This window comes from Emydura macquarii, unplaced genomic scaffold (genome assembly GCF_026122565.2).
Source record: "Emydura macquarii macquarii isolate MOO-44397 ecotype Brisbane River unplaced genomic scaffold, CSIRO-AGI_Emac_v2 contig_2768, whole genome shotgun sequence".
NCBI lineage: Eukaryota > Metazoa > Chordata > Testudines > Chelidae > Emydura > Emydura macquarii.
In genome coordinates this window covers 6,687,275-6,831,453 of record NW_027132905.1, presented here as the reverse complement: position 1 = coordinate 6,831,453, position 144,179 = coordinate 6,687,275, and the positions used below count along the sequence as shown (strand labels likewise).

The following is a 144,179-nucleotide window of genomic DNA, read 5'->3' as shown; positions in this document are numbered from 1 at the left end:
CAACAGTTATAACTCACTAAACGCTCTTTCCTGCTTCCCCCCTCCCCCCAACCATTTTTCCTCTCTCCTTTCTGCCTGTGACTGGAGAGGTGTTAACTGTCTGCGTCACCCTGAATGGTCCCTTCAAATATGTGCTAACTAGTTATGCTAAACAATCTGTTCCACCATGTATTTCGCTGTGACACTCTGGATACAGTTCCCGGCCCTCATGAAAGAGAGCTGCATGTAAACTGGGAAGCTTGTCTCTCTTGCAAACCACAGTTGGTCCAATAAAAGCTAGTACCTCAACCACCTTGTCTCACACATACACAGGCACGCTCAGCATTCAGTGCTAGCTCTGCTCTACCACACAGACAAAGCTTCTGCTTTCATGCGGACCCCTTAGCTTTCCCAGCACATTATATTTTCACTCCTAAAAATCTGATGCTTGCAAGTAATCTTATTTAACGTGGCTTCCCAAACATGGTATAAATAACCCGGCGAAGCTGGAATTTACCAAGAGACATGCTACCTTCTCTGAATCTGAACCATTCTTTGTCATTCAAAGGGTTTGCCTTATTGAAGTCCACTTTTCACCATGATTAATCTAGTAACAGCATTTAGGGGCCATTTGAGCTCCAGCTGTTTCCATCCATTCACAACTGCATAAATAAATAAATAAAAGCTTTCTGCGTCCTCAAAAATCAGCGGTTTCCCACAAATGCTCACGTCCACGTGCACTTGGAAAAGAAACTCGGGGGCACTCACAGAAAGAGCTGTTTTCTGAAGGCTGCCAAGCACCTTGAACAAGCGGCCACCTAGTGCGTAAAGGTGCTATGCATATTCCTGTGCCCTGTACCCAAAGGGACCCACTGGGAGAGCTGGGGGTCAGCCCTGGGGATTGGGGAGCGTGACCTAGCACTGACTGGGCAGAGCGCTGCAGGTGCCACAGCATAGCTATTTCATGGCCCAGGCCTGCCTCACAGCTTCTTCCTGCTGCTCGCTCTGGAGCTACGTGCTCTTGGCTGGCCCACAGGGCTGCCTTGTAATGCTGGGTGCTGTCTCCAGCCCACTGACTGTCAGCACACAGAGGACAGAGCAACGGCACTTCTTAGCTGCCCAATCCAGTGCAGCCCTTTTTTGCCTGACCATGCCAGAAGCAAAGGACGTAGGCTGGACCTATGGTTGATGCTCCCACCACCCATCCCCACCCCCCCAGTCATTGTTCATTGTCATTGGATATGTCTACACAGCAAAGAAAAACCCACAGCTGGCATAGGCAGTGAGTATCAAAGGCCAGGGAAGGCTTAGCATGCCCTGTCGCAGCCACGGCCGCCGCACTACCGGACGCCCTGGGCTGCGGTGGCTCCACCTTTTCCCTTCCCTGCTGGAAGAGTGGAAGCTTTTATGCATCAGGCTGGGTCCCCAGTGGCTAAGGAGGTGGTATTTGCTACTCAGCTTCCCAGGTCCCATGGACTCCCCAGGGAGATTACTGATGAACCCGGGAAGCAAGTAGGAGATACCACCTTCCTCCATACCAGTACTTTTGTCATGTGTTTCAGCCCACCAACTCTGTCAGGTCAATTGTCATAGTTTAGCTTCTGTGTTAATTTTCCAGGTCTTCCTGTTTATTTCTCATACTCCTTGCATTTGTGTACAGATATCTAAGCTGTTGAGCAGCTTCCCCCATTGTTTTTCCTTGTATTTATTTGATAACCCTTCTGTAATTTTCCACTTCCACCCAATCTATTGTCTATTAAGGTCACCTTTTTTTTTTTAATACCTACCTGTAGACTGTTGTCACCTGCCTCTTTTGAACCTATTTTAAAGCCCTCCTCACTAGGTTGGCAAGTCAAAGATGCTCTTCCCCTTCTTGGTCAGGTAGGCCTCATATCTTTCCACCGCCTTGTTCCCAGAACAGCATCCCGTGCTCAAGAAAGCCAAAGCTGGCCTGTCATCACCATTACAGGGGTAGGGGTGTGCAATGTCACCTGGTTTCCTGCTTTTTTTAACATAAGGGTATCCCTTTTTAATAGTGCTGCTAGATTTATTACGGGGACTTTGGGGTTTTTTGCAGAGTGTTTCCTGCAGTATCTGAAATTGTTGAATTTGGCAAATTAGTGAGTAACTGAACAAGCAGTAACGTCAAAAGATTAATGTATCCTCAAATGTTCTTTACGTATGGTCTTTTGTTCCAGTTTCTTAACAGTAAATTAGTACTCGATTCTTGGAGATGGTGATGTAGTTTTCTAGATCACTGTGTAGAGTTGGGGTTTTTTGTTGGAAAGGGATCAGAAGCACCACTGCCAGAATGACACCAATTTCATCACAAAAAATAGCAACATGTTGCCCTCTTGCAAATCTATGAATGGAGCATGAAGAAGCACCAACAATATAAGAAAAAACTTTTAGTAAGCTGTGAATTTGATAGTATTTCTACGGGTTATGTTACACAGTCCAGTTGGATACCATTAGTCTAAAAGAAGCAACACCATTAAGCATTGTATTTCCCCAGTGTAATTCAAATAATGAAACACCTAATCTAAGATGTCTTTGTGCTACTCTAACTAGAAAATACCAAAGATGTTGCTGCACAGAAACTGTGCATGGATTAGAGAGGGAAATTCACACAAGACCATGTTTAACCTGCTGGGCGCTCATTCTGCAACAAAGTGCATAGCTAACAAACGGCAGCAGATAAGTAGGTGAAAATGAGATTTAAGCTCAATGTGATGGTGCATTCTGCATCCATAAGGCACTCATCATTTCAAAGTGACCTTGTGGAATAGTTACATACTTTTAGGTGTTATTTTGCTAATGTAAAATGGTAGTCAAGCAAACAGGTATCCAGGAGCTATCCATTAAGTGACTGCTCTAGGCACTGCTTTTAAATGGATGCTAAAATAGAACTGACATGGTCATCTCGCCCCAGGCAAATAGGAAACCTTGCACCCTTCACTGCAACCAGTGTGGTGAATTCTAGGACATACTCGGGAGTGACAGAGTCTGCCAGATCTCATCTTTACTCAAGTGCTAATACATCTGGGGCTAGTCTTGGGCTCATCCCTCTGTGTTACAAGATTTTTAAAGCTGTAAGGACATGAAAAAGTAGCAAGAGGTGAGATGTGCTTACCATCAGCAAGCAAACATGAATGCTTCTTGACACATGCTGTATAAATAGATAAGAAGCCTTTCCAAAGGTCACTCAGACTTTCCTACATACCTGTGTCCTCAAAATAGACAGCAAATGTGGTAAAATACCTGGGGATGAACCAGAGCGCCCATGTTTGGAAGTTCATTAATCTCTAATTAGTAACACAAACGTTTACTTTAATAGTTATTTACTTATCTTTCATATCGAAAAATAATTGGCAGTTTCCAAATGTCACCTATTTGAAGGTTTAAGAGGATGGAGATACAGTAATGCTAACGTGCTTCCTGTGCATAGCCCCTTTTATCTGAAGGTCTCAGAGCACTTTGCCAATATTAGCTCACAGCACCCCCTGATAAGCACAGGAATATTCTTAGAGTATGCAGATGGTTAAAGTGAAACACAGCAGCCTCGTGGTCTCTTCAAACCAATCAGTGTCCAAAAACCTTGCTGAACCAGGGCTCCCGAAGAAAGCCATTTTGAACACGATTGTCTGGTCGTGGTGAGTAGGGAACAAACCACCTTCAAAACTGCTTTCAGAAACCATCACTGAGGTTAACCAAGCCTTGTCCATGCCAGCCAGCCAACAACCTTCAAACCTGACTGGCCGGGAGCCATGCTCCAAAGACGGGTAAAGTCAATTCTCAAGCACAGCTCCCTCTGTAGTGTGGCAATGTCAAAGAGGCCTCAAAGGCATTTAGGCACCTAACTCCCATTGATTTCAGTGGGAGTTAGTTTGGCACTTAGGTCCAGATCGCTATAGGTATTTAAGTGACTTGCTCAAGGCATAAAAACATAGGGAAAGCTCTCCCATCTCGCTATGGCTTAGAAGAGCAGCTCTCACTTCTCCTTGGCTGATGCAGGGAGAGTTCCCCTTTCTGTTTTAACCACTGGCACCAACGCTCTTTCCTTCCCTCAGGTCCTGCTGAGAGCTCTCTGCACATCCACTGAGAGTGGGAGGAGGTGGGCTGGGGATGAGCTCCAGAAGGAAATGTAATACAGCGCCTACCCGAAGGCAGGGATTCACTGTAAAGTTACTTTCCAGGGCAACTGCCAGCTATGGGAACCCCGTCAATGGAGCCATGTTGCCATGGGTGACAATGGAGGCTTGTCAGACACCAAGACCCAGGAAAGAGGCATAGGGCCTCTGCGTGGATGGCCCTGGCCTCTCACTGATCTCCAGGACTTCCAGAGAAACTGAGAAATTTATGGGTAGGTCCCAAAGCCTGCATCCTAGGGAGTGAACCCTGCCTTTGAAGACACATCTGGGGAGAAATATCAGTGAGGAAACTTCCTGGAGATCACCTCTTCCTTAGCCACGGCTTTTCCAACAGCAGGGAGCAAATGGGCCTCGAATAAGGACTTCAGGAGCTGGTCACATACATTTAAAAGTTTCCACCTGTTCCGGAGGATAAATCTCTGACACTTTATTTCAAATGCTTGAACTCCGATACACACCAACAGGCTACAGCCAGAATTATACATATATCACAAAAATAAAAAAAGACATCCAAAAATAAGAGAGAGTCAAATTATTTTCCCTGCTTTGAAATTTATTTGTATTTTGCACTGCAGGGCACTTGTGAAATGTATATAGAAAAGATAGGAGAATGAGTGAATACTGTTCAAGTAATTTGGAAGATGAAATGGTAAAAGTAATCCCTTTGAACTCAGTCTGATGGCACATTGTGAAGTGTATTTTCTGATCTCCACATTGTCGTTTTTACATTACTCGGGCCTGTTATGATTCCAGTGAGTCTAGCTGTAAATATACAAATGGGGTATTGGAACTGGATATTCCATAGCATTTCTTTCCATCAATGGTATGAGGCAATAAGGGAAGAGGTGGGTCCAAGGAATTGTGTGCCACATTTGCGTTCAAAGTCACTAAACTTTACTTTCTGTTGTAACCAGAGATATTTCTCCCTCTGCTCTTCTCCCCAAGTCTGTCTATGTGTTGTGACTAGATGGTATACCTAAGGGCCTGGACAATGAAAGTTCAGTCAACTATGAGGTCAGAATTCAATAGCTGCTTTCTTTCTAACTTACCACAGTTAAACATCACTGTGGTCAGTTTTTGTGTATTGTATTAGAATTAGGGTTACAAACTGTGTTGTGACATTTGTGTTATAATGTCTGACAGACCTACAAATTCAGCCTCAGTCCACACTCAGGCATGGATATTTCATTTGTGGAGTCCCAGTTTTCTGCACACCATTCCCCATGTGCATCCAATTATTATTAGTTATTTTTTTTCATTACAGTAGCACCTAGGACCCCTTCCCAAGGGCACTGTATAGAAATATAGGCTACCAGGCACCATGCAGAACACTATGATGATAGGCACAATACAGAAATATATGCTACATCTAGACTGGGAAAATAGATCATGTTAAAGAACTTGTGATCGAACACGTTTTAACTCACCTGATTTTAAACATTAGTATAGACAGAATTCAACAACTTTAAAAATGTGTTTGTTGGTTGTGAGGAGTCTAGGACTGATCACAACCAGCTCTCTCATTTTAAAGGCATCAGCCCCTGTCTACCCTAGTATGAAATGTGTAAGATAACAAATCCTTACATATAACCTATTTTCCTAGCCCAGATGTGACCCCATTCCGAAAAGCTTCCCCTGTAAACAGCCAAGAGCAACAAAGGAGAAAGGAAATGTTCTTATCCCCATTTTAAGAGAATTGCCCAAAGTCACACAGGAAGTTTGGAGCAAAACTGGGAACTGAACACCGATCTCAGGAATCCAATTCTGAGTTATGTGGTTAAAACATCTTTCCTATCTCCAAGTCACTGTATGTTGATGGATCATTTAAAGCACCCTTTATAATTTTTGACTTTTTTTGTTTTTATCATTCTAACACCAGTTTCAAAAGAACAAGTGTCAATTTTAACAGTTTTGTTTGGAAAAAGAAATTAAGAGATTAACCGCCAAGCTAATAAAAAAGATTAGATTTACAGAGATGGAAGAAACTCGTTATTGATATTCAAAGATATGAAATTACCTCTGTGTGAGATAAATGGAATGCAATGTGTAATTATTTCCACAGACCTCCCAGTGTATTTGCTCTGTTTTGAAATGTTATGTATTAGTTAAAATTATACATTTTTTGCTAACTCAACTAAAGTATTGTAAATATTTTAATTGAAATCCAACCCTGGATGAATATGAATTACTACTGGATTATAATGCTACATTCTGATAAGAAGCTTGAAATATTTCAAAAAGATTTTAAAAGTTGTTCTCCTATAGATTATAAATATTATTAATACATAAAAACATAAAAAATCCATCATTTCAAAGGGGATCTTCTGACCATTATCGCCTGCAGGAATTGAAGAGACACAGCTTCGCTAAGCCAGTCAATGGAACAGAAATCAACTCCTGGCCAGCCAGAACTATCACTGATTCCTTAAGGTATTTCCTTAAGGGATTACCTTGTTGAGTTTTTTTTTTTTAAAGGATAAAATACTAACTAGCTGCAATAATGGATAAAATCTGGAAGGCTTTTATCGCTGAACCTTGGAGACCTCTCTGAGATTGCATGTAAAATTAGCATAGTATAATTCCAAAACAATCCTACTCTATAGCCGAAAAGAAGAGGAAAAAGCTGCAGATAGAACAGGAGTAGCACGTGTTCAGGGAAAGTGTCTCAACTCTTGAAGAGGGGTACCATTAGGTCAGATGTGACACAGCCTGCAGCACTAGGTCCAGCATGATCTGCACAGGACACCACATTATTAATTATTTTTATTACAGTGGCCATTGGAGGCCCCAACTGGGACTGGAGCCACATTGTGCTAGGTGCTGTACAGACATACAGTAAAAAACAGTTCTTCCCTAAAGGTCTTACAGGCAGAGACCTAAACAAGACAGACAGAGGATAGTAGAGGAAAGAGAAGTAAAATGACTTGGACTAGAACAGTGGATCCAAACCCACTCCCTACTCATTGAAATTTAGGGAAATTTGAACTCTGATCCAGATCCAAACTCCATGACTTGGACCCAGCTCAGGAAGAACTAGTCAGATGATTGTAACTGTTGTTTATTAAAGCCAGACAAAAAACCGAATTCCATTTTTGTATAATGTTCTTGAAGAAACTAAAATATTTTCTGTTTGTTCAAAAATTAAAAAGTTGGAAAAAGGTTTGAAATTAAGCTGACATTTGTTTCTTTTGTTTTAATTTGACATTTTTTCTAGACTTTTTTAAAAGGATATTGGGTTTTAGTGGAAGTTCTCTCCCTCCCTCCTCTTTGCTCCACTCCTCTGATACAGAGTGGTAAAAGTAAACGAAAGTAACTGTCAGTTCCCTCCTGTTTTCTGGTGGGGAAAGAAAAAGTAAAAAATGAGAGGCACTGGGGCAAAAATCTGAAGAAAACAAAACAAATGTTCAGAAAACATGATGGCAAAATATGGCAAACATGGCAAAATATGGGCGAGTAAAGCTTCGTGGCCCAAGGAGTTTACGAAACAAAGTACCTGCTAAAATGAAAGAATTTGGATATTGTATGTGAAGGGTGGTTTTGGTTTTTTTTTAATAATTGCCCAAATTTTCCACACTTCTAAACAAAAACCATTGCCCACATGTTGGGTTTTTGGATAGCAGGTTCAACCAAATGTCTGCAATCTTTGGGTTCATGTAATTGAAACACCAGCATTTCATATTTGTATTTAGAGACAGCACATGTCTGAAGTATGTTAAGATGAGGGTCAGAGGCTGCAATGAAGCCAACATGGGGGGGTTACTCAGGACCCCAACAAGTTTAATGGTTTCTGCACTATTCTGTTATTGCTTTTATTATCAGGCTAAGCAGAACATAATACTTGAATAACACTCTCTTTATTTGTCATGCTGTTTTATTTCCCCTGAGATTAGTGCTATGTTTGAGTTCCACTAAACCCACCTAAAGAGATTAAATTGTTTAAGACTACGAGGGTATTGTCTGGTTGCTATAGGAAATGTCTGCTCATGCAAGATCAGTTACAGTGGGGGTGCCAGTGTTTGAACGGATATGGGGAATGAAGGGGATTTCTTACTTCTGGTGGCATGCTTCTCCTCTGTGACCACTGGCTAACCTATCCATGCAGAGATTGACATTCATCCCTGGATCAAAGATACTTCCCAAGAGCAAATGGTTTTGCATTTCGCTTGCGCCATATTGCAGCCAAATAGCAGAGATTTTCCCAATAAAAAGTTCCACAGGAAGGATTTCCGGGGCTTTACAAAAAGATTACGTTCATCCCATCCTCTCGCAAATACAACACATTTAACCCCATATGCCCCTTATATATGGCTCGTCTCTCTCACTGCGACAAATCACGCTAACAAAACATTGTGTAATACCAGAATCGGCAATGACATCATGGTTTATAAACTTTTCCTCTTTACAAACATTACATCCTGGTTAGTTGGTATAGCACATCAACAGAAGCAAGTTACCTTTCTTATTGTTCTCCAATTAAAGACTTTTTCCTGGCCTTTCAATCTGACTAGATGTGACCAGACAAATAATAAAGATTTACACACATTTTCCATTAGACTAACTGGTAGAAAGTGGCTAGATCAAGAGTAGCATGTTTCTTTCTCTGTGTGCAGCTATCTTGGAGTCATAGTGGCTAGTTCTCCGAAAACATCTACTCCATGTGCAGCAGCAGTCAACCAAGCTAACAGAATGTTGGGAGTCATTAGGAAAGGGACAGCTAATAAGATAGAAAATATTGTATTGTCTCTTTATAAATCCATGGCATGCCCCCATCTTGAATACTGAGGGCAGATCTGTTCAAAAGCTCAACAAAAAAAAAAATCAGAATTGGAAAAGGTACAGAACAGGGCAACAAAAATGATTAAGGGCACAGAAAAGCTTCCATCTGAAGAGAGATTAATAAGACAGAGACTTTTCGGCTTGGCAAAGAGATGACTAAGGGGATATGATAGAAGTCTATAAAATCGTGACTGGGGTGGAGAAAGTAAATAAGGAAGTGTTATTTATTCCTTCTTATAACACACAAGCTAGGGGTCACCAAATGAAATTAATAGGCAGCAGGTTTAAAACAAACAACGCACAGTTCAACCTGTGGAACACCTTGCCAGAGGAGGCTGTGAAGGCCAACACTACAATAGGGTTTAAAAAAAAACCTAGATACATTCATGGAGGATAGGTCCACCAATGGCTATTAGCCAAGATAGACAGGGATTACTGTTTTCCAGAAGCTGAGAATGGGCAACAGGATGGATCACTTGATGATTCCCTGTTTTGTTCATTCCCTCTGAAGCAACTGGCATTGGCCACTGTTGGAAGACAAGATATTGGGTTAGATGGACCGTTGGTCTGAGCCAGTATGGCTGTTCTTAAAATGCCCTTTTGTACCATCCCATACTAGTTCAAGCACAATGTACTCCATGCCATGTAACCTTTGACGTACTCCTTCAGAGGCAATGATCTGTGTTAGCCCCAGAAATTATGAAAGCGCTAACCAAAGCGATCAGAAACATGGCAGGGTCAGTTGCGGTGGAATGGCAAGTAAACTTCTTGTTTGTTGTACCTATTTATTCCCAGGTTACGTGTAGAATGTATAGCTAGGCTGTCAGCTGTATTGTCACTAATGCTATACTAAGAAGCTGATTTATTAGCACATCACTTCCGATGAAAACCTTTTTCTTCTGGTAGATAAAATAGTAAAAGAAAAATAATGAAATGTGGAGGTGCTACACAGAAGAATCCAGGACATGGTGAAGTAGGTAGTTCAGGGCTACTGTCCAGCATGCCCCAACAAAGATGTATTTTGGTCTTGGTAGGTTACACTGCTACAAAATTTCCTACAAGAAATTCCTGCTGTGTTTTCCAGCGTGTCACCAGAGGCTAGACTAGACTGACTTTAACCAATCAGGGTGAAGTTCAACCTGGGGAAGAGGGCCTTTACAACACTTAAGCACTGAAGTGGGGAATGTGTATATACCTATATCCATTGTACTCTTTGAGGATTCTGCAAAGCCGATGCAGAGGGTGGCAATGGAGTATGGACGGGGCAAGGGACAAGCCAGCGAGATATACAATTATGCAAAATCTAATAGCCCAAAAGCCTCCAGGAGTGGGGGATGTAGCCACTGTTAGTGCCCTCATATCTCTTCTAGACACCAGCTCAGAATATGCCCCAACAGAACTGGCTTTGGCTGTGCACAACTTGTGCATATCCTTCAGCTCAGGCTATGGACCCCTTTCACTCCCACCCACTGTGGATCTGATGTAATTCCACTGTATACAAGTCTTGGCTAGGAATTATCCATCAAAGTCATACCCGGGCAGTATTTGACTCATGGAGCATTTCCTCCCTGTGATCCTAAGATTTAATGATCAGTCTCTATCAACCAATATGGATTTCTTTAAAATTGCACCTTCAGAGATACAAGTAAAGCTGAGAGTTAGACATGGGGCCTATTAATTATTTATTCCTGCATGGTTTGAGGCGAGGCTTTGCCTGTGCTTTTTATAAACTCACACAGGCAGCTCATGCTGGATCATTTCTTTGTAACCATGTAGATTCTATACGTGACTGACAGAACAAAAACACCAGAGATGTGTTCCAGCATTTAGATGGTTACAGTGGCCGCACACAAAACTACCAGCAGAATTCAAGCACAGCAGGAGGACCATCTAATTGTCAGGATAAAGGCAAGCCTCAGAACAATTCAGATGGTAGCATTCTTGCCTGTGAACTGTTAAACTGTGGGCTTGAAGTCTGGCCACGTAAGTATTCAGAAATCTGGCTAGTGCTGATAAAAGACAGGTGCTGAACTGTTCATTCTAACCACCTCAATCCATCTCTGACGCAAGTTAAAAGAATCATAGCTGCACTCGATGATATTTTTTATTCAAAACTCCATTTAGCTCGCTGGTTCCTTCCCCAGCATTGCTGAGTGCTTGCCGCCCGTCTCCTACTGCCTGATTCAAGGACAGTTGCTATTGCAGAAGCACTTTGCAGAGCTATGGTAAACCCTACTCTGCTAATCTGCAAACAAAAAAACTGGTCACTACCTCCTCACATCACAGAAAAGACTGAAAGGTAGAGTGTGGCCTTATAATAACGGAACAGAGTCTGCCACCCTTACTCATGTTGTATATTTCCATGGAAGTAAATGGGACCACTCCAGGAGGAAGGTATTAATTCATATCAGTCAAGGTGATGGGTTGTGGCCCCAAATACTTGATTGCTTTTACAACGTATACTATAGCCTATTTACGAGTCTAGTGGATTACAATCTACTATCATGTAGAATGACAGCTAAACCACATGTGTTGAAGTACATGTTGTGTGGGGCATTATGTTTGCTTTATTATTCTGGCTATTTCCTTACCCACTATGCCAATTATTTTGCAAAGTCCACCTTAGGCTTCTTGAGGGTCCGACTGTGGCAGGCCTGGTTGCAGGGGCAGAAGGTAGGGAGAGGGGGGGCTCAGGGGTCAGAGGAGCATATGGGTTTGGTGAGCAACAAGATACATCTACCACAATGTAGATATAACTTTGGAGGACATCCCTAAATTGGTGATAATAGCACTACAGGGTAACTACATTAAAGATTGTGAGGCACTGAAATACTGTGCTAATGGGGACCATGCTACATTAGTATGTTATGTCTAAGCCCTGATGGTTCAGCTGTATTGTTATTATTTTATTGTTCTTCTCCCTCTACTCTCTTGTGGCTTCCTCTTCTTTGATTATGGCTGGCACAACTGTCTTCAGGGTCTCTGCACACTCAGTATGTAATTTATTGTTTGTCAGGCACTTGGGAATACCTTGAATCTGAAAGGCGCAGTATAGAACCTGCTTCTACTCTGTTATTTTCATCCTGCAGATATAATGCCGACCTCGGTTAATTTCAATAAACATAACAGTTCTATGAGTCATTATTTGCTTTTGAAAAATTGGCTTCTGGCCGCAGTAATGTGCACTATACATGCAATCTCATGGGGGGATTGAAATTAACTTACCTCACCACTTTACCTCTGTAGTTTCTCTTGTGGAAATAATATACCAGACCATTCACTTACATAGACGCATGCAGAGGAATAATCATTAATGTTTACTGATGTAGAATGTACACACTACATTAGTCACAATCCTATAAATAAACATGCTTTTCATGCACACTACATTAATCTTGATCTGATAAACAAACAGCTAGAGCACAGTGATAGCTTTCTAAGATACCCCCTGCAGAGAGAGTTAGCATGCCAGAGGTTGAAAATAACAGTAGCACAGCATCAGCTACTTAAGATTAAGCCATTTCTTCAACCATTATTTCATGAGGGGTGATTTATTGAAGGGAAATGAGGGTGGTTTAGTTTAGAGAGTATGGGTAAGTTTATGTACTATGATATTGACATTTATTGTTGAATGTTTGATGGTTTGTACTGGTGCCTAAAAATTCACCGTCCCATGAGCAGCATCTGAATGGCTGGGTCAGACGCCAAAACTTTTTTACAAGATGAATAATAAATATTGTCATCTCGCATTCACGTAATAGTACATTTATTTATACTTCATTCTGAAAGACCCCAAAGTGCTCTTCAAACTAAATCGTTTTGCCAGCCACTGAAATATAGAGATCTCTGGGGTGAAATGTGGCAGCTGATTAACAGTATACAAACCGCACAACAGTTTAGGATCAGAAGTATATTGTACCTTAATAAATCCACAAGGAAATATAGGAGGCAGAATATGATTACCCAAAGTGGAATTTAAAGAAAGCACGAGAGGTTATTAATGCCTACATGGAAACTGTAAAAAAATACCTCTCAAGATCCAGCTTGTCCAAGGAGCGAGAGAGCTGCAGAAGATACAGCAATGGATGGCAGTGTGGCCCAAGCTGTAAGAAAATCAAGCTTGTCCATTCAGACTTCTCCAACTGTCCAAGGAAGACAGATGGTCCTTGTTGGGGATTTAACACACAGAAGAACTGAAGGAACGTTCCTCAAGAGACAGGCAGACAACAGGCCGGTATGCTGCCTTCCCACAGCCAAGACACAAGACATCACTCTAAGATTGGATAGGCTTTTGAAGTCAATGGGAAAGGTCATGGTTCGTAACAGCACTAATGACATTGTGTCGCAGGACATCCCTCAGACAGTAGATGACTTCAGGGAATTCAGAAGCGTGCTGAAGAAGAACGTCCAAACGATCTTCTCAGAGATTCTTCCTGTCCCACAAGTGAAGAAAGACAGAAGGCACAAGATTCTGGAAGTGAACTGCTGGCTGGGTAAATGGTATGGGGCAGAGGGTTTTGGTTTTGTGGAACATAGGCCCACCTTATATAGGAAGAGGGGGCTGGGTAGTTTGGATGTTCTCTAGCTCAGTAGGCTGGCTAGAGTAGTCAGAAGGGCATTAAACTAATAACAAAAAGGGGAGGGTAAAAGAGGGAAAATATGAGCACTAAGTTAGTGCAAAATCAAGATGGTAAGACCAAAATTTATCAAGGAATCAAAAAGAGAAGAAATTCTTTAATTGTCTATACACCAATGTTAGGAACATGGGTAGCAAACAGGAGGAATTGGACTTACTCATTTATGAGCATAAATTTTATCTAGATGATATTACTGAAACCTGCTGGGATGATCCCCATGACTGGAATGTTAACATCAATGGTTATTACCTAAGTGGGCAAGTGGAGAAGGGGAGTGGCACTCTATGTCAAAAATGTCATTACCTGTTTCTGAGTCACTGATAACGCAAAACAAAATGATCTTGAATGCTTATGGATCAACATGGGGTATTAATTGGTGTCTGCTACAGACCATGAAATCACACTGGGGAACAGGATGACCAGCTCCTTTCACACCTATCTGTAATGTGTAGGAAAGAACGCTACGTGATCATAGGGGACTTCAATTTGAGTGACCTATGCCGGAGGTCTCACACTGCCAGTACTGAAACATCTTTGGAATTTCTAAATATTATAGATAACAATTTCCTAACTCAAAAAGTGCTGCATCCAACAGGGGGGGACTCTATATTAGACCTCATCTTGACAGATAAAGAGGAACTGATCACAGAACTAAAAACTAATAGTAGCTTAGATAGACATGATCATGACTTGATTATATTTATAAAGTGCACACACAATAAAATCCAGACCAGTGAAAACAGATGATGTAGTCATATCATGTGACTACATCATATGCTTACCTGCTTTCCATTCCTTTACTATCTCAGGAGGATGTTAAACAGCAGCTACTAAAGTCATGTATTTTTAAATCAGTGGGTCTGAGTACTTGAATCCAAGAGTTTTAAAGGAGCTGGCTGAGAAGCTCACTGGACCATTAATGTTGATTTTTAATGAGTCTGGGAACACTGGGAAAATTCCAAAAGACTGGAAGAAAACTAATGGTGTGCCAATATTTAAAAAAGGGTAAACAGGATGGGTGGGTAATTATAGGCCTGTCAGTCTGACAATAATCCTAGGCAAGCGCTGAAGTGGCTTTTAAGGAACTCTCTTAATAAACAATTAAATGAGGATAATGTAATTAATGCCAATCAACATGAGTTTATGGAAAATAGTTCCTGTCAAACTAACTGAATACCTTGGTTTAATGTGATTACAAGTTTGGTTAATAAAGGTGGTAATCTTGATATAATAGACTTCTGCAAGGCATTTAACTAGTACCTCATAACATTTTGATTACAGAGCTGGAAAGATATAAAATTAACATGGTACACTTTACATGGATTAAAGACTGGCTAACTGATAGGTCTCAAAATGTAACTGTAAATGGGGAATCATTATCAAATGGGTGTTTTTAGTGGTGTTCCTCTGAAATTGGTTCTTGGCCCGACGCTATTTAACTTTTTTATTAGTGACCTGGCCAAAAATATAAAACCATCACTGATAAAGTTTGCAGATGACACAAAAATTGGGGAAGTAGTAAACAATGAAGAAGCCGTGTCACTGATACACAGCGATCTGGATCACTTGGTAAACGGGGCTCAAGCAAACATAATGTGTTTTCATATTTCTAACTGTAAACCATGCATAGCTGGACACAAAGAACATAGGCCATACCTACACAAAAGGGGAGTCCATCCCAGGAAACAGTGAGCCTGACAAAGATTTGAGGGTCTTGATTGATAATCAGCTGAACAGGTGCTCACAGTGTAATGCTGTGGCCAAAAGGTCCAATGAGATCCACGGATACATAAACGGGAATCTCAAGTAAGAGGTTATTTTACCTTTGTAGATGGCACTGGTGTGACCGCTGATGGAATACTGTGACAGTTCTAGTGTCTGCAGTTCAAATTGGAGAAGATTAGAGAAGAGTGATTTTAGGCTTAGAAAACATGCCTTACAGTTATAGGCTCAAGGATCGTGGCAGATTCTCCATCACTGACAAATTTTGGATGTTTGTTGAAAAGAGCTTCCCTGGCAATTATTTTGGGGAAGTTCTCTGGCCTGTGTTATACAAGGGGTTAGAGTAGATGATCACAATGATGCTGTCTGGCCTTTGAATCTATGAATTTATGAATACATGCAATTTGTGAAGGGTGAAAAATGTCTTGATCAATTCACTTAAAGCACTGAACCATTAAGGAGAAATAGTGCAGTGATGACAAAAAAAGTCTTTTTTGCTCTTTTTACGTTAGAACTCAATATGAAATACTAGGAAAGAAGTAAATTACAAGCCTGTTAACCAAAAACATGACAGCCTGGATCTCGGTCCCTGGGAGAGGGATGGATGCAGGAAGAATCTCCAGGAGACCAACAAGAAAAAACAAAAGAAGGGAATTGAATTGCCAAGAAAATTGAAAATAGATATTTTAACTTTTGGCATTATTTGTCAAGAGATAAATGTATCAAAGATTCTTCCGTTATAGCGAATAAAAATTCTTTTTATAAGCAGAAAATTTAAAGACAAATTTCATGCACCCATAAATGTACATGCATAGTTGTGCACATCCAAACTGAGGTACACAAATGCCCCAATGTACATACATGTCAGAGTCCATGCACACACAGAGTAGCTACAAAAATGCACAAACCTCAGGTAGTGTGTGTGCAGGAGGCAATTTGTGCACATAAGCTGGACCTGTGCACTTACACAAAAATTAGTCAAAAGTGTGAGTATTTCTTTGTAGTGCCGTAAATACTGTGAGCTTTGTCGTGCTCCTATTTAAGTCAATGAACCTTTTGCTATTGATTTCAACTGGAACAGAACTGGGGCCAGTGTGTACATTTTTAATATAAAGAGTCTCACTAGCAGTACCTCATTAAGGCCCTGATACTACAAATTACTGAATGCACTGAACTCCACCCAGGACTGGGACCTATATGGCTTTTATTTACAGTGGATGTTATTTGTATTCTTAAATATGACGAATGACCTTAGCATTAACATCACCATATAAGTACCAATATCTTTTTATGTCTCTGTCCATACACAGAGCTGGCTATGACTGATGTGTTCAGTCGATCGCAGGTCCCAGAGAGCTAAGTGCAATTAAAACCGTTGGTAATGTGAGGCATTCGCCAGCCTAATCAGACTTCCCACTGCGAGTGGACAGTTTAAATAAAATGGGATAACCCTGCACAGCATTTAAGAACTTAGACAACACTGCAGCTGGCTACTGCTGCTATCAGCAATGGCTTGCATGGTCCTTATTTGCACAGTGAAGATAGGACCCATGGTACTGGAACAGGCTGGAGAGATTATTAGGAAAATCACTGGGGGTTCATAGCCCCCAGTTGCCTTTGGACAGTGAGCACATACACGCGCGTGTGCACATCCACATGTGCACACTCAGGCACAATTGTGTTTCTTTAAGTTTGCCATCTTAATCGTCAAAGCTGAATTCAAATAATTTCAGTGCCTCTTTTTGTTGCATCTTGTCTTACTAATTGTCACTCAAAGTGAGCCATTAATAATTCCACCCCATTTGTCTCTTTCTTTACCTACCTTTCTCGGGAGGATATTGTTGATTCTGGACACTTTGTGATCAGTGTGGATACCAGTGAGACACGGTACGCCCGATTTGCAGATCAATAAGGTTTAATGTGCAAGGTTTTCTATAAATACACTAGTTAGATACAAAGCCTAAAATTAACTACAATATATCATACTCACTAAGCAGTCACTCAGAAGGCTGTATACAGGAATGGCTTTCTTCAGGGGCCCCACCAGGGAGTCAGTGGATCCTCTGGTCCAACCGGCAGCACCTCCCGCGGAGTCAGGTGTTGATGGAGCGCCCCCCTTTGTCTAACTGATGCCTACTTATCCCATTCCATAAACAACCTTCACCTAATTATCTCTTTCTCATTATCATATATGCTAATTACCTACATTGGATTTCCACCCTTAACTACATTTCATTTTTACCATGATAATTGAGGTCGTCAAAACAACATCTGGTGATAGGAGGGGGCGGAGTAAAAATATGCCCCTTGGCAATAAAACAGTGTACCCCAGATGTTCAAGGATAACTTGTTGTTCCCATCACCGTTGTCTATGTGCAGCTGCAAGCATACAGAATCTGTATTTTGTCTTATTATGTGCCGTGCTCTGCAGAAACTGAGACATCTATAAGGTTATTCAGTCTCTGCCAACTGGGAGATGTCATGCTACGTGGGTCAGAATAGTCAAGCAAGCAACTGAAGCTATGCTAGGCCTGTATGACAGTGGTCAAGCAACTCAAATTGTACCGGGCCTCCAACAGATAGGCAAAATTAATTGTTCATAAAAGACATCATGCTGTAACGAGATTCTGTTATGTTTCCCCTTTGCAAACCTTGCACTAGGTTTATTATGGTTTGAGTGTGCGCTCTTTACATTTTTAATTAATGAACATGAGTTCTTGATTATGGTGCTGGAACTGGGAGCAGTGAGTTACATTTACATCAGGCTGCGTCGGTGTTCATTTTTAAAATGGCACGGTTCATCAGAAGTGGACCCAGATGAATAGACCAGTGGGCAAGGTACAGAGGCTTTTTATTTCACTTTATTTTAACACTGGTGAACTGAAACAAGTGCACCTCGGGGACACATTTTCATAACCAGACGGGTGAAGAAATTTGACTTGCTATAAAAAGCTCATAACTGCAGAACAATCTTAAAGTCTCAGTAGAAAGAGTTGTCTGCACTGCAGAGTGTATTCCCCTTTCAAACATTTCACATTCTACGTGGCAGTTTCTCTCTCCAGCATTTCATATCTTACAGGGGACAGGCCTTCTTTCAACCATGGTGGCTGGCAGGAGGCCAAGGCAGCCCATTTCCAGATCATATTTCACTTAAAGACTCTCTGGTGCACAAAAGAGGATGGTTGGGGGGTAACATGAATCATCAATTCAATCTTATTGATTGGTACATGGAACAAATAGGTCACAGTACTTCTATAAAGTATATTTAATCACTAGAGATGCTGTGGGCTAACTATCAAAATCACATACACCTGAAGTGTCTGTAGGTAGAAGGAAGTATACCAGTTCCTGATACGTATGTAACTGCCTACACTACAGCCACAACACATTCAAGAGATCCAGTAATGACCTGCTAGTGACTTTCCCCAGTTACCACCAGTGTCAGTTAGCAGCGTAGATGGGACTTGAATCAGATAAGAGCATGGTCCCTGAACCAGATAACAGCCTTCATCACATCCAAGTACAGCCAAGTTATGTTATGGTTATGGAACATAGCTACAGTTCTACCCGCGCTACATACTGCATGTGTTCTACCACTGGGCCAGACAGAAAGAAATGTCTTAAATTAGTTAATATCAAGGGAAAGGAGGGCAATTATGCTTAATAATAAATTAGAATGTATACAATTTATCGTTTTAGCTGGATTAGCTGATGAGTTAGGCTGAAAGAGAAGATCAGTATTTTGAAAATCGAATGCCTAGAATCAGGCACCTAACTACATAGTTAGTGCCCTAAATACGTGGCATCGTTTTGACTTCAATGAATTTTGGATGCTTGACACCGCTGACAACAAGACCAATCTACGCATCATGTGCTATGTGGAAGCTGACATTAGCTTTTACTGCAATTGCACCAAAAGTTCTCCTGAGTTAGCGAGATCTTTCTGCTTAGATGTGAGTGCCACAGTTCAGGGCAACGGCACCTGCATTTCCCCCTCATAGTCCACCAAGGCACCCATTACAGGCTCCCAGCTCCTTGGCTGTCACATCTCTCTCCATCCTGACCAGAGGTATCTCCAAGCTGCACAGTTCTCTGTCTACACTGTGATATTCCCAGCAAGCCAGATTACCTAAAAGGCCAGCGTCTGTACTTTGCTTCCTCTCCAGAGGCTATGCCCAGTTACAAAGTACCACACAGCTCTTTCTAAGCAAGCACATTTACTGTTAAGGTGAAAATGTTACAGAGAAAATATATTTAAAACAATAAAATAATCTACACACCTGCAAAAAAGCTTACCAGAGATCACCCCAATTCCAGTCTCAGGTTCTTGTAGGTGTCAGTTCCTCAAAACCACAACTGGGTTTTCCCTATGGTTACGAGTTCATACTTAAGTTGGATTCAGAACCAGCACAACCATGACTAGTTCATGCTTTCCTTTATACAGCTTGGGCCTTTGATCTTGGTGTCATGTAACAGCTGATCAGCAGATCATGGCCCACTCCTCAGAGTATAACTTTAAAAGGCTAGGGTTTTGCATAACTGTAGGTAGGGAATTTGCATTTCCCGCTCCCCAGTTGTTCCCCAAGAAACCCATTTAACACTTTTTGTTCTGAGAGTCCATTCTTGTCTGGCACATTGTTCAGTATAGTCCTTCGACCCACATCTGTCTCACATCTGTCACATTTCCTGCCCAGAAAGGTTATAAACTATTTCAGCCTACAATAACACTTAAACCATTCATTTAATATAACAGACCCCCCCAAAATACTTCAATTTCATTCAATAAAGATTCCCAAGGATATGCAGGAAATCACCATATCTGTCACAGCAAGCACCAAGTGGGGAAATACTCAACTGAACTTTGAAAATTGACAGTTTAGCAATTGTAGAATAGCCCACGTCACTGGCAAATGCCTCTCTCTTCTCCAGCATAGTTTTGCTTCTGCAGTTGGGATGCAAGATCACTGTTCCACCTTAGCCATATGGAGAGACATTCATACCCACTATTTTATTCATATTTTCTTGGTGTTGAGTTTTCATATTTATTTCCCTTTGCTGGACCCTCTGAAAGCCTAGAACAGAAGCGTAGTGAAGGTCAAATCTTGAGTCTTCAGTTAAACTGAGTTGCAGAGCAGACATTTTGATAAGAATAAAGTAATTGTTCAACATAATTGAAAACAAGAGATACCCACTAAGAAGAAACAGCAGAGATAATAAGTTGTGCAAAGTCCACACCAGAAACAATATAATCCAACAGGCCTCCTCAAAAACACTTCAGAAGCAGCGTTATCTCCTGTAGACGCTCACTAAATGTAAGGGGTTAAAGTCTACACACTTCATGTTTGCTAAACAAGCAACTCAGCATTCTGCCCCTGTCAGGACTCAGCTTCTCAAATAGGAAGTGACAAGGCACAAGTCACAGTTATGACATGGGAACATAGCGAATTCTCCGTCACTACCAATTAGGGATCATTCAGAAGCGGAGAACTGTCTACTTCCCTTAGGTCAAGGAGTGTCAGCATTATTCTTTCGGCACTTCAGTGAAAAACATGTTCTGCCACTTTAAAATCTGACATTCGTGATCACTGGAATCCATAAATCTGTGTTTTCCGGCCCTGTGGGACTGCTCCCAGCTTAATTAGGTTTTGGTTTTACAAAATGAATCAGCATCTGTTGCCTGTTCTGCGCACACTACAAATCCAAGGGGACCGCCCCAGCCTCACTACGTGTTCTGTTTTTACAAAAAACAAAAACTTTACCAAGCCTACAGTGGTCCTATTGGTTCAGAGGCCTCTGAGACCTGAGCTGGAAGGGGAATTGGCAGCAGATGCAGGAGAAAAGGCAGCACACTGAGCCGAGTAACTTCAGGAACCAGGCAGGAGTCCGAACGGCCTTGCAGACTCCATACAGCCACCTAGGATGCTTTTGGATCAAATTTTCAAAAGCAGCCAAGTGGATTAAGATCCCATGTCCCATTTTCAAAAGTGACTTAGATGTTTAAAGCTTAAAATCGTTAAAACGACATCAAGAAATTAGCATCTTGTATTGCATGATCATAATTTGCAGTAAAGAAACCAGACTGAGAAGTCATTGCACATTAGGGATCTCTTGTCAGAGAGAAGTTAGGCACCCAAATCAGTGAGAGCTAGGTGCCTAAATATCTTTGAGGATCTGGGTCTTAGTCCTGGACTTAGGCTCCTCAGTGCCTAATTCACAATTTGCAAATGGGAGTTAGGGGCTTTTGAAAATAATTTCCTTTGTCCACTAATTTTATTGCATGTCAACAGTCTCAGGTTAATTTTAACACTGAATAAGGGGGAAATCCCATTAATAATCATTGAAAAATTGCTGCTAAACATTAAAAAAATAACCTTAAAGTCGAGCATTCCTAAGGCAAAAGTGGTAAGATGTACAAAGAACCTTCATGACTAGCATCAAAAAGTCCCCCTATTAGATTATGAAGTGGCTTTTCTTCATCAATCACAGCCAAAAAAAAAAAACCCAGCAAATTCATATAATCAGTATTGTCTTCTGCAAAATCAGGTGCAAGTGCAGTATTAATGGAGTGGAAGCTCTTTGTTCTAGCACTATGGCTCCAAGGTGTACACAGTTTTACTTCCAATAAGCCTGGGTAAATTTCTAGCATGATCTGAGTCCGAAACAGGCCCCCTGATCTCTGGAATAAAAGACAGCAAACTTTATTCCAGCCCAGGAACGGTGCTTCAAAATATGATAAGGCTCATGGTGAACACTGTGATAAAACTGCCTGTGTTAATTTTACATCGATCATCTTGTCCATGTTATGCTTCCATAATATAGCATTGCACATCACAAGACCCCTGACTATTGACCGCTAAAGCGTGATTACTTCTCCGGTTGGCTGCTTAATTGCAAATTCTGATCACCCCATTCAAGATTATAATTTCAACAGCTATCTTCCTTTTAGAGAAGGGGGCCAAACCAGAATCTTCTATACAAACCCCTTTGCATTTCAGCAGGTTTGGAGCAAATCCTCAGAGCCTGATTTGCTTCCTCTGGTTAATTTCAGATTAGAGCTAAAACCTTGCGGTGCCTATTTCTAGTTTATTTGGGTGACAGTGAGCAGCTTACCATATTTTGCACCACTGCATCAGCACACAATCCCTAGTTTTGATTCACCATTAAACCTGAACCTAAGATCTGGATCCAAACAATGGCTCTTCCTCCCACCTTTCATTTATTGAGCGCTGCAGTGCTGGGTACACATTTTTTCAGTTCAACAGCAATACTAGCAACTTTGTTGTCCGGGCACACTTCTCAGGTGCTTTGCAGTCACACATTCTTCTATAGACCTTCTGTTAAGATCCTATTCATTACCATAGGCTTGACTGATCAAGCCCATCTGTACAATGCCTTCCACAGCCAAAGCAGATTCACTACAGAGGGATCATTTCATGAGTTTGCCAGATTCTAGCCAGTGCTGTGACTCTCTGTATCTCATGAGCACCAAGATCAGTGCTTAAACAAAAAAGTTTGAGAGTGAGAGAGAATTTATAGCAGAATCATGAGAGTCAAAAGGCTGAATACTGAAAGCGGGTAGGGCCAAAATCTATCCTGATTCACACCATGTGCAACCCTAATGATGCATGTCATAAGTGGTAACTCACAGAGACTATGTTTCTAGATATATGGTGTTGTCATGTGGCAATGTAGATTCTGCACACAGGACACTATTATGCTCTGGTTTATGCCCAGATGTGTAGAAACTATACTGTCAAATGAAATACTGTACATCTAGAAAGATATTCCAAGTAAATGCATACTGATTGCTTCTTAACCTGACTAGATAGTAGAGTTGTGTAGCCCCGTATGGAACCTGGGTATGGAACATAGATGTTTGTACTCAATCCCTACCCTTCACTAATTCCATTGTAAAAAATACATGGAATAAATAAACGACTGGCTGGTCATACTGGGTCAGACCACTGGTCCAGCTAGCCCAGTATCCTGTCTTCCAGCAATGGCCAATGCCAGCTGCTTCAAAGGGAATGAACAGAAGATGGCAACTATCAAGTGATCCATCTTGTGTCTTCTAGTTCCAGTGTCTGGCAGTCAGAGGCTTACAGACACCCAGCATATTGGGTTGCATCCCTGACCATCTTGGCTAATAACCACTGATGGCCCTATCCTCCATGAATTTATCTAATTCATTTTAACCCAGTTATACTTTTGGCCTTCACAACACCCCCAGCAACGAATTCCACAGGTTGACTGTGCAGTGTGTGAAGAAGTACTTCCTTAGGTTTGTTTCAAACCTGCTACCTATTAATTTCATAGGGTGACCCATGGGTCTTGTGTTATGTGAAGAGATAAATAACACTTCCTTACTCACTTTCTTCACACCATGTATAATTTAATAGACCTCTATCATATCCCCCTTCATCATCTCTTTTGCAAGCTGAACAGTCTCAGTCTCTTTAATCTCTCCTCAAATGGAAGCTGTTCCATACTCTTAATCATTTTTGTTACCCTTCTCTGTATCTTTTCCATTTCTAATGTATCTTTTATGATATGTGGCAAGCAGAACTGCAAGCAGTATTCAAGGTGTGGGCATACCATGGATTTATAGAGTGGCATTATGATATTTACTGTCTTATTATCGATCCCTTTGCTAATGGTTCCTAAAATGCTGTTAGCTTTTTTGACTGCTGCTGCACATTGAGCAGATGTTTTCAGAGAGCTGTCCACAATGACTCCAAAATTTCTATCTTGAGTGGTAACAGCTAATTTAGACCCCATCATTTTGTATGTATAATTGGGATTTTGTTTTCCAATATGTATTATTTTGCATTTATCTACATTGAAATTCTTCTGCCATTTTGTTGCCCAGTCACATTTTTGTTGCCCTTCCCTGTATCTTTTCCATTTCAGAACAGATTTTTCTATACTACAAATTTTCTATATGCAACAGAAATAGTTGGATGAAGGAAAAAAAGTTGAGCTATAAGTTGGTGCAATCCATCACTGTTGAAGAAAACATGCCATTGCTTCCTTTCAATTCCAGAACTACTATCTAAGGTTTTCACCTGAGTTTCAATTGCTAACACTTTATGGTGCGTATTTGAAAAGATGAGTGTACACAGTATTGTGTTTCAATATTTCAGCAGTTTTTAAAGCATGAATGTCCTTAGAACAGCAGTTGTTTTTAAAATGGAAAAGGGTAATCATGATTAAAAGCAATAAGAAAAGAGTCTATTATTACTAATGATGGTGGCTAGCCACTATAGAGGCTCACTAAAATTAAATAATAGGAAGATGATTTTGTCTTATGAAAAGAAGAATGTTGCCATCAAAAGAAAAAAATCCTTTGTACTAAAATAAAATTATGCTGAGGCGTTTGGAGCATTCTGCATTCACTACCAAAGTTCTAGGATAGTACTTCTGTAAAAAGAAAGTAAAAACTGACAGATTCCATGTTTAAAATAGATACACCAATGCCATGAATGCAAAGCTGTCTTAGGGCAGGTTCTGGTGTCCTGCAGGTACTCTGTCAAAGTCTTTGATACCTATAAATCTTGGGTTTGCAATTATATTGATTTCTTTTTCATTTTCCCTAGTTCCTTGCTTAAAGGGTAGAAGGAACAAATATGTACAATAAAAAGATTAAGGCCTGAAAAGAAAAGGCCTTGAAGTAGAAAGGGTAAAAGTGGTTAAGTGCACATGGAAGGTGTAAACTATCAGGACCTGGGAGGTCTGGAGAGATTATATAACGATGATTCGCTGTGTACAAATGATGAGAAAAGCTTAAGTGGAGCATGAGAGGTTAAGACAAATAATAGGACTGTTTTCGGTACATTTCAAACAAGAGGGTAGCAATAAGCGTTGTCAAGTCTCTCTGAGACGGAAGGAGAAACTCACAGATAGAAGAGGTACCGGTTAAATCGGTGACAGAGGTGGCAATCTCCTGCAATATCTTTGGGAGATCTCGTGGTATTAAGTTTGCCTATCATTGTGGGCCAGGAATTGTATGTAATGCCACGGGGAAGGGTAATCACTGCCCTCCAGGAACTAAAAATAGTGGAAAGTGATTAGGCAAATTCAAACCTTCTGGGGAGGCTTGCCTATACTATTTTAAATCTGATTCTCCAGAAGCCAGCAGACAAAGAAAGGACTTTCGGATACATAGCCTGAGTTTAAGCTGATTCAGGACCTGTTGTCTGATCCAGCAAATGGGCAGAACCTTTAGTCCAAGCAGAGAGCCCCAGACCTTTGGGAAGGGTTGGAAGAACTGACATCGACCAGAGCCCTTGCGGAGACTGGAGTGGGGGGTTGACCTCTGGTGACCACATTGGCATGCATGTAGGTTCTTTTATTGGTTTGAATGTGTTTTCTCTGTAATGCTTTCACCTTAAGAATAAACGTGCTTGCTTGCTTAGAAAGAGTTGCGTGGTAACTTAAAATAGTGGGCAATTACCCTGTTCATAGCCTTTGAAGAGAAAGCAGAGCAGAGACACTGGACTGCTTAGGCAGTCTGGCTTGCTGGTGTATCACAGTGTTGACAGGGAACCGTGCTGCCTGAAAATACCTCTCAGGAAGGAGAGAGAGACACGTCTCTGCCCAAGAGAGGTGACAGCAAGGAAGTGGACGCATGAGATGGGTGTCCTTGCTGGACCACAGAGGAGCAAGACAGGTGCAGTTGCCCTGTACTGTGACAAAAACAAGTCAAGGAAACGTTCCTGTCCACAAAAAGAGAGGGGACGGATGCCAGAAACGAACACACTTTCCCAAGAGGAAACACTGAAGGACAGTAGCCTCAAACCCAGAAGAGACCATGAAGGCAACAGAACATCTGCAGTTTGACAAAACTCCAAGAACAGACATGGCCCAACCAAGAATTCTTCAGAAAAAGCAAAGTAGATGGAAAAACTGCAATATTTGTAACCCTTCTGGAGGAATGGCCAGTAGCCATGGCACATTGTTCTGTGTTGCTGCCAGATCTCCCAAACTAAGGCAGGGTTAGGATCAGTTTGTACTTGGACAGAGGGAGCCCTCCAAGCAAAACCTACTGTAAGTACTGCTGGAAACAGCCAGGAAAGCCTTTACCTGTGAGCTTCAAACCCCCTTTGAAGCCATGTAATCAAAACAGGCTGTGTGTGTTTTCCCGTGCTACACCAGCGAGTGCTAAAGGGTAGCGAGAGGAAGTAGGAGTGTCGTAAAGGCAGAACTGGTACATTAATCCATTCCTGACGCCGGGCATGAGTGCAGCTACAGGTGTTCTGCAGCCAGTGGGGAAAACATGCAGGGAGTGGGAGGGCCAGGTAAAGAAGGGAGTAAAAAGAGCATCAAAGACAGAAAGGAGAGCTCTGGGGAGAAGAGTCTTCACAGAAATAAAATTCCAGTTGAAACAGGTGAGTGTGCATCCACTATTAGAAAAACGCTTCTGACTTCTAGGCATTGATTTTCCCCACATTCTTCCTCTTTTGCCTTCTTGTTTCTTTGACCTTCCTTTCTCTGTCCATTTTCCTCTCCTTTCTCAGCCTCTCTGCCATTTCTTTCACTTCCTTGTGATCTTGGGGGGAGGAGGGGGAGAAATTAACTCATTGCAAAGATTTTAGCTGCCATCTCACCTATCGCATTAACATTCACAACTTACACAGATGCTGAAACTGAAGATGCTGCAGTTGTTTGATTTTTTTTACTTTAAAACTAAGTATAATTATGCCCCAGAGTCAGTCTGATTAATTTTTACAGTATCCGGCATATTTGGTAAGAAGCATGCTTGGAAATGGCTTGGGACGTGGCTTTTCAATATTTGCATGTCAGCCCTTTGGTCCACATCTGATCTCAGGAATGTAAACAGAAAACTGCAGACCTGCCCTTCTGACATCAGTACTGATCAAAATAATGGGGTGAGCACCTAGAAAGCTGTTGTTTAATTAGCATTGCTGGTTATGTGAGGCATAGTCAACATGTGGCTGCACGACATCAGCCTTGTTTAGTGAGCCTGGAAGAATTTATTGAGGACTTCACAAAAAAAGCTGCTTTGTCCCACGGTCAGTAACCATAATACAGAGCTGCAGCAACTTGAATCGGCAAATAACTGGTTATGAAATAATAATACAGACTAATTCTGACCTCTTCAAGGCCCTAGTTCTACCCTCCTTTGCATCTCGTGTGGTCACTGACACCAACGCAAAGGGGGGGGGGTGCAAAAACAGACTGCCCCTTGCGCGAGTGAATGGCGAATCCTGAACTGATAGCACTTTACACACATTTGCAGAGGGTTCATGTCTAGACAAGATGCAGGGCACTGGAGGATCAGGCTCACATTATATGGTGCCTTTCATCCAAGGATCTCCGTGTGCTTTTGCAAATGTTGTTTAAGTTTCCCAGCAGAGCTTTTAATATACTCCCTGTACAGCTGAGAGAAACATGACTTGCTCAAGGTCACATAGCCAGTTAGTGACTGAGGGCTAGATTATGGTTGACCCTTCTGTAGGGGCACTGGAGAAAAAGCACAGTGTCTTACCAGTGATGTGCAGAAGCATAGGGACTATGCCTCTTTCCTCCTCCCGTACCTAAAGGGGGGGCAGTATGGCATGGAGAAAACAGATCTATGGCCCCAATTCCCTCTACATGCCTGCAGAGGGAAACGGGTACACATTTCAGCACAGACTGCACCAATCCAAAGTACGGTCCAGCCTGCAGAGTGCCCCTGCAATGCAAGTTGCACAGGAACTGTGCTGAGTTTGGCCAAATTCTTCCTCAATCCTTACTCTGAGGCCGTACAGCTTCACACCACCACCCCCTTTTTGGGCAAAGGCTTATAAAGCACAGTGAGCCAGTAACAGAACCAAGATGTCCTAACTCCTTGCCCCCTAACCATTTAACCATTAAACCTCCCATGCAGATCCAACCCTGAGTGCAAATCCGGAGTAACACTACTGCTTGCAATGCTCCAGCTTTACACCTGTGCATCTAAGGACAGAATTTGGGCCAATTCTCCCGTGACATTCGTATTGTTAGAGGTTACTTGTGACAGCTGCAGTTTGGGCTGGAGGATGATGACTTGGCGAATGTCACAAAGATCTCTATTAGGGCTGGTTTTATTCACGTTTTGTGTCAGTGGGCTGGAAAAAGAACAATGTAGCAAGGTGATAAAGAATGGATAATGACACAAACTGCAGGGGCAAATCATTGTCAACTTAAAAGGCAACGTCAATAGAATTTCAGAATGACTTTAGGCAGCTCGCAGGGAAGAACTGGAAGGTCACAAGTTTGTGCTATGATCGTTGTCATGGGACAGTTTAGCAAATGTCCGGGAGTGAAAAGGGCAGAGGTCATTAGACATAGTTTCAAAAATGCAGTCATAGTCATTGCTTTGTAGCCAAATAAAACTATGGTTTTCTTCACTCTTAGTGCAAACCAGTGAGAAATTAATGCATCATGACAAGGGGATGAAATTCACCCCAGCACAGAAGTCCACACAAAGCCCTATGCACCACTTAAGCCTTTAACGTGAGTATAGATACCACCATGCTGGTAAGCATAGTATAAATACACAGATTAGATGAAAGTATAGAAGGCTCTGAACCTCTGAACTGGAGTGACTCTCACCCAGAGTGAAGAGTTGTGAATGTAACCATTGCTGAATTGCAGCGTGCCATTAGACATCTAGGCTGATACTTCAGAGGAAGGCAATACCCACCTGTAATTCACCTGCTCATTTAGCAATGCAACCAGGTTTGGCAGTTTGTAAGGGTCTCTCTCGGGATAAAAATCACTGAGAAGTCAGAGTACGAATGTGATGATGAGTGGCCATGTTTTGGAGAAGCCGGTCGGAGCCCTGATCTAGCCCTTTACATTTAAGAACAAAAAGTCTCCCCCTCCCCCCCCAATCTCTCTAACAGTATTGATTGCTGCAGGGGCTCATTCAGTCAAACAAAGTGGTTGTTTTTTTTAAAAGGGCTGGGTAATTTCATGAATAATAATACCAGGTCCAATCCTGGAAGCCCTCTGTGCCTGAAACTCCCTTTGACTTCAGTGGGAGTTCTTTGTGTGAGAAACTTACAAGATCAATATCAACAGTTATGTTTATATTACTACTTATAAAGCACCTTCTGCTCCGGGGCATAAACTGATAGCTGCAAGGGGGGGATGGAAATAACCTACACTTTATTGGAGAATTGGCTGGACGTTGCTTTCCTCTGGGGCATTATGCCCTTGCTATTGCTGGAGTCCAGATACTGTGCTCGAGGGGACAGTGGGAGCTATCCAATGTCCCCCCCCATATACACTATGCCCACAATGATGGTGATATAAGTATATTTTTTTTAGATCATGGATTACATGACTCCCATGAAAACAGTGGAAGGAGCCCATTAGTAATGAGGTTAGGGACAACCAGCATGTCAAAGCGTAGTCCTTTAGTGGTCATATGTTAAAAAACACAGAACAAGAGAGGAATCTATAGGCAGTGCTTGATAAGACCTGCTTGTCTATGATGCTAGGAGTTAAATTCTCCCTGCATGACATTGTGGCAGCCTTCGTCAAATCCACTTGTGCTCAGGAGTGAGGAGAAGCAAATCAGCAAACAAAACCTGAGGACATCAATTATTAGCAGAAGTCAACATTTTAGCCCTATCTATGGAAATACAGCTATTTTGAAATATTATACAAAGTTTTAGCCACCTTATAAAATATCACAGAAATAGGATCTGAGACAGGATTTCAAAAATTTTATTTATCCAAAAAGTTACAGGAGACGTCTGTCTGAAATCTCTGGGAAGGGGCGACGAAGAGGCATATAGCATTCTGAAATTCTGAGAAGATGCTACGCAAGAAACTGAATTCATGTCAGATCCAAGAAGGATAGGTACATTACTTAGGTTAATGAGGCACTAAAGGAATTGGGGTGGTTTTTATTTTAAAGAAACTCTTCTAAGCAATATCAGGCCAAAAGGGAATTTTACCTGATTAGGGGCTGAAAAAAACATGTGAGGACTATAAGATTTTACTCAGTGGGAATAAAATACCCAGGACTTCAATAAAGACAATTAGAATAAGAATCTGTAAAAACAAATTAGAGAAGAATTAGAAGGAGTATTGTGATTTGAGGGATTATCTCACAGGAAAAGCAGTGGACCTATATAGACTCTTTTCTAACCCTCTTGTAGCCTAAAACTGTCTTTATCCCATATATACAAACAACTGGCAGTTAACATACAGGCAAAGTTGTGTTCATTCAACTAGTATTACAGCCATCCTATACTAATTTGATAAGTGGTAATTTTATGCATTAAAATAAGATAATTGAGAATACAGTTTTATAAGAGAAACCTGTGTGGCAAATGCCCATTTGGTATTATTTTACAAACACAGTTTGTTGCACATTCATCCTCCTTCCCACAGTGGGGTTTTACTGGAATCCTTCCAGTTGGTATTGCTACTGCACACGGATGCCATCTTGTGGTGAAAAAGTTGGGGGATGGAACAACTGAGTTTTATCCCTGAGTCTTTATGAAGAAAAACTGAACTAAACTAAACTAAACTGAGTCTTTAGAAAGAAATTAATCCTTTGACTGTGGCTTAACTAACCTTGAGTCAAGGAAGTCAGGCAGGACCATACTCCAAACCTATGTCTTTCAAGTTCTCCTCTTCCTTCAGGGTTGTATTCCCACCAAGTAGCTCTTCATGACCTTTGGAATGAGCAGAAGTACAATCTTTTGGAGACTGAAAGCAAATGAAGATTTACTTCTTCATAACAGGTGATGAACCAAATGCACCCAAATTATTTCCTAGAATGCCTCAGCAAGAATTCCAGGGACAGCTGGACTTCTTCCACTACAAAGTCATCCATTTTCAACACCATCTTCCCAGATAAGGAGCTCAACTTTCCTCCCTCGCAGAGTCTCACACCTACCAACTAATCACTTATCCGCATCCTTCAACCCCCCTCCTCCAGCTCTCTCGTTACTTTTTCTCTTTGTCCAGAATCTCACTAACTTCTTCAAGGGGAAACATGGCTTCTCTCCCCCACTGCCACCTCTCCTACCTTCACTCTTTCTCTTTTACACCAGTCACTGACCCTGAGATCTCTCACCTGCGTCCAGCCACTCCACCTGTACCATCGACACCATTGCTTCCCAGTTGCTGACCTCATTCATTTCCTTCATGTTCAGCCGCTCTCCTCTTTGGCTGCTTCCCCACAGCATACAATTATGTGCAAGTACCCCAGCCTCAAAAACACTGACCCAGTCTCTCCCTCTATTGTCCCATTCTCCTCCCCTTCAACTCCACGCGCACGTGACTTATCTACAGCTGCGGTCTCTGCTTCTCTTCTATCCTGGATCCACTCCAGTCTAGCTTCTGCACTTGTCATGCTGGTGAAACCATTCTCACCAAAGGCTTCGCTGACTTCTTCCTGGCCAAGATTCAGGCCCGTGCTTCATTCTCATCCTCTATGACCTTCCTACAGCCTTTGGTATTGCTGACTTCCTCCTCCTCAACATCCTGTCCTCCCTTGGCATCTGCTCTGGGGTCCTCTCTGGGTTCTCCTCCTGCCTATCTGATCTCCTTTGCGGTCTTCTTTGATAATTTCTCCTCCTGGCCTCTTCCCCTTCCTGTCGAAATCCCACAGGGATGTTTTCTTGGCCCACGCCTCCTTCTCCTCTTCTAACCACATCCTCAGTTAATCCAGTCCTCTATCCTGATGACTCACAAATCTGCTTCTCCACACCTCACGTCTTCTTCATTCTAGCCTCACATTTCAGACTGCCGTGCCCACATGTCACTCTGGCTAGCTCGCCATCAATATGGCAGGGGAGATGGATGCACGCAATTCTGGGGCTCCTGAAAGACTGGGCCCTTGCCCTGTATGGCCGTAGATACTGAACTCTTCATCGCAAAAGGCTGGATTCTGGATTTTTATGCCACCGTCATGAGTAGGAGCCATTGCAAAGCTGCACCGACCCAGCAGCAGCACCAGCAAGACAGTTCCTGTGAGAGACACTAGATCTGCTAGATCTACTCTTTGAGCATGGAGGTATGTCCTCAGCGCCATGGTGCACCAGCCCCATGCTGTTGGCCACCATGGGCGTGGCAGCATGACCCTGTCCCTACCCTCTTTTTGACATCTTGTTCCTCATGGGGGATGGGAGCAAGCAGTCCCTCACATGAGCAGCACGGCCAGTGAACCGTAGTCTCTGAGGACTCCCTGCCAGGAGACATACCAGAGTATTAAGCCCTTCAAATATAACACCTCCTCTGCCCCCAAGGTAAAGAAGGAGAGATAGACAATGGTGGCACTTTAGGACTGAGCTGGTTGGTACATGTAATCCACTCTCTGGTGCTTTTTCACATCTATAGTCCTTTCCCCTCGAAGAGCTCAAACATAGCTACCCTCCCAATGCCTGCATAGCCTTGTTCGTCGAGGTCAGGAAACCAAAAGCACTACCAACATCAGCTGCTAACAACCACACCCAGAAATGACATGAGGAGAATGGGGATAGGAACCCAGATGCATCTGGGAAGGTGCTTCACTAACTTTACATTTAGGCTTAAATGTGTGACTATAGGAGTGTTATAGTTTTAGTGCAGCTTTGGCTTTTCAAGAAGTCTTGGAATTTCTCTCTGGTGTGGCCTGAAATTTATATTTAACAGGTCAAGGTAGATATTTATCTACCCTCCAATAACAGCAGCGTAGTGCCAGGCACACAAGGGAAACCCCAGTGAACATCTAAGCAAGCAATTCCACCTAATGCTCTGACAGGTGACAGAACAAGTTCAATGCCAGATCTTGTCTATTAATGAACTGCAGGCGGGAGCAGGGAGAGAGTGCACAGCACAACCTGATGATATTGCTGATTCATGGTCAGCAAAACTTCCCTGGCTTGACTAAAATCTGCTCATAGCTAATAACACAGAACCACCCGCTGTATGGCATCTCCTGTTTGGGCTCTTACCCAGCTCTTGCGACTGCTGCCGCATTTCCAGGGGAGGATGTGACAGAGATAAATGGGAAAACTTATCTGCCGTGGCACGATCGCCATACTCCGCTGAAGCGCTCATTGCTTCAGCTTGCAGCCGTGCCAGCCTTTGTGGAAAACACCCCCAGGAACAGGATCTACCTGCTTTATGAAAGAAAGCACCCCGTCGGATAATATTTTATTCATCGAGACTTAAACTGTTGGTGTTCTATTAAAAGCTTTGGGATGTGTTTTATAGCACATCATGGTAAAAATATCATTGTGCAAATCTGAGTCTTACAGTTGCAGCCTCACTTGAACTAGTTCATAAGCCTCCAGGCTAGCCCTCATCTCACTCACTTACACCTTCATTATCATATGACTCATTAATCTTACCCTCTTCCTTGCTAAGACAGTGAATGGCTAGCGACAACATTTAGTAATAACAGAATGCTGGCAATATGTTGCATGCTCTGTTTAAGAATCAGTATAGTAATGTTCCACCAAAAGTATCTAGAAATCAAAATATAATTTTTAACACTTTTTAAAACCATTGATACATTAGAGTAACTTTATTAAAATGTAATCCCTGGGTATTCTGAGCATTATGAACTGGAGTTATCATTAGTAAATCATTCAAAGACAAGAACCGGGTTATACAAAAATGATATCTTCTGAATTCATAATATTAAGAAGAGTCGACAATAATATCACTCACCTGAGAACTTGCACCTGACAGATTCGCATTTAGGCAGATTCAAAATAATGGCAATTGTCAGACAATCTGAATATGTATTTTGGAACCTAGGCAAACAGTTACTTGTCATTTGTCATCCCACTCCTTATTCGTATTCACTGATCATGGCACACAACTCATTGTACAGGTACAGGCTTTGCTTCAAGATGGAGGGAACTCCAACAAAGTCACACAATTCATGTTACCTTCGCTGCTGCCCCTGCGGTCACATAGATCAGGCTCATCCCAGGGACCTTGGCGCGCTCTTATACAAAAATCATTTCTTCCACATTTCACGCCGAACCTAGCTGGAACTGCAAGTTGCCGTATTCTGACGCCACCTTTCTGCTCACCCAATCCTGGAGCCACTGAGGAACAAAACAGCTCCCGGCCTAACTTCAAGCAGCCTAACAACTGCTCTAAACTGCACTGGCTACGGAGAGTCTGTAAGGAACTGCTAAACTGGCTGAGGTTTCAAGCCACCTTTGTACAATCCTCAACTAAGCTGGGCTGTGCACTTCTTGGCTGCAGCTAAGGGTCTGGGCGGATGTAGTTATTGGTGTCTTGGAGCGGTACAAGCCAGTAATTGGTGCTTAGCAAATGCTACTTAATAACACAAATGTAGTTAATTATGATTGGCTACAAAGCCTAGCGAGACATGCGCGACAGACATCCTCTGTACAACTTCCTTTCTTATTGGGCCAGATTCCAGTACTCTTACTCATGTGGTACCTTGCTAGTACCTTACTCTTCAAGGAGTCCCGTTGCTGTGCAATAGGAACAAAGTGGGCAGAATCGGGTAATAAGACCACACAGCTGGGTCATCTTCTCAGCAAGCTAGAACACAGTCAACTTTTCTTCATCGCAGATGCTTTTACTGAATCCCTGCATGGCAGGCCATGCACAGCTGGCACCATTCGAAAATCATGAGCGCTGGGGAGGAAGCGAGTGTCGATATTTTTTTTATTTATAGAAAGAAATATATAGATTTTTAATCTTGGCCTGTGTATCTGGCAATCCTTTGTAAAAGTACCCAAAGACAATGGGGATAGGCAGACCTACACAAAGCAATGAGAAATATTCAGTGGTTCTCAGACTTTTCCATACCCCCACCACCACGCCCTGAGACCCCACTCCCATTTAGCAATATGGGAATATCAGGGTGGGAGTGACTCCCTGACACCTGTTTGAAAACCCACCGGGCTCTGCCCTCGTGAATACCAGAATTAAATTAACCAGATAATGGGACATTAACCCAATGTCCTAGCCAAATCTGAGCTCAAGCAATTACATTGTGCCAATGTAGCTGGGATAGTGGGACTAGATGGACCATGGGTCTGATCTGGTTTGGCGATTCCTAGATTCCTGAAATAGAGCCCACCTGCAGTTTAAATTAGAGACAATAGTCTCCTCAGATCCTTCCCTATCCTATTATTTATGTGCATATAACTGTAAGTAAAGGCTGAGTGGCATTCCCCCTGCTGAGCAGCTGAAGGGGAGGGGACACTTTATTTGCATGGGCTTTGTATTTGCATGAGTACAATTAAGCACTCAGCATATTGCATAAGCACACTAGGTGCTGAGCATGATGGGAAATGGTCAATATGTCCGGTATTGTGTTAACTATAGAGATAATGAAATGTTGTCCGAACGTATGAACAAATGGCAGCAGAACTGTGGTTAGCCTGTGCTGATGAAAAATTCCCTGTCATCTGAACAGAGCCCAATAAGGGTGGCGGCCGGATGGTCCAGCATAGTAAGGGCAGCAAGGAGGAGGTAAGAGATTGCACTAGTCCTGGCAAAGGGCTACCCTCAGGCATGGATTGACTATCTCCTACCACAGTTAAAAGGTAGAATTAATTATTCCTCTTGGAGGCTTTTGTTTTGTTAAAACCAGGGGCATTGCCCCTGTGTCAGTAGAAGGTTTTCCCATGAGCTGAAACCTGAAATTCACTAAGAGCTGAAATCACTAGAGGAAGTAGGAAACCTTGACTGATAACCCCAGCAGAGAGGAGCCAGGAGTGGTCAGCGCCTGCAGATGGCGGGAGCCAGCAGACGGCGGGAGCCAGTAGGGGGGACTCAGCAAGGCCCAGAGGTGGCAGGAGGCAGCAATGGAGAGGGCCTGGTCAAGCCCGCGTCTGACAGGAGCCTGCAGAAGGGGACTGGCTGAGCCCCCAACTGAGAGGTGGACACTGCAACTATGATGGTTGGTATAGGAGAAAGCAAGAAGGGAGAGAAAAGGGACATGCCCCCATACTCTGGGCTGGGTTCAGCTTATTGAGTTCATGAATTCTGTTTGCACTGGTTCCAAAACCAATGCTGTGTTCCTTCCTTTTATTAGAAGGTTTCCTTTCTACACTCAGACTCTGTGCTTGCGAGAGGGGAAGTATTGCCTTTTGGGGGCACCCAGGGGATGGATAGTGTGTGATTTCCCAGGTGAGTAGGTGGGGCTTGAGCTGGTTTGGTGTTGTATCATTGACAGGAACCCCTAGATATAGAACCCGGCCCTTTGCTGCTGCCGCCGACGCTGCCTGGCAGAAGGGTTGCATCACTGTTCCTGCCCTTTGCTCTCTGCTGTTGGGACCCCATCCAAGTCCCCACTGAAGCTAATGGCAAGACGCCAGCTAATTTTAATGGCAGTTGAACTGCACAGCCCTTAAATAGCTGCCATGTTCCATAGAAGATGGCAGTTTACCAGTGGCTGAAATGGTTCCTCTATAATAGGGTTTGTATACCAGTTTGTAAAGGCTCTGGGAGCTGTCATGAAAGGTGCTATATAAATGCAATATATTATTAAATAATACCTGCAGTACTATAGTTCCTCAGTGCAATCCCACTTAGTGGAACGATACATTAGAAAACTGTTTTCTAGCTGGAGGGGTAGCAACCATTGTAGCTAAGGTTGCATAACGGTTTCCATTTTAAACTCCTGTTTTCAATCATGCATAACTTTCTGCCACTTGTACATTGTGGTTGCCATTTTTTTAGGCCTCTTCACTGCCTAGAGATGGATTTTGAGCTAAAAGAATTCAGTTATTCTGAATACCAGGAGAGTGATGATGGAAGGGGAATTTTCTTACTATAACAAAAATCCTGAAGACCAGTGGAGAGCAGAAAGTAGACATTAGGCATCAAAACAGCCCCCTGTGAAGAAAAGCATCTCTGAGTTTTCCTATAAAATCGGATTTGGACTTGACGGAGTTAATGACCCATTAAAAAGGGCATGTTGCTCACGTGCAGTCTTTTATTTTTCCATTTTGCTAAATCCATCACATGCCCCAAAGGATGGCGGCAATGCTCATACTGTGAAACCATACTGAAGATTCACACGGACTGGGCCAACGGGTCTGGTGGTGCCCATGGCTCAATCCCTGCAGGTCTTGTAAAGTGTGAAAGGCAGTAGCTGGTGATACAACCAGACTCCGTTTTAAAGAAGGATTTTGTAAGACTTCATCAGTAAGAATGTTACTTAATTAACTACAGGAAGTAGTTGCTGGGAGTCGGGAGGTAGGGTTAAAGCAGTGAATACCAAAAAATAATATTTGGTTTACATCAGCAAGTTAGTTTTAGGTAATAGCTGCTACATTCAAACTTGTTGGTGAAGCAAATTATTAGTCAAGATGCAGTGAGTGGTGTCACCTCACCTTGGGGGTGAGCTGCTGCACTACAGGCTTGGCATGAAAAAGGTGAAATATTCCCCCAGCCACACTATGAATATGACAGGGAAAGGAGAGGAAGTAAATAAAGATGTGCAGATACCACTTGGCCTATTTAATGGGGGCCCTGGAGCGCTGTGTTGCTAATACCTGTTTGGCTTATACGCTGCACGTCTTTTACGTACTTTCAAGCCCCAGACAGCTTCTTGCAACAGGATGAATTTCTCCTCAGTTAGACTGGCAGACAGGATGATTTTTAAAGGTCATATGCTACTATTGCTGTCTGGGCATTGTGTACGTGGCTAGCCATTGCCGCTAAGTGGCAGCTAATAGACATTGAACAGAAGATGAGCATGATATTACTGATGAGTGAGCTGCCCCAATGTTGAGGGAGGAACTGCTGTTCATGATAACCCCATAAGCCAGCATCCATGTGGTGATACCGCCCTATGCTGCCATATAGACAACTCCACACTCCCAGACAGATGCATATCTCCCATCATTAACAATTTATTTGCTGCCCTTTCTGCAGAGAATAATTATTAGTTATTTATAAATTCCATGGGTGCATATAATGCTCATATAGACAGGCAAGGTCCCTGACCCAAATTGCTTATAATCTAAAGGCCTGATCCACAACCCATTGAACTTAATGAGAGTCTATCCATTCACTTTATTGAGTTTTGGGTCAATCTCTAAACCCTGACTTCAGATATGTTTATTTTTCGCATTGACTTCAATGGGAGCTCTGCACAAGAATGTGTTCCTTACATGGAGCATTGAAGTCAGTGGGAGTTCTGCCATTAATCTGAATGTGTGTAAGATCAGACCCAATGTGAACAACAGAGTGGAATTAAATATATTGAACTCTTTCTTTAGTGACCGCTTGGGGACCAGGAAGAAGCTTACTAAAGGCTATGGGGCAGTTTAAATCATAGTTGTACTGGAAAGTATGGAGCTACTTTAAAGCAGTCATGTAATACAAGGAGTTACTTAGCAGGAATTGTCCTGGGTGCAGACTTGATTATATCTTACAGTAGCTTATGCTTTACAAAAGAAAGTGCAATGTTGAACGTTTAACAGTAGTCAGCTCACTGCAGAGACCAACACAAGGTAGGATTTTATCCAGATAGTCTCATGAACTTGCCTATCCATGGATGAGGAAACCAGTAGAATCACTGAAAAAAAATGACTTTTTTGCATGATTCGGTGTTAACTGCAATTAAATTGAGATTTACCAGGAAGTCACGTAGAGATGAAGAATATTTTTGTCAAAATATCCAAGCACATCTGTCCACTTAAATGTGTACAGCAAGCAATAAGCATATTTCTAAAAACAAAATGCACTCATTAAGGATATTGACAAAATACGTAACAATGAAGACTGTTCAAAGTGGTAGTGAAATACTTTCATGAATCTAGGCAACCAGTCAGACACGAATCATGTGGTGGATTAGCTCCAAACATCTGGAAACAGTAAAACTGTTACATTATTTTTGGACTCGGATTGTGAATAGAAGGGAAACCTTTCTAGTCTCATTTTCTTTTAGGTTCTGGCTTAAATTTAATTTTAAAAATGCAGAAATTGCTCATTTATGAAAATAAAGAATTCAAGAAAATAATATATTTGAATGATCAGCCCCAAAGCATACCAAAAATACACAACAGTTAACCTGCCAGTGCCAAAAAACGTAGGGCCCTGATTTTTTTCTGTTATTTATATATTGATTTAGGACAAGATGCTGCTAGTCTGCCTTGTGTCGGAATGAATGGGTCGCCTCAAGGAGAACGTTATTACGCAATAGGAGGAAGGATGACAGAAGCTGGTCCTGATTTATTTATGTGACAGAGTTCAATGTTAACTCTAAAATAGGTAGGCTGCCAAAAAGCCATGAAGTTCAGAACCAAAGGGCTTAAAATCTAAGAATGATCTGCTCCTTAACAGCTACATTAAGAATCCATGGGGTGCGTGTGTCTCATCTTATCTATCTTCTGGAAAGCTGTTTTAAAACCATGAGACATGGTGTCAAGCTTTTGTGTAACGTCTGAATCTCATCTCCATAAGCTAACAGTAGCATTTCTAGTTCTTCTAGAGATTAAAAAGAGCAGGACTGTTCAACTTGGAAAAGAGACGACTGAGTGGGGGAATATGATACAGGTCTATAAAATCATGATTGTTGTGGCGAAAGTGAACACGGAAGTGTTATTTACCCCCCTCACATACCACTCAAACCCAGGGTCACCCAATGAAATTAGAAAGTGGGTTTAAAACAAACAGAAGGAAGTACTTCTTCGCACAGCGCACAGGCAACCTGGGGATTTTGTTGCCAGGGGATGTTGTGAAGACCAAAAGTATAACTGGGTTCAAAAAAGAACTAGATAAGTTCATGGAGGATAGGGCCACCAATGTCTATTGCCAAGATGGTCAGGGACGCACCCCAGGCTCTGGGTGTCCCTAAACCTCTGACTGCAAGAATCTGTGACTGGATGACACTTGTTAAAGTGCCCTGTTCTTTTCACGCCCCTCTGAAGCATCTGGCACCAGCCACTGTCAGAAGACAGGTTACTGAGCTAGCTGGACCTTTGGTCTGACCAGAATGGATATTCTTATGTTCATAGGCAAGCCCGCTTTCTTGGAATATGCCTGCTTCTATAGTACATGGGTAAAATATCCAGCCACTTATAATGATCTGAGCTGTCTTTCAGTATGTGTGTATTTCAAAAAGATCAAGGAAGACTGGAGGTAGACTGAGACAAATAAATAGTTTACCATGAGCTCCAGTTGTGTTTTTTTCTCTTTGATGAAATTAGAAATTAATTGGGACAGAACTATAGCATATGCTGTATAAAACCATCAACTCCACTGTCCCTCATCATTTCGAAAGGTTAACTACATTGAATCACTGAGATCTGGTAGTGCCACAAAATAATTTTAAACTGTGTTTCTTAGATTCCAAGCTGCTGAACTGTTTTTCACATTCTAGAATCCATCCACTTTCCCCAATGGGCCTATAACATCATCTCCAAATCAGCCTCGCTCCAACTCATGCTAAAACCTGCCTGTTTCCTTTGGTTCTTTTGTAAAATCAACATTTCCAAAGCACTGTGTGTATTACCAGCAATATGCAGCTTAACCGGTGCCAATGGGCAAACTTCAATTTTTATTATAATAAAAGGGAAACTTAAGAGCTTATTATAGCAGGAGACCAGCCAAAACCTCCAGCTCAGATAACATAGGACACAATGCATGAATAAACAATTCATGCAATAAAAGCAAAATCATTGGGACTCAGTGAGATAGGCAATTATTTTTAAAAATTAAGACCCACACCTGTAGTCTATGAGGTTATCACTCTAGTACAAATCTGAGTTTCACCAACTACTTTTCACCAAGCTCTCTTTCTCAGCTGTTCTGGTGCATTTTTTTATTGTTTTGCACAAAGAAAAATTCTGTCTAGAAGACATCAGTGCTTTATAAGTGGTGAGTATATTAAATTCATCTGTTGCACATCACAAATTCATTCATTCATTCAAATTAATCTCTGTGCTACAACCCCAGGTCAATTACATTTTTTGTCTCAGAGTATGTTAATTTCCCCATCGTGGTCCACACACAGTAACGGGTGGTGCAGACCTGCACTGCCCCCAAGGAAGCTCCAGGCTTCACAGTAAGTGCTCTATTCAATGGTCTCCCACTCCCTTTTTCCACCTCCATTAGCCACCCATCTGAGGCAATTCTGCCAGTGGGAGGATGATGTATTGAGCATTATAGACCATAACAGACTTGCTGCCGCTCCTCCAGGGACTTGATCCTGCAAGACTCCTTGAAGATTGGGGCCTAATAATTTGTAGGCGTCATCTTTTCTTAATTATTGGAGATTTCTTGAATACTCTCCCATTCGCCTTTAAATATGTATTCATAAGATCAAGACAATTAAAGAACTTGTTATGAGCTCTGCTATGTTATTTGCTGTTCATCCCTAGTCAAAGCCAGGCAAAGACCATTATGCACAGTCGAGTACTTGAAAAGCTAAATGGGACTGCTGAGGCATAATCTCACACCCAGCAACAGAGATTGTTTCTAGGAAATAAGGTTTGGAAGAAAATGTTATAAAATAATAACTACATTTGTTCTTATTCGGTAGAGCCAGGCAGGTCCTCAAGAGACCCAATTTCCAGTCTCCTAGGGGAGAAAAAAGAACCACAGGAAACTCAGATGTATGTACCTTTAATGCAGTGCAAAGAGGAATGGGTACTAAAATCAACTGTTGTCTGCTGTTTAGTCATCAGTTCTTTGAGTTCCACGCTCCAGGCACTGACTGGGTCACATCATTTATCAAGTCTATAATAATGCATGAACAGCTGGGTGACCAGTACACAGGACACCCAGCGGCCACATGAGTGCTGCCTCCTTGGAGGTACAAGGGCACGGAAGGGGTCATGCAAACGTTCAGAAAAAAACATCATTTTGTTACATGTGGCCACAGCCATCTTTGCTCCAGTATTCAGGACTAGAATCCCAAACACACACCTCATCCAGACATCTGCCCGAGGAGCTCTAAGTGTGTGGAGGCAGAGGGTGGTACTTAGACAACCTATTTTTTTAAGAATTTGCTGCTGCTTCTTGGCTGCTAAAGACCTAACATCTCATGGCCCTCGTTCTCTGTAAGTGCTTCAGTTTTGCCTTTGAACAGCATGTTTGGCTGGAGTACTGTATAAGTTTTACAGTTTCTTTTTTGTCACTCACAACGTATTACTTTGATCTCCGAGCTTGTGGATAGGTTGGGTCTAATTAAGAAGCGAGACATATGCTGGGGTAAATTAGACCCCTTCCACTCAAAGTCTCCTAGACATAATCACATCTGTTCTGACCACATCTGAGAGTCTAAGTGAGTCTAATTAAGCACCAAGGAGATGGAAGATGGTGCAGGAAAGTACCTACCTCCCTACTTCACATGCAAAAGATAGTACTAATGCCCACATTTATTATTTCCTTTTGCCACAAAGAGCAAAGCCAAGCCACAGTTCATATGTTTTCAAAGACTAGAGAGTAATATTTTGCTGCAGACACATTGTATTATTGCGGATGAATTCCACCAACCAACTTCTGCTCATTTACTTGACTGTGCTGACCTCCAGAGTCAGACACTCTGCATGGCACATCCTAAAGCAGAATCTAGCAGATTAGTACCAAGTTTTCCACCCACGGCTGCTAATTCAAGAGAGTTTTTCATTGGAGTGCGTGCTAACGCAGTGTTGGATTGACTGCATTCTGATTGAGTGACATGGAGCATACATTTAGCCATTGTTGACTCGAGTTGCTACATAGACAAGCAACTGTAGACTTAATTAGATAAGAAATAATACACAGGCCTTCTAAAGAAAAGCATGTGCAGCAACACATGGGAAATCTGACTGATTATGAAACCTAATCATACACCCAACTGAAAATGTCAGCTGAATTGCTACCCACCACAAACGCTGCAGAGCCAAAGTTATTCGTGTCCCGCATGGAGATGGCACGTGTGAAAACTGCATTCCTGCGTATAAAAGAAAAGCAGAAGCACAGCTAGTCATGCGCGCTGTGTTGGAGTGAGAAAGGGAGTTGTTACTCCCGGAAAGGGAGTTATTACTATTGTTTTTATCTTAGCTTTGCACACAGCTAGGGGTTTCTATTCTCATGTTTTTGGATTAAGATGTCATTCAGCATACTATTGAGTACATTATAAAACATATACCGTAAAACATAGCGATGGGCAATGCTGCTAAGTTGGTATTACTTTGATGTACACACACACGTAAGTGGGATTGGAAAATGATTAGGGCTGGCCTATGACATTAGGCGCAGCCTTGAGCAAAAGGTGGTGTGCAGGCCTGGAGTAACCCAGATGCGCTCAACGCATTTGCACGGGGCCTCGGCTCACCTGAATTGCAACAGGACGTACCTGAGTGGCGCTGTGACCTGCAAGTGCCAGGTCACACCACTCACTCATTCGACCCCACGCCAGCTGAGTGCAGGGCAGGCGATGGGAGCAAACAGAGCCACTGCTCAAGGCAGATGAGCTTTGGGGGAAAGGAGAACGAAACGGGCGAACTGAGGAAGAGAAAGTAGAAAACGGAAGCGAGTAGAGTCTGGCAGAGAGAGGGAAGACAAGGCCGTGGCGTACAGTGGGTCTCTGGCATCTAGGGGGCCAATGCTTGTATTTGCACAACCCCCGTCAGCGGCAGCGGTGGCAGCACCCCGCAGGGGTGGAGGTTGGGGGCTGCGGGCCCATTTCCTGCTCTCCCTCATTCCCCTCCCGTTGTGGGCGCAGCAGGGGTGGCCAAGAGCAGGAGTGACGGGCAGATGCCCCCAGGCTGCCCAGCGGCAGGAGGGTGGGGGGGATGTGATGGAGTCTGCTCTGGAGCCCTGCCTTTGCGTTGGCTGCCTAGCCCCTGATCATCTGGGGTCCCTGCGGCTCCCTGGTGTCATAGTGTCCAGTGCGGGGGGCAGGAAAATGGTCGGAGGGGCCGGTAGGACACTAGCTCCCCCATGGCGTGTGTGGCTATGTACACAGGCATGCTAATGAGCAATTTCAGTTGTTGTTTTAGTGCGACAAAAAGCCCCCAAATCAGCTGCCAGCAAGCCCGATGGAACAAAGATTCATAATTAGTGGGAAGTGGGCGCAGCTGCCAGGGATATCAAAGCCGGGCGGCCTCTGGCCACTTGTGACAGTGGGGGGGGGGGAAGGGCAGAGTTGCCAACTATCTGTAAATGTATGGACTGGTGCTGTTTATGTACCATGACTGCCGGATTAAAGAATTCTGGGGCCCAGTGCACTATGGGAATTCCCCCCCCCCCCATGCATGAATACACACTTTTGTGACTCAGATTTACCTTGTCAGTTAAAAAAAAAAATCAACTTCAGATCTTCATGTCAGTAAAAACCTGTTGTAAGAATGAGCAGGGGCTAGTTATCTATTCTGTCATGAGCAGGCAAATAGGGAGAGGAGAGGTGAAGAAGGGGGAAAGCTTTGGCACCATGCCCCCCATTTCCCAGCCAGGGGTGTCCTGGGGCCCAGTGCACTATGGGAATTCCCCCCCCCCACCTGCCAAACCCGAGCAGCACTGCAACTGCGCTCTACCTCTGCCCCAGCTGTGCCAGCCCTGCACAGCCTGAACAGGGGCTCGTCAGCAAACAAAGCTTGCTCATCCCACACAGACCCCCTCCCCATCTCTCGGGTGGGCTCTGTCACCCCCTAGGGGCATCCCACCTTTCACTGTCCCCTCACGTCTCCCATTGCGCCATAAACTGTTGGGCGGATGCATTAGCTGCCATCGCCATTGCTAGCTGCCATCATACCCCTCGCTGCTCAGGCATCCTGTTATAGCTCCAGCCTGTGCTGTTTCTGTCCATCACCCCTGCAGCTGGCCCTGGCTATTCTGACAGGTGCCTCTACAAAGCGTCAGCCAGGAAATGCCCTAAAGAGAGCTCAGATACACTTAGCTTAGACGTGAAGTCCCTCGCACAACGGCTGTGGCTGTGATTCATAAACCAGGGTGATACTGATGCAAGACAGGAGCGGCAAAAGCCCGCTTGGTGTCCTGAGACCTGCCGCTCTTCAGCTTATTGTTGTGACACTCAGCATGACAAGGGAGAACACGCTGTAGTCGCTGTGCACCAGGGAGCACAGTAACATGGCCCACCACCCCCTCTCTTGAACACACGGCGTGCTATACATACGGTATCACTCGTTCGCCTTGGTGCACCAAGTTGTTTTCCTTCTCTAGTTGATATTGTCAGAGCTAAGCACAACGGACCACATCCATCTCTGGTGTCAGCCCCGGCTAACATGGAGCATGCTCCCACTAGGCTTTGTACATGGCTGCATCATCCAATGCAGAACGCTTGCCAGAGTGATGCACTAATCGTCGTGCTAGGATTCTGATACTACTGAGATGGATAAAGTCAAGTGGCTGTCTCCTTCCTCAGAACACCAAGCAGGGGGGCACTTCATTTCACTCCTTCTGGCAGCACGCGTCTGTGAATGGTTTATGAATGTGAGGCATTAAATAAGCTTCCTGTATTATTGGTACAGCACCTGAATCAACTATTAGATGGAGTTAACAAAGGGGTTCCCAGACAGCAGGGAGGGGTGGGAGGAGGAGTGTAGCGATAGAATCACACACGCACTGGGTTTAGGTAATTAGATGATTAGCGACACAAATACCCAGAGCTCACAACTCAACTGTGCACGAAAAATACATGCAAAGTTGTTGCCGGTTCCCATTATGACCACAACAGGGAGGCTGCCTTCCTGAAAACCTCTCCCAAAAATGTCTCACTGCTTCCAGAATATGGTGCTTTTGTTTTTCTTATTTGTTGCAGTTGAAGCGTGTCCTGTGTGAAATACATTCTTCCAAAAAGTAATTGATAAAGAGTTAACGGGAGATTCCAAGACAAGTTAGTAAAGCTGTGACAGCCAGTGCATTGCTGGGCAATTAGAGCATCTCTCCCAAGCAGTTATATTGGACCTAAGAGGTGCGCAATATTCATGGACTGCGTGACTCAGAACAGCCTGTGCTCCAGTCAAGGGAAGAGGCAGGTGATGCTCAGGGCTCAGAACACAGGCACTGGGGCCCCCGGCTCATCACTGTGAGTGGGAAGGTGCTTGATGTGTTGCTTAGGAAGAAAGGGAAGCAGGCTAGTGTGAGAGCTGGCGGGAAGGTGACAAGCAAGTTCACCTAAAACTCGCTTCCAGCTGCCAAACATTGCTCTGCATCCCTTCCAAAGCCCCCAGATACTAATCACCTCCTCCCACCCCTCAGCCTCGCCTCCAAGACCCTCCCGGACAAGTCCCCTCTAACCTTCAAACCCTACCACAGCAAAGCCTCCCAGCCACTTTTGTATTTCCTATTAGGTGATTCAAAACAACAGTGCACAAAAAACCCTGAGTGGAAACCTACGGAATAATCTGTCCCATGATCAGGTCCATGCTGTAGTTTCCCCATCTGTAAAGCAGGGATAATGACACTAACCTCTTTTGTAAAGTGCTTTGCGATCTATAGATAAAAAGTGCTGTGAAAGAGCTGGGCATTATTCAGTTTTATCATAGTGTGGCTGGAGCAGAGGAAATCCATCAATTTACTTTATGTATAAGATTATATATTTGATTGTTTCCCACTCCCTTACCCTTCATATAGTGCTTGTCTTCCTATAGTGTAAGCTCCTAGGGGCAAGGACCGTGTCTATCTATATATATATGTACGGTGCCTCAGCCAATGGGGCTCTGATCCTGAGGGGGGGCCTCTGCGTTCCAGGGCAGTACAAACTGTAGCAATAATGCGAATGCAGCAGGTTCGCGGGGGATGCAGCTTGCTAAAAGGTTTATCAGACGCTGTGAGAGACGGTGACATTCTGAGGTCTGAGACTGCCACAGAAAGGTGCCGACGCAACAGGCGTAGGAGGCTGTCTCTGGCATTGGAAACTTCCTTCATGTTCAGAATAAAGGGAACTAAGTGTGGAGGAAGACAAAGAAACACACCTCTCTCCCCGCAGTGGTTTACGGGGTAATTGCAAGGCTGTAATGTTTTCTATGGATCGCACTTGAGTGCTCAGCGTGGCATGCATTGTACAGCTCGGTAACGCTTTGCAAACCGAGTGTTTGCACTGCCCTGTGCCTGCGCTGCATGTAAATGGCCACTCTATTGCCTAGTTGCTGCACCTAGGGACAAAGCGGCCTAGCAGCAGCCCCGATAGCCTGGCCAGGCCCAGAATGGAGTAATCCCAGGCTCAGGGGCTAAACACAGCTCCCAGAGGTGGTGGTGGTGGTGGGACGCAGTGCATGTTGCAGCACATTCTCCAGCTCTACCCCGGCCCTCGCTCAGCCCACCCAGGTTTCACCCTCTCCCATCCCCTGGCTGCTAGCACCAGAGCTCTCTCACACACGGCAGGCTCTGCACAATGCACATCTGCACGCCTCCCCCAACACCTCTTGCCGAGCTGCCGTGCCAGGGCACCCCCTTAAGTATGCAAACAAACACAGGAAGCGACCTGATTCGGACTCTGCAGCCTGAGACAACCAACCCTGAGATGACTGATGCTAGCACTAATCCACTGAACCTCACTAACTCTAACATCCCGTGTTTAACCACTCCCAACACACCCGCCCCACTAATCCCTCGACTGAAAGTCCAAGACAAAAGATGAGCTTTCCCCATTGTGGGCAGCAGCGGTAACTTCCACAGTGGTTCCCATTCCAGAAGACCATCCCCTCGGTAGCAGCTGTGTCTACCTGGAAACCCAAAGCGTCAGTCCTGTATCTAGGCCAAAGGGGTGCGCACCTTAGATTTAGCTTCAGTGACTTCAAAGAAACACCTTGCATTTGTAGAAAAAGCTTTTATTTTTTTCCCCCCCTCTCTGGCTCTTTTCGGTCTCTGAGCCTGATGGAGACCGTCCTCTCTAATCTTGTTTTAAGCACAAGATCCTTTTGATCTCAAAAGGTGTTTTTACCGTCTGTTATGAAAGGTCAATTTTATGTTTTACAGCCATTTATTTTTCTGTTCCTTTGCCGTGATAAAATCAGAACCAGACTGATGTTTTTGGGAAAGCTGGTGAAAATTTGTATTTCCCCCCTCCATCCTTCCAAACTGAACGAATCCTTATTTTTAGCACCATTACTATTATTGTGCGTATTTGGTAGCAGCTAGAGCCTCCAACCATGGATAAGGGCCCCACTCTGCAAACACAGAACAAAGACGAGTTCACAACCTAAGAAATCTAAGTAGTAGTTAATCAAGATTAGTTTTATTATTACAGATGGTCCCTGCCCAGAAGAGACTACAAACTAAAGAATTTTTGTCCACACTTACCCTGCAATAGAGAGACTTAACAAAATAATTCTTTGGGATAAACCCAAAAATAAACTGACTTGTTTTACATAAAGGCATACGTTCAGGTGGATCTGAACGTCTCTCCAGCCCCCCTGCTGCACAAATGGACTCCAACTGTTGTCACATCAGCTTACAGTTTGCACTAATTTAAAAGCCTACCTTCAAAACAAAAGGGCAGGGTGGAAGGTGATTCACACACTGTGCTTTTGCAGTCCAAGTATAACACTGAACAGCATTATAAAGACCCGGTTGCTTACGTTGGAATTTTCCAAGATATCAAATGCAGCAATAACACCACAAAAGCAGGTGGGGTATCATGTATTTGCACTGGAACTGAAATGAAATGGAAATAAAGAACTCCATGCCAATGACAAGTCATCATTAAAATATGCACAGGAAACATTTTAACACATTGCAAATATTTTCAAAAGGAAGTGGCCACCAATTCTCAAACATAAGGTGTATGCAGGGCTCTGGCTGTTCCCAAATCAGCAGAACTCTCTCTCTCCATTTTCAGGGATTTTTATGCAGCTGTAGGAACTTCCTGAATATTTTTCCTTCCTAAGAAAAGAAAAACGTAGCTAATACTTTCCTGTCCTATCAATAATGTAAATTTTTGCCATTATCATGTTACAGAATTTCTTCTGTGCACATTCTCACTATTTTGCTTAGTTACTTTTTTTCTTTTTTCTTTTTTGTTAAATAAGCCAGAAACTTGGGAAGAGCCATGAAACTGAAGTTGTTTTTCAGCATGTTTCCTCAGTCAGTGCACAGGATGGGCAAGGCTCACGTAATGAGCAATTATTCAATATTTTGTTTTATGCTCATTGTTCAATTAATAGTGTGCAGTAAATAAGGCCTGGAGCCACTCAGCACTTCTTCTGCAGATGGAATGATTTGTTTTCTCATGGGCTTTTCCATTGTGCATCACTATAGCATCTTAGTGTTTTGCAAACAGTACTGAATGTATTTTCACAACACTCTTGTGGGATGTCGCTGGGGAGGGCTGAGCCCCACATTCTAGATGGGAAACAGAGAGAAATTAAATTTTAAACTGTCCACTAACTTTAGGTGCCCAGTTTGAGATGCCTAGGACCTAATTTTCCAGAGTGGTTAGCATTACGTAGCATTTCATAAGCTCAGAGCGCTGCTCCCACTGATTCCATTTGCAACTGAGCCTTCTGAAAATCAGACCCAGGTTTCAATTTGGGCACCCAGAAAATGAGGAACAAGCAGCTAGTAATCATCAGCGAAGAGTGTGGTTTAAATGATTCACCCAACATCACACAGGAATTCTGTGGCACAGATCGGGATAGAATCCAGTTCTCCAAGGCAGCATTTAACTGCCTGAACCAGGAGACCATCCTCTCTTCCTACATTCCCTTGCCTCCATCTTCCAACTTCTGCAACACAGGAGGCAGCGGCAACTTTAATTATGGCATTTCCTAACTGCTATGTGTTGAAGTTTACAACCTTACCATTCTTTCAGCGTAGCTTTTTTAAAGTAATATACACATAGACGGAGATTTTCAAAGTTAGCTAAGGGTTTCAGAGTCCACCCATTTACTTCATGGGCTATGAATCAACCCCATTCGGGGTTACAATAGTACATAGGACTCTGCTGGAATCAAGACTTGGGGCTTTTCACTCTCCCCTTTAACATGCAGTATCTTTTCCTTCACTACCTTTGCAAATACAGCCTTTTCCCTTTATTTATGTTCTAGACTGGAGTATTCCAGGAGATCTGCGTACGTTCTGCGGTGAGAATGGGAGATGCTCCATAGATACACAGAAGCAGGAGTTTTTACCAATAAAGAACTTTTTCTCAGCAGGTGAGCTCTTCCTGTTGGTACTGAGGAGTACGCACACATGGTTCCTTGTAACAGTCAGTGAGCGGTCGAAGCTTATGTCATAATATGTAGCGAGAGCCTCTCTGCAAACAGGTTAGAGTGCCTCACCATCTGTGCCATGACAATATTGTAGCCTGCACTTCATTGCGTGAGGACACTACAGAACGGCAAAGGCTTACAAATAGACGCCTTAACCACTCGAGGCCACCATCACGCCTTAAACAACCAGTAAAATATTTCAAGCTATTAACACAATTCACAGGCAGAGCTGGATGACCTGAAGAGCCCCCCAGATCCCTAAATGACTGGCAGGTCTGAGCACAGGTGTTATTTACTCCTAATTCATCATCTCTGTCTAAGAGACTATGTCCAACACTCAGAAGGAGAGGTGAGTGGTTTCGGCAGCTGAGTGTGAGAAGAAGCCTAGTTCTACATGTGGCAGAGCTGTGAATGGCTATGCTGGTTGCCTGAGGGGAACGTAAAAGAGTTGGAATGATGAATAGCTAGCGCAGCATGCAGACGACAGCGAAGGACCGAAGGACAAAGGTTCTTGTTGACTGTGTGAGCATTTCTGATATTATCCATCCAACTTTATAGAAGCAGTCCCAATAGGTCTTTCCCACCTCTGGCTATTCCCAGCTGCCACTACCTCGGTGTTATAACTAATGTAAAATGCTTCTATACCTTGAGGATGAAACTCTCAGGGAAGTAAAGACGACAAAACAAGAACTAAGGGTTCGATTTTTATTGTCATGTAGCACAAATCCCATTGCTGAATGGGTGTATGAAAGAAGTGAGGTAGGAGCTATGGCAGCCTACACATGTATCAACTAATGGGGCTCTCTCTTTTCATACAGAACCATTTCAGGCAGTGAAGGTGTGACCCTGCTGTGCCGAGGGTAGCCACCTGAGCATGCCAAGGGCAGGGCAGGCTGTAAAAGGAGAGCAGATTCTCCCAGCGCTGGGGGGTGACACTGAAGTCAAACTTCCCAGCCAGCCACAAACTGCTTCCGATTCCCCACACCAATTATCAAGAAGCCAACATACACATACACACAGCTCCCTTTACTGCATTTCAGTCTCCGGCTCTCAGTCAGCCACTAGGTCCAGTAAAGAGACCAGTTATTTAAAACTCTATGCTCTTTACCCAAAAGGGTTCTCCTGACCCCAAAGGGTCAGCCACAGTACCAGATCAATGTAAGTTTGGATCTTACCCAAAATACCACGCTGCCAGCCAATCAGTTAGTAAATAAAACTAAAGGTTTATTGTAAAAAGAGAGAAACAAACTATAAGAGAAATGTTACAGGATTAAAGCAATCAGACACATACAACTGATTTGAAAGTCCATAGATATCAGGTTTCTGGAAGAATTGTGGAGTTTGCAGACTTGTATAGTCCCTCTGGTGTACATCCAGTACCTGGATGGGTCTCAGTCCTTTGTTTCACAGCTTCAGCAGATTAGTTGATCCAGAGGTAGGTGATGACTGAAAGACAGACTGAAGACAAAATGGATCCCAGGCAGGTGCCTTTTATGTCCTTTGGGCTATGCCATTCTGCTTGTGGAATTTTACAGGAACCAAAATGGAGTCCAGCGTCACATGAGTAAGTCCTGGTGACTCATCAGGTATATCCCTGGTTTCTTTCCCTGGCCCCTTGTACCTGTGGATCTCTTAATGGGCCATTAAGCAGACTATTGTTCTGCAGCCATCCTGTCTGGGGTGTGACCCAGACACAGCACAATTTGAAATACAGATATATCAAACATATCCATAACTTCCATTACACATGAATATAAACATCATCATCTGACTTAGCACATTATAGTCTTTCTAACAGTACCTGGCATGGCATATCTCACATGAATTACTATAATTTTGACATATTGGTGTTAAACAACATAATAAATGCCCCCTCTCCCCCAATCCAGCCAGCGTGACAGAGGGAACTGGAAAAGGCGATACTGACCATAATTTCAGTTGTCAAAAAACACCCTCTTCCATGTCTGTGAGCAGAGGTTAGCTAAATTTGCCCTGAGATTCATCATAAGAACGACCCTCAAGAAGCTGGGAATGAATTTAAAGAGAATGCCAGCTTGTCTGGAGAAAGAGGAAGCGTTACCTTGCTGGTAATCATTAAAGCACCACTATCTACAGAGCTATGTGAGAAATTCCTATTTTTGACCAGCTGGAAACAGATAGAGCCTCAGCCAGGGTTTGCTTTGTCACAGCCAGGCTGCTGTTGCAGTTTGCCTACAGATGGGCACATCCCAGGCCGGGACTCCAAAAACGTTTTCCGAATGGAGAGACTTATATCTGCAGTAATTTATGGCTGAGAGTTTCTGCTGTCGATAGGACAGTTGGGCTTACAGGCAGAAAAGCTACTTCTTTTTTCTCTTTCCCAGCCTCTGTGGCCAACGCCCTTTCACCACACTCAGACTCCCCTCGAAGAGCTGTTAGAAAGAAGGTAGAAGAACAGGCCTAGCATTGCTTCCTGTAGTGAAATCAAAGAAAGCAGGCTGAGGCAGGGCTGGGACACAATTTTTCACTCCTTTCCACCCACTTGCAAATTAACTGATTCCTGTCCTCTCTCTTCTGCCTTTCCCATAAAATTCTGTAGGATAGGCTGGTGTGAGGGAGAGGATATCCTGAGGAAAACCCCAAACTAAATTGATTGGTTTTAGATAAACTGAGGGCAAGTGCACCAGTGCAGTCCTTTCAGGAAACCTTTCCTGGACCAGCACAACTCTGTCCAAGGCTTGCCCCTAAAAATTCCTGTAGGGCAGGAGACACAGTCACTGAGGGTGGAAATGGTCCCGAGAAACAGCAGGGAGTTCACAAAAGGAGCTTCAGGCCTTGAGACCTGAGGTCCATGAACACAGAGCCGGCAAATCTCACAACCTGAACATGACATTCATGCTTCTGGCAAACGTACGGCTCTGCTGGAATCTCTTGCACCCCGCAGGACTATAGGGCCTGAACTGGGTTTCCCCCGCAATTACTCCTCCCCTCCCCACTCAAGCACCTAGGGGGATACTGTGGTATCAGGTGCCGGCATCGAAGGCACTGGAGACCGTCTCTCCTCTGCTCCCAGTGCTGGTGCCCAGTCAGTGTGGAGCTGGCTGCAGTGGGGAGAAGAATGAAGCTGGCTGTTCCACTGACTTGCCAGGAGAGCGGGGGGTGAGGGGGGGGGGAAGGGAAGAGACATGAGAAGCTGAAAGGGCACAGGTTGGGGTGGGGTTGGTCAATAGGGAGGCAGTAGGGTGCAGGGACAACATTCTCCAGGCCTCATCCTCTCCCCCCCCAGCCTCCAAAAGCTCCACGCTCTCTTCCTCCAACCCCTAAAATCCTCCAGTTCCTCAACACTGCCTCAGGCTCTCCCACACCCTTTCCAACCTAGTCCCCAAATCCCCTCCGGCACAGTCTACCCTTGACTCCTTTCAGTTCCCTGGGCTCTGTCCTGGCCTCCCCAGACTCCACAGTCACACCTGGTTCCCCACACTACCACCTCTGCACTACATAGACGCCTGCTCCCTACCCCTCCGTTCCAGTGCCATGACCCAGGGGCAACTGAAGGAGGAAATAAGGGACTATTTCTCAGCGGTGAGTGAAGTCACATGCAGATCTGCACCCAGATTGGTGCCCGGGAATCCTCCAATCCCTGCCTTGGCGTGCTGAGTTACAAGACATCCAGCTAAGCCACAGTCAAGCCTCTTCCACAGACAAGTGGATGCGGCGCCATCGGTTTACACCGTATGCAAAAAAAAAAAAAAAATGAAGCTTAAAAACCCCTCACGCTTATGAAAACTCATCTTTAAAAATATACACAGGAAGCCGTATAACAGAGCCACTTCCTTTTGAAAACTAGCTACCACCTCACACGTGAGAGAGAGAAAGGATGGCCTGCATGTGGGGCGCTAGCCAGAGACTCAGGTTCAGTTCCTTCCCTCTGGCAGACAACCAGTGTGTCCTTGGGTAAGTCAATGTCCCTGTGCCTCAGTTCCCCAGCTGTACAGATGGGGATAACAGCACTGTCCCCCCAGAAGTGTTGGGAGGATAAATATAGTAAAGATTAGGAGATGCTCAGATACTTTGCTAATGAGGCACACATGCATACCTTAAATACATAGATGTGCATGTCCAGTTATGGCCCAAATTGGCCCCATCCCAACCACTTTATGCAAAGACATCTACACTCATTTCTCAAGCGTGTCTAAGTTTTAACTTCGGTTATTAGCACAAGTGTCATTGGGCTTCACTTTCAGAATTTTTAGTAATATGAAACCTGATGGAAGTACATTGTACATTATATAGTTGTCAAGGGTTGGGGAGAAACCGGGTTTTGTTGTGGTGGTTGGGTTTTTTGGAAGCTATAAAATATGCAGTTAACATGTGGATTAATGATGGGCAAACTGTAACTTTGGCATGTTTTTGGTTTTCTTCTATAGCAGTAAGGCATATTTCTTTTAAAGAAGGCTCCAGAATTATAAGGTCTGCTAGACAACCCCTATAGGGACCAGATTTTCAAAGTCAAATTCCTTTCCCGTCATGGATGTTAGCTTTTATAGAATTACCAATACTTAGGTGTAGGTTTACACAAATACAGATATATTTACATGCCCTGGGACAAATGTGATCTGGAGCAGTTACCAAGCAGAAGGATTGTGTTTGTTAGTACATTATCTTCCGTTTTCCTTCTGTCTCCAATTCCTGCTGGTTATTCCATTGCTACCCTTGTGCTTTGATGTCTTGTAATTGAAGATACCTGGATCTATTTCCTGCACAAATGACTTCATCACAAACTAAATGTATATAAATACAACCATAAGGACCACCATGAATTTGTGGTAAGGAAACAGAAGTTGTAATCTGCTCCAGCAAATATACCCAAACATAGCACTGCTGGAAATCATTCCTGAATGGACTAATATGTCTTTGAGAAGGGATTTGTTAGCACTTTAATCACACACAGTTAAAAAAAAGGAATAGTTAACAATGAGATTGATTTAGTGAACTGTTTTGGCTAGAGAAGGCAGAGCAGATGCTTCAAAAAAAGAACTAGCACCAGTAAGCCAGTAACCATACCACAAACAAACAGGGCAAGCTGAGCCACAGCAAGACAGACCTGAAGTAAATAGTATTTCTTGCTGGGTATTCAGGGCTCTAAAAGCCTCTAGGAGAAGCGAGCTAAAGAAACATTCTTCACCTTCGCTCTTCTGTATAAAAGTCTTTCCAGAGGCTTCAACCTAGTGAGTTCATCTGCAATGTAATTCATGAACTCTGCCTGAGTTACGTCCTACTGAATTCAACAACAGCAGTGCAAATGGGATTGTGCTGCCTCTCCTAGAATGTGGGAGCGTTGCCCCGTTGCTCCTTAGGCTGTGGAGGAGCCTACAGATGTCCTGAAGCTGGAAAGGGAGTGGACAGCCAGACAACAGCATCCTCTCTGCCTGGGGATGGATGCCCTGCGGAAGTGATGTAGCCAAATTAAGTCCATCAGCCAAAGAAATGGAGGATATTCATCTTTCAGCCTAGAAGCTGGGCACTGAGAGCTGGCTACCGCTGAGTGGCATCCATCCCCAGGCAATGTGCCACCAGTAGTGTCAAGGCATGACAGGTAGTCATTGGATAAGCAGGAAAGAGGCACCTGTGCAGCTCCAGTCACAGCGCCTCGTGCATGAGCCTGGCTGGCCCAGGTTTCCCTGTGCTGTTCAATCAATCATTCAGAGTGTGGTGAGACAGGCTCCTGCTAGCTTGGCTCAAGCCTCCCATGTTATAAATGGTGGCGTGACAGAGGCCGTAAACTGAAGTGGCTACTTTTGGCGAGAACCAAAAATTCCATCAAGAGAAAAATGTAGAATGATAAAAAGAGAGAGTTATTGAAGAAAACCTCTCTTCTAGATGAAGTCAGAGCACAAGGGGGCTGTTTCCTTCTGACAGGCACTATATGCACCAGAGGTCTCGCTGCACGCTAATTAGATTCATGTTTTTTCAGGCCTCACGTGCTACACACTAGCACATCAGAGACAGTCGGCCTTCGAATGGGTTTCTCCATTTGACCTTCTGCAACTATGTAGTCATGCTGTGGATTTGGATGGTGTTACATATCCTGGGACTATGTAGTCATGCTGTGGATTTGGATGGTGTTACATATCCTGGGACGTACACATCGCTCGGGGCTGCACATTTACCTATCAAACCAAAAACTGGGTTGCGGAGGACGTTGGCACCACACAGTTCTGTGAAGAACTTTTATAAACAATATAAGTGCTCTTGGACTCCTACTTATAATTAATACTCCCCCTTTCTTGTAGGATGTCTTTTATAAATGACTCAGTAAGCATTAATTCTCAGGAGGATTATTTTGTCTTTTGCATCAAAGGCAGCGACCAGCTGAATTTATTCTTATTTCAACCCAACACAGCTTCATACCAAAAGGTAGCCAACACAGCAGAATCAATGCAGGCTGCGCGGTGTGGGGGCAGAACTGGGGAAGTCTGCACTGAAGGTATGTCTATACTGATGGCGGCAAAGTCGCTGCCAGCAGATCGACCTCTTTGGATTGATTGAGCGGTCAGTGTAGACCCGCTCCATCGATCCAGAAGTCGACGCTGGTAAACCACCCCCTCAAGTGGCAGAGTGCTGCGTTGACAGGAACGCGGTTCCCATCAGCGCAGAGCAGTGGAGATGCCCCGCAGAAGTGAAGCACAGCAGTCGACAGGAGTTATGCAAGCTACTCCCATCAACTGCCGCCGAATCGCCTCGTAAGTGTAGGCCAGTCTATAACTCCTTCACACAGCAGGTGCTCCCCAGCAGAGCCAAGACTAGAAAAATATGCCAGCCATTCCCCAACAAGGGGCAGGTGCTGACCGGCTCCAACCCAGCCTGAAGTAGCATCTTCTTTCCCTGCACCTCATCCCATGGTCTCCCTACCGAACAGCCTGGCCAGCCTTGTCTGCACTAAACTCTCTTGAAAATCTTCCAGCAGTGGTAACAATTGAGGGAGGTCTGGTGTTGAGAAGGCACCAGCGATTTTACCACCACGTCATCTGAAAAGGGTTATACCAAATGGTGCTAAGAACTCCAGAGCCTTATCTAAGCTAGAGCTGCCTTTGCTGCAACCGCCATTGGCAGTGCAATCGTGGGAGAGAGCTCACTGTGGACACGTCCTCAGCTGTCTGCTGGGAGAAGGAATCAGACCTTCTTAAAAGGGCTTGTGAAATCTCCTGGGATTTCACAGGGAGTTACATGTGCAGATCAACTTCACAGCCACAATGCTTTTTGTTCCTGGATTCTGTGTCTACTTTGGCTCTTGAAATCAGCATTAAAAACAATATACAGAGAGAAAAATTAAAAAAATGGAGCTTGGTGCAAAACGTAAGAAAAAAAGACAGATAACTGAGCACTGCAAAAGCACGGCAGTAGGCAAAACAACACGCCTACAACTCCAAAACCTTTGAATAGCAGTGACTTGAATAAAGGAATCAGAGAGTAAGATGCATCCTTTATATAATAGGGCACAGAGAAATGCAGTAAGGGACATGGCATTGCATATGCTAAATACTGAACAATTCTTGTCAGCTTACTATAAAAACATCCCACTGATGGAAAGCAGAATGCTAAGGAGACAAGGAATTCTTATTCAGCTCTCGCTGTTTCATTCAGCTCTGTATTCCCAGCAGCCTATTAGGGATCACAAAGGTGCAGTAGCCTAGAAAAATAGAAAATGCCACCAGTTCAAGCCTGATGCATATTGGGAAAGGAGTAAAGAACCCTGCAAAGCCAGAGAGGAGTTTCTTCTGATCTGAGCTGGAAGAGGTTCAGAGCTGCCGCTCACCTGGGAGTCTAAGTGTTGCTCGGCTCCTCCAGCCAGGCTCCTTAGTGGCTCTCCTGTCCGGACTATTTTGCCCTTCGTTTAGGTACGTGGCAGCCTCTGGTGGTGTAAGTATAAATTGAAAACCTCACAATCCCTCCGACCCTCCAAATATCCTACCTTGCCTCCTAGCCTCTGGCCCAGAGCACTGTTGCAACAGCATCCTCTAGAAAACCCACTTCCAGCCTGACAGGTGTGCTTCTGGACAGACGGGCACATGCAGTTAGACAGCAGCGTACACCAGAGGCTTCCAGCATAGAGTTGCTCAGCCAAATTTACAGTAGACTGTAAGAGTAGAGCATGCTAACAAACTGCCTACTCCCAGCACTGGGGCCCCACAGGTAGCATTTATTAAGATGACAGACAGTATGTGTGTGTGTGTGTGTGTGTGTGTGTGTGTGTGTGTGTGTGTAAATATGTGCATGCTGTCTGTCTATCAAGATCCCTACGGCAGTGGTTCCTAAACTTTTCTCTGCTGTGGCACACCTGGATACCTTTAATTATTTTGAGGAACACCACCTTAGAGTCTCCAACTGAACGCCTGAGTATTCGTGAGCCAATCCAGAACTCACGTAGTTTTTCAAAATATTCCATGGCCCACCTCCTCAAGCCTGATGGCGCACCAGTGCACACTGGTTGGGAAACATTGCTCTATGGCATACCGATCCAAGGACCCGTGTCAGCGATGCTGAATCACAGCGCTCAGTTCCTGACCAGAAAACCAGTGAAGTTTGTGGATGTCTTTGGGTATATTTCTGTTCTGCACTAACACATGCATTCAATATTTACAGGCATCGTCTAGCAAAGTACATCCAAAGCCGTTGCCAACACGGGAATGTCTAGGAACAATCAGGGAGATGATAAAGTCGAAACAGATTATATTAAATACAAATTCTCTCCCAGAAAATGGCTCTAAAGCACTTTCTCCCAGGAAGTTCAGCCATTCAAATTACTGTAGCCAACATAATAATGGAGAGTCGGAGAGCAACCTCTACCCCAGCAACTTGAGGCATGGAGGCCTGAGATCCATTGCAGTGGCCACAGACAAGATTGCTGGCAATGCTGTAAGTACAGAGAGATCACTCATAACCCATTAAATGTTTTCCAATTTTTCCTCATTCTCAGCGGTGGATGCTTCCATGTGAACAATGTAAAACAACAGAAATAACGTTTGCAGAATTTATTTCTCTCTTTAGTAATTTTTTCAGCTCTATGGCCTGCAGAGGGAATTCTATGGCAGTCTTCATTAGATTTCCAAAGAGTCGTGTCAGTAGCCACAGCAATTTAGTTTATTTATATCGAACTGTGGCCCCGGTCCTGTAATGGGGTGCAGGTGTAGCAAGAATCCACTTGGGGGGATCGAGTTGTGAGATCAGGGCCTGTGTGCGCACCTCCACACAACTGTACCCCAATGTCAGGAGCAGAACAAATCAAATTGACCAGGAGGAATTTCATCAGTCAGTTTTTATTCAAATGAAAACAAGTGTATTGGAAACGAATGTGATTTCCTGTTCATGTTATAAGTGTTTCTACAAAGACCATTTCTCCAGTTGTTTGCTGAAAGGGACAAAACATCTGTCCAGTGAATTACTTCAAGAGATTTGTCCTTGACACCTGTGCAAAAAACTGACAGGTTTAAGGAGTTAACCAATTGACTGCGTAATAGTATCAGCCATTATACCAGCAGTCTGTTTTATAAAAACAAAACTCTGCATCCAGGTAAACTCTTACACGCTCTTCCATTATTTTTTACGTATTTTACACCTAAAATATACAAATTAAGCTTTCATAACATTTCTTTATTGCCACTGTAGAGGGAAATAAAATAATTTATAATCTCATAACCAAAGAAAGATAACAGAACAGGTTAGTGAATTCATTTAGCTTATTTCCACACTATAATACATAATATATTCTCAAACACTAGTTTTGAGCAATAGATTATTTTAACACGGATATGATTAATGTGCCCATCCCATTTTGTGCGTCTGTTAATTTCAATCATATAACAGCCCTGATATTAGATATGAATCCCCCCAAAGTTTAAAACCAGAAAATGTAGTATGCTGTTGAGGCATTGTTACTGTCTGATCAGTAGGCATCACAGATTGCTGAATGGTTTACCTTGGTCTCACATAACGCGAAACAAGAGAACAGTAGTCAGCTTCCATTGTGTTGTCAAGCAATGTTGCCAACTGTCTTTATGGTAATTACAGAGCTTTACAAATCTACATAGAAAAAGGATCTAGATAAAATAAATGAACTGAAAATTGGCTTTGACCACTCCAAATTACCTGTTACATGCAAATGGAAAATGTGGAGCTGATTCAAAACTCACTTTAAAAAAACAGAGCTTTGAGGCAAGAAATTATGTTGGAAGTGACTTTGCATTTGCTCGTAAGTTTTAGAAGTACAGTCCTTCATTTGTCTGCAGGAAAAGCTTTTAGGCTGTGTTCATACATCCTAGATCAAAAGAAGGCTCTCTCCGTCTCTCTATCAGAGGCCAAACAAGCTACCCTTAGGGAATCTAATGGCACGCCTACACTACAAGTGTTACAGCAGCACAGCTACAGCCATGGCAGGGGCTTTTCCGTTGCTGTAATAAATCAACCCCCCATTGACAGGCAGTAGCAAGACTGACAGAATTCTTCTATTGATGTAGCCATGTCCGTGTCCACATCAGGGCTTAGGGGGGCTTAATTACATCTGAGTGGTATGAATTTTTCACACTCATGAACAACATAGCTAGGTCGACCTAAGTTTTAGGTTGAAACCAGGCCTAAGGCCTTGATCCTGCAAAAGGATCAGTGCTCAGGAATCCCATCATGATCCACAACCGGGGGGCAGGCCATGAAATTATTAGGCATTCGAAAAGTAATGCTGTGAGGAAGTTATGGCTCAACATTTCAGCTGGGAAAGGAACAAAAAGGGCTTTGCAAAATCTCCTGCAGTTATCAGATGTGCTTTCATTATTAGGTTTGGGCTTTAAAACAGCTCCCTACATTACAACCCAACCAACGGCAGCATTCTGCTCATACAGGAGAGCCTGAAAATGAACAGACTAAAGTCAGCCTGGTTTCGTTGTCTGAGCTGAGTGAAAAGCAGAGAATAAATCGTCAGCAGAAAAGGAGAAAGTTGAATTAGACATTTAAAAATTCTTTTTTTTTTTTTTAAATCCAATAATGTAAGATGTTATTAGCAATCGAGGTAATGAAATCATTTTAAATTCATAATGTTGAACCCAGCAGGTGTCCTTTTAATGCATTGGAATTAACACAAGAGAATTTATCCCACCTTAGTTACAACATTGTCATTTCTTGTGGAGAAAATGTTCAAATTCACACCCACACCTCAGCTGGCGAGACCTGCATTCGAATGTAAGAATTCGATGCAGAATGGAACATCACTTCATCAAGGACAATAAAAGGCAATCCAAAAAATTTTAAAAATTATCTTATAAAAATATTTACATTAAAATGTTAGCTCAAAACTACATTTTCAGTCCTTAAAAAAAAGGCAATATTTGAAAGGATCTGGCTCAGGTACTCAGAATTAATACAAACATTAGACCATGCATCCAGTAAGACAACTTCAAAAGCATTTTTAGGGGATATTACCAGTGGCTTGTCATGTTACAGATGTCAATATTGCATAGCTGAAAAATGAGGTCACTTGACTGGCATAATGCTGCAACTTTGGAGAAGGAAGGAAAGAAGCATGGCATTACCTATTGATAAGAAATAGCTTTGGAGAGGAAAACACAATTGTCAGGGTCCTAGCAGTCAGGGTCCTAGTCCTGTCCAGTAAGCGCATGGGTCTCGTGGTTTTCCTCAGGCCACATGTATACGTAAATGCCATTTCAGAATAGCAATAAGACACCAAAACCATTGTCCCCGAGCGTCTTTGGTAGTTAAAGACGTTCGACCTTTCATCTCATGTATTATAACCCCATGTGAGTTGTTCTAGAGCTAATGCCATGGTCTATGGAGTTAATTTAAGAATTACTTCATTTTATATAGCATTGGACATAGACTACTCAAAGCTGAAGTGTAATGGCTGGTAAGTAGCCATCTGGAGATGAAATGCTGGTGGTTCAGTCATGTGTGACAGGATCTCACTTGTCATAGGTGAGAATGTCTCCAATGGCCTGTCCAAAGCCTGCTGAAGTCCAACTTCAACGCCTTTACACCAGACTCCCGGCAAGCAAATTATGGAGGGAAAACACAATAGTAAAGCATCAGCTGGCAGAACCATTTTTTTTTAAAACGCTAATGTCACTGATTATGTGGACTGTAAGCCTGGAGGAGGGTTTATGGGACGCTCTCCTTTCTTGACTTATTTCCAGAACCCCCTCACCCTAAGCCAGCTGGGATGCTGTGGGATCTCCATATTGCATGCAGTGCAGTTGTAGCCGTTGTGAAGGTGTGCTAACTACTGATGCTAAACAATATGTTCTGCCTGGCTTTTAGCTCCGACACTCGAAGCACATTCCCCAGACCTGAAGGAAAGCTCTGTGTGGCTCAAAAGCTTGTCTCTCTCGCCCACAGGAGTCGGGCCAATAAGAGATATTACCTCCCCCAGCTGTCTCCAATATCAATATTGTCATTCCAGTGGACAGTTCACTTTTAGCTTTAAAACACAGAACGAGTGGACACTACTTAATATTCCCTAGAGAGGATCAAATGCGCCACTCAAGTGCCTATGCAGTGCTCCAATGGGACTCTGCCACAGGCATCCAGGTTAAAAGGGACACGGTCAATTTGACTTTTTAAAATCCATTTGATCTTGTCTACATGGAGACTAGTGCACAAGAAAACAGGGTGTGATCTACAGTGCACTAGACGGCTGCGTACTCACTGGCCATGTGGATCCTGCTGTCGTGCACAAAAAGTTCCTTAGTGCCCCTTGATGTCACAGCTAGTCAGCACGTGCTCAGCTGGTACACTGTAGATTTACACGCCAGTTTGCCACACACTAAGTCTCTGTGTAGACGAGTCCTGGCTTTTAAAATATTCCACTTCGTGATCCATCTCCCTTTAAAATCAGCACATCATGACATTTTTATATTCCTTTACAAACAATTTTAAAGGGTTTTTCTATTCCCCTGTTGATATTTTTAAGAGCAGGGGAGATAGGAGAGCTTTCTGAGCAAGGAGAGATTGAGGACTTGTCTACAGGGGAAAACTGATCAGCAGAATTACAGTGGTATAAATATTCTGACACAGCTATAGTGGTATAACTGCCTCCAAAGCAATTTGAGCTATATTGGAAAAAGTCACTTTTATTCTGGAATACAGTGAGTGGGTGGGTGGGTGAGGTTCTGCAGCCTGCAATGCGCAGGAAGTCAGATTAGATGATCATGATGGTCCCTTCTGACCTTAAAAAGTCTACGAGTCCACTTTGGGAGTTATTCTGCCACAGCTATAGTGGTAGAATAATACTGCTGTAATTCTGCAGGTCAATTTCCCTGTATAGGAAAGCTCTGATTGGCTCTTTAGGGGAAAACAATGAAACTGACTCTACCAAATGTCCTGTAAAACACGCAAAGTTAAGTGAGATTAAAAAAAGTGGAAACCTCTTATTCTCCCCACCGCCCACTACCATCTTTCTATTGGAGTCTCCTTTGGCATTACTTGTAACTACAGCAGATACCCAGAAGTGTGTCGTGACTCCCAGCAGCAGGTTATGTTGGGAGTCACACATGTGATTTGCAAGATGACTCTATCCTTTTAAAGAGAAAACAAACTAGCAGGACTATGGATACAAGTGAAATTATTAAAAGTCCAGCTTTCACTGTTTAAAATCCTTATTCCCTTTTTGGAATGACCTTATAAATCTCCTGCTAACTACTTTGCATGGACAGAAGAAAACATAACACAGAAAACAAGAACAATGACGCTGAAGAATAAGATTTCCCTCTTCTGGAAGCTTTAAGACACTGCAGGCATTTTATCTTGGTCTTTAATCACTTCTTGGTTGGTGGAGGATTATTTGGCTGGATACAGGCAAGACGTGTTAATGGCTCAGTAAGACACACCCTAACGTTTAAATGCTCTCTTCTGAAATGGCTTTGAAATGCAGGACACAGGCATATGACTTTCTTCCTTGATTTTTCTTTCAAACAGTATATGTTTTATGGAAACAGTAAACCCCTCCAGAGCAGCACGTTTCTGTAGGATTAACCACCTTTGGGTGGTGGGGTTATCTCTTGGCAAGCCACGATCTAGCACATTCTATCCTGTATATAAAAGAGCAGTTATGTGACTAGCAGAAAAATCACACAATGTACATCTCCAGTCATATCCTAAGTGTGCTCTGGACACATACAGTTGTCCAGGGACATATGTACATGAGACTGAGACAGTACCAAACACAAGCCAGCACCCTGGTCCAGGATATTTCTCATGATCGGTGGTTAGAAGATTCCACTGTCAGTAGTAAGTTTCAGGAGCAGTGAGTAAATAGCTTAACTGAAGGAGTGTACGGAGTATCAGTAGTGACGAAATTCAGTGTATTTGTTTTTACTCACGTGCCCTACAGTAGCATTTTGTTTCACACACGAAATGAAGTCTCTCCAGTATCGGTTTAAGCACAATGTTTATCCCAGGAAAGTGGCTGTTCAGAGAGACAACTGATTGCACCAAGGACAACAAGCAACACCTTGGGTTGGCATGTTGCTGTGTTATCCACAGAAGGAGACGTTCCTAATGCAGCACTTGTCATGCTAGGAGTTTAATGCAATGAGCTGGATAAAGTCAGGTGTCAGGCACCTCCTCAACACCACCCAGTAGGATTCACTTCACTGCTGCTCCTTGCATTAGCCGGAGTCGGTGTCACAATGGTTTATGAATCACAGCCACACCTGTGGTGAGAATGGACAGACAGACATTACATACGCTTTGGAGCAACCTTTGGATTTTGCTGCAAAGCTTAAAACCAGCAGCAAGGATGTGCAAAGAAAGTCGGCATCCCCAATTCTGTGATGAGACCCTCTCCAAGGGAAGCTACGAGAGGCACCAAAAGAAAAGACCAAGTGGCCAGGAGGCAGAGTCCTCAGGTTAAGGGACTTACACTCCCTGACCTGGTAGTGGCAGCTGAGCACATATTTGGGAGCTGGCACGTCCCAAGTTCTGTCCCCACCTCTTTCCCTGACTATTTACCTGCATAACTTCTTCCAGTGCTCATATTGGTTGGCAGTAACGTCCATTTATCAGTGACGGGATTATAATATTCTACAGAGGCCAAATTGCAAGAACCATCATCTCCTCCAACCACGTAGAGCAGCCCACTCACTGCACACACACCTACGAATAAAAATGGGCACATTGTTAAACTCAAGATAATATATTCCACTAGACCCCCCCCACCCTCCATCTCTTCTTCATTACAGGAGCCCGTACGCAAAGTCTTGCATTGAAACCACGTTCACCCAGTACCATTTAATATACCCATGACCGAAGAAACTAATTAAAATACAGACAGAACATGAACAGTGGTTACCTGCATTTCTTCGACACATATTCATGTCTGCAACTTGTTTCCAGGTATTTGTTCCTGGATCATAAACCTCCACACTCTTCCTCACCAAGGGACCATCGTGCCCTCCAGTAGCATATAGCTGTCCACTGAGAACACCGACGCCTGTCAAGCAGAGAACAGAATCATCCAGACCCGCACGGGACAGACATTTCACATCCTTAGCATCGCCAACTTGCATTTTTTAAACAATGCCTGTCCAGCGCGCTAGGTTAGTCTTGTCGTAGTGCGGACTATTCCTTGAAAGGGTCTGTCCCCTGGACACCTCCCTTCCCATTCGTGATCCTGGAAGCTGTTACAACAGTTCCATACAAAAGCAGTCATGACGGGAAGGTATTTAATGCATGTTTCGCGCTCTTTCCTCATGTGCATTTGCTTTTTTCAAATACAGGTTAACCACACTGTCTATTTCTGCTCTTCATTTCTTCCCCTCTCCCCCGGCTGTTCTGTTCCCCCAGCTTCTCCGTCTGCTGATCTCCTCCGCATCCTTTGTACCGGCACATGCCTTCCTGTACTTGGTTCCCTTCTCACTCCTCCTCAGGGCATGATGCCCCATCTACCTAGACTACTTCTCCTCCTCTTCCTCCTCCGCATCCTGCCTGGATGCTTCGTTCTCTTCTCCCGAACCAGAGCCAGCGCTAGCCATAAGCAAACTAAGCAATTTGCTTAGGGCCCTGAGCAGCTCCAGGGCCCCCTCCCCCCATCCACTTTTTATTATGTATATTGGGGTGGCCCCCCAAAATATTCTTGTTTAGCGTCTCCAGTGGGCTAGCACCGCCTCTGCCCAGCACATCGCTCCCTCGTTGTTGATTTGGTGGCTCTAGTCCTTGACAGCGGGTCATGGTTCCTCTTTCTTTCTCTTAACATAGCAGCAGCTGCCCTGAATAAAGAAAACTAAGCTGGCTCCCCCTTGTTTGCAGCTGTGTTCACCGGCCTTCAGGCCTTGACTTGTAATGAAAGCGGGTGAGCCAGCATCATGTGATCAGCGCACAATCTGCACTGTACCAGTAGCCGCAGACTGAGGCTGGGAGCATCGGCTTTAGGTGCCGTTGACAATCCATATGAATTAGCAGATCCAGCAACTTGCCCTCAGCAGCAGGACCAAAACCAGCCCGAATGTCAATAAAGCCAAGATGGATCAGAACCGCCCCGCTCTAGCCACAGGCACCGGCCCTCATCTCTGCCCACCCCCGCCCATGCAATGGAGGTCAATACATACAGGCTTGTAAGGGCAAGGGAAGGAGTTCTCAAGTCAAAAGCCCCGCACATAGATCGCCCTGCTAGCAGCCTCCCTCTTTTAAGCCAAGCAGGCCCCTGCTCAGGTGTCTCTGGTAAGTGGCAACAGCACTACCGTGACTTGGGGAGAGGAGCCGTTTTAGGCAAGCAGGTCCCATGCCATTATAGGTGAAAAAAATCACCGTAATCCACTGAAAACCGATCAGCAGCAAGTTCAGATCCCTCCCCCCGCCACTGTTCCCAATGGAACTAAGCTGCAGCCCCAATGGGCCGGCTGGTTTTTCTTCTGTTATGGCGTTTCACCCAACAACTTGTTCAGTTCGGTGCCTGGTCCGTATCCCACGCACATCAATGGGAGGCTGCTGACTACAACGGCCCTTGCATTAGATTTAGGATGTGCTGCAGTAACTGATGGGGGAAAAAAAGCCAGCCGAAGGAAAGAAACTAACCAGACTCTGAATGTAACAAAAGGCAGACACACCACCTCTACGGAGGGGGAAGATGGGCGGTCTCTGACCTACCAACAACACTTCTGTCCTATCTGGCCTCAGTGTTAGTCAAGTGGGTGCCATTCACATTCATGCCTCATTCTCTACTAAGCTCTAGGAGTGGCTTGGTTCACCTCCAGCCGAACCAGAAGAAAGCAACACAGACGCATGTCAGCAGCCAATCCAAAGTGCTGTAGTCCACGGCAACTCACTCATACGTACTGCATTTAACTTTCAATTGCTGGAGAAACAAACCTATCAGTAATATTAGGCCACATTCCAGGTTCAGGGGAGTTATTCTGGATGGGGCCCAGCGGCTGTGTTCTGATACCGCGATTGTATTAAAGAGTGTTAAGGGAGACTGTGGGAAATGGGCGCTCTCGTAACTAATTAGAAAACGTGCATTACACCTGGGAATATCACACTGGGATTACAACACTTCAGGTCTTTTGAAAATATTCAGGACAACCAAATAGTCAAAAAGTTGGTTAGGTTATTATATTAGGAGAGTAAAAATAAAAAGTGAGAAATGTCTAATCCAGCCTAAAACTGCCTCTGCACCTGTAATGCCTCTAGGTTTCCATCTGCATCAGTGCAAGTTATGTCAGATCCAAAGGCAGGACACCCCCTCTAGGAATGAATGGGATTCTTTTCTGTTGACCCAGTACACAGAGAGAGGCCAGCGGATGCATTGCCAGGACTCATTTTAGCCAGAACGGGGCCTGTAGCTAGCAACCAAAGTTAAACTGCTGCAATCCACATACAGGAGCACTTGTTCCCCAAAGTACACTAGGTGGCAGCATGGAGCCAACGATGCCAGAGGCACTGAAAGCATCTTTATTTATTGGAGTAGTGTTATAGGGAAAGTCACTTTTTATTCCTCTAAGTAGTGAATTCCATTACTGGCATTTTCCCCTGAGAAGAGGAAAATTCACTGCCTGTTTTGATAACTGCCATCCTCTGCTGCACCTCGTATCCAGTGGAGGAAAAGAAAATGAACAGCTGCATTTGGCAGGCAATGTGGAACAAGTTCAGAATATTAGAGACACTGTGTATCATCCTCTGAGTTTTGTATTAGAAGTCCTTGTAAAGCAGGACTCACAGCAGAGTCAGTTTAACAGAGAAACTTCACCAAAAGCAGAGATGCATTACAACCAGAATTGCCGTACTCACTGCATGTTGCCAGGCACTGAAACAGTGTGGGATATTCATTCTATTTCCCTGTAACACAGGATGGGGCAGATTCAATGACCCTGCATAGAGACGCAAAGCTCTTTTGCTGACTCACCCTGATGTCAGACCAGGTGGGCCCCATTAACTCCAACCTAGGACCATGAAAGATTTGGCATGTCAGAGACAAAGGTAATTTAGAAGCAGGGGCAGAGAGAGGTCCTGCTGAGAAGAGTGCTACGCCAAGGAGAAGATTCTCACTGGGGCTTACGCACTGTTATTATTTCAGCTAGTAATAGGGCAAGCCCCCTAGGAAGGGGTTAATTTTGGACCCTTGTGGGTGTGTGTTTCCGGTGTTAGGAGGAAGGTGGGAACAGCATCTTCTTACACACAGTTTCATTACATTCAGATTCGGCGCAAGTGACTTTCCACTATATGTTACACCATAATGATAAAACTTCAAAAGCACCTTTCATCCATGGATACAAAATTACCTACACAGGGTGGCTCAGCATATTATCCCCATTCCAACAGACTACACTGAAGTTGTGAGTAGCAGCCCACAGTCACACAACGATTCAGCAGCCATCAAGAATAGAACACAAATTCCTTGTTCCTTCTCTTGTTCTACAATCCTCCAGCCTGTCCACTCATTAAAAAGTGGGTCAAGCTGGAACACTCCTTTACCTGGGAATAAACGGATTTAACTTGGTTTTTAGGTTACTCACTGCAGGTGGATTTTGATCTATGGAACACCTGCTATGCAGTTGTCTATGGAAATCAAGAGGAAACCCACAGCACAAGCCAAGCGACGGAAAGTACAAATGACAATATAGTCAGAGCTTGACAGTCTGGTCCCAGGGTGAGTTTGCAGGGCTGGCAATTAGAAAAGCTGCCTTTTTACTTTACAGTATAGACAAGTTTGATACAAAAGCTATTCAGAGAGAGAACAGACACGATGCCATTTCTCCAAGTCACTGTTCAAAGCAGAGATTTAATTTTAATTTTAGGGGAGTTCGATACCGTCAAAAGAGCAGTTGGAAGCTTCCATGTAATTATGACCCGCCTGGTAAAAAGCTTCATTACTCAGAACAAACATATCTCAGAATCGATACCTGCACCGCTGCGCCGAGTGCTCATATCAGCGACGTAGGTCCATTCATTTGTAGCTGGATTATACTGTTCCACAGTACTAAGGCACTGACGTGATGCTCCATCATAACCCCCCACGGCATACAGCTTACCTGCAAGACACAAACACGGTGCAGACTAATCAGAGAGAAATGGGTGCATTCAATATCTGATGAGAATAGGAGGTTATATCATCATCAATCATTGTATATGACAGTAGTGCCTATAATCCAACTGAGGGTGCTATCCATGCTAGGCACTGGATAAATCTGCATCTCTTTGTGGGTGTGGGGGGAACCCTAGTAAACAAGTTGGGTACATCAATTGTAAATCAGCTCTATTGTTTTCAGTGGCTAACACTAATACTGTCTCCACACAGGGAAATGCCATGACCCAGTAGTTTAAGCAGGAGGCTGGGATTCAGGAAGGAGTTCTACCAAGTGATTCATTGCACTGGATTCACTGAAAGCACATTCAGACCCTCAGACCTACTCACATGCACTTTTTGATGTGTAAGGGACTCTGAACTGCTACAGCTGATACACCCAGGAGAAGGTGTCCATTCAAAGCAGCCTTTCACCTGCTTTACCTTACACATCCTTCCTCCCATTCAGCCACTTGGATGTTCTGTCCGTTACATGCATTAGGCTGGTTTATATTCCCTTAACCAAATGCAGACATGATGGATAAAGGCGATACCAATGTAGAACTTGTCATATAAGTGGGCGTGAATCTAACTGATTCAAAGGGAGACTAAGTTAGTGTCACATGCACAATAAGGGGGGCAGAACTATGGGGAAGTGTCACCAATTTAGGACGCCAGCTCATCCATGAATTTGGCCAATCATGTTGCCGTGGGCACAATATTCCAGTTTCTCTGCTTTAGTAAAGTAGAGCTGGTATTTACTGCACAGTGCTCTTACATACGGGTTAAACAACATGAGCCTCTATAGCACCTGCTGGTTTGAAAACACGATGCAAGATGTCATGAAAGCGATAAACGCGGAATAACCTACTCCACTGAAACAGCCGCCTGCATCACCTCCGGTTAAGAAACTCTATAATCCCTGTTTTGAAGAACCCTGGATCAGCCCAAAATGAACTGATATTGTGACCGCTGCTCAAGGTTGTCTGATCATTTGGACGGAGCGTTTTGCATCATGTTTGTGTTGTGCTGAAGCGTGCCAGGCCCTACAATTGGTATCCCCAGCAACTGAATGAAAAAAAAAAAATGACGGGCATCTACCAGGGCTGTGTCCCGCAGCAGCACTGTCTATAAAGTAATTAAAAATTCTATCCTTAGTCTTTGCCCAAAATCCCCCTGAGGTGAACGGGATTACTTATGTTCTGTGAGGGTACAACACAGGTAGCTTACCCTTTGGCTACGTGACCATCCTACTGTCTGTTTTTACGGTCAGTCAGTCTGGTCTTTCCCACCATCTTCTTTCCCTGATGGTTTTACAGCTCCAAGAGGATGCAGGCTGTTTTCCTCCTCACAGCGTTATCACATACAATGGGCCCAACCACGAACCCTTTACTTACACACAGCTCCACTGACTACGTGGCCATGCACATGTGTCGCTGCTGACTCATGCGAGGGAAGGTTCGCAAGAACCAGCACCACTCTTTTGTTTCTTCTACACTGTTCCATATTAAGGGCCACTGGAAACAGGTGTCCCTCCAGAGGGTGACTCCGGTGGTCACTGTTAGCAGGGCTTACTACATATCTTTCCTGATGCGGCTGCTAGGGGAGCGTCATCTGTGGGTAACTGCTGGGCTCTGGGCACTTATGGATATTTTTAAGAGGCACAGGTGTCCAGAGCTTGGGAGAGGGTGCCCTTTTGTTTAGTGTACTGTACATTTCAGTAACTAGATACTGTCTAGTTTCACTTTAAGCACCCTCCCATAAGCCTTGCCACTTTTCTCCAATTTGCCATGTCAAGCATTTAATTCTCCTTTTTGTTTTAATCTCAACAGTTCAGTGTACTGAGCTCACCCTGTGACAGAAGGCCCAAGCAAAGCTCTTTGCACCAGTTCAGTCTCAAATTAAACACAGCTGAAGTGTGGCACGGTCCATGCACCAGCATGTTCCTTGCCCAGTATGAATGCAAGTGAGCCGGCCTACACTCAGGTCCTGGGGAGCGCACACACTGCCTCTCTTCCTACTGCTGAAGATTTGCTGAAGTCAAAGTCAGCCCCATCATACTTCACTGGCAAGATCAGTTTCTTACACTTCCATATGTGCATACATAATTCCACTCCCGTTACTGTCTCCTTAGATATTTCATACACTATTGGTGCAGTTACTTCAATCTAACTGGTGTTTTAGGTTAACAAACCAAAGCAGGAAAAATTTTGGTGTCGACTATGCTCTAAACCAAGGTAACGTTTATTGGTTTGCATCAACTACTAGATCTGGTCAACAACAGTAGACAGCAGGTCAATTTTCATCATATTCAGTCTCTGTTGCTAGACCTCTGGGGGTATTGTTTAACTCTGGACAGTGGCTTAAGCTCTATATCAAAATTTGTTATTCGCTCCTGCTGACTTAAAAACTGTCTTACTCCAAGACACTTGGCTATATTTGCTGCAGAGGATCTAAGAGTGATAGGTGGACTGTGGGCCAAATCTGGACCGCAACATGCTTTTGAACAGACCCCAAAATCTTTTTATCTACTTATTATCATCATTTTTGTTGTTGTTTTTTTATTATTATTTTCTCTAGAATCTGGACCTTGACTGTACCTTGACAAAAAAATATTTGACTACCCTTGGTCTAACACATGGTATGGTAATTTTTCTTTTAAACAAGGCAAAACAAAGGCATTTTTTATGCATCTGAGAGGCAAACTTCTTACAGAAACACACTTCTTAATGCACAGTTTAAATCTCTGTTAAGCACTTAATTGAGTATGACCCACTTTACTTTCCATAGGTATCAGTGTTTACTAAGCACATCATAAGCATATGAATAGGCCAATAATTAAGGAAATTATTATTAAACTCCACACACAGGCAGATTTTAGCAGCTACATCAGTACTTTAAAGAAACTGACTTCAGTTCCTCTCCTCCTCCACCTCCCATTTTAAAAAAAATTATTTCCAGTCCATTCCCACACATTGGCCAAACCAACCCATTTGCAATCCCAGGAACTGGAGTTTGTAACATACTGGGGCTCATTCTACCAACCAGTTGCTACATACTGTACTAATGGGAGACAGCTACAACCTGCTGCAATTAGGGCTACATGATAAAAACACTCCCACTGCGTACCGTAGTGATTTTGCAAACCACAAAATGGAAAGAGATTCATTTTCTAAAGCGATTGTTCCCTGGGGTCTTAAGCAAGTTAAAACAAAATCAACCCACTTGGCACCAGCTCTCAGAAGCATCATACTTACGTGTTCATGTCGATGGCTATTTCAACAAATGCAACAACCCCCTTGCCTGCACCATCTCTCAGCTGGCCCGGTACTGAAACCTGTTGTTGTAAATTCCCCATTCACGCACAACACAAGATGGGCAATGCAACATGCGACACCCATGCCAATAACTGCAGAATCTTGTGATTTTGTTGGCAGTGAGCCACCCAACTGAGGTGCTAGGTTCTTACCTACGCTTCAGCCCTCATTTTGGAGGGCAGATTTTTAAATGTCTTCCTCTTGTGGTCGCCATTGTCTATCACAATGCTTGCTGATGACCACAACAGAAACACTGTCACGTTGCCTTGTTCCACCGACCAGAGATGTCTCAGACAGCGTTACTGTCCCACCAAAAAACGGAGAACATCTCATGCAGAATAGGAGAGGTGGCCAGCTGCTGTTGGGACCAGCATCAGTATCTAGATTTTGTGTCATTTAGCGTGGATGGAAAAACATACAACTTTCCCACACAACAAAGCAGAGAATATTCAAAGCTGCAGCAATTTAGTCAGGTTTTTAACAAAAAAATCTTTACAAATGAACCAATGTCTAGAATGCAGCTTTTAGAAACGGGCCTGGCTTGTTGCCGTGCTCATCTTACAGCAGGTTATGTCAGGGATTATTTGGAGAACAGCAGGAACTCTTAGAATTTAACCACTCGTGGTTTAGTTTCCAATAGTAATATTCAAGTGACTGAAATGGCTGCTTTTATTCTTACCCTCCACAACTCCAACTCCAACACTGCTTCTTCGTGTGTTCATGGGAGCCACAAAAAACCACTCATTGGTTTTATAGCTATAGGCCTCTACTGATGCCAGACCTAGTTAAAAAGGGGATACATAGGTTTTCTAATTAAAAAGATTAGCATTGTACTGTTCTCTCCCTTAGGAGATGCATCTCCCGTGTGACCGGGACTAAAGCTTCCCAACATCCTCAATTCCCTCCACACTCCCCTGGCAGTTAAGTGGCCATTTTCTTGCTAGGGAAGGAAAAGCAGATTGGTACTGGCCCATCAGTGCTGCTCCTTCTACAGCCAGGAAGATTGCGGTTGAGCTTTACCAGCCTCCCTATCCAGAGGCGCTGCCAGTTCTAATGTGCTGGGAATAAGAGGTTGGATCTGGGGCCTAGATCCCAACCTCTTCAGCTGGGATAGTCCCACAGTGAATGTCTTTTCCAAGCCTCATTAAAATCAGTCCAAAGATTTTTTAAAACTGCCCCTTTGAGCCCTCTGAGGTTTGCTCATCACTAGCCTGTAACTAGGCGCTTGTCCACACTGCAAAGTTATACCAGCATAAACGAAGCTTTGAATTTAAACCACTGTGGCTACACTGGGTATAACACCCAGGCGGATGCTCTTATTCCGGTACAAGAGTGCTTTGTTGTGGTTTGGCTTACCTTCCTCTGGCAGTTTTCTCTACACTGAAAAAAGCCTCCCTTATTCCACAGCGAATGCGCACACAGGGAGTTACACGAGTGTAACTATATTAAGAGTAACTATACCAGTATAACTGGTAAGAGTTGCCAGTGTAAACAAGCCCTTCGGGAAGGGCAGAGTTAGTTTTGCGCACACATCCAAAATCTGGATGGTTATCTGAACTTTCTGAACCACATGAATCTCAGAAATACAGCTGGAAATACAAGCAGAGAGAGTCTCTTGTAGTAACTTTGGCACTTCCCCTTCCAGTCCTGGGCTGAACCTGGAAACACTGAGGTGTGCAAAATAGAAGAACAAAGAAGGGAAGAAGTGACAAGCAAATATTTTACCTTGACAAAGGTTCAGAGAAGGTCTTTGTTTAATCCAAGCCAATTCACCCATCTTCACTTAAAGCAGTATGAAATTAGGGTCAATCTAGAGCAGGCATATACTTCAGAACATTTTTGTATTAATGTTCATTCAGATTCCTAAATAAAAGGTTACGCTGACTGCGTTTGTGCCATATGTTGAGATCACTTTTCATGCATGTTCTAGGTGAACAGTTTACTGGAAAGAATATTTGCTTAAAAAGGAAATTTTAAGTGAATACTGGAGAATATTCACAAAAAGCCAGTTTCAAATTCATAATCACGAATATTTACACTGGAAAACTGATTCTAAGAGATGAGCTTTAATATCGGCCAATCAGGAAAGAGAACACCATATGACCTCTGGTGAATCCAAACTAACCAATAGTTCAAAATTTCAATATAAAATAATTGCATTGAACAGCTCACCTGCAAACTACAGCTCAAGAAATGTTTGCAGAGACCACTGCAAAAAGGATTTCAGAACAACTAATACTTTCAAAAAGAGGCAGAGTTTGTAGAAGTGAATTTTTGCTCAGCTCTAGTTTGAAGCATTCAAAAACAACTGCAAAGTGAATCCAACTGTTATTTCATGGCAAAAAAAAGGCCCCAGCAATAACACCTACACTATAGACAACTTCCAACAGTGAGCTCCCTCTCTGAAACCATTTCAAATATCCCCATCGGTCCCAATCCCATCTTCAACAACCATATCTATTAAGAAATCAGTTTTTTGCTGCTCCTGTGGATGGTCACTTAAAGTGAATGTTGGTGAACAACTTGTCTTGGAATAGCAAGATTCCCTACAAAAATTAAAGATGTTTGCTATGGAAATGTTTCCTTTTAAAGTGTCAGGTGCTTGTTGAATAGATTCTCACTTTCTAGAGGAAAAAAATAATCAGCACAAGACGTCAGAACACAATGCTAGAAATGTAGGTGGAGAGAACTGGTCTGAACTAACTGCTGTTTTCTACTAGGAGGGAATTCACTGTTCAATGACTTCACTTTAGCAGAGCTCCATATGCCCTGCAAGGGACTTGGAGAACACAGAACAAGTTCAACATCAATTCATTTGGCTGCCTGGCTTTTGTTCAGCAACGTACCAGTGCTTCCATCAAATCCGCCCACGGCATACAGGAGCTCATTTAGCACAGCCGCCCCCAAAGTGCTTCGTCTTTCCTGCATGCTGGCAATTGACGTCCACTGGTCCTTCACACCATCATACACGTCGACCGTTCGCACTCTGAGAGAGCCGTTAAACCCCCCGACAGCATAAACATTGCCTGCCATAAACACCACACCTGTGAGAAGGGGAGAGAAACTTTAGTCTCCGAGTTCGGTTTAGAGATCACACCTAGGGTAACCATATTTCCCTAAAGTGAAAACGGGACGTGGGGGACTAGCCCAAGCCTCGCCCCGCCCAAACGTTCCTTCGCACCCCCAATTGAGCCAAATAGAGAGGGCAGAGAGGAATGGGTATGGGCTGGGATCTGGGCAGCAAAGCAACGTGTGAGTTCTTTTGTTCTCGGAGCCAGGAGGTGAGGCTATTGGACTATTGGCAATGCAGCCCAGGGTCCCACAACAGGAATACCTCTGACACTGCCAGCCAGGTGGCAGAGAGACGGGTAATTAGCTACTCCACCCGCTGCTCTCACTGAGAGTTTGTGCCTCAAGTCAGGGCCTCCAAAGAGGAGGAATCCCTTCTCTAATTCACTTTATTTCACAATCCCTGTCACTCTTTGTTGCCAGGAAGGGACAGGAAACTGACAGACCCCAGATCTGAGTCCTCAATTACTGAGGAGTTTTGGAAGGAGGACACCCCACCCCTCGGGGCATCTGAGAGCTGCACAGAGCTCTGAGAAATCATCCATCCCCCACCCAGCCTCCTTGCCTCTCACTAACAATTTGCTCCACAGCCTCAGCAGGGAAGCCCCAGGCTGAAGAGGAGCTGGAGACAGAACTCCCCTCTCCACCAAGAGCTACGGGCTCCTTTCTACCAGGAATTGTTATTACGGTGGGAGGAACCAGGTGGCCCTACCTGCTATACAGAATGACAGGTTCTTTTTCTTAGCATACGAGCAAATGTTCAGCCTTTGGAAGACAACATGTCACTGAGTTCAGTGATGCAGTTGTCCTGGGAGAGAAGCTGTGGCAGACAGCAGAGTTTGCATGGCTTTATTCTCTGTATACAGAAGCAATTCTTGGCACAGACTTGGGAACCAGGCATTGGTGTGTGCTGAGATTTCTGGAGGGCGGGGTTTCCCGTATGCTATTTGTCCGTGTTCCAAGACTTGCATATTTGTGTAAATAAAGCAAAATCACATTTAGATTTAACCTAGACTCTGTTCACTGATTTCTCCTTCACCAGGAAGTCGACCTATGAGACACAGGCCATCTCTCACTCAGCAGTGGGGCAACACTGGCATCAGAAGGATAATAGTAATAATCATGGCATCGTTAGTTATTATTTTAACAGTGCACATGAGAATGTGAGGTTCCCATCTCCCCATGCAGATAAATGATGCACTCCCTGCCCTCCACAGAAGAGAAAAATCACAGAAGCATCCCTCTGAAAGCAGCATGGGGGAAGAGCACTAACGAATTTAAGCCAATATTCAGTGAGGCAGCTGCCTGGCATAAAGGAAACCCCTGTGCAAGCCCCCTTGGCAGAGAGGTGGATCTGGGATGTGCTCAGCCCTGGAAACCCATGTTCCCATCACTGGAGGGATCTGCCCAGGGCTGATGCAGTGAATGGAACCGGGCAGATGTGGGAGCTGGGAATTTCTCTTCCCAGTTATTTCCCCTGCAGACCTTTTTCAGTGTCTCTCTCTCTCCTCTTTCCCTGTCTAACCCCTTCCCCCCTTGCTGGGAGACTTGATCCGTGTCCCATTCCTGGAGGGCATTTTTTTTGTAGCTATATGGGCTCCTCCTAATGGGAGCGAGAGCCTGTGCGCGTCAGTGAGGGCAGCAGCTCTGGGAGTCACAGAGGCAGCGGGAGCAGAGATGGGCCGAGGAGGGGTGGTTTGTGCAGAGTCACTTTCCTGCCCATCCCCAGAACTTTCTGGATTACTGGGCTCAGTGGAGGGTGTCAGGAGAGCCTGGGCCTGTGCTCCTGGGAATGCTCTCCGCTCTGCCTTGCGGCCAGAGAGCGGGGGCTGCTGCTGCCCAGGGGGACAGCTTTGAAGGCAGCGCTGCTGCTGCTGGAGCGAAGAAATGTGCTGCTGGCGGGAAGCACCGCCTGCACAAGTCAGGGATAAATGCCCAGTTTGGGACCGAGCTGAAAAAGGGGACTTTCCTGGCCAAAACGGGACGTACGGTCACCCTAGATCAGACCGCACCCACCGGTAGCTTGGAAGAGATGCCAGCAGATGACTTTGTTGGTATGTGTAACAGGGAAAGGATGAAGAAGACATTTGCAAATGCTTAGCATTTACTTGCACTGTATGACCACCAGATCTGAAGAAGAGAGAATGTGCCTATTGTAGGGAAAACACCACCACACGCAACACACACAGAGCATTAAACCAGGAGAAACTTGCTAATTCCGAGCTGGACGTGGGGCCTAGAGAATTTCAAGGGGCCTTGGGGAGAGGGAGAAAAGTGTGGATCCAGGGTGGGCACTTCTGGAGGTTGGATGGTAGGGCCACATCAGATCTCTTAGGAGGAACAAGTTGCAACCCCACATACCTCACCTGTCTCAGGAAGAATCCCTTCTCTTTCAAACTGCAAGTCCAGTGAATGATTGCCGTTCCCAGTTCTTTACTGGAAAGCTTTCAAGGGAAGTTGGCTCCCACTATGAGGCCAGGCCAGAGGAGAAGGAAGGAATAGCATAGAAGTGGTAGTGAGAAGAGAGGGTGGAGAGCAAGGTGGCTTTGGGGAAGTGAAGCCTTCTTCTGGATCTTGATGGGGGGCAGATGGCAGAGCTGTTGGAGGCTAGGAGTAGAGAGGGGCTGGAGTGTGGAAATGAACACGCTTCTGTCTCCTAAGGAACATAGCGGGGAAATGTTGGAGGCTACTGTGCACGTTCCACTTACCGGCTCTGCATCTCCGGGAGGGAAGCTCAGCTACCTGCTCCCAGCGATCCTCCTCAAAATCGTAACACTCCACACTCCGGATGGCTTTGGGCGCTTGCCCACCAACCACAATCATTACCTGGGAAGGAAAAACAAGGGAAGGAAAACCGCCAGGTCAAGGACTGTTTAACATAGCAGGCTGCATTCTGCAGAATAAAAACCACTGCCAGAACCTAGTCAAAGTGAGCTCTATGGACGACTGGGTGACTTTCTATGGGGGGGAAGAGGGGAGAGATTCAATGGCACAAAAGGGCACCCACTGACTTTTGTGGGGGTTGGGCCCTTGAGAGAGTCTGCCCCTAGATGAATGATACATCCCAGAGGACAACTTATTGCATAGCATTTAGGGGGGAATCCACAAGCAAAGAGGCTTTTGTGCTTATGCTGAGCTCAATAGACCCTAAAAAGTTCCCCCTCACCCAAGCTGGTCTGCTTTGGCTTGCATCAGGGTGTTCCCATCCCGTCAATCATCGCTCCTCAACTAACCCAACTGGGTCAGCAGAATGTCAACCGCCCCAAAGTCCGTCCGTTTTTTTCTGCATTCTCCCCCTCCCCTTCTGCCCGCTGGGAGATGCCCCCCGTTAGGAAAACTTGCTCTGTGGCAATCTCTATGGGGCTGCTGTGCACTTTTACTCACTCTAATGCAATCCCTAGGTTTTCAATCCTCCACTGATGGCTCCCACCTAGCAGAGGAACAAAGCACCAACATGGTTCTTGGGGGAAAGCTGGTGAAAGAGAGGTGCTCTCTTTTGGTTAGACTGGCTCTCTGGGATCCATGCCCATACGGAAGTTCTGCACTACTACTAACTGTTGTATTTAACAGACCATGGAAACCAGCCTCTGCAACAGATGACAGATAGCTAATGTAACGTCGATTTTTAAAAAGGGCTTCCCCCAGAGGAGATCCTGGCAATTACAGGCCAGTGAGCCTGGCATCAGTGATGGGCAAATTGGCAGAAGCTACTGTAAAGAACAGAATTATGAAATACCTAGATAAACACAATTCGTTAGGGAAGAATCAACGGCTTCTGCAGAAGGAAGTCATGCATCACCAATGTATTAGAATTATCTGAGGGAGTCAACGAACAGGGGAATAAGGGTGGTCAAGTCAATATAGTGTACTTGAATTTTCAGAAAGCTTTTGACGAAGTCTGTCACCAAAGGCTCTTATAGTAACTAAGTAGCTCTGGGATAAGAAGAAAGGATAGATCAGTAGCTGGTTGAAAGATAGGAAACAAAGGATATGAACAAAAAAAATGGACAGTTTTCACTACGGACAGAGGTGAACAGTGAGGTCCCCTAAGGATCTATATGGGGACCTCTGCTGTTCAACAAATTCATTCATGATCTGGAAGGGAGGTGAATAGTGAACTGGCAAAATTTGCAGACAATACATAATTAGTTAAGTCCAAAGCAGACTGCGAGGACTTAAGGGATCTCACAAAACTGGATGACTGGGCAACAAAATGGCAGATGACATTCAGCATTGTTAAGTGCAAAGTAAATGCATATTGGAAAACATTATCCCAACTATACGTATATAATGATGGGTTCTGTTACCCAAGAAAGATGTTGGTGTCACCATGAATAGTTCTCCGAAAAAGTCCGCTCAATGTGCAGCACCAATCAAAAAGGCTAATAGTTCCTAACATACTGTTAGGAAAGGTATAAACAAGCAGAACATATCTTAATGTAACTGTATAAATCCATGATGCATCCACACCTTGAATACTAAGTCCAATTCTGGTCATCCCATCTCAACAAGGATATAGCAGAACTGGAAAATGTCCAGAGAAGGGCAACAAAGATGACCAAGAGTATGAAACAGCTTCATAAGAGAACAGACTAAAGATTAGAGTTGTTCATCTTAGGAAAAAGAGACAACTAGGAGTATATCATAAAGGTCGATAAAATCATGAATAGTGTGTGGAGGGAAATGAATAGAGAAATGCTATTTACCCTTTCACACAATATACTAACCAGGGGTCACCTGATGAAATTAATAGGCAGCAGGTTTAATACATACAAGAGGAAGAACTTTTCCTCACAGAACACAAAACTAACCTGTGGAACCCATTGCCTTGGGATGTTGTGATGGCCAAAAGCATAACTGGGTTCAAAAAAGAACTGCATAAATTCACAGAGGATTGGTCCATCAATGGTTATTAGTTAGCCAAGATGGTCAGGGACGCAACCCCATGCTCAGGGCAACCCTAAACCTCAGACTATCGGAAGCTGGGAATGCAAGACAGGTGGACCATTGCATAACTACCCCGTTCTGTACGTTCCCTCTGAAGCTCTGGTATGGTCAACGGTCAAAGCCAAGATAGTGGGCAAGATGGATTATGATCTGACCCAGTACAGCAGCTCTTATGTTCTTATGCAGTAGGGGCTTCCCCCTGGACTCTCTCCTCAAAACGTTTCCCAATGTAGCAGAAGAGTTCTGAAGAGACCTAGCAACTCAAGGAAACTCACCCCCACCCCTCCAAGGAAAGGCTATCAAAGGGAATGGAAATCGCTGGCTTTCGAGGGAGGAAACATACCCTGGACATACTCCTGGCTGGACCTCCTGCCTCCCAGGACTCTCTTCAGAGGTCATTTTAGAAAATTCAATTAAGATTCTTTTTCTAAGTTTATACCCCATTTTTTAACTTAGGCCCAGCCACAGCAGCCCCATCACCCCATTTATTTATTTACTGCACATCTGCCTGGTCGCATTTACCTTTGAAATGCAGCATTAGCACTTTCCATCCCCCCCACAGACGCACACAATGCGCCAAGGCTCTAGGTGGAGAAGACCTCAGTGTAGTTTCATTGGCCAGATAACTGCTTATTTGTTGTTTTCAGTTACGCTGATAAAAGTTGATGCTGCTAAGTAAGTGAAGCACTCCAGCTAGATCACTTTCCATGCTGGAAACTACACCCCAGAAAGCACCATGTCTATGTAAGGGGTTGGTGTTAGGTCTGTCTGTGGATTGCAGAGGGAGGTCTTTGTCAGCTTCCGGAGGTCTCTGGTTGCAACATGTGCACTGATACAAATCCAATACATTTTAAGCTTAAATTGCTTACCATCAGGAGATATTAGTAATCTTGAACTTGATTGACAGAAAAAAAAAAAAATCAAATCTCCATGCATTTTCTGAAGCACTCAATCTGCAAATTTCTTGCACGTGACTGTTGCATTTGGGAACACAGGAACGTTCCAGATGACAGCTCAGCATGTGAAGGCTGCCCATAGCAACCAAGCTGCAGTGGAACCCATGCAGATTTTTTAAAACAGTCGCTGGCTCCTTCATTGACAAAAGTGGTTTGATTTGTGCATTGCTCTGAATACATTACTTCTGATCCTCTATCCAGCTATCAAGAGTGAGATTTATTCCTCTTATCACCGCACAGCATGCCAGTAGAAGTAAGCATTACACAAGACAACCATATTTTTAAAAGGTTGAGGAGCTGGCACCAAGATAATTAGCCTTGGAACAGAAACAGCTTGCTGGGAAAAAAACCAAAACGCTGATCTCAGTCTCTAAGAAAAAACTACATAGACTCGTATGTAAAGACCCTGAGTTTAAGTCCCACAAGGGTTGCATAATAAGTAGAGGTGGGTTGGCTAGATATTTACAGGTCATAAAAAACAAGGAAACAGAGACCGCTATATAAATGTTGAGATAGAATTGCTTAATATAGAAGCGTTGGCATGAAACTGAAGTGACAAGGTATGAAGTGATCAGGAAACATTTCCTAACAAGGATGACCTACTAATTGTACATTAGCCCTCTATGGAAAAAGGGGGGAAACCCATGGAGTTGAAAACATCTAAAACAAGGAGTTGACAAAGCCGTGGAGATTATAGAGCAGCAAACAATCCCACATTGGCAGGAGCGGTAGCCAAGACCATGGTTTCTCAATGAAGAGGTTCCAGCAGGATCACAACCTCCCTCCTTTTCTTTACAGCTAGATGGAAGGCAGAAGTGGAAGGCCCGGCTAGAAGGTTTTTCTTTCGTACATTGAGGTGATGGTATAGAAAATGTTGAGACTCTCTGAAGTGGTGACCTCATAAAAGTTTTCCACCTTTGGTTTCTACAGTTATGATTTGGGCGCACTGGTCATAAAGGACAAAGACACATTCATCGTGACTTCCCGAAAGGTAGATTCTAGCCATTAATTTTTACTAAGAACCACAATATGTAGGCAAATACAATGCACACTCTATAGAGCTACATATTAATATGCATCTGATGAAGTGGGTTTCTGCCCACGAAAGCTTATCCCCAAATAAATTTGTTAGTCTTTAAGGTGCCACAGGACTCTCATTGTTTTACATATTTAATAGTATCCACAATTCAGTAAATACTGCCTCTTGAGATAAAACTTGTACAGTCTCACAATCTAACTTCCTATGGCTTATACCTGGAAGAAAATGCATGTGATCTGACATTTTACAGTCTGAAATTCTCATTAATAACCTCAGTCAGTTTTCTGTGCAACATCTCGACAAGCCGCCTGTATACTTTGGGGTGAGGAAGTGTTTTCCTTCGCCATCTTTTTCTTATTAACCAATGTGGATGCCAGAGCAGTGCACAGCTCCATATCTATTCAGGGAATTCCTGAGTTTTTTCTTCTTTTGCTGCTTCTATTTTTAATAGCTGCTTAGAATCTGCTATGAGCCAGCTTTCAGATAAAGCTGTTTTTTGGCTATTTCAGCTCTGCTTCTAACATGCAAATAAACTAATGAGAACTAAAAGCATCAGCGCCCTCTTCAAGTGCACAATATCCATGCCGCTTCACTCAGCAGAAATCTCAGCCACAGTAAACACCTGCCTCTCCCATAGACCAGAGGTTCTCAACTATAATCCCGAGGCCTCCAGTTGCCCCCTCAACACTTCTGGTGGCCCAGAATGAGCTATTTTGAGAACCAAACATAGGAACTGCCATATTGGATCAGACCAGTCTAGTCCAGCATCATGTCCTTGGTACTACGAAGAGTACCACAGGAGGGTATAATAAAACCCTGTAATGGACAACTATGGAATTACTTGCCCATAAAGGAAGTTTCTTCATAACCTTCATCAATTAGCAATTGGCTTATGCGCCAATGCAGGAGGTTTCCTAGCCCTTCTAAAAAAATAGCTAGCTTTTCTAACGTAACTGCTGATGCTCTCATTATGCATGTGTCCTATTTTTAAATGGTCAGGTTAACAATTTTCCTTGTACTGAACATAATCTCGCTGGTCTGCGATTCCCAGGATAAATGCTAGCACCATTTCTGAAGACAGATATAATATTTGCTGCCCTCCAGACTTCCAGGATAGTAACCAATTTTAAGACGACTGTGGGGTAAATTCTTGTCCCTGTTCTGCACAGGCAACACGAAAAGGATCACATCCTCTGCTGGGCATTTGCCAGCACATGTACCATTGTCAGGCTGATTTCAATAGGCTTTGGATCAGCCCTATCAGAGCAACTGAAATGCGACAGAATTAGGAATCAAACAGGATGAAGTCTGGTTAGTGGACACACACACTAGCCATTCAAAAGGTGAAAGAAGCCTCTAATGGTGCAATGTCAAAACCAACAAAGGCCTCCCTCCTAAGGCCTTGTCTACACTAGCACTTATGCCGGCAAAACGTCTGTCGCTCAGGGATGCGATAAAAACACATCCCTGAGCAACAGAAGTTTTGCTGACATAAGCACTTGTGTGGACAGCATTATGTCGGTGGGAGAGGCTCTCCTGCCAACATAGCTACTGCCACTCATTTAGGTGGTTTTATCATGTTGGCAGGAGAGCTCTCTCCCGTCAACATAACACGGCTACAAAAGTGCTCGTACAGCTGTACCAATACAGCTGTGCCGCGGTAAGTTTTAAGTGTAGACGAGCCCTACATTTCTCTGTTTTGGAAGAGGATTTAGCTTACCTTTGGCAGGCTAACTGGAGTCCTTGGCTTTGTTCTAGGATTCTTTATCAATTGCCTTTGATCCAAAGGAAGCAAGTGATATTTCATGGCCTCGATAAGGAAGTCTTTACACGTGTTGTTATTCTTGATTAAAGCTTCTTCTTCAACTGTCTGGGAATGCCAATAAAGATTATTTTAACGGATGTATTTCACTAGGGCGTTTTTGGAGAAAGTATAGAAAAGATGGGATTTTTGGTAAAAGTTCCACAGTGAGAAAGATAGAATAACAGCAACATTAGTGAACAGAATTCTGAGTCTTCAGTGAGGACCTGCAATGCTAAGTCACACCCTTCCAACTTTACTCTTTCTTACCAGATCTTTAAAGATTATGTATGCAGAACTCTCTGTTCTGAAGTCATAACTGCATTAAACAATGAGGGTTGCTTTCAGCAGAAAGGATTTAGTTTCCAATATGAGGATGAAAGTCACTGATTTTCCTGAATGCACAGAAATCACTTTGCACCCAGTTCAAACACAAGAATTGCCATTTTACACCAACAGTGCAGCTTATAGCTGGGAAGAGTGAAGTCCCGCACCCTGGCCATGGATTGTGCCTTAACTACTCTGCCCTCACTCACATTGTGCCCAAAGCAATAGAGCTGTACGTAGAGAGTGGCATGGGGAATATGGGGGCTTTATCTGGTTTTATGTCAAAAGCCTAACAGGTAGCGACTACAATTTGCATTACTATTGCCCCTTCTTCCAACACCTGTTCTGACACTAGCCCTGCCCCCCGCCAAGCAGTAGCAGACCTCTGGGGCCTTGCATGTCAGCGTCTCAGTGAAGGAGAAATCAGTGTTGTAGAGTCTGGCTCTATTCTAAGTTTAACTTATTTACACAGATATACCAGTCCTCATAGAGGTGGTCCAACAGCATGCAGAGTGATCCCTTCAGGAAACTCAGCCCCAGCACCAGTGCCTAAGAGCTCGGAATGCATTAGCATGCTAAAAATAGAGCGTAGCCAGGGTAGCAAAAGAGGTAGGAAGTGCTAACTGCACTGGGTACATGCCTTTGGTGACGGACAGGTACATACTTGAGGCAGCTAGCCCCTCCCACCACTCGTGCCACTGTGGCTAAACTATTTTTTAGCATGCTATCTTGATCAGAGCTATCACGGTGTGATTCCTCAAGCTGGGAATTGCGTCCCCAGCTTGAAGTGCAGACAGTACTTAAGAAAAAATACTTTGAAGTACAAACGTGTAAGCACCCTCTCGACAACATCATCATTTTTGGATTCCGTACGGGTCTTGAAGTATATGCGTTTCCAAAAGCCTCCATCTAGATCCTGCAGGAATCCCACATGCATGGCTCTGCTTCAGAATCAGGCCCTTAACTTAACCAGCTATAAAAACAGGTAAGCACGTGCCTTTGAAATATATTTCCATGTTTGTGGTACTTTTAGGGTGTCTTTTGCACTGCCTAGTAGAATACAGAACATTTGTGGAGAAAAAGTTCTTGAGTTATCTTTAGGTCCCACTCAGTTTGAAGGTGCACTGTAAAGTATTGATTCTGGTCCTCAGCCCACACAGTCTGAGATAAATGCTAAACCACCCACATCAGAAGCAATCGAGTGTATTAGCTAAGGATATACACTCAGTTTCATGTGAGGATTTTTTAAGCACTAACCTGTACAAGATAATCTCTGGGCAAAAGGGGCAGACGAACATGCTCCATCAATTTAGCCATGTGTTCTAAGCGAGACTCTTTCTCATAATTTATCCAAGATATAACAGCTTCAAAGACCTACGCAGAGAGAAGTACAATTAACTATAGAAAAGAGAACATGCCTTCTCGGTAATTATCAAAGCCACAGGCTTAGTGGTCTAAGCATCAGGTTCATAGTATCTAAAGAAAGAGATAAAAGAGGGACCAAGGATCAGAGCTCTAGCAGGTAATAACGCAGAAAGACAGATAAAGAGGCACAATGCTGCATGCATGCAGAGCACAAGCAACATATTTCCCCAAGCATTGATGATGTATGTCAAGAGAAGAGGGCTACACACTTTGATAAATCCTCTATTTCATCATTAGGTGATCAACACCACACTCGAAGCTAAGCTAAGCAGGTCATCCAGATGAGCACACCCCTCTGTTACGTTAGGTCTCAGAAGGAAGACAAAACATAATTAGCCTTATGGCATTCATGCTGGACATTATTCGTCAAAACAACAGACAAGGATTTATTAGTTGTAATACATGAAAGAACAGGCAGATCAGCTGTCACGTGTGTTTTGGGATCACATGCTAATTCAGTGCTTAAGATCAGATTTAAATCACTTCATCACCTCCTTCCAAATACAGAAAACAACTATGAAACACGCTCACAACACGTGCAGTAAAATCCCTATCATCTTGACTTTTATTCCAGTTTTTAAAGTTCACCCTCCTCTGCACTGCCTTGTTTCAGTTAGCAGCTAAATATATCTAAATACCACAAAAAAGCCTGTGCTTCCAGTAAGGAAAGAAGTGGGTGTTGGAAATTTTGTGAGGAGGCCTGGTCTCAGCAGAAATATGGCTTCATTTCCAGATCAAACAGGTTCAGGTAAGCGGCCAAACTTTCGGCCCAGGACAAACTGTAAATAGACAGACATTTTGTATAGCAGAAGCTGCAGCGGAGAGTCTACCCTAAAATAAACAATTACACAGAATCCTTGAAGGATACGCGTGGTGTGATGTATAAAAAGAAGAAGAAAAAACAACTGCTGGGTAGCAAGTGGTGGAGTATCTGAGAACAGTTCATTCTGCCCATATTGTTCAATAGTTGGTTAAAGATCAGTCAGTAAAGGCCCCTCCACAAAGGAGTTGAAACCATAACAGACACAACCCTAGTGTAGACAGGGACTAAAATCAGATTAATAAATGTAAAAGGCATTCCAGATCAAACCTGCCGAGTACGGAAACAGGGCAGGGTAGTTGAAGATATTATCTAATATAATCCAGATCTTTGCAACAGGATGACTGATGGACAATCCCCATGTTCCCACCGAGCCAGAACTGTGAAATTTGGCACTTTTTCACATGTGCTTACAGGCTCAAAGTGAATTACCCCAGTGTTGACCTTTGACCTTCCCATCAAAGGTTATCAAAACCTCGTCACTCTCCCCTAAGAGAATTCAAGTGTATCCCATACATCCAGAATCTTGGAAGCTGGTATACTGACTCAGGGTGCACACCCTCCAGTTCTGATCTTTCCAGTATCTTAGTTTCTTCTGGGAGGCAGCCACGTTAGGTCCAAGGCCTCCCAGTTTGGAGAAATTAAGGTCATGTGAGGGCATCAATTCAACTGGTCAGAATTTAGTCAAAAATAGTTGAAGGCGAGGGCGTGTGCAGCAGGTGCGGATACTGATAGCCACACCCACCTGAAGGGCAGGCAGCAGTCAACTAGGAAAATAGCAACAAAGTCAAAGGCTAAGATTAGAGAAGCCTTTTCCACTTTTTGACTGAACTGCACACTGAAAAATTCAGACAGAAGTGAGCAATGGCCTCATTTCCTACTCCCACAAACGATCTCACTACGCTGTTTGGAATTCCTGAAGCAGCAATGTTGATTTAAGGTAAGTATCACAGAGATATGGAAGCAAATCATGAGCAAAACCAAAGGAAGCTACTGTAGAATCTGAGTTTAAAATAAAATAAAAAACCTCCAAACAAAGTCATAACTTTGTCTTTTTAAGTTGCTTTTAAAAAGGTCGTTCTCAGCTTTCTAATGACTGACACAGCTCAAACAAAGCAAATAATATATCCTTTTTAGCAATGTCCTTTTCCATTTGTGTTGAGCTTCAGGGAGGCTCACTAGACTGGCATATGCACAGTTTAACCCCTAAGCCAGGAAAATAGTTCCGTGGTCTGTCTACAAAATGAAGTGCTGGACTCCAGAAGTTCTGCAACATGGACACTTGCCCACCAGATGCTGCATTATTGCAAGTGAAGCTCTTTTTGGTGTCTCAGCAGAATGGTAAAGGAATGAACGAGCGGGGGGGACTGAACTGCTGTCTCGAGCCATGCAAGGTAAGATTGAAGAACGCTGCTGGTGTAGTGTGGTGGAAGTTTCTGCTGATGCTACCAATGCTGTACCTGCTCTGTGCATAAAATGGAAAAATTCAGACTCACAAGGTGTACCTCTGGCACCTTCCAACAGCCCTTAATTCAATTTTTTAAGAGAGGAAAAATCTTAGTCCAAAACCCCAACCTCTTATTTAAAAAGTTGGCAGTTTCCACATCTGTTTCCACGATTCTGCAGAATTGTAATTGTTACTAGGCTCCGATCTGTTTTTCTATTTCAGTGAAAGACTCTATTCAATCATCCAGAGCATTTCACAGCCTTCCCAACAGAATCTGAATGGCCATGACCCTTCCATTGTGTGCAAAACCCCTGTGACCTGAGACAGAGCTTGCCAGCTACACACCACAGAGAACCTGGATGTGAGGAAGCCAGCTGCTTAGAACTGGGGCAATTTCCTCTGTTCAGTTCAGTGCCACCCACCCAAACAAAGGTGCAGCCATGAACTCAGGAGAGGGGAGGGGCTCTGACTTGCCAGGTAATGGACAAAGAGTAGAAAGGGACTGGGACCACCCAAAAAGCTTTAAGCCATGCTTGGCTCTGTGCACATTGCCTGAGAGAAGACAGAGTGACCCTTGGCATTTTCCCATGCAGAAATCTCTGATGACCCCAGAGACTGAGGGCAAATTCTGCACCAGCTTCCACTGACTTCTGTGGTGTGGCATAGGGTGCATGTCCATACAGGAGTGGGCTTATAGCCCTGGGTTACATTATATTAAGTTTAAGTGATGGATCAATTAGCAAATTTTAGCCTGAGAGTTGGACTCAATTCCCTGTTCTGCCACAGACTCGTTGTGGGTCTGGCTACACTGATTTTTGGAGTGAGTGGGAAGTCTAGGGATGGGGCTGGGCTTCAGGACATCAGAGTGCTACATACAGCTATTTTTAGAGTGCTAGCGTGAGCCCTGCTCATCCTAATTCATCAACTCGCTCCTGCTTGCTGCAAAATGCTGTGCAGACGTACCCTGTGTGACCTCAGTCCCCCCCACTCTGTCAATAGGGGATAACAGCACTTCCCTACCTCAGCTGGGTGGTGGGAGGATCAATACACTAAATACTGAGAGGCACGCAGATGCTACAGTAATGGGGGCTGAATTACCACTTCCGCATATTACTGCAAAACCCCAGTCTCATGCACTGTTAGCGCCTAGTTTTTATATGTCTGAACAAACTTGATTTTGTAAAAATGGTCCCTCTTTCTATGTCTGATGTCCATGGTTAAAGAAGCACCCAGGTACAGCAGAAGTACTAAGAGGACAACACTTCAGGCTGATCACAGGACTACAAACAAACAAGACAGATTAATTTGGTGACAGGAGTATTCTAAAAGCAATGCCTCCCCCTGTTAAGGTTTGGGCCTACAGGGATCTGGCTATAACATGTCCATTTATTCTGGAAGATGGAATTTACTGGTGCATTGGCTCCATTATACACAGGAGACGCATCAAGAATAGGGATTTCAACTTATTTCTTCACCCATGAAGAATTTAACCTACTTTAAAGCAACTGCTTCTCATAAAATCTGGTCATGACAATTTAGTTCTATGCCGTTTTACACGCTTGTCTATTTACGACATCAAATTATTTTTAAAAATAATCTGCTACACAATGAGATTATTGAAAGAGATGAATATGCAAGGTCAGAGATATTTTATTGACTATAATACTGAAGTTTACACTAGCTAAAGGACTACTCTGTCAATATGACCTGAATTTTTGCCATTTTTCTTTGGACACCAGAACACATCCTGTGTGTCTATATTAAACCCATTCTTTGCATCTCTGGCCTGTTGTTTTGAACATGCGGTTTCGTCTCACATTTTCTTTTACAGCCTTGGATGCTCAACTTCAAAACCTACCAACAAAATGATGTTTTCAACTGTCTGAAGTCCAGACCAGAAGAGTGAAAAAGCTTGGCTTTTCATACCGTAGGATCATGGACAGTCAAGGCTATTTATTAACACAACAGATATGTCAGCAAAGGGTAAAACCCTGTGCAGGCTGTTCGGTACAAGCTGAGCAAATGTGCGAGAAAATCATTCATACAGGATGGCAATCTGGTTTTCCCTCTTAGTTTCCTGGTGAGGAATTCATTACACATCTATAGCTCAGATTCTGCATATGAGTGAGCTGCTCTTGGCAGTGAGATACACTATAATCATCATGTTCCAGTAACTGTCAATCTATCTATTTTAGATGATTTTTTGGCCCCTATTCCCATAAAATCTGAGCATCTCACAATCTGTTTGATGTATTCACCCCCACAACACCTGTGAGGCAGAGCAGCACTATTACCCCCATTTTACACATGTGGAACTGAGGCACACAGAGGCCATGTGATTTGCTCAACGTGACACAGTAAAGCTGGAGGTGAAGGAGGGTAATTGAGTCCCTATCCCCCAAATCCCAGGCTAGCTCCCTAGCCACTGGGCCAAGTTCCCGCCAACTATTTCATCTGCACTTGACCAACAGGGTATGGTGCCTGACCTTTCAAACTTCTAAATGATACCAGCCACCATTATTTTTTCTTTTTAAAAAAATGCTGCCAGAGAAGCGTTTCCTTATTTCCTCCTAATCGGGGACCTTTCCTCCCTTAATTACCCAGTTCTGAACTGCAGAATAAGCAACGTCCCGTCCTGGAGTAGTGAAAGAGCTAAGGTCAGATATCTCATGATGCTTTGGATCTAGGAAGAAGAGCTTCAGAAAATGTGGAAGATGAGATTCTTGTTTTCGAAAGAGAACCAGAACTTGCTTCTCACTTTTGCAATGTTGGACATATCGTATTTTATCATCATAACTTTATGTAGAGAAAAATTGCTATAGAAAACATTTACAGGGTTTAGGATTCTTATTAGTTATAAATTTCCTCTCTATTTTAAGACTTGCTGAACTGTTGGAAAAAGGGTCTAAAATAGCACAACAACATGAGACCAATTACCAATAAAATGTGTCTCAAAACTCTCAAAACATTCCTAAACAGATTCTCTATTATTACATAACTTATTGTACCTTTTCTTCGGAAGAGACAGTGAGCTTGTCACTTGATATTAAATTGCAAACCTGGTCCAGATTAAGGCTAAGAAATTCTTCTCCTAGCATCACCTCGGGAAAGTGCTGCTCTGTTCAAAAAACAAAACAAAACAAAACAAAAATCAAAGGTTGGATAGGAAAATTATAATGAAATCCATGCTTTCAGTCAACAGAAGGACTACAGTGTTCAGACAATTGTTACTATTACAGCAATAGGCACTCAAGACAAAACATGATTACACTGTAATCAAAATGCAAAATGGAATAGAAAATATTCTCAGACCACATTAAAGAAACCTGATGTTATTTGAAACATCATTTATGCAGACCCAGAGACTCATTCAACTGCAATAAATCATAAAAATGGCACAAATAAAACTCTGTAGTGTTGCTACTTCCCCTCCCTGCCCCCCAGCGGCAGATATAATTACCAATGGCAGTTCAGAAAGAAGAACTCCTTCCTAGACCAGTAGGTAACCTGCAACCATGCCACCTCTAGATGTGATCCTTGGAGGAGAGACCCCAAAAGAAAAACCACAGGCAGGAAGTGGGGTTGATTGAATCAATAGACCAGGACTGTACTAAGGAATGCTGTGCTGCTGGCTTTAGAGATTCTGAACCTTGCCAGTTATAAAACAAAACAAAAAACCTGGCATTAACTCGAATCGTTTCAACACGACTGGCACAGACAGCACTGGTGTGTCTAACCCAGCGGCTGTCTGACAGCCGCACAGGAAGTGAAGAGTTACACAGTATCCTGCTGAAATTTCAGGCAGCTTGTGGGGATTAAATAGAGCATGGAATATCACCCACCTCCACTCGTAGGCCTTCCATAACACTGGACCCATCTGCATCCCAGGCACCTCAAGAGCTGTCAGCCACACGCCACTCTGACCCCTCTCTTGTGCCATCCCACCTGCTCCACTAAGCCCACATCCTGGCTGACACCCCACACTTGCATCCTCCGCGCCTGCTCCTATGAGCCAAGTGCCTAAGATCAAAATCCCTCCTAACACTAACTCCAGTCTGTAAGCTGGTCACTACTTCCACCGCCCTTCCTGACCTCCCATGGCCCTACTCGCACCTCTCCATCTACCTTCCCCCCTTCCCTCTAAACTCAAATGTTCCACCCTGGCCCAGGTCCTCCTCCGCTCTGACTTCAAGAGGCACTGTATAAAAATACTACGATATCTGTGTGTCGTCGCTTATGACTGGACAGCGAGCAATCTCCCAGGCTGCAACGCAGCTCTGAAAGGGCTCTTCAGATCGGACAATGCTTTCAGTTAGAGTAAAGGCCCAGAGTTACAAACACCTCAGGAAGGAAGGCGGTTCATAACTCTGAACAAAATGTTGTGGTTGGTTCTTCCAAAAGTTTACAAATGAACCCTGACTTAAGACAGCTTTGAAACTTTACTATGCAGACGAAAAATGCTGCTTTTAACCAGCCTAACTGAAATGAAACAAGCACAGAAAGTTTCCTCACCGTGTCACTTTTTTTTTTTAAACCTCCCTTTTTTATTAGTAGTTTAGGTTTAACACAGCACTGTACTGTATTTGCTTTTTTTGGTGTCTGCTGATGCCCGATTGCATACTTCTGTTTCCAAATGAGGTGTGTGGCTGATTGGTCAGTTTGTAACTCTGGTGTTTGTAACTGAGCTTCTATTATACATATTAAAGCTTAACAAAGGGCACAGGTCCATATATTTAAAGAATTATACATTTGTTGTTTTAAAAGGCTGAGACCTATTTGCAGACAATTTATTACTGGACAAGTAACCATATTACTGCAAGGTGGCTCCTTTTAAACAGCCCAATCTATTATTATAATGTTTTGCATAAGCCTTGGTGGTTTATGTTATGATGTAACTCTATAGGGTTTGTACATATCGCACCATGCCTGTGATACTTCAAAGGAGAGAACAAAGACAGTCCCTGCCCTGAGGCGCTTGCAGTCTCACCTATCACTTGTACAGCCCCATTTATCCTTTAGCTGAAACATGGCAACATGAATCTTAGTCTTGGGGATTTTCTTTGGAGCAGCAACTTTCAAGGCCTAATCCTTTCAGCACTGAGAAATCCAGCCACATGCACCAAGGTCAGTTCTTTGGGATGAGGACCGCATCTTGCATTCCGTTCTGTACGGCACTCGTGGTGCCATGTGTGATTAATGACAGTGAACACAGAGAACATCAAGCAATGCCTTCTCTTACATTTCCTCCCTTTCCGCCTGCGCTGCCCTTGCTGTCTTCTAGGAAATGTCCATCACAAAGGACTATTACTCCAGCTAAGGAGACAAACTCTGGCTGAACTCAGACTTCAATGGGCCCGATTCTCATTGACAGAGAGGCCATTTTATAACACTCTGGCTGCAAAAGGGTGGGTGTACACTACAATCTGCACCCGCTTGAAGGTGCCTTCACAACTAATGGCTTCAGTGTAAATGAGAATCAAGTGTTGTGCCCAGGCTTACCAGCAGACAGCACTCTCGATTCGGCACAAAACTCCATACTGCACAATGCATGTGCTCTCTGCTCTGGATAATGCAATCTAGGTTTCAGCCAAGACAGCATAGGGATTTGGCAGTAGATAATGAATATTTCATCCCTTGCGATTTGTTACAGGTAAGTAAAATAGGTTTTGATTTTAAAAATCAAACAGCGTATGCCTTCTCATATAAAGAAGGCCACTTCACCTGCTGAAATTATCCATTGTTTAAAATTAAGCTTTTAAAGTAGGCATTTTCAAGTAAGTGAGCTCATGCAAAGCTTGGGGTCTCGCTCAGATTACTGGCTCAGCTTAAAGCTGTTACATAAACAACTCAAAGAATTTTAATGGCATTTTTATTAAAGAAGGTTCATTAACATTACATAGGCTATTGTATTAAGAGGGACTCATGAAAGCCAATAAAACAACAAAAGCAGGCCTTCTAATTGCCAAACAACCAAATAAATATACACTGAATGCACTGCTTGTTAGGTTAAAGATTAAACAGGGCCCTGGAAGCAAGGATAATGAGGTATTACAAGCAAGCCCTTACACAATGAACCATTCCTTTCAGAGTATGTTTTTCTCCAGGGGATGATGCAACAAGAGAGACTGAAAAGTTTTGTCTGGATTTGAGGGAGATCTGGTGGCCCCCCCTTATTTTTTTGCTGTGGAGGAGCCTTCTCACCATATGATCAAAAACTATAAATGCTAGGCAAAATGTCGCAGAGGAGAGGACGTGTGAGAGTGGAGCCTGATGGGGAAGGACTCTGAGAACAGGACTGCTTTGCCTACACAAAGCACAGTGTGAAACCGGCCAAAGCTCAAAGGCAAATCCGCTGGAGAAAGAAAAGGGCAGAGGAGTTAAGAGCATGGAGAATTCTCGCTTGGACCAATCTGGGTTTCTGCCTTAGGCACCAGCTAAGACAGATGCAGAAACAAATCTCCTGGAGGATGACTCAGGCAGACAGAAAAGCAAGCGGCGAGTATAAACAGACGTCATCGAGAAATTGGCACTATGTGATGATTATTATCCAATTAAGTCAGCCATTTAAGTTAAGAGGCATCTCCTCCGCTGCTGAGAGTTGTCATAGTTCCATTAAGGTCAATGGAACAGACACAATCTACATCAGCTCAGGATCTGTCCCTGAGCCTTTTTTTTTCCCCGCCGTAGAATAGTGTTTCCCAACCAGTGTGCCACGGCACAAGCAGGTGTGCCATGGAATTATTTGAAAAACTACTTGAAGAGTTCTGGATTGGCTCATGAATATTCATGAGTTCATTTAGAGACTACATGGTGGTGTGCTTCAAAATAATGAAAGATATCAAGGTGTGTCACGGCAGAGAAAAGGTCAGGAACCACTGCCCTAGACAACTGCTCCCAGAATGCACATCCAACAAGCGCGGGTTAGTTGCTGTTGAATACCAACTGTCAAACAAGAGCAATACAGACAGGTCCATCCACGTGGCTGACACTGCTGAGTAACTAGTCAAAGGGCCTTGATAGCACAAGGCAGCTAGCATTCCCCATCCGAAGGCCATCAAAACAGCATTTAAGTTGAATTTAGCTGAAGTGGAGCAGAATGACAGTCTGAGGCCGGGCCTACACTGGCCACGGATTTCGGCGGCAGTCGACGGAAGATACGCAAGGTACGTATAGTAACTTGCGTATCTTCCGTTGACTTCCTAATGTCTACTTACCACGGTGTCTCCACTGTGCTGCGCCAAAGGGAAATGCCCTCCCATCAACACAGCGCAACACTTCTTGCTGGGGTGGATTTACAGAGTCGAATTCCGGGTTCAATTGAGCGAGTCTTCACTGCCACTCAATCGAACCCGCAAAAATCGATCTTGCACTGCTGGTGGTGCCACTGGCAGTGTAGACATAGCCTGAGACAGAGACAGCCTGGCACACTCTGAACAGTACGTTCGTAGCAGTTGGCATGGTTGCTTGTAATGGAAACCTTTCTATCCCAGCTTTACTACTACAAGTCTTGGAGATTAACGCCATCAGGCCTTACAGAGAGCATGGACGTTAACTTCTTGTACCACTTGGTATATCCGAACTCACAAAAGTCAGGGAGGTTTTGAGAGAGACTGAGTGCCCTACGGTGCTGCTGCAGACTATGACAGATGCTTTGTAACTGGACCGGACTCCCATTTAAGTGGAAAATGTTCTCAGTGACTGAGCACTTTGCATTGGGGTTTGGCTTTTAGCTGTCCAGATACTTAGCCTTCTACTGGCTCGTTCAGTTTAAAAAGAGCAAGAGTTCTTGGTAGATAAAGATGATGCCCAACATGACCAGACAGATTTAGGCTCATGCTGTCTGTAAGAGAACTGTTGCAAGTAGTATCAAGAAGGAATTCCAAGTAACTTCACAGCTGCTCACTGTGGCCAATGAATGGTTACTGCCTAAAGTTGCTTCCTAGTATAAAACAAAACAAACCAGCCATCCCCTCCCTCCCCCGCAACTTCTCATCTTAAGTGTAAAACGTATCTACATATCAAATGTATTAAGAGACTGAACTAAGGGTTGTGCTCTCTTTATTACACTGCAGTGTATGAGGTGTGGTACAGAGAGATACAACAAGATACCTGCACATCTGAGATGAGTAGGCATGCTTTTCAGTTAGCCTATGGATAAATATTTGAGAAAACTCTGAGTGTAACTTCCCCCTCATCGGTCATAGTAACACAAATCCCCGAAGGGTCCGTCACATGACCCCACTACAACGCACTTTCGAAGGCTGTGCTCACAAAAGAAATGGAGAGAAAGAAATTTGATTAGACAAACAGACAAGATTCAGCCTCTATTCTATAGAATGTTTTGTGAGGAATAAGAACCAAGCTGCTGTAGGAATACGTAAAGGAAATACTTCACATGATACCTGCCTGCATTTTACAAAACCCATTAATCTAAAGTCCTTCATTTCACCTCCAAAGTTTCCATTATTTTGAAGGGCCTCCATCTTTTTTAGCACAACACGCTATAACCCTGCAGAGTTTAATAAAGAAGCCCACTGCATGTTCTTTGGTAATATTAAAAGTACGAGTTGATAATGGAGGTGTGGGCTCCAGTCCCCCAATATCCTTTATAGTTGGGAACAAGCTCTTCAAATGGCTGGATAAACCAGGATGCTTTGCTCACCTGCATAGGCGTTTGCCTGCTGCAGAAGTTCAGTGCATGTGTGCACATCTGCAAAGGCTCGAATTCCAAGGCAATTTGTGGGGTGAAGCTGGGACTGGAGAAAATCACAGCAGTTTTGTCTAACATCCATTAATTGCAATAAGCTGGCAGCTGGCAACAAAACCTGAAAGGGGTGAAGGGGAGAGAAGCCAGAGTTAGCAACAGAGGTACCAGTTTAATTCCTGACATAAACTTACCAGATATTACTCCCCATCAAAATAAAGAACAGGAGGTGGGGGGAAGAATGACGAGGAGTACTAAAGGTTTAGGAGCATCCATGGACAGAGGTTCCCTCCCACCATCTTGTGGCTGGCAAAAGCAGCAACATCTTAGGGCACACTCAACAGTGAAGCTCCCCTTCTCACTTCTTCCCCACTGAAAGCAGCACACAGGCAGGCAGGCAGAGCAGAGCAAACAGCACAACGTGCATGCTACTGCCAACCCCCCTAACAGCCTCAATTTGTTGATGGTAGGTCCCTCTGGAAGCCTTCGTTCTGCAGAGTATTCTATTATTTGCAAGTGTGGGACAGGATCTAAACCCCATACAAGCACACACAATCATTTCATTATGCTTAGGACCCCAACCACCTGGAATCTAAGTTTCCAGCAAAAAAAGTCCCTTTATTCACAGGCTGGTGGTCTGTACCAGCCTGTCAGTAGGAAAGGAGCTGTTAATGTGCTCATCGGACCATTGTCAGTTTAAAAGGTTTTCAGTTAGGAAATATTCTCTTGGGGGGTGGCCCTAATTCTCAAACAATGGCTCCATTTTCGCACCCACACAACTGCAAATGCTACTTGTATGATTTGGATGCTGAAATACACAACTGCACCTACAAATGAGGTACTTAAGCGCCAAGGGGAAGTAAATTGCACCCACAGAATTGTGAGCACAGAAGTGGAGACCTGGATAAAGCCAGGATGAGACTCCGCCTGCAACATTTAGGACTGTTCATCTGTGAGAGAAAATGCCTTCAGAGCTCATGGACATGGACAGGATGTCAGAGATAAGTCAGCCTGGACACTGCAGCAGTCGCCCCAGCTAGTTACGTTTCTTTTCTCATGTCTTTTGCCAAAGCACTGCAATCAGTCTTTGAGTCCATGTGTTCATAAGTCTGGCTGGCCCATAGAACCCTTTCTTAATGGGAATTTCAGACACATTAAAGGGGCTTCAAAACATGTCATCCTCTTCTAAATCATTTCTGATCAGGGAAACAGAAGACTTAAAAAAAAATCTTACCTTACTCTAGCTCACGCTCGGTGAGAAGGAAAAACGTGTTTCCCCTCAGCCATTCCCTCCCCCACACAACTCAGCAGAATAGCAGTAAACCAGCAACCTGCCCTTAGGTACTTTCTAAGCCACTGATCCATTCCAAGAAAAAAAAATCTAACTCAACTGGATTACATGTTAATATTACCAAGCAGTAAATTTCACAGCCAGGTACAATCCCGATAGGCAACAATAAAACAAAATTCAATTAACCCACAAGCCTGTTTAGGCCAAACACTTCGATCCCAGGAACAGATTAGTTTGGCTGATTAAGTTAAGATAACACTGCTCTCTCCTTTTTAACATCTAGCTATGAATGACTTTCTACTTTCTTATTCTACTAAACCTGCCTCCTTAGTTCAATGTGGTTGTGTGCACCCAGCTTATGTAGCCATTACAAGGAGAGAAATCTCCCCCCACCCCCCCCCAGGTTCACTACAAGTCTGTAACAGTACATCGCTGCTTCCAAGGTACTGTCCTTAGTAAGCTGAGTGAGAGGATTTCCTTGTGTGTTTTGGGATAAAATCTGCATGAAAGAGGTCACCCATAACAAAGCTGTACTGCTCTGCACAACACAGCCACAAACTTCCTGGAACCCCTCCCTATAAGTGCATTGGGCATGTAAGAGATGAAAGGTACTTTACTCTGAGTAGTGGAACAATTCCCCAGGACATAAGCATTTGGCCTGCTGCATGCTTCTTTTATAGTTTTTTGGAAAAGAGGCATCATCATTACCTAATACTTAGAGAGAGAGAAATATATATCAGATAAGTAGGTCCTCTCTCTTTTCTCAGCTGTCTGCCTCTCCACCAGTCTTGTTTTTACCAGAGAACAAGAAAAATCAGCTAAGGATATCCGTTACCACAGTGTTTGTTTCCTTTAGAAACAGCAGGAGGAAATGCCCTGCCTAATCACATACCTCGGCTAACTCTCAATTCCATGACAATCTATTCAAATTTTTGCCATGTATTTCAATCGGATCACAATTTGGCTCAGTGCTTGAATTCCAGATACTGGATACAATTTAGAGGCAGCAGATGCTAATAGTCTTGTTTCTCAGCTAGATCAGCTTCCTGGCTAAAGCTTTAATGTTCCTTTGAAAATTACATCAAAACCTGTGTTACATTTACTACTGCAATTAACTTCTCTATCGGGATGACTTGTATCTGGAAGCTGACACATGGTTATAAGCTGCAATATCTAGACCCATCAGCTGCTGTTGCTGGTTCTCAGAGTCATTATTTGCATGGGATTTGTATTTTTATAAATGTTTGGCTGAGGTCACTTGAACTGGTCTGGGAAAAGTTTCTGAAAGTCAAAAGGTGTGAAACATTTATACTGATGACTGAAGTTGAGGGGAAGAATAGCCCAGGGATTAGGGAAAGTCACAGTCTCTTTTTGTCTGAGTTCCCCCTCTGCAAAATGGGGATAGCAGCACTACCCTGACACACAGGGGTCTTGTGAGCATAAAGACATTAAATATTGGGAGTAACTCAGATACTACAGTGATGAGGGCCAGATAAATATGATAGAAGCAAACAACTAGGTAGAGCTAGATAGACCATTCAAGGGGGCAGGTTAAAGATTTATATCCGGCATTGTAATCCTCCCCAAACAAACGACACAAGTCCTCGTTAACGAAAGGCATTCTGTGTGTCAGCAGAGGACTGAAGGCTGCTTCCTGAACAGACTACCTGAAGTGCTGCTGTTTCCTTGGAACCTCTTATCCGAAAGCCTTCTACATAGTCTGAGACACAGAAGCACGTGGAACCTCCATTTGGAAGGCAGATGAAAACACTGTGCTGTTAGATGAACAGCTGTGAAGGGCACATGGGACTGAGATGAAGCTACATTCAGCTTCCTTTGATTTTGCTGGTTGGTCAAAGAGAGACAGTTTGCCTTATTGCCCCACTCTCCAAATGACGTCCAAGCAGCACAGGCAGCTGGGAATGAAGAGTAGCTCCTGTATTTAAACCCTTTCCCCATGGGGAAATACGGCAGCAGCACCAAAAGTGAAATGCTTCCATATGGATGTGCATGGCATGAACCAGACCGACCCGTGGTAAAATCCTCATGTAGAGAGAAACAAGGAGAGGAACAGCAAGAGAAAAGGAGAGAGAAAAACAGGTCGACAGAAAATGAAAGTGGCGAGGAGGCAACTCCAGCTGCTCACTGCCCAAAAAAATATTCCTTCCCTAGCTTTATCGTGTAGAATGACTAAATGTGTCTGTTGGCAAATGGCTGGGTGAGCATGTCACAACTCAGCCTATTCCCCTGCCAGACTGACACTCTAGTTTTTAGGTGCTATGAGTTTCAGTTCCTTTTCCATCTCCCATCAGACCACACTGGCCTCTAACTCTTCCTAAGAGATTAGGGGGGGGGCAACCTCAGTTTGGGTCCTGTTAAAACTGAACAGCCAAAGCAGAGGGATATTAAGGAGATCTCTTTGGTACTCCACTAGAGACAGATGCATAACCAGAACATCTCCTGTAGCAAGGAGAGAACAGATGTTAATTGGGCCTCCTTAACACTATGCCTCATCCACGGCTTTCCCATGCTCCCAGGTTGTTTGTTTTTATGTGAGTTTCCAGCATTGCCAGAGATGTTCTGGGTAAAAGGCTGCAACTCCTGAAGGCTCCAAAATACTGCAGAGCTTACAGGAGGTTTCTAAATATATTTTAGGCCATATTTATTTGCAATCATTTCTACAAATCGGTAGCATCTCCAGCTATTTCCCCTCATCCCTGTGACTCTCAGACATTTCATTTTTCATTCTACAAATACCATGTGCACACTCGTTCCTTGAGCAGTGGGCGCACAGGGAAGCACTCAAACACTGCATCCTGCACCTAACTGGGAAGAGTTTAATTGTGGAATCAGCTTAATTGGCACATTCCCAGGGAACCAGTTTACCCTAATGATACTTATTGACAATGACTTGCTCAATTAGGCCGGTAATTTTTTGGATGCATGCAGGTAATTAAGCAGCTCTGTTATCTCTGCCCAGTGACATGCTGTAGGGATACCTCAGGGGCCCTGCGTTAACGTTCCACAACCGAATGGAAGGGAAGGTTTTGGAGCAATATTCCCCGCACCTGATGGAGTTGCCTCTTCACTGGGCACTGCTGCAGCATCCCTGCCCGAGAAGATTTACCTGTCCTTGGAACTCAAAGACACTTGACGAAGAACATTTATTTGAATGGGGAGATTTTGGTCGAGTCCAGATTGCTCCAGGAATGAGGGATTTTCAGAAGTGTTTCCGTGGGGAGGATAATCCCAGCCCTTTCAAGATGCCATGCCCACCTCCTAACCCCCAAGATCACACAAACTGGTCACTGTGCAACAAATACAGTACAGCCATTTCCAGAACAGGCGCCCAACCTAATGCTGCACTGAGAGGGGAGAAAGCAGTTTGGTTTGAACACGAACCCAATCAAGTCCGTTCTACAGTCCTTCACCTTCCTCTCTGCACTCATGCACATGGTGCTGATCACAGGCCGAGGGGGACAATTTCTGTGGAAGCCCCACAGCTAATGGCACCTCACTGGTCCGGCCCTCGTGAGGCTAACAGAACTGTCTCCCCTCCAAGAGTGCTGGCTCAGCAAAGCAGAACGGCTCTAATGTCCCTCTTCCAGGGCCCTATCATGTTAAAGTGAACTCTCATCACGCGCACAGCATCACAGGCTTCTTCCTAAACCTGCTGGCACTTGAATTCTCTAGTTCCACGACTTCATCTCCACTCGGGGAAAGCAGTCTTTGTTCCTTTGTAACTCTTTAGTGATCCGGCAGCTTTGGAAAGCGACCGGAGACACATTCATTTCAGCTACAATTTGGAGTCTTCTCTCGGAAATCCACGTAACTGGCATGACGACAGCCTGCCGGGCAGCCAGATTTACAGGGTTCTACCAAGCCGTGTAACTAGACTACATTGCACTGGGCCGCAGGCTCTGCTCAGAGGCACACATGCAGCTTCCAATGAAGCCGAGTTGGGCTGTGTGCAAGCATCCATGGACGGAACTAGGCCCACAGTAATTGCATGTTCCTGCAAATTCCTTGGGGCCAATTCACCCACCCCCACCCTCATGTGGTGCGGGGGGATATCACACCACACAACCACAAGAGGTAGCAAGGAGGAAACTCCATGTCAAGTTTTCCTCTGATTGCTGCACAGCAGAGGGGGATTTGCCCCCCCCCCCATCCACTCTCAGAATGAGCGTTTTACACCAGACCATGTGTACGCAGAGGATCCACCAGTGACCAAATGCCATCCAATGCAGAAGCCCAGGGCCCGTCCACCATCTCGGGCCCACCAGCTCCATGGAGCCAATCTCCGGGGGAGGCTGCTGCCTGTGACTGCCCCGTCATACCTCCCTGAAGATGGGATTCCAAGGCACAAAGGGAGTCTAGCTCCTGTCAGGGTAACTCACGCCCAAGTATTCCCTGAGGAGGTGGTGAAGAGAAAGATACGAGACTCCCTGGCCTTCCCCCTGCTACCTACAGGCTTCCATGGGCTCCAAGGATAGACTGCATCTCCTGCAGAGATCTGGATCCCCTTGACAAGGAGAACTTCATGAAACCTCTCACTGCTTACCATGCAGAAGACAGAAAACCCTTCAACTGATGCTATGGACATTTCGCCCTTTTGAAGTAAATCTTTCCTAGTACGGTAATCCCATGCAACTAAAGGATGAATAGTTACAAAAAAGATGTGCCCTGGAAAATGGAGCTTTACCCCGTGAATAGTGTCTTTTACACTTCAGAAGATCTACTGCAGCTCTGCATAACATTTAACATCACCTGGGCAACAAATGGCTGCACTTCTTGTACTTTACACCCACAGTAGCAAATAAGTGGCTGCTAAAAGTCTATTGCAGCCTATTTTGTTAAGTGCTGCACATTGCTCAACCTGGTCATATGCTGGAATAGTCATTCCCTTCACACTACCTTCAGTGACATCACTTCCAATCTCAATTGCTTGCTCATTTAATTTTTTCCTCACTGACAAGATCCTGTGTTTTCATTTATTTACCTGACTCAGTCGCCTGGTTGCACCTGCTCAGTTTGTGTCATTTTGCTGTTTATGTCTTGTAACTTCTGTAATGAAAATACTTGGCACCACTTGGTGCCAACTGTACCAAGAAATTGTTTCTTCCTCTGGCTGAGGAAATCTGAAAGATTTTGATCAAATTGTACAAAATCCCTTTAAAAATGCACAGCTGGCCAACTAGGAAGACAGAACCTGTGACATGAGAACGCAGGTCCTCCTAGAGTACCCGGTGAGTGAAAAAGGAGCAGCGTGATGTTTAAGTCATGGGGGGAAGCTGTTTGGGGGCTTGTTTTATTTAGATCTTGCAAACATCTCTATTCCTATTGAATTTTTCTAGGCCTCCATACATTTGGGTTTGAACTAGTTTGACTGCGTATCTTTGAAAGAGGATAGATCAGGCTCTTACTTCAACTATTTGTTCTACTACAGAGCTTTAGAGTAAAGACAGTGGTTGGGTTCTATTATTAAGACCCTAGACTCTGTTCAGTTCCCTTGAGTCAGTGTTTGGATGGAAGAGACATTCAATCTGAACCTCTGGATGTTTACCATAAGACAGACAGACCAGTATTGGCAATGTGTAAGCCACTTCCCTTACCATGAGATGCAAGCTCCTACAGATTCAAGAGACAGAACATTTCCCAGTATACATTATTTGGGAGCTATCCAAGCCTCTTATGCCCCTCCATGAACACTGTACTGTGAAGTAGGGAAGTGCTATTTTCCCCCTTATACAGATGGGGAATGGAGGCACAGAAATGAAGTGATTTGCCCAAGGTCAGGCAGGAAGTCCGTGGCAGAACAAGCACTCAAATCCTGGTCTCCCAAGTGATAAGGGATGGGACAAAGGTAGTGGGCATCTCAGTTGCATCAAGAACATCACCCGAAGCCTGGACTTCTTGCTGCTCCCTTTAGTCTTGTGATTTCAAATGAAGACAATTTAAATGCACGCTGTAGTACTTCCTAGCGCGCACTCTCATGCCCATTTTTCACTCCATTATATGGAGATGCACTGCGGATGCCTTGTCCAATTTAATTAATAAGAGGAAGATTGTTGAAACTAAGTCTACTATTTTCAAGCAAGTAATGACAGCAACTGAAACCAGACCTGCCAGAGATCCCAAAGCCCCTTCTAGAATTCAAGGACCCATCTCCCACCCGTTACTCTTTTGCCATAAATACAAATGTAGGAACTAGACACCTTTATTATCTTCCTTGCAGACACAAACACAGGACAAGAGCAAAAATACCCTCTCTTGAGCATCATTCTTTACCTACAGACTATACTAGTCTGCTCCTTTCAATGACCCTTCCCCCTGCTGCCAAATATTTTTACTTTTCTATGTGTTCAGTAACTTCCTTTTTATTCTTGATTGTCACCTACTTATTTCCCACTCCACACAATCAACCCTCCTATCAACCTGTGAGACTCTCTCATCTTTACAAAACGCTCCCCAAAACGGGATTTTATAACCAAAATTGAATCATATTTGTAGTTTATTTATTTGTACGGACAAGTTCCATACAAGGGAACGCTTCTTTCTCCTCTACCCAGCTCAGCTAACTAGTATTCTTTATTATCTGTATAGCACCAACAGGGTACTAAACTAAGTGCTTTACAGACTGGTATAAAGGAGCCCAATTCTGCTCATGCATCAGATTTACACTGGCATAACTCCTTTCAAGTTACTCCTGATTTATACTGGTGTGAGAGTAGAATCAGACCCAGTCATTCCCCTAAAGAGTTTCAAGTCTAGACAGCATACAAACAAAGGAAGGAGGAATGAGAAGGGTCTATACAAGCTCTAATTTTAACTGTAAATTTGCATTCTACTCAAATTTCACACAACCCAAATGGCTACCAATAAGAATTCAAAACTAACCACCACCAGAGTTTTCTATTTGGGAACTTAAGAAGCATCATTCTGCTTACTGCTTGTTTTAGTGTTTCTTTACCTTCGACAGAGCGACCCCGACAAGTTACCATGGCTTCTTGGGATGGCAAATGCCTAGTCTCATTACATGCAGTAATGCTGTAGCTGTGTCGGATATTATAGAATATCTTTTACTGGACCAACTTCTGTAGGTGAGAGAGAAGCTTTTGAGCACACACAGAGATAGCTTGTCTCTCTCACAGAGACTGGTCAGAAATTGAAACAGAAATTGGTCCAGAAAAAGATATTGCCTCACCCACCTTGTCTCTCTAGTCTTAGAAGAACATGAAATGAAGACTTAGGCCATGTCTACACTAGAGAGCCAACAGTAGCACAGCTCTACCGATACAGCTGTGCTATCGCTTATGTAGCCGCTCTATGCTGATGGAAGAGCTCTCTCCCACCGGTACCTCCACGAGTGACAGTAGCTATGTCATGTCCACGCCGGCGCTTCTGCCAATGTAATTTATGTCACTCGAATGGGGGAGGTGTTTTTTCCACACCCCTGAGTGACGTAAGTGACACCAACAAAAGTGGCAGTGTGGATGAGCCCTAAATGTAACCTGACTTATGTGCAGCGAAGTGCCTCAAGACTGGACAGAAAAGAAAGGAAGCACACTTCACACTCTGCCTTTCATTGTGTGTCCCCCCTTCAGGCATCAGTTACGCTGATGGTTCCTGTGTCTGCGATTTTGAGCGTAAGCCATGAAGATTTTTTTCCTTCAGTTTCCAGGAGTCATTGAGCCCGGCTTACCTGCACGTTCTCTTCCGTCACCTCTATTTCAGCTGTGTAGATGTAATCAATCAGCTTACTCAGTGTTTGCCCATCAACGTCTTTTATTTCAATCTTCTTTGCTTTGCTTTCAGTCATGTCTCCTGAAATTCAGTTCAAAGAGGCCATTCAGTGTTTGCTTGCTTTTCTCCTCCCCTTCACCTCAATTCCCCATAAGCCCACTGGAAACTCTCCCTCCACCCTTAATTAAAAGATATATTGAAAGTCCTGAACACCGTCGCCATCCCTGCAGGTCCAGTATAACTGGCAGAAGTCCATTAGTGCCACATTCTAATCATCAGAGAAGGTCATCATGAGGCAACAAGCGAGACTTTCCTCCGCTCAAGGGTTGTATGCAGTGTTTTGCAGCCCAAGAACGAGAGAGAGAATGCCAAGACCGGGATAGTCTTCGGACAGCCTGTTCTCATGAGACTTCCAGGTCAGTTCTGCAGACTGACGAGATGGGCCTGGTTCAGATCAATCAGTTTCTCAACCAGGCAGGGAGTATATGGCAAAAAACTCATTGAAGGGAGGCAGGCGACAGCCACCGACTTCTGGGGAAGCCAGGCGGCAGCCGCTCGCTTCCCGCCCGGTCCCAGCTGGGAGGCAGGCAGCAGCCACCAGTTTCTGGGGGAGGCAGGCAGCAGCCACCGGCTTCCCGCCCAGTCCCATCTCCTAGCTGGGAGGTAGACGGCAGCTGCCCCAATCCTGAAAAGCAGGGCGCTACCTGTCGGCTTCTTGGGATGCTGGGCAGCAGCCGCTGGCTTTTTGGGAAGCTGGGTGGCAGTTGCCCACGTTCCGCCCAGTCCCAACTCCCAGGTGGGAGCCCGGCAGCAGCCTCCTGTGCTCTGCGAGCTGGGCTCACAGCTGGGTGGCTGCCACCCATGCCTTGGCTCTGAGCTGAGAGAGCCCCTTCCGGACCCTGGTTTGAAGATGGGCAGCAGCCAGCTGCTGCCTGCCCACATCCCGGGTCCCAGCCTGCAGGGAAGCCTCCTCTGCCCCAGCTCGGATTGGGTGGCAGTCGCTCACTTCCCGGGCTGACAGCCAGGCGGAAGCTGCCTGCAACTTGCCCAGGTGGCAGCTCCCCTCCCCGGCTCAAAGCCTGGTGCCCAGAAAGCCAAGTGGAGAGCCCAGCGGCTTGCCCAGTCCTGGAGCCGGGCTTTACTCGCAGGTTTACTTGTCAATTTCACTGCTCTAGCTGAGCAACTGACAGTCCCAGATTTTATCAGTACAAAAATCTTGAGAGGAGCCCATGCCCCAGGCCTGCACCCCCCCTAAGGACGGCCATGGGGAGCGCTGCTATCTTCTGAGCCGCTAGTGCCTGCTCAGACCTCACAAGTTCCCACCAGTGTGAGGAGAACACCACGTGACCCTGCCGTCAGGCCATAGTGATTGGCTGGCGTTGACCTTTGGTCTTATATGGAGGAAGGTGAGGAGGAAGGATGGGAGAAACAGCAGGGGGTTTGTGATCTGCCACAGCCACACAGCACTGCAGAACACAGAACTCTCCTGCTTTACAAGAAATACAGTCGTCCAGTAGTAAAGGGGGGAAAAGATTGTATTTCTCAGAGTGGAAAATTGAGTGTTGGGATACTTATTAAAATTTTCAGAAGTTCAGGGGTACTTGCTACTTAAAAGGTTGAGAAACAGATAAATTTCCACATGAGGTGGGTGTGTGGCTGAAGAGAACCTCCTGAGAGTCACCCAAATACATATGAGAAAACAAAGGACATGATTAACTGCTCCCATAGAGAGCTAAGCACAGAAGGTGACAAAGAAGTTGTCCTTTGATACGCTGTAAGTATTAGTTATGGATGAATTTAAGGGCCTCTTCCACAAACCTCCCAAAAGCTGGGGAAGCATGACAATCTCTGCCATCTGCAGAATTACCAGAAATCACCAGTCCTTTGCTAGCAATTTATCTCTCTGCCAATGAGACAGTCATTTTATCCAGAGGGACAGGCCAAAGGAAACCCAAAGTTAACTTGGAAGAAAAATAAATAAATAAAAGGACAATGCCAAGAGCCTCCGTTGGAGATAAACCTGTGTCTGCTCAGTCGCCTATGAATGCAACCCCGATGTAGCTGACTTTGGGCTTGATTAGAAACAGTTGTGTGCACGTGTGTGTGTTAATTAGACGTATGTTTCAGTAACAAAAGAATACAGTGGGAATTGCAAGAAAGGATCATTGACGCCACTTCTAATGACCAGTTACAGAAGGTTGTATCACACATCTAAGTTTTATCATCAGCATCTTCAGAAGCCAGGGAAGGAAAACAACTCCAGCAGCAGAAGTAAAACAATAGAAGAACAAAATAAGACAAAGGAGAAATGGAGGAAATGTCAAATCTTGAACCAGGATATGAATAATCATTACATTAAGAAACTCGGTGTTGCTGTGGGATTCTGAGGAATAATTCTGTATGCAATCTCTGGGAAAAATAATTAATCTGCATTTATGTAAAGGAAATATTCAAGTCATCTTTGACATGACAGAGCTTCACATACTAAGAGCACAGCACAGGGCATGGGCTAAGACAGATACAGAAGGGCAACCGAGTTTCAACAAAGCCCTGACACTGGGAACTACACCTAGCTGGGCTTAATCATACAAGTGTCATGAATTATATGATGTATGAGTAAGATGAGCAGGACCTGTCCCTACATAAAACCAAGTGACTTGAAAGAAACTCATACTGATACAGTGTTTGCATTGAACTGAATGAATTTAAAAAAAAAAAAAAAAAATGCAATAATCAAGTTCACATATAGGAACCCAGGACATCCTAGGACATCAAAAGGCCCATACATCTGTGAAGTCAAACTGGATCCCTGATGGTATTCAAAACCGGTGGGATTTTTAACCTTATCCCTTTTTATGAAACAAATGTCACTTCAAAAAAAAAAAAAAAAAAAAGAAGAATTCTCCCCAGCTGAAGGAAGGGTTCTGAAGAAAGGATATTACAGGTTGGTCCATTAAAGTCTCCCAGGTGCTATGGTAATACCCTTTATCTATGCTTGGCTTCAGAGCAGGCAACGGACTCAGCCCAGACACTGGCATGTTTCTTGAAAAAAGGGGCAGAGGACAGAGTCAGATGCATTTATGCAGAGATCAAGGCATGAATAGCTCAGAGAGACAGATCTGATAACATCATCTCCCTTTATGGCACTCATACCACACAGCCAACAAAAATAAATACCGTGCGGGCTCACACACCCACCCGCAAGCTGCTAACCCATTGTACAACTCCTCCACTATCTGCAGTTTGCATTCTGCTAGAGCTCTAGATCACGATTTAAAAAAAAAAAAAAAAATCTGTCTTGTGCTCAGCTCCATAGCCAGGGCAAGTAGAGCTGCAGTGATACAATCTACCCCCTCCACATCCCAACAGGTCACTCCAACCCGTGCCACTCGTCAGAAGGCACCGCTTTTCACATGCCTTTTATGCTTTGCAGCTGGGAAGCGTCTGAACACGACACTGCGAGCTGAAAGGGAAGGCGGGGGAGGGAAAGGGGAGAGTTAGCAGGATAATAGAAGTGGGTGATAAATGCTTCCATCCAAGCCCAAGCGCGCACATTCAATACAAATATAGCATTTCCTAAGGCATCTTTGGAGGTGTTGGAATGACTGGATGAATTAATTTAACTCATCGCATATGTACCCTTTCAAAAAAAAAAAAAACAAAAACAAAAAACAAAAAACCAACCTATAAGGTCTTTGACAAATCAGATTCAAGCCATGCTTGCTTCATGCCTTAATTCAAAGCACTGCTATTAATTAATTTGTGTTAGGGCTGTCCCTAGGAGCAACTGATAAGGTCCCACCGTGTTAGGCACTGTACACATCAGCTAATCCCTGCTCCAAAGAATCTAAATAGAGAAGACAGACAAGGAGTGGGAGGGGAAACAGAGACAAGAAGTGACTTGCCTATGGTCACACAACAGGTCAGTGTCAAAGCCAGGAACACAACCCAGGTCTCCTGACTCCCAGTCATGTGCTCTACCACTGGATCATGCTGTCTTTCACCACTGATTAGACTTTGCAATTACTGATCCCCCATCTGTAAGCACTTTATATGTATATACCCGTAACCTCGCATCCCCCCTCAATACACATTAGTGCCTGTCCTATTTACTGGAAAGCCAGTGCCCTCTCTAGCTTGCATTAACTCAGTGGGCTAGTCAGTTCTTCTCTCTCATTTTTTATATTGCCTTGTTCACGGAGCACTGCAGCCCGTCCTGCCACATTTCTTGTGCTCCACGTGGACGTATCTGGTTCATAGCGCTAGCTCTTTTTTGTTGTTTTTTTTTTTTTTAAAACCAAAGATCTGTTCAAACTGGCCTGTGAGGGGAATCCACAAGAGTGTCAGATAACACAACAGCAGCCCTTTCACACACAAAAGAGGAAGGTAGATTTTGAAGTGATACCTCAGGTCCAAAGAGAAGACATGGATTGCTGCTGACTGCTTCTGTGCTTCCAAAACCCAAACACAACATTCTGCAGCAGTGGTCCGAAACGTTCCTGTCACATCGCTGCCATTTTTGCAGACATTACTGGTGTGATCTGGTTTTGTTTTATTTCAGAATGTTGTAAATTATAATTACCATCTTTGCAGAACAAAAGCAAAACCATCTAACCTCCATGGGAAGTGCTTTTAAAAAATAATGAAGGGAAAGCAATCATTTTAGGAACACTGGTCTAAATTCAGCTCTGGAATTCGCAGGGGTAAATCCCATGGACTTCAGTGGGAGGTGGACCTGCTTATTCCAGAGCTTCAAAGGGTTGGTTTTAAACAACAGATAACTAGAAGAGATCAGCTGGCAAAAGGCACTGGCATAGGGAGCCCTTCATCTCAAGGTCATTGGTTCAAATCCAGCCCAGGTCTATCGTGACTGAGCATTGCTGAACAGCAATGGGATGGTACCACATAGGGAATGAGTTGCTGGCCTCAGTTTGATTCCTGCTTGTCCACAGTCTTGTTTTCTGCCAGCTGTCCCAATGCGCATCCTCCTGATGCACATGGCAATAGGGACTTTTCCCCTGTCGTGAATTCCTCCTGCCCCTGGAGGAGGTCCCTTCCAGGCCAGGCATGACGCACTAGAAGAGGCTTTCACAAACAGCTTGCTGCTGCTGCACTGGTCTTGTGGATAAATACAGGAGCTCTGTTTCCCCAGTGCTGTCAAGTTTCATCTCTGAGCAGTAACACAAAGAAAATGAAGACTATTCGGCGTATCATCGTAAAGGGTCACTCTCCAGAGAGTGAAACAATTCTGAGGTGCAGAGAAGTTCTTCTGACCTTGCAGTAGGGAGACCCAGAACTTAAATATGGGAACAGCCAGCCCTAAACTGAACCAAGGAGAGGCCGGACAGTAACCTAGTGCTCAACTTGTTTTACAACCAGAGCAAGAGCAAATGGTCATAGTTATAACTATAGCCAAAGGTAGTTTAAAAAAAAAAAAAAAAAAGGCACATGATTGTGGTTAGATGGTTACTGTTTAACTTTCAGATCGGAGCATTACTGGGCCTCACAGAATTCCAGTACAGGAACAGCAACAAAGCCTACCTGCCCTTATTAATGCCATTAAATCATGGTGGCTTTTTCTAGCAGTCATGACCTCTAAGGATCAGAAGTTTCTCCTGGGCTCTGTTCTTGTTAGGTGTAATAACTACCAACTACCACAAACAGTAGCAAATACTCTCAGAGGCTCACAGCCCAAATCTCTGAGCTGTGCACTCTTTCCTGCCTTGCTCCTTACACATAGCAGCATTATTACCGCCAACATCAATTCCCAAGATACAGGCTCAGCTCTCAGAAAACTTTAGACAGATTCTTACTAACTTAGATCTCTCAGCCTGACAAAGAAGAAACCCCCTGGCAAACATCAAGCAGCTGTCAATGCACTCCTGCTTATGCAGATGTACATCCCACAACGTCAACCATCAATTTTTTTTTAAAATAAGTAAATGCACCTTCTACTTCCCACATCCCAAAAGCCACCAATACATGTGATACCAGCAGAACACCAAGCACAGCACACGATGAATTCACATTTGCATCTCCCCCTTTCTCATTCAGTCAGGACCATGTTCTGTCTGGCACAAACTTTTTCTGGCTCCACTATGAGCTTTTAAGTCATGACAAAGAAAATACATTTTGCAAATGATCAGCCTGATTATTGGAAGTGCTCAACTTCTTGTTAAAGCGAACAAACAGGCCCAATCTAAGCATCTTTTGAAGCAGGAGGCATCCATGTAGGGACACAAAACAATAGCGCTCTGCTCTGTTCTGACCCTCCTCCAACACTGTGGTGACCACAAATCAAGGAACATCACAGAACATTCCCAAAACTGGGTTTCCCACACAGCAATACATTGGGCTGAAGTCAAGCTATCAAAAAGTCGTTCAGGGGACCTTAAAATACAATCTGTTTTATTAGTGAGTATTTGGGTTTCTTGGTTTTTGTTTGAGGTTGTTTTTTTTGCGGTGGCGGGGGGTGGATTGAGGGAGCAGTGTGGCCTCCTGGCGAGCTGCTCCTTTCAAGAGGAGGAGCAAAGAGCAGATGGCCCAGGTGGAGAGGGGAGCCAAAGGTCTCCTAATACTGAGGGCAGAGCCCTGCAAAGAGGCAGAGTTCGGTGAGGTGGCAATATTGAGTGGAATTATTTGAAGAGGGGCAGAACTGTCTGGGGTATAACTGATCTGTTGGAAGCACAGAGATGATGGGTCAGGTGGGAGCAAAGATTTGCCCGTGGAAATTCAATGTCTGGCCAAGGAGCTTAGGACCAGAGGGGGCACTGTAGTGCAGGTGCGTTGTAGTTCACTGAGCAGGTTGAATCTCAGTTGAGTTCAGTCTTGTGGAAATATTCCGTCCCTGTCCTCAGAGGATTTCTCCTCTCTTCTTGCTGTTTTTACCTTCACAGAAGGCCTAACCTTGCCAACGCTCAAGGGATAGGTAATTTTGCTTACGTGAGTAACGTTAATCGCGGACGGGGTTTCCCAAGCCTTGGTCCGACCACTGCCATTGGAGTCAATGAGATTGCTACCATTCACTTCAAAGGGAGCAGAATTAAACCAACACCAAACGCTTCTGAAAACCTCCATCCTTTGCGTCCAAGTGTTTGTAGGACCAAGGCTCTTGGACTGTAAGCTCCGAGACAGACTTAAGAGGAGGGGGAGGGCAACATGCGTTTGAAGTACCATGCAAATGTATGGCATTGTATAAAAGCTAGATATAAATAAATGAAACACAACACACTTCGTTTTTTTTAAACGCCCCAAATTCTGGACTAGAAAAGTCAAACATCTCATTTCAAAAAGCTACCTGCCAACCCACCTACAATTCCTTCCATGTCCCACGTGGCGGCTTAACTACACTGCACAGATCTCCCACCTGAGAGACTTACATGCCACCATATTGTCTTTTATCAAGTGCTGGCAGCATCCTTCAACCTGCACAAGACACGGTCCCCTGTCCAAAGGGGAGTTAGCCTAGCGACGTTCAAGCACACTCATCGGTATAATAAACTATAGACTGCACTACTTTTCTTCCAGGAAAACACCTTTGTAGAGCCCCAAGCCCACTCCATCTGCAGCAGGTTTTATCATGAGGCATGACCACATGTCCCTCGGCATCTGAAGCAACTGCAGTACTTTGTCTGGAGGCAGAAAAAGTACCTGTAAACATTGCACAAAAATAGGGGCTGCAGGCTGCTAGGACAACGCGATGGGCTTCCATCTCAACGGCTTCAGCAACAATCACCACATCGCAGAGGAGTCGCTTGCTGGAAAACACCAAAGAAGACAACATGGTTTTAGAACATCTGGCCATGCAAAGGGCCCGCTGTAAATGCACTTGGAAAAAAAAAAAAAAATCGAGCAGAGTTCCAACATCACAAACAAGTTACCTGAATCGTCTAGCAAGATCTGCCAACTGCTGGATCCTAGGGGGAGGTTGAAGCTCAAGGAGACAACCAGCCCCTATCAACTTTTGTTTCTGGAGCATTTCTTGCTCCCATCCAAAGCTGCCTGCAACAGAACCTGGACACATTCTGTTTCACAAAAGGAAGGATTTGGGAGTCAGGCCACGAGGTCCTGAACCCCATAGTTCAGACTGCCTCCATCTCCCACCATAGTATGGCCTGGAAACGGGACAAAGGAGCCTAGCGGGTCTGCTGCTATATTGATCTACCAGCCCCATTCCCTCACAGAGCAAGGCCATGGCCGTAATACAGGATGCTGCAGCTTTAGTCTCTCCACAGAACTGGGAGGTGGGAAAAAAAGGAAGAGAGTTCCTTCCTTACCCACATGCCACAATAGGCCTGGTAGACAGAGAAGGGTTTAATGCTACAGTACATGAACAACAAAACGTATTCTTCAGGTCTACGTAGCACACAAAGGGTTCCTCCAGTTAGTCTCACGGGTGTCACCACAAAGTGCACTCATTCACTGGATTCTGCTATTCATCTTGAGGACTGAGTTTAATGCATGAGATACACAGGGTTGGGAGCCCAAAACTTTCCGAGTTCTAGTCCCAGTTCTGCCACTCACTCACTGCATGGTTTTGGGTAAGTGTTTCATGAATCCATGCCATTTTTCTCTCTCTCGCAGCTCTCCTTTGAAGATTTGTTAATTGATGTTTGTACAGTGTTTGAGATGTAGCCTGTTAAGTGCTCAGTATGATCATAAACCAGTATAAAAATATCTGGTCCCTATTTGAGCATCTAAATGCAGAATAAGGGTGCTCATTGAAGGTGTCACACTAGGAAAAAGATCAGGGTTTAAAAAATCCAGATGTCACTGGTGCATCCCACTTGCTCTTCAATATGGCTTATTGCACTTTTGCTTTAGAAAACCCCTGTATCAAACAAAAACCACACTTAGCCTTCTAACAGATTAGGTACGTCCCCTGCATTTTGTGAAAGGCAATAAAATGACTCCCAAAACACAGAAGGTTACAGCTGGAAACATACAGGGAAGACCACAACTAGAAATTGATAAGAGATGGTATGTTCCATATTTCTACCAGCTTTGATGGTAATAATATGGTGGTGGTAACGAGAGCTTTTATGTGAACAAAATACAATGCAGGCTGTGGAGATCATTCATTACAATCTAGCAGGAAGGAACCCAGTTTAGTCCCTCCCTGGGATACTATCACCTAAAAGTGTGTTTCATGCAAATAAGTTTTCAATTTATACTAGACGAATATGCCGAGCAACTAACCTGTAGCAAATAGGTTAAAGGTCTCATTGTCCCCCAGAGTTTAATCTAGACTTTCTATAAGGGATGACTAGATAAATGGGAGTTAAATCACAGCTATTCAAGGTAACCATTGCCACAGACTGACAGTATTACTCAATCCTGGTTCAAAGCAGTGCACCATCCAAAAATCAGGAGTGTAGACTCCAGAAGAGCAGCAGGAGCTGAGAGAAAGGAGTGCCTAGGAGCATTCGAAGATGCAGTCTGAAAAACAGGTACTTAAGGGAAACTCTAACCTTATGCAGTCAGCTGAGTAACGTACAGAATCTAGCAAGACACAGACACCAGGAGAGCAGCACCATTAAAGCCTCCACATATCCCCACTTCACTTCAATCAAGAAAGGAATACAATATTGGATTTTCAGTGTAACTGAAGCAGCCTGGCACTCAGCTGCACAGGCACTCACATTCCAGTCTCCTGGTCCCTGTGCGAGCAAAGGGCTAAAGGAAGACTGAAAAGGAAATGCACTCAGCTTCACGAAATTGTAAGAAGGGAAGGATACTTCATATTGCTCTGTGTTATGCCCCCCCTTGGGCCAGCCCCAGCACAATGGTGATTGCTGCAGAGAGAGAGAGGATTCCTGTCCTTCTCTTTATAGGAGAATGTATATTTTAGAAGGGACAACCTATCCCATCCTTAAAAGGGAGTTAATTGTTACCCTCATGTGTGTGTTACACATTTTTCACATTAAATAAAGACAGAATACCAAAGATACCGGGTTAAGGATTCTCATAAGGCATATATGAATGAAAAAGTCAAATTCTCACTGAAATTCAACCTGCTTCAAGGGAAGATGACAGACTCCAAGAAAAATGCTCAGTGTCACCCACTGAATGGCTGACATATGCAGGCATCTTTTAAATAAACTTATTTTTTTTAAAGTCCATTTAAAGTAACAATTCTTCTCTTCCTCCTCCTCTCTCCTCCCCCACTTGATTAAGGTTGTGCTGGAGTTCTTTCAGCACGGTGACGTTTTTTAATTGGCCTGTGGGTGGTGTGCGCTTTGTTTTGTTTTTTCACTTTGCAGAGCAAAGCTGAGATTGAGCGACAGTCCAAGAGAATGAGAATTCCACTTTAGTAATCCTCCATCTGTAATTACACGTAGGTGCTTTAATATATGTAATATTCTATTATTGGTCTTCAAGCCGCTTGCTCTGTTGAGAATCTAGTTTGTGTGTGGATTCGCTCTAAGTACCAGGAAACCTTAACCCAATTGTTGTTTGTAAATGGCAGATATTGCTCCAAAGATGTTTGAGACACACAGCTGGCTTCTTCTGGACAAAGAGGAAGACAGGTGTGTGGGTGAGAATAGCGGTGCTCTGTTATACTTTGGCTAACACCTTTTGTGTGACATCCTTTTGTGCCAAAGCTAGCACAGAATATTTTTAAGTACCCCAAATGACCTCCTGTTCTGATCAGCATGTGTCTGATAAACCAAAGAGGATGCATGTTACGTGGGAAAAGTACCTCCGTAATTCATTCATGACCTTGAATGCCTTTCCCATGTGAGAAGGATTGACTGTTACCATGGGCTGGTCCTTCTCCTTATCTTCAGTTTCATCAGGCGACTGGGAACTCTGCTTGATGCTGAAAAGAAGGATGAGAGGGAAGGGAAAGTTTATGCTTTTTCAGTGTGGTTGAATCAAGCATAATTGAATTGAAAGATAGCAATAATTTACGTTAATATAGCACGCTCTGTCCTGAAGGACCCCCACTGCTTTACAAATTATGGCCCTACTCCTGCAAACACATGCGCATGCAAGTAGTAGGAACAGGACAACTCACATGGGTAGAGTCACAGACACTCTCATCCCTGTTTCTAGGATCAGTGTCTATATATGGAAAGCATCGCTGAAAAGCAGCTACTGCTGGTTGGTTGGTGACAGCCAACCAGCCAAGAGTGGGAAGGGAAAGAAACATGAGCCAAGCACTTGAGGACAAATTCCAGTCCTAGGATACGTTCAAGTTGGGGATGCGAGTCACAGCATGAGGAGACATGCTCACGCTAGCTCTGATCAAGCTGGCGCACTAAAAATAGAGTGTAGCCACAGCAGTGCAAGTAGCAGGAAGGGCTAGCTGCCCTGAGTACATGCCTATGGCCTCTGACAAAATCATACTTGGGGTGGCTAGCCCCTTCCGCTGCTCACGCCACTATGGCCATGCTGTATTTTTAGCATGCTAGCTCAATTAAAGCTGGGAATCATACCCCCAGCTTGAAGTGTAGACACAACCTGAGGGTGTGCTTTCCCAGCAGTTAACTTGAGTGATCACTCGTGTGTTACCCCAAACGTGACACGTGTGCACAAAAATCTCTAACTCGAGTTCAGTGCTGCTTTAAGCTTGAGCTAGCTAGCCAATCGGAGGGTGGGGAGCGGGACCTGGAGCTTGAGTGATGCATCCCCCACTGCATTACCAACTTGAGCATCAACAGCTCATCCAAACTGATCTGTGACTCCAGGGTTGTTTTGCAGCACGGCAGCTCTCACTAGAGCTAGGCTAGCTGATGTGCAGTAACTAAGGTTGCCACCTGTTCAGGTTTTTCCAGGATCACCCCCATCCTGTCCCAGGAAATCTGCAAGCCTCCCCAGGACATTAAAACTCCCAGATTTTTTTTTTTAAACAGTTGTGTAATTATACATCACCCTGATCCTGCTCAGAGATGGGGGCGCCACAGACAGATGGCACTGCGCACCAACGGGGGCGGGCTCCAGGGGCAGACTCACATGGCTATGGGGAAGGCAGTGGCAGCAGCAGGAAGGCTAGGGTGCTGTGCAGTTGGACTGCCCCTGGACCGGGCTGCCTCTGTGCCAACCAGCAGCAGGAGCTGGAAGAGACTGAAGCTTGGGGGCCCAGCCTATGAGGAGGTGAGGGTCTGGGCCTGGCCTGGGGACCTGCGTGTCGGGGGCAGGTGCTCCGGGCTGCTCTCTGCCCTGGCATGATGATGTGCAACTGGATCTCTGGCATTAAGTAATAGGTATGTTCTGGGTTTTTGCTTCTCAGGAGGTGGCAAGCCCTCCAAGTAACACAAGTGTACTAATTCCAGCTAACTACTGCAGCGAAGACATGCCCTTACAGGCGCTGAGTCAGCAAAGCATTTGATCTGAAAGTTAAGCAAGTGCATAACTGTCTTGCTGCAAAGGAACAGACTTAAGCACAAGGGGGCCAGTGTCCACCCAGAGAGCAGGACTGTGGTTTTTCCATCTCTCACCTGAAAGACACACACACTCAGTAGACTGCACGGAATGCACTGTCGCTACCTCTACAGAGATAAGTCAGAAAATTGGAATTGAAATTTGTACAGAGTCCCCTGCGTTAGTTTAGAGATCACACCTCATTCTGTGTTAAGTTTAGAAAATAGGGTTTAGTGCAGATAAAATGTACAGGAGGGATTAACAAACTAGAGCCTTCTTTCAGGACAGCAAGCTATACAAGCAGAAGCAGATTGGGCGAATGTATTCTGTCTAACCAGGACCATTCTAATCTGGAATCTTAAGGCACATCTGTGTCCTCATTACCTTGTTCAGAACATAGTCTTGCACAGAAGAGGCTGACACAAGGGCAACACCAGCCTCTGCGATTTAGAAATATGTTAAATTATTCTGAACTACATGTTTCCAGTACTGCAGCCTCCAGAATGAGACGGTCGTTCTATTTAAGTCCGTAGCCCTTTCTCCAGACTTCTCAACAGCCAGAAACAAAAACAAGTCAAGCATGATTTTTCCATCTCAAAAACCAACCCAAACTGACTGGCAGTGCTGTGGAACTAATCATACATGAACACTTCATCAGGGAAGAACAGTAATCTGGGTTTCCCCTAAAGAGAGCACATCCCCAGCAGGATTTTGGTTATTCCACTTTCCTCTGCTGCCTTTATTATATGTATTTGCTTCCCTCAAAGTTCCTCCTCCACCATAGAACTGAGGACTTGTACATCATTTTAAGACACGTGGTTACTCACACTTCACAACACTGTAGAAGTTCACAGCCCAGATCTACTACTTCATTACCAAGCATTATTCCCTCCATTACCCCAGACTGGTTCCTCACAACTTGCTCACAAATGTCCACTGTGCCTGTCCTGCATGCCCCATGGCAACACAAAGCGGTTTTCCCCATTGGCCAGCTCAACTGGTCTTTTCAGCGGAAAGCATTGTGTGTCTATTAAAAAGAGCACTTTGAATAGCAGCATATTGCGTGCCGTTCCGATGCATGCCTGCATATTGAAAGGGCTGCAGTTCTGTGCCCAAGCCGAGCCTTCACCTGCAAACCCCAAAGAACAGCCAAGTCTGATTCCTTCACCTTGCCCATCAAGTCCAGTTTTTCCAGCCATAAACAAACAGCAAAACTTCTTGCAACATATCATGGAGTAGGAGCCCCTTGTTTAGAGCAGCTACCCCAAATGCATTTTTTTAAACCATCCAATTAGCTTAATAAATCTGGGTACAGAACAGAAAAGGCATCTCTCTCGTTAAATGTTTACTATTCAATTTATGGGTATCAGGCAACACCACAACCAACTTCTCTATCCCCTAGCAAAGCTTCATCCTTTCTGCACCTTCACAAACTACTCAGGGTACTCATATGAAGGAAATAGCCTACTGTATTTGGCTCATCCATAAGTTACCACCCTACACAATGGGGTTTTCTTTTTAAAGGGACACTGTCAACTTATAACAGTTAAATTTTGAATTTATCAGCAAGCTCTTGAAAACCTCAGACCAACAAACGTTTTGACCACAGATTTTAAGAATTCCAGTACAAGCCATTGTTTTTAAAACAAAAACAAAACCTCCCTCTCCAGTATATGAAGCCCAAATGTGAGGAACCCAACAGTAGAAGTGATTTAAACTGATTTTCCCTTCCAAAACAGAGAAATGTAATGAGCAAATGAACAGGGAGTGAAACCCTGGCCCCACTGGGGTACATAGCAAAACTCCCAGTGACATTACCAGGGCCCGGATTTCACCCAGAACAGTGACAAGTGGATTTTTAGCATTTACACTGTTAATAGTTTAAACTGATATCAGTAATATTGCTAAAAGTATTGATTTGCTTACAACACTTTTGTAATGTGGACAGCATCTATTTACGATTGGGACACATTAAAAACAATTATCTGCTTTCTTTTTTTTTTTTTTTTTAAACCTATTATTGTTACAGGTAATCTCCAAGTTTATTATTACCGAATGATTACAGGTAAAAATATTTTTTTAGTTTGCTTAATTTATGCATCTGACAGTACTTTGAATAAAATCAATTGCACTGTTTCCCCGGTGTAATCAGTGTTATCCCCTCCCCAGTTTTTTTTTTTTTAAATATAGGTGCTTTCTGTCATGTTGCTATATGTAAATCCCAGACAGACAAAAGGTGAAATTAGCTTTCTAGAGCAGACAGAGTACTTGAAACTTCTCTAAAATCTCAAACTGAAAATCAAAGCTTTCTTCTGACACCCATTACCCGCAACAGTCCTGAGTGACTGCGGGGGGGGATAGGTCTTCCTCCCCAGTTTCATTTACTTTGTTCATCTGACAGCACTAGGCCATGTGTAGGTTAGTGTCACAGTTTTGCTGTCTATATACCCTACCCCAGGCCCTGAAAAAGGGCATTTACCAGAAGAAGAGCGTGAAACTGAAAGCGAACAGGCAGCAAACACATATATAGATGCACACAGAGGATGCAACAGGATTCAGAAGTAGGGTTGTTTTGTGGCACTGCTTTGGAGTGTGCCCAGAAGACCCTTCTACAGTATTGTCAAGCCTAAGGATTCAAAATTCCTGAGACTGGACTAAAAATCATGAGATTTTAAAAATAGTCCCTTCGGGTTCTTTTTATTTGCCTTCTGGTACTGAAGCCTTTAAGTTTCACATTCAAGCTTCTCTCCAAACTGGAGGAGAGGAGGGGGCGAGGTTGTTTTAACATGAAAGCTGATGTTCTCATATAATTAACTGACTGCAGGAGCTGGGGCTATAAGAAAGCCATCCAATATCCTGAGGCTCACCATAAAATCGTGAGAGTTAGCTGAAAGCACTGCCAACACGTTTAACATTTTTTTAAATCAAGTCATGCCATGTAAAGTACTCTCTCAAAGATTAATTTTTTTTTTTAAGTGAGTCAGTTTTTAAATTCAGGTTGGCAAGTGCCTTTAACATATCTGCAAATGACAAGATTTCCAGTTGATCTTGTTCCTCAATGTATTAAGGAGGCTTAGCTCTAGAATGAAGATTTCCGAGAGGCACAAAGCCATGTGCACCTTAGCTTACATCACCCTCAAATGTCCAACAACTCACAAAATTCAAAAAAGTACTTGGAACATTTGTTTAATAAAAACCACATTCTGCCACTAAACAAGGCCCACCAAGCAGACAGAACTGAACTCATTGGTTACAAAACCCTTTCATGGATTTCTTTCCTACAACGGTAAGAGTTGTTATGATCAAAAAGCATTCTATGAAATTAGCGTAGAAAAGCAAGGGATTAAACTCTCTGGCTGTTGCCCTCTGTACTCCAAAAACACTGGTTGAACCCACAAAACATTCCCTTCATTTGCGGCCCAGATTTACTTTTGAGACAATTCTCTCCATGAAGCTTCCATACATCTGCATAGCTGACATTCTAGTTTAGCGTTCATAATAATCAACTCGGAGCTAGGCATGTTGGATTCTATTCTCACCCCTTCCACTCACTCAGTGTGTGACCTTGAACAAGCAATTTAATTTCTCTGATGCCAGAACGGCAGCAGAGGATTCCCCTGGCATAGGCAAATCCCCAAAAGGGGAAAGCCAATAGAGACAGCTCTATGCTACCTGCACCCCAGCTATCGTGAGCCAACAGAGCAGCCTCTAGAGGTTTTGAGCCTGCTGTAAATTCCAGTAGGTGCCATATTGTTACACAGGAGGAGAACTTGACCACAAGCCCCGTGTCAATGTGAGGGGGCTATTCTATATCTTCTTCCAGCCTCTCTGCAGTTCTACCCATTGCCCAGCCTCCAATTTTTGAGGGCTCCTCTTTTATGAGCAGCCCCAGTTCCTACCTCCAGTGTCACTCAGAATTTTCCCAGGCAGAAGCAGTCATGACCTCACCATTTCCCCAAACAGCAGCAGTGAAACTAATTAGAGTCCTATTTAAGATGCTGCTCCCACCCAAGCAGCGGCAGGTACACTAGCAGGGGTCTATTTGCAGACTCAGACGACAAGATCATGGCATTGTTTCACCTTTGCAACCTGAATGGCTCAAACATAATATTTCAACTATGAAAACTTTGATTTCTGCAGAAAAATCAGCCTCAGTCCCCTTTCTGACCTCTCCCTTCACCAGGCAAAATTCCCCAATTACCAATGGGATTTTCAAGGCACACACTATTAAATGTGGTCCATTATAACATAGTAAACTCTGCTCCTCCACCCTACCGATACATACCACCAAATAACATGGCCCTTTTCCCCTCTCACTAGCTTCTTGTTTGTCTACCAGCATCAGCAACAACAAAAAAACCTAATCCTGCATTCCTCTGACACCCAAACTCCCAGAGGAGGGTCCAAGAGGAGTCCAAGGGTGCATACAGAACACAGAATCAAGGCCATCAACTCTTCCGGATAGAGAGTTTGATCATCTTCTCCCTCCACTAGCTGGGGCAAGGCAGATACAAACCATTCCTGCAGGAACAGCATGCATATTTACCAGCACAGTAGGGGACGGCAGTGTGGTGAAACAACTTTTACTGGCATGACTTTGGAACAGCTGCTCTAGCCACAAGCTAGTAATACAGCTCATGCAATGTGAGCCCCAATAAAACTTTATCACATGAAAGGTATTTAAGATAAATTTTACAAATCTAATGTTTACCAGTGGTGTGTACGCACATCTGACGATACAGCTGGGCTGCCTTAGTTACCGCAGTAACTACATCAGATTGTCTTTGTAGGCAATGGAAAGGAAAATAAAAATATTGCAAATACACAAAACTCCCTCAAAGCTAAACAGTCCCCTGGGCAGTTTTTACCACACAAGGGGACTGAAAAACCTGAAGGGTGAAATCCTGCTAATGTTGAAATCACTGGGGACTTAACTCCATGAGTTTGGAGTGGCAAAAAGTTTTCAGCTGATCCTTAGGATGTGGGAAGGGCACGTTTCCACATGCACATCCCACAGAATGGTCAAGTGGCTCAGCCCACTGAATCACTCAGCTGCCCAAGGTTCATGCAGACACTAAGGGATATGGCCCTGGTTTCTATACGGGAGCAGATGATGTACTGCTTCTGGCTCCTCCTTGCAGCAGAAAAGCTCCACTCTCACAGATGCCAGCGTGTTTGTTAGAGGAGTGGTTCTCAACCTTTCCAGACTACTGTATACCCCTTTCAGGAGTCTGATTTGTCTTGTGCACCCCAAGTTTCACTTCACTTAAAAACTACTTGCTTACAAAAATCAGACAAAAATACAAGTGTCTCAGAACATTATTACTGAAAAATTGCTTATTTCCTCATTTTTACCATAGAATTATAAAATAAATCAACAGGAATATAAATATTGTATGTACATTTCAGTGCAATACCTGAGCTTGTTTTTCACTTGTGAGTCTTGTCTAAAGCATGTAACTTCATTTCACATGGCCCCATGGCGCATTTGCCTGGCTTGCTATCCCCTAATGCTGTCCCTGTACTTGCAATCCCCCCTAAACCCATCCATTGACCTTCCCCCGCTGGGGGGCTGCAACCCCCAGATTAAGAAACACTGATCTAGATGGGTTGAGAACCACTGTGTTAGATGATGCTGCAGGCAAGGCCACCTCACCGACAGGAGGGGATTTTTATGACGCAGAGGAAAAGAGCAGTCCATGACTGGATCAGGAATCACCACAGATCTCCTGGAGGGGGAGGAAGGAATGATGGGAAGTCTGATCAGTCATCTGTCCAACCACAGAGAGATTTCCATGATGTTAGAGAAGCTACTTCAGCAGAGACTGATCAATAGTGTTTCCGCTACAGAGGATTGATTACATGAAGAGCTGCTCTCCTTCAAAATGGCTGCCCTGCCCTACTGTTCTCAATGAGGCTGAACCTAAAAGCGCCTACATTCAAAATGGCTTTGTTCCCAATGGGAGGATGGCGGCCCCTGAATACATAGGTGGCCAGCAGGACTACAAACACTTTATATACTAACCATAATTTTATGGCTGTTGCATGATGTTACTACAGAGAGGGCAGCGTTAAGGTTTTTTGGGTGCCTTAACTGCGCATTTCCATCCCTTGACATGTCAGATTTCTTTACATTTAACCTTAACCCTGAATTTCCTGGGTTTGTTGTGCCTATTTATGGGCTAATTACTGCATCCTTGTAATGGTTTTTACTCTTACGTTCCTGACAGGCACTCAGCCTTAACTCCAGTCCAATGTAACTTTGATCTGGGATTAAATTGAAGTGACCTCTTTTACAAAGTTAAGAAAGCTTATTTATCATACAGAACTGCGAACCATATTGACAGAGCCATCTTCCTCATTTTTAAAGGAGGCTTTTATTATGATGATGCACATCACAGCCAAAAAAAATGTGTTTTTTGGTCTAATTTTAACTAAAGAAAACAAGTAGAAAATAAAAAGAGTAGTGTATTTTACCTCTAGAAGGAGTGGCAAGAAATACATGGAAGCAAACATTTTTTATTATACTTACTATTTGCACTACTGTATTTCAATCCCTCAGACAAACTAACACCCGCTCTACGATGAGGTGATGTCAGTGTTACAGTTATGGTACAGGTAGAAAAGATTGATGTAGTAGCTATGAGAGAGCACCAGCTAATCAAATTTTTTTTATTCTTTTTTTTTTTAAAAAGGAGACATGAAAATAAAATAATTTTAAAGAATATGGACTAGGATTGTTAAAAGAGCATAGAGGAATTAGCTTGTAAAATACCCCCAATATTCAATAGGAATTTGACACCTAAACCCCTTTGGATTCTTTGAAAATGCCAACTTTGATGGGAGGGAAGGAGGGTGCAAAAGTGGGGGAGGCAGATTTTGCAGAGGATCTGAAAACAATGAACAGAACGGCTAGTTCTGCTGCTCTCCCACACTTTAAAAAAAAAAAAAAAATAGGAAACGATTGTTGTTTTTGAGGTAAATGTTTTCCCCGTACTTTGTTAAGGTGTTTTTTGTCATTGCCTATTACTACAAAATGGATACACAAAACTTGGTAAAATATGCAATTCAAGTATATGAAAAATATGAGCAACAGACCCCAAAAAGAACATTCTTTTTCACCCCTGAGAAAAAGCAAACTTGATAAATTATAAAGATAGAGTTCCACAACATAGGATAACAAGTTTAACCCTATATAACTGAGCATTATTCAAATTCAACATCAACATCACAGTTGCTTTCCAATGCAAATATTAAATTTCTCAGAAAATACTATGAAGAGACCACCATGTTTATGCAAAATCATCCAAAAGCATTATTTTAAATTATAATATTGGAAGATTTAGGTTTTCAATAATTCTTCTGGTGGATTTTTTTTTTGCTTGAACAGTAAGAGGTGTTTAATTTCAGAGGTAAAGAACACACATTTTTGATCATACAGTTGTGTAGTTTTGCCAGAAAAAGAATGGCTATACCAGCACTGACAAAAAAAGAACTGTGATTTCAAAGCAAGCAATTTAGATTAAGCCACTCATGTGTTGCAGACTAAACCACAACTCTGCAAACATTTACACACGAGTAACTTTACACATGCAAGTAGACCCACTGAACAGTTCACATGTAAAGTTTATCAAATATGCAAGTTTTGGTAGGGTTAGGACCTACGTATGGAATGACCTGAGCTCTTGTCCTGGTAATAAAAGTACTGTTTTTTTAATTTCACTGAGTGGAAGAGAAAAGTTTAAATCCAGTAGGTCAAACTTGAGGCCTAAATTAATTACATAAATAGTAAATTTATAAAATATTCCCATCAAAACTCTAAGTATACGTACAAATATTAAACAGAACCACCACCACCCACCCACACACACACGGAGATTAAAAAAGACTCTGTCAAGTACTTTAAGAGCTATTCACTCCACTTTTCAGTGTGTAGGATGTAGCTTTTGTGGAGTTCAACATGACATGCACTGCTAGAATGTGACAACCTGACTTCTCTCAACTGTTTCTTCAGAGGGGACATAAAGGTCCTCACATATTTGGGTTAATTGAAGAGCTTTCCCTCCCTGCCCTAAGAGCAATGGTGTGTAAGCCATCGTTTGGATAAATTATATTCAACCCACTTAAGTCCCCCTGCAATTTCATAGATTCACTTTAAAACCTGCAAGAATTGGACACAAGTTACATGGGCAAGTATCTAAAATGACAACTCATTTTAAATATACTAATGATTCACCTCCACAGCTGGCCATTTAATCACTAATGGGAAACACTAGATCTAGAATACATTTAACTGCAGGAGAGATCACAGGCTGAGTTTTGTTTTAAACATTAATAAGTATACAAACAACTATTGAGACTCTTGATTCATAGAAGGATAGAATCCTGCCCCTTGCTTCTCGGACAAAATTCCCTTTGGCTACAATGAGAATTTTGCTCAAGTAAGGACTGCAGGTTTTATTTACGTACAGTATGTTGGAGAAGCAAAGTTTTCCTCGTGCCCGGAAAGGCAGCAGTTCCATCAATATCGTCCAGTCAAGACGTTCCCCTTATGCAAAGGCTGCATTGAAAAGGAAGCATTCTGCTGATTTTTAGCTTCTAGGAGTAAGTTTAAGTTTCTGGCGTCAAAGTCAGAGGACCACTCAAAGAAGAAGAATGCCTACACAGTGGCAAACATTATATTCCTCTCTTCTCTAAGACATTGCCATGCAGCCAATGACATGATGCAACCTCTCATCATTTGCATTATGTGCAGTGGCCATAGCTTTTAAAAAGCTACAGCAACCATGGTATCATTCAGAGCCAAAAACAAGACTGCACAGGAAACAGATAACTGCCCATTGACCTTGTGCAGCAGTTATATAGCTTCTGAGGTCTCTCTCTACCTGTCATAAAACACAGGCCATTGGTTTTGGCTTACAAAGGGTGTGCAAATGCACTCACAGTACACTTGCAAAATCCATGCACTTTTGTTTTACGTTAACTACAAAAAAGCACTAAATGGGTGTGCCAATGGGTACCAGTCAAGATTTACAGAACGGAGATAAATTAGATGAAATTAAACAGCGAGGTGGGCGCAAAGTCGCGTTTTGCGATGAATGTGTTGTCCTCGTTTAAAGTTTTACTGGTGGGCTGCACTACCTCAACCCACCTTAAATTTCTACACCTGACCTCTGCGTGTTCCTTGCACGCCTGCCTCCGTAAGGCAAACACACATCCTAACATCTCCTATAAAAATCTTCTTTTATGGCAACTTCTGCCTGGAAATGAATTTATTTCCCTTCCGAGCAGACTTGATATCAGATGAAGTACCCTTCACCTATGCCAGTGCAATGCCTGATAATTAAACGGGAGACAAAACCAGATATTTGTGCAGGGGATTAGGGAAGGGGGGGGAAAGGAGGCCTTCCAAGATCAGGAGCCTGACATGCTTCAGGACTAAGGTGAATTCTCACGGGAACATGGAGAGTCACAGCCTTTAATCGCCGCTTCTTCGCATGCCAAGGAGCGCCACCGGCTGAGAGCTGGTTCTCACAAGCCACCCATCTCGCACTCCCGCGGATAAGCTCAGGCAACTATAAATAAGCGTTGCAGGTTGAGTTAAAAGGCGGCGGCTGCAGGCGGAGGGCCGTGCCCCCGACCCTGCCTCTGCTGTTGAAGAGCAGGGGACCCTGGTGAAGGGCGCCGGGGCAGCTCAGCTCAGGTGCCAGCGGGATGGGTCAATCCTGGAGCCAGCTCACCTGGGGCTGGGGCAATTCGCGTGGGAACAAGGCCGGGGAGGGGGATGAGCGATGCAAAAAGCCTTCCTCAGCAGGGAGAGCTGTGAAAATGCACCCCCCCGCCCCACACACCCAACCTTTCCTCCTCCTTCTCCAGCGGCAAGGAGCCGGGAGCAGGTCCGTGGGACGCTTCCAAAGGAGGGCAGGGACCCACACCGCTTCTCCCTGCCGGCCACCCACCCCCACCTCCCCCGCCCCGTGCACGCACACACACGCGCACACACACACACACACACACGGCGTCGGGGCTGCACCCACCTTTCCTCCTCCATTGCGCGCAGCCGGGCCGGGGCAGCCGGAGCTGGGCGCGCGCCGCTCTCGCAAACCTCAGCGCGGCCGCTCGCCGGGCAGGGCAGGGAAGCGGCGGGCGGGGCGGGGGAGGGGAGGGTGGATCAGTCAGCGCCTGTGATTCAGCATGGCTGCACCCGGCTCCCTCCCTCCCCCGCGCGGCGCGGCTTCCTCTCACTCGCTCCCAGCAGCGACTCATGCATAAATGCAGCCGCCGCCGCCGCCGCCCAGTAGCGCAGCGCAGAGCAGCGCGCTCCTTACCCAGCGCTCCCTGCAGGCGGCCCGCTCCCGCCTTCGGCCCGCCCCGCTTCCCCCGGCCCTGCCGCGCCGGTCTCCTGGCAACAGCCGCGCCGCTTTACCGTTCGCCCGCCCCGGCCAGCCAGTGTCCAGGCGCTCTAGCCCCAGCCAGGGCTTCCCTAGTCCCCTTCCTTCAGCCTCCAGCGGCAGGTCTCTTCCTCTCTCACCCACCCACCCCCTTTGGTTCGCAGCACTATACCGCCCGCGCCGCTCAGACCTTTGGGTGACCTCTGTGTGGTGTGTCCTACTTCGGGATTGCCTGATAAAACACGGAGAATGGACCATCCCTCACACACACACAATCGGCTGCCGTCCCTTTTAAAGGCTGGAGTGCACCCCGCTCTCCTCATCCCCATTCGAAAAGATGACCAATACACACAGCTCACAGGGCCGAGCTGCTTCTAAGGGCTACTCAATCCATTCAAATCAATTGCTTTTGAGCAAATCCATCCAGGGGTATATCCCTGTGACATTCCTGCACCCCGGGGAGCTGGTGATTCACACATTTCTAGGCCCAAAGAAAGCCTTGTGATCATCCAGTCTGATCTCCTAGTACAGGTCACAGAACTTCCCTACAATTATTCCCAGAGCAGATCTTTTAGAAAAACATCCAATCTGGATTTTAAAATGGCCAGTGATGGAGAATCCACCAAGACTCTGGGTAAATTGTTCCCATGGTTACTCTAACTACTAAAAATGTACATTCTATTTCCACATCTATCTATCTAGGCTCTCTCTTCTATCATTCCCATCACCGCTGTATCTGAACAGCTGGCCTCTGGGAGAGGAAACCGGTCAAGAGCATGGCTAGTTATGGGCCCCACTGGCTAAAACCCGCCTAGAGGCAGCAGAAGTGGCTGCATTGTACCAGTGCTGCACTCGGGCCCTGAGATCCAGGACTCCATCACTCTGAAGTCTCATGGGGTACTTACATTCACACTCACTTTACTGGGAGCAGGGCTCAATATCTAGCTTCTATTTTTCAAAAAAATGCTGCAAAGAAGCCCCAAACAGGACAGTCAAATAACTAGCTACAGTGATTTGGACCACTGTTGTCAAATAAGGACATTTCCTTTTTCAAATACTTTGCCCAACAGTTTGGGCTATTGTTTCTCTTTTAAAGAACTCTGCTCTGTAGATCCATCTCTGCCAAACACCCACCTACATTTCACCTCAGGTAAAGTTAGGATGCATACACCAAAAATAACCTGCAACGCAATTGGACATTGATTTTATAGTACTAAAGAACTCCAGAACCACTATTAGTATATTATAAAAGATTACACTATATTTAGCTATTAATGCAGAATACTGTATGATCTCTTAACAAGAGACTAATGAGGTCTCTCGTCCCCCCATACTGATGAAAAGTATGCATAATATACCAGGTCAACTGTATCCCACTCTACCATAGAGAAAATGCTTCTTCTGGACTCCAGGTGCAAATCAATTCCTGCCCTGCAGCACAGGATTCAGTAACACTTGCTATTTTTATCCCAGCTAATTAACTGCTGATGCTATTCCTCATTTTAATCATTTATTAATTTTACTATGTTATTTTCCTCCATCATATTCTGTGGCAGAGCATTCCACAGGCTAATGTACAATTAACACAGAAGTATTTACTTTCTTCATTGATTTTTCATTTCATCTAATGTTCTTATACAATGGAAAGAGATAAGTGGCGGCCAGAAGGCCATCTCTGTGCCACACAGTTTAGAAAAATTATCTCCTTTCTAAATGAAAACCATCTTTAAAATTTCTCCTCATACAGATGCATTATCCTTGTCCTTTTTGTTCCCCATCTTGGTTTCAGGTCTTTTAAAATGTATTGGTAATAGCAACTTAATCTTTTACACTTCTACAGAGCCTTCTTCCAGAAGCTCTTTGCAAATATTAAATACCTAAAGAAGGTTCTCTCAACCCCATTCTACAGATGAGAAAACTTTAGCTAGTTCATTTAACCAATCAGTCCAAAGTCACACAAGGATGCAGAGTTTAGCATAGAACCAAGATCTCCCACCATCCAGTCCTGCAGTTTAAACAAGTTCAGCTGTCTCCCCATAGACAGAGAAAATAGAGCATAAAGCAGAGCTTCACAGAGGATTCAGAAGATCATGGAGGACGTTTCCCATTTACTCCCTTTGAAAATACCCTTTGAGTGAGAAGATCCCTCACCAAACCCCTACTGTACATTCCAAGTAGGGTGACCAGATAGCAAGCCTGAAAAAATTGGGAGGGGGTATGGAAGGGGGGAGAGGAGTAAATAAGTGCCTATATAGGACAAAGCCCCAAATATCAGGACTGTCCCTATAAGATCAGGACATCTAGTCACCCTAATTCCAAAAGCCCATTCAATCACATACTCATGGCATATGGCATACAAGGTAGCACAAGAGTTCAAGCGTAGAACAAACGCTAAAAGTGGTAATAATTTATTTAGAAACTATGGCCCCAGTCCTGCTCCCATTGAAGCAAATGGCAAAACTCCCAACTGATTTCAAGACAAGAAAGAGCAGGCCCTGCCATTGGTACCTAATGCCAACCCCCTGAGCAGCGTACATTTATTAAACAAAACAGCTATTAGATAAAAAATACCAGCTTTTCAGCCCAAACACCAACAAGAGAACACCCCATCTCAACCAGCCTAGTACCTACTACTGAAGTAAACCAACAACTCTTTAAATGCTTTGGTATATTTAATACTGAACCTTGAATTCCCTCCAGTGGGAATACTTTATTACAGCATGGAGTGTAAATCCCAGACACAGACTACAGCTAAGCAGTGGATAGTAACTCCTGGGATGGGACAGAGGCAAGTTCTAGTAATCAGTGATTGTCTTTACAGCAGCCTTCCAAATCAGTCATGAGTTTACCCCAGGCACACAACTTCTTGCTTGCCATTTACTTGCAAGGACTGATGGTTGTGAAAAAGCTGATATTTTACTCTGAAAAAGTCACTCTGGGTCAGTGGAATTTTTCAGGGCTGACTTAGCGTTCCTAGTAAAACTGGGTGTGTAAAATTGATACCTTCCTACTTGGCATGTGTGGTTGAGTTTCCACATCTTCACCCTGACAAATAGTCTTGTCTACTTATTTTTTTCTTTAATTAGAAAAATTGTTTTATAACATTGAGTCCATAATCCCAATCTGTAAAGAAACAAAAAGCACACTAATAAAGCAGATATTGAGCTGAACTGAGACCGTAAACTCTTTGGGGCAGGGACCATCAGGTAAATGCAACTGCTGAAATGGGATGCCCTGACACTATTTTTGGTGCCCAACTTGAGACATTTTGGACCCGGTTTCCAGAGGTGCTGTCACCAGTAGCTGCCATTGACTTCAAGTGGAAGGATGGGTGCTAAGCATTTCTGAAAATAAGGCCTAAGCATCTCAGTTTGGATACCCAGCACTTCCATTATCAAAAATCAGGTCCATTTTTCAAGAAAAAAGTAGTCCTATCTTTACTTATTTTGTGAGGTGCTTGGCACATCTTTGGCACCTGAAAAATAGTCAGTAATATTCAAACTTGACAGAATTCAGAGAATGCAGCCAATCTCTGCCCTCTTTCCTGGGAGGAACAGAGGTAAAATGATGACCAAAAAATCTTCTAGCATATGATGTCGTCATAAGGCCCCAAATCATCAGAACACTCCAGAGAAAGGTCTGTGAAGGGCCCAAGGTAAAGATTTTTTTTCAGATCAGGCAAACTAACAGTTTTGGCAGCGTAAATGTACGAGGTAGAAACACTGGATCACCTTTGCTTTCTTAAGCTCTTGCCAATTTTATTGCCAAAATCTTCTTCAATGTGCCAGTATTCTTTCTACATAAGTAACTAACATGTAAAGAGTATTCTGTACCAGACTGAGATGCAAAAGAAATCTTTTTTATAGAATTTTATTTTTTAAACACTGACTGTTGCCCTCTAGCGGTAGAGAGATATTTTACACTAATCCTGTTTTCCACTAGCTTTCAAGCCACACTTACTTAAAAAAAACCCACAAGTTTTCTAATCTCTAGAATGCAGGAACATCCCTTTATTTTTAATTTAAAATGGTCCATGACTTAGGCTGATAATTCCCTCTTCAACAAACCCCCAGCTCCTCAGTGTGCAGGCCTACCTTCCCGAGGCATAGGCAGGCACCGGAATGGCCAATAGGTCCTTCATCACCTCAAATGCCTCAGGCGTAGCTGGGACCAGTATTGGCATAGACCCCTGCCGCTTCCTGGAGACCCCTTCCGAGCCGACTCCGGCTTCCCTGGAGTTTTATTCGTCAGCTTCAGTGCCGGCGAGTGCTCCCTCTCCGTGTGCGCCTTCTTCTGGCACTTCCTCGGCACCGGGGATGTGGAACAGCGCTAGGTCGACTCCAACGCCGGAGGGGCGCTTTTTAACGATGCCGTGGTACTCGGTCCCAAGTCTGACCTCGGCTCCGATGCTGCTCTGAGCACCGTCTCCATCAGAAGGGCCTTAAGTCTTATGTCCCAATCCTCCTCAGTTCTCGGGCGAAACTTCTTGCAGATCTTACACTTTGCAGAGAGGTGTGCTTCCCCTAAGCACCTTAAACAGCTCTGATGCGGGTTGCTCAGTGGCATAGGCTTCTTGCAAGAAGCGCAGGGCTTAAACCCTGAGGCATTCCCTGACCCTGGGAACTTCGTAACTACAAACTTAGATAACCACGGCTAACTAACCAACTTTTTAAAACTATATACACTAGCGAGAGCTAGAAAACAGTGAAAGAACCACTAGGGACACGAAGGCTTGCAAGAGCCTTGTTCCAGCACCGGCCTGAGCAGTAAGAAGGAGCTGAGAAGGAGGGGGCCGGGAGCACCATATATGCAAGCGCATACGCGTGCTGCTGCAGAGGGCGCTAGAGCCAGCCCTACGGGTACCACTAGGGTAAAAACTTCCGGCACCGGTGCATGTGGCGTGTGCACACACCTCAATCAGAACGGACATGAGCAAGCACTCAAAGAACAGATCGTTAACTCCTTATGCTTAACACGTCCCAAAAGACCATTCGAGATGAAGTGGGCAATTAACACTTCTGCCGTCATACCACAATGGCAGATTAGTGGGTTACAGATTGTTGTAATGAGACAAAGCCAGCGTCTCTATTGAATCCATGATTTTTAGGGCAAGTCTACACTTAAAAAGCTGCATCAGCACTGATGCAGCTGTGCCACTATAGTGCTTTAATGAAGATGCTCTAAACTTTTCTATCAGCTTAGTCCGCCTCCACGAAAGGTGGTAGCCATGTTGCCAAGAGAAGCTCGCCTGCCAACATAGCGCTGTCTACACCAGTGCTTAGCTCAGCATAACTTTCCATTCCAACCAACAATTTCTCAGCACCCTCTTAAATCCTCTGTCAGCTCCCAAATGCACAAGAAACATGAGCCCCCCAAAGCCACCAAATATACACACACCCACAGTGTAATATTTCCAAAACTTACATGGCACATCTCAGGGATGAATACACCAGGACTCTAAAGTAACACACCACCTAAGACTGAAGCCCCAGCCACTGAGGGGAGGTGGGTGGTTAAGTGGAAATCCTGTTCAACAATATCTTCAGAGAGGCGGAATTACAGGATAGTCATTTAAAAGAGCCTCCTTTACAGAGGCCATACACACAGGATCCCCCTCTCACAGACAGCAAAAGATGTTTGATGGAACAAAACAAGACAAAGAACAAGGAACAACAGGCGAGTGGAGCAGTAAAGCTAAGTTATTAGTATAAACCCAAAGTAGTAAGAGGCATTTCAAACAAAATTTGCACACACTAGCTCTATGCTGAGAACGAGCTAATAGGCCCCTCCGAAGCCAAAGCTCAGCAGGAGGATTGTGACAAACCTCACCCACGTTCATCACACCCTATTAGTTGAGGGCTGTGTCTTGCACTATCTGACACAAAATATGGTAGAGATGTCTAAACAAGGCAGGACAACTAGCAAAGGACCATCGTCCACTCTAGACCCCTTCCACCTGGGAAGGAGACGAAGAAACAGTTTGAACAGGATACGTAGGCCTGAGAATACGGTATGGGCAATATCACTCATCTACAGCGGGAATCTTAACAGAATTCACAGCACCACTTTATCCATGTAACCCAATATAAGGGGAATAACCCATTATACCACACAGTTCACTCATTCTGCAGAGTGAGGGCAGGTCTGCACTAGAAGTGCAGCCACACCACTGTAGCGCGTCTGGTGAAGATGTTGTATGCTGACGGGAGAGTGCTCTCCCATTGGCATAATTATTCCACCTCTGTGAGAGGCAGAAGCTGTCGGCAGGAAAGCATCTCATTGACATAGCACTGGTGTGGACAGCGCTTAGATCACTAACTTGTGTCATTCAAGGGGGTCTCTTTCACATCCTTGAGCGATGTAAGTTAGATCGACTTACGCTGTAGTGTAGACTTGCCTAAAGTACTTAGTAAACTGACTCTCAAGACCACCTGAGCTCACAAACCTGGGTTTTCTTCTATTAAGGACTTGTCTACACCGCCCTATATGATGAGTTAGCACACAGCAAAGTGGGATGTGACCATACAGCACAATAGCCTGCTACATACTAACTCACTATGTAAAGAAGCCTTTACTCAGAATACGTCAATATTCCTTAAAACATGGTGGTGGAGGGAATGGGACTGAATGTGTCAAACCCTGAAAGCACACAACTATCAGTTGAAGAGATGAAGACTGGCCTAAAATAGTCTACAATAAGGCAAACTTGTTGCTGAACAAACTTGGATGCTAATAAACCAGAAACATGTAAGGTAGCCACATAGACGATTGGGACACTAGGACAGGAAATCTCACATTCCTTCAGAACTCCACCCAACCAGAAAGCAGTCAGTGAGGGTAGAGGTCTTACAAGTCACCATCTCGGACTATAGCCCCAACTAGAATAGCTTCTCAGCTACGCAGAAAGAGGCATCCTAGCCTCCAGACAGCATTAACTTCCTGAGGTCTGGTGAAAGCACCATAGTAATCTCAGCCACCAGGGCAAAACACAAAACAATTTGGCTGTGCTCCATCCTTTTAGGAACAAATAACTGAGGCATCACCAATAGTGTCAATATATTAAGAAAACCCAGTTTTAGCACGCTCAATGTTCGGAGGCAAAGGTACCTATTTGGCAAAATGCCCATTTCTAAAATGCAAATTTGAGAATAAGCGTGTCAGTACACCTAGACCTGCGCTAGTTGTGCATCATGATTACAGGACCAGCTTGCTAACTCTGAATGTCTGTAAGTGGGGACATCAATGCATCTATGAGCCACAGCTGCCTCTTTACACCAGCACACAGCAGGCAGGTTGTCAGCACCCAACTATTCTAGGTTCAATAAGTCATACCATTAACATCATTGATGTAACAAGGGGAAGTGACAAAGCATCTAACACTCCCTACAATGCCAATGCGCTGGGGCTGAGACATTGCTTTGCCAAAGCAAAGACACACTAGACCTCCCAGTCTCCAAAGTGTCTGGTTACCTCCCATGGCATCATGATTCTCTATGGTGCACGCTATGGCACTCACGAATGTCTGAAAGCCAGAGTGTTGACTACCCATGGCACTGCTGTGGTGAGGCGATGAACCAAAGCCCCAAAGCACCAGGAATGACATACCTCCTCTCCATGGCACGGCTGCAAGGCATCTGAGGCATCTCCTCCTGTGATGCTGATTCAGAGTGTCCAAGGTCAGAAGTGATCGTTGTGGTCATCTAGTTGGACCTCTTGCATGACAAAGGCCAAAGGACTTCTCCAAAAACTAAATTCCTGCTTGAACTAGAGCATATTTTTAGAAAGATATATATTAAGACTGACGTGCTAATCTATGCTGAATAGGAACTGGTTCTGTAGGCCCCATTTGCAAAAGTGAGTCAACTTTTTGTTTTAAGAGGTGCTCATGAGAGAGGGTCCTGAAGAGGGACTGGGAAGGAAGGTGGATAAAGGAGAGGTAGGTAAATTATACCATCAGGGTACGATATCCAATCTTCAATACCCTCCGATCTCCAATATTTGTCCAATGTGATTCTCTCCCATGAAAAAGAGTGGGAGAGATCTTTCCAAAGAATGGAAGGTGCGTAAAGGTGTATATGCAGCTCAGTGTTGAGGGATAGTTCCGGGTCCTTGACCAGCCCATCAAAACTGGCACTTTGATGATGGGTGGTGGTGGTGGTTCAGTATCAGGCAGAGGGAGCCAGTGATCTCTTCCACTGAAATCTCAACTTTTCCCTGGGTGGTCCATACGATCTCTAGAATTCTGAGAATGAAGGGGGGTGGGATCTTTGAGCAATTTGGGATCTACTAAATTTCCATTTGTTTGTAGGTGTGTAAATCCAAAGGGAAACTCAACGAAGCTCTGGAATCCTTAAGGGATGCAATAACTCATCAGCGGATTCAGTGACCAGTTTGACGCCAAAGGGAAGTTCCTGAACTGTTTTGGACCACCCTTGGCAATCCAAACAGCTGAAGCCAGGAAGACTTCCACATGACTACTGCCATAGAGATGGATCAAGCAACAGGGCTGGCGGCATCCAACAACGCCTGTAGTGATGTTCTAGCTAACAGCTGACTCTTGTAAATAGCCTGAAAGGGGTCATGCTGATCAGCCAGCAGATGCTCAACAAATGGTGATGAATTTGACATAATTTGTGTGATTATGTTTAGTCACAAGAGCTTGATAATTCACAATCCTAAATTGAAGAGTTGCAGATGAACAGGTCTTTCTGCTGAATAGATCAAGGCATTTTTGGTCCATATTGTATACATGATGTCTGCCACACCAGTTCACTGCCTCCTTAACCAGGGAGTTTCAATTTCTATTCATCCATCCAACACCATCTTTATCTGGGACGTAATTTTCTTGTCAGCCCATTTACACACTGGCAGAATCAATCGCAGGGATCTGCCAGATGGATTTGGCAGGGCAATTCAGGTAAAGGAAGTCCATTGGAGGATGTCCAGGAGCTTATGTTGTGACTCCTTGACCTCTTCCAAGGGGATTTGGAGGGAATCCGCAATGAACTTCATTAACACTTGGAAGTGTCTGAAGTCATCGGCCACAGTCAGTGGGGATGCATAACGTCAAACAAATATTTCTTCATCTTTCCCAGATGAAGAGTAACCTCTATCTGCACTGGCCTCCTGCTCCTCAAAAGATACTTGTGCATGAGGTAATGGAGAAGGAGCATCTCCCCATGAGAGACTACGGACATGAAAAAATTGCTGATAATATGCAGCCCAAGGATTCCATTGGGGTGATCAGAAAGGCATTGGGATGGCATCTGCTGGTGCTTCAACCAGGTTGGGGGAATACATGGGGATTCTTTTGTGCAATTTCCCCTCTCATCTCAAAAAACAGTAGGATGGAAATACTTGTATGAAGTGTCAGGAAACCCAGGTTCAAAATATTTGAATCGGAGGAAAATTCCTCCTCTTTAAGAGGGGGAGCCCCAGCATGCTCTGAAGGTGATGCACAGTAAGCTGTATCACGGAAAGGTCCCACCTTGTTATCAGTGGGAAGACAGGCAAAGTCACCCTCTCGCTACTGACTAACAATGGAGACTCTGGTTCCTCCAAAAAAAGGTAGATCCCTTGAGAATTTGAACTCCTGCAGTACCACATGGGTTTGAAGAATGGGGCTCCATTCTGTTGTTGGCACCACAGCTATATACTGCTCCAGCAAGTCCACTCTGATCCAAATAGTCAGTACCGATAAGGATGCTTGGGAAGCACCAAGACAGTATCGGAGACATGGCATCTTCCCAGTACCAAGGCTGTTTTAGTAGCTGACAGATGCAGATGCTCCTGAGGGAGTTGTGGGTACCGTTCTCTTTGAGAGGAAATACTTCAGTGATACATTGTCCTGCTTGCATGGTACCAAAGATCTCAGCACTGAGGCATGCTCGTTCCCCTTCTTCTCTGCTGAGCCCAGTGCACCAGGCACCAGATCAGTGCAGAGCATGTCTGGAGTTTCAGCTAGATCCAGGATATCGGCAGCAGTCTTGCTCCATGGGGACAGAGGTCCTTTCAAGGTGGACTCTTTCTCTGGAGAAGACTTCATTTTCTGTGGGTCTTCTCCATGGATTTACCTCAGGCAGACCCAGATGAACATGCAAACGTTGACAGGGCACTGTGTTTCATCAGCAACTGATGTGCGGGGAGGGAAGGGTGTCTCCCAGCCTGTATCTGAGACTGGCTGGAGGAAACCCTCCACCATTAAGAGTCTCAGTTTGGGTGCTGATTTTTTCTTGCCCTGCCCTTAAAAGTGGAACAGATGGAGCACATTTGCAGTGTATGAGACTCTCCCAAGCAGTGGATACAACAGGAATGCCAGTCGCTGACTTGGATGGCCTGACCACAAAAACCACACCACTTGAAGCCCACAGATGCATACCCTGGGGTAACAGTATCTAGTAGGGGAAGGTCCTCCTCCCCAGAGCGGAAAGGGATCAAGAGAAATCCCCCCTAAATAAGTAAATAAAATAAGCAGCAATATAAAGAAGGGCAAGTAGGCTAAGACTTCAAAAGTCAGGCGCACTAATGCTTTGTCTCAGGCTGAGGCTGTTGAGATCCAAGGATGGTTCACCCATGCAGCCCTCTTTAGCCTCAGAACAGGGCATGAGGAAGCATAGGAGCATGCATCGGTTGAACAGATGCTACCATCAAAAATCTCTGATTAAAGGCGCAAGGGGTGAGAGTGCGCCTGATGTGGAGCGCCTACGGGGACACTAGTCAAAGACATCATCTCAATTTTAGGCTCCACTATGATCTACAAAACTCCTGTTGAACTCTATAAGTGCCTAAACTCACTGGGCTCCTAAGTTTCTGCCTCTGGGTATGCACACTGCTGCCTCACTTCATGCTGGGGCTTATGTGGAAGATAGACTTTCTGATGCTTGATCTAAACCAGAGGAAGATTGGTGTTCATCTTCCTAAGCCATGTGAGGGGCCCAATCGCGTGGTCAAGCTTCGATGCTACCTTCCGGATCAGGACCCATTCAAAATTTCACCAAGATAGGGGTACCCACCTTATAACATTTAGCACAGAGGTTAGAGCACTTGTCTGGGATGTGGGAGACCCAGGTTCAGTTCCACCCTGTGCTGAAGAGATGGGAGACCCAGGCTCAAATCCTTTCTCCAGCAGCAGTTGAAACTGGATTTTCCACATCCCAGGTGAGTGCTTGACTCAATCAATAGGCTAAAAGTTATAAGGTGGGCACCATCACCACTGCTGCCTCCTCTGGCCATTTTGTGACAGTCACCTAACAAATTCCCCACAAGAAACTACTTAAGTGTCTAAGCCACCTTACTCCAGGCAACAGGTTCCCATTTGTGGTTTGCTAGCAGAGATAAGCACCTCCCTGCAGGCCAGACCTCCCAGCATGCCTATTTCTTTGAGGGGGACAGGACTAAGGATATACCTCTGTCAGGAGTATTTTCCTATTGGCTATCCTACCCAGCTTCCATTAGCATGATGGCTTTAATGGATCACATTCTCTCTCCCCCACTCCCTCCCTTCACTGTATAAAGGAGCCTAAGTACCTAACTCAGGCTTTGTGGATTGTAATATTGTTCCTGTGATTTTACAGCTGCCTAAAAGTTGGATGCTCAGTGTCACGGCATGTCAATACTTAAGTCCTTTTGTGGATCTGGGCCATAGCCTACAGAGTCTTCCACTAACGTGAGCCAGGGAAATGTACCTTACAACTCCAGAGCAATGAAGCTTCAAGAGTCTAGTGACAGGTGGCCCCTGGATCAAGGACTCTGCCCTCCAGAAACATCCCAAGGGCCACTTCATCCATTATGTGGGGAGACTTGTCTTGAGATAGATGAAAACCAGAAAAAAAATTCATGAAGGTAAGTTAAAAGCAAGCCACATAGACAGAACCAGTTCAAAAATCTGGCCTTAAGTGCCTGAAGATTCAGATGGGGGCCTAGTGGGATTTTCAGAAGTGCCTAAATGCCGAACCCTAATTGCTTTGAAAAATATCAGTAGGTATCTATTAGCATTTTTAGGTACCTAAATACCTTTAAACATCTAGCCCTTAGACTGAAGAAACTGCCTTCAACCATGACACATGCTTCAAGAACAAAGCAAATGTCTTCACCAGTCACACATAGGAAACACTTCACCGACAAAGCAATTCACAAGCCAGGAAGTGATTCTCCCCACTTGAATACCTAACACACCTCCAAGGAACACTGCAATACTTTAAAAGAATTCACAGCTCAGACCCAAGATTGGGGCTCAGGACCAATTCAAAACTAGATGTAATTGGAATGACTAAAGGAGAAACAAAGGATACAGAAGAGCTATATGAAGTAAAGGCAGCATCCCAAAAGGAGCCAGAGCAGCAGCAGATTAAGTTCGGTGCTCAACTCGTGCAGGCAGCTTCCTTGCTAACTGGGATCAGCAAGAGACAGAGGTCCTGAGTCAAACTGATGCAGCTGTCACAGAGGTAGCTGGAATGGAACAGGTGGCTCATCTTGGCAGCCACAGATGACAAAAACATCGAAGAGTTAGGGGAATTTGAACTGCTCTCGCAATGGAGGTTGGAGACCCAAGTAAGAGAAAGTGCCATTTTTCACTTTGCTTATTATGCATATTTGACAGCCTTTTGTAGAGGTTTGCTACTTTCTTTTTGCTATGGGAAAGACCCACGGAAACGGGAAAGTTTTTTTTTGTTTTTTTTTAAATAAGAAAATATAGGGTTGTAAAACTGCAGAAACTAGCAGGGGTCATACCGGAATATTTTTAAATCAGTCAATTCATAATCTAGTCCACTGAAAAGCTACGTCCCTTTAAGACACATGGCTTAAAAAACCTCTCATTTCCATTTCTGAAAGTGTTCCAACTGGTATGATGCATCATGCTTTTAAGAGTTCAGACTTTAATCTCCAGTGAGGACAGGGCATCTGGGACATGCATGAAAACATTTGGCAATCTTTTTTCTTTTAAATTAACAATTAAACTGCTAAAGCTTTTTATGGGCATCACCTCTGCTTGTGTGTCAGGGGAATTCCTATTATGGTCATCAGCCACTCATTTGTTAAGATCAGGGGTTCTCAAGCCGGGGTACACATCTTCCATGGGGTACACCAGATACGTGCCTAGTTTTACAAGAGTATACATAAAAAGCACTAGCAAAGTCAGTACAAAACTAAAATTTCATACGACTTGTTTATACTATACACTGAACTGTAAGTACAATATTTATATTCCAATCCATTTATTGTATTATATGGTAAAAAAAGCAAGCAAGCAATTTTTCAGTAATAGTGTGCTGTGACACTTGTGTTTTAGGTCTGATTTTGTAAGCAAGTTATTTTAAAGTAAGGTGAAACTTGGGGGTAAGCAAAACAAATCAGACTCCTGAAAGGGGTATAGTAGTCTGGAAAGGTTGAAAGTCATTGCCTTAGATGGCAGTGACAAACTGTATCTTATATATGCACAGCTTTCGTAGGAAATCAGCAGCAATGGTGAAAGCTAACACTTCTCACATGGAAGAATGGACATTTAAATTTAAGCAGGCTGTCCTTTAAGAGTTGCACATATAACATGCATGAAGTTTAAATATCCAACAAACAGCTTGGTATTTTTGAGTGAACACTACTACTTTTAACATTACCCATCCATAAATGTATCACGGAATGAAGTTTGTCAGAATTCAAGAGGTAACAGCTGGAAGCTCCAAAACAGATGGTATTAGTCAAAACCAGGCCTGATATCTAGGTTTTCAAAGCTAAGGAGCTTTGGCCTTGGTTACTTGGATGGCTGACAATCTGAGGATATATCTAGTGTTCTAAGCTTGATGTGTCCCTGAGGCAGGCAGCAGTAGCTCAGATTAAGATCCCATCTACACCAGACTCTTAGCACAAAGTTCCAACTCATGCTACCACCAGGTCAACTGCACCGGTGATAACACTGATGCAAAACACCAGGTGCTGCCAAAACGGTGTCCAGTATACAGTTCTTAACTGAGACATCTAAACTAGCAGTAGCACCTATAGGAACTCTCTCTCCGCTCTAAAATTCCTTACTGTAGGTACAACCTAAAGGTCTGTGATATTCAGTCAATTCAGGCTGGTAATTAATTATAGATTTCCAAGGAAAAAAGGAATCAGTCACTTCTGACCAATCTCCCAAAGTATTTGCTCCTACAGTACTTATTGCACTCCTCTCCCCCTCCCTCCATAAGATAGGTTTGGACATTTTTGAGGGAGGTAGGGATGAAAGATGGGGACTAAAGGGCTATTAGGACTGTACAACAAGAAGAGATCAGTTCAAGAGTGACTTTCCTCCCATTTTTATAAATTAAGAAAATTCTACAAACAATTCTGGGAGCAGAGAAGATGGAAAATTAAGAGTGGGATCATCAAAGGAACCTCAGAGAGAGACCCAATTCCCTTGGGTCCTTTAAAAATCCCAGCCTAGAACACAAACAAGTGCCAGAAAATTCTCAGCTAAGAACACACTTTGCAACAGCCTTTCATTCCCTCATATAATAAATATGCACCCACACCAAAGAGGGGGCAGGATGCAATTAGTAGTGGCCTTTACATAATATATGCATATCTACTACAATAGTGTGTTGATTACAGGAAAGTACATATTTGAGTGTCAGAGCGTAATTAATAAATGCTGTAA

At 44.1% G+C, this 144,179-nt stretch overlaps 1 protein-coding gene across 1 annotated transcript; it reads right to left on the bottom strand.

Moving 5' to 3' along the window:
- Nucleotides 1-59,653: 59,653 nt before the first annotated feature.
- Nucleotides 59,654-117,620, bottom strand: KLHL3 (kelch like family member 3). Its single transcript, XM_067566256.1, has 14 exons — nucleotides 117,493-117,620; nucleotides 114,441-114,547; nucleotides 106,750-106,871; nucleotides 97,712-97,874; nucleotides 92,058-92,167; nucleotides 86,615-86,731; nucleotides 84,950-85,099; nucleotides 78,996-79,113; nucleotides 76,065-76,262; nucleotides 73,898-73,999; nucleotides 69,741-69,869; nucleotides 65,696-65,836; nucleotides 65,356-65,499; nucleotides 59,654-65,057 (listed from the first exon to the last, which is right to left on the bottom strand). Exons 1-14 carry the CDS (start codon nucleotides 117,552-117,554, stop codon nucleotides 65,029-65,031), a joined length of 1,692 nt encoding a protein of 563 aa, XP_067422357.1. The 5' UTR covers nucleotides 117,555-117,620; the 3' UTR covers nucleotides 59,654-65,028.
- Nucleotides 117,621-144,179: the final 26,559 nt, after the last annotated feature.

Bases quoted from the DNA above. Each gene is read 5' to 3' on its own strand.
- KLHL3 (XM_067566256.1), bottom strand. From the start codon at position 117,554: ATGGTAACAGTCAATCCTTCTCACATGGGAAAGGCATTCAAGGTCATG. The intron at 74,000-76,064 runs GTACGTTGCTGA...CTTTTTAACTAG, and splicing joins CGGATTTGATGGAAGCACTG to GTCTGGCATCAGTAGAGGCC. The intron at 69,870-73,897 runs GTAAGAATAAAA...TGTGTCTTGCAG, and splicing joins TGGAGTTGGAGTTGTGGAGG to GTAAGCTGTATGCCGTGGGG.